Raw genomic sequence first — 106406 nt, 5'->3', positions numbered from 1 at the left:
GATGCTTCATTGTTTGCTGAATTCTATGTTGCAACATCCTCTTCTTATTCGTGTAAATTATTTCTTCTATCTCTGTTACAAACGTGAATTCAAACACGCAAACCATAAGGCACTATATGAATAAAGACGAATACAAGTTGCATGAATTTAATGCTGCATTATGACGCCAGGCGGCAGTGTGCTCGCTACAATTGCTGCTCCCCGAAAAAAAAATCCAACGTTATTAGTTTAATAAAAATGTGGGATGTTTCGCACCATGACATTTCGCTGCAATGTTTATTTGTTCAGATCAAGAAATGGAGGGAAGGTTTATGTACTAAGGGATACTTTATAATTTTGTTTGCCGGGGAGGGGGTGGGGGGTATGTCGAGTTCTATTTTCAGTAGGTTTACTATGTGAATTTAAAAAAGTTTGAATTTTCAAGGATTGTGGGGTGACTGGACCCCCCCCTAAAATAAAATAAAATAAAATTCTAAGTCTGCGCGTCAGTGTTATATATATGAGACGATATAATCTTACAGTTCTCAAAATTAGCGCCGTATCATAATTATCATCATCGCAAGCTTGATATGGAAGTCGGTCGACAGGTAGACATGTATGAGGTTCATGTCTCTAGTTGCATGTATCATAGCTTAAACACCTTCAAATTTAAACATGGACATTCAGTTACATGTACACGATTTATATTAAAATAAACAAACCTACAATAAGCATGGCTGCGAATGATACATACACATTTTTATCACTTCGAAAATTTGTGTAAATAAGAAGCGTACATTATTTAATTATATTTTGTATTTTGGAAGAAAAAAATATTCTATTTAGAACTTTATATAATTTTTTTCTATTAAGATTTGATTTAGATTTTTAACCAAAACGTATAAACAGTCATATCACATACCGTATTTCTAAAATCTCTTTGCCTGGTTTGTTTTCGTTTACTCATTGTGTAATTAAGTAACTGATACTTTAGATTCGTTAATTTTACCGCGTATACATATATTTACTTCTTCGATTCCACCGTTCTGTCCCGAATCGCAAGAATATAAAATCACATGCACCAAACTTTTTTTTTCAAATCACAAGTTCAAAACTTTTAGAAAAATAAGTGAAATTTTAAATCCTGTAGTTTTAAGTTTTTAACCCGGAATTTCACGCGGATATCAATTTATCGCATTTAATCAGGGATACACAGTACTGTAGCCTAACGAGAGATACATAGTGATTCATGCAAGTGATAATTTTCACACGTACTAGAGTACAGGAAAAGCTACTTTTAAGCATTTCGTACCCCAGTCCTTTTATTGTTTTTCAAAAACATCTTTAAATTTGGTTTATTTTATTTCTATTTTATCAACATGTTCCACGGGCACCTCTGGACAGAACCGTGCACCACCCCACCTCATTTTACTTCAAATGAAAATAAAGTCCTGTCAACAAGTACATACAATGTATGACATGTTCCGCTTCTAAAAATTAACCGTTCATGCAAATAACTTGTTACTGCATATATACACGATACATTGCATTGCGGATCTAGAATGAGATCAGATCCACCCCAATGGAAAATTCACACTTATTTGATTAACCAATAAAATAGTTAATACAAAATTATCTCTGAGAACACCCCCCCCCCACCTTATGATTTTTTTAGAACCGCGCGGAGGCATTGTACATGTATACAAACAAAAAAACCCAGTATCTTTTTAAGTCTGTGTATATCATAGCTTGTTAAAAGTTGACTATATTTACATGTATTTCATATTTCTATACTAAGCCCTTAATTTGAGATGTTTTCACGAGTTTATTAAATTTATGCCATTTGTTAGTTTCGTTTTAATAAATCTTTGGGAGCAGCAATTGTAGCGCACACACTGCCGCCTGGCGTTATAATGCAGCATTAAATTCATGCAACTTGTATTCGTCTTTATTCATAGTGCCTTATGGTTTGCGTGTTTGAATTCACGTTTGTAACAGAGATAGAAGAAATAATTTACACGAATAAGAAGAGAATATTGCAACATAGAAATAAGCAAACAATAAAATTAAGAATCAAAGAGAATCAAAGTGAAATTAGATAAGCATGAATATGAAAACAATAAAGTGACATGCAAGTGTAAATGTACTGAAGAATAAAGAAGTAAGCATAATAAGAATAAAAGCAAGATACATAGAATTTTCGCGGTAATTCCCTTCCATAGTTATTTGGTACCTATCCTGTAACAAATGTTATCGTCACATAACATAGCCGATTAAGACTAAAGTTAATGTGTACATATGATCAACGTACATGTAATTCTAATATACAAGAAGGCGGACGTATCAGGCGGGGATCCAGAAAAATAAATTTCAAAAATGATCGGTTGAATTACATTAAATGCTTTGAAAATTGTTTAAAAATATCGCACGGGTCAAAATGCATGATAGAAGCTATGTACAGAGTAATTAAAAACTTTCATTTTATATCAATATGTAGTATTACCTATAATAACGAATGATAGTATAGCACAACTGCCACAAGCAATACATGTCCGTTACCGGCAACACCTCCCTCCCCATAAAAAAATGAAACAACTGTCGTTTTATTTGCTAAAATGTGTGTGGTTTAAGATTTTTCTAAAGGACATACCCGATTAGAATTGAAAAATGAGTCGTTGTTTAAAACTAATTTTGTCAAAATTTTTAGATTCATTTGGTTATATTTTAGTCCATTTGGGTAAATAGATGCACCAGCGCAGCTCTTATTTATATATAATCAGGCCATAAATTCAAAATATTTTCAAAAATAATAGCTTTTAATCCAGTGGATAAAAAAAGGAAAGCAAGTCGAACTCGATGAGTGCTAATACCTGTGTTGAATAAATGGTACAGTAGGATATCGCAAACAAGTCCAGTCTACTCTTTCCTACCCTATATTTATTAAAATTAATGCTTGCTAGTTGGTCTGGCCTACCCTATCTACCTCCTCTCTTTTCTCCTTTTAGAGGCTAAATCATTGTCTATATATATGCTTGTATCAAATCAAATCAATTTCAAATTCTAAATCAAAATTGAAATTGACACTACAAAACTCTGACTCTCTCTCTCTCTCTCTCTCTCTCTCTCTCTCTCTCTCTCACATATATCGACAATGGCATTGCCATACCCTACAATACACTATTCCTATCTGGATCGTTGGTTGTAAATCATTATATCTTCTATGGTTTAAAACTTTATCATAATCTATATTTTGACATGTCGATTATTTCATTGAATTTCGTTTCATAGCTAAAACCACATTCAGTTTCAATTATTTAGATTAACGAGATCTTTCTTAGCGAGCCGATTTTTACATAGTTGGGGCGAATACACTTCGGGTTAAAATTGTTCGGGGGAAAATACATACAGGGCAAACAAAACCTCTTAGATTCGCAAAGCCAACAGTGTTATCACTAATTTAATTGTTTATACTGTGTGGGGTTAATTCATCAATGTCAATTTAACCATTTTATAACCACTATATAAGAGCTATTAAGACATTAATTTGTAGGAAAGGGCATGTACGAATGATCTTTATTTAGAACAGATTGATGTTGCTAGGATACAGGTTTCAGATCCATGATTTGATTGGTTAATTTAGATATTGAATCTCGAATTTCGAATCTTGAATCTCGTATATCGAATCTCGTATTTTGAATCTCGAATCTCGAATGATCCTTCTCGGCTTTCGTATATACCCCATTCTTTCCGGTCCTTTCTGTAATCTGCAGTAAATATTACAATATTGTAAAGGCTATTTAACAAATAATAAAAAAATTATATTAAAAAACATTAATCTATAAGGGGGTCATTATTCTACAGGGGTCACTTTTCTTCATGTAGAGTGTGCTCATTTTTATCAAAATGACACTTATTCGCTATGAGAGAGAGAGAGAGAGAGAGAGAGAGAGAGAGAGAGAGAGAGAGAGATCGATCAGCTTGAAAACCGGTATATCGTACCAATGTAAACTAAAACATGGCATGCGCCTTGTTTACAAGTAAAGAATTGTGAGCTCTGTAATTCGCTTATAACTGTACGACTGACACTCAAATTTTAGTTTATCATAAGCAATCTTTTCTAAAGCATCATTTGTAATCAATATAACATTTTTAAAAAATGTTTAAAGGTGAATGTCAGTAGCCAGTATTTGCATTCTACAATATTTTTAGATAAATGCTTTATGATGACTGTCAACATCCAGTGCTTTCTGGTCGCAATATAATTAAAAATGTATACAAATGAATATCTACTAGGACAAAAATTTAAATTTTTAGATAATTTTTTAGCCATGAATTGACTTTATTGAATGCCAACTGACTTTGTCAGACTAATATAATTTAACCATTTATTACAAAGTAAGTCTGTTGATATAATTTATTTCAAATTAAAGGGCTTGTGGACAATATTTAAATTCTGAACATGACACTCATTTCTACTGTAATTTTGAAAATCAAAGCAAATTTGTTATTCTGTAGCATAGATCGCTATTTCGTAATTTTTTCCAGCATTTTTAGATTAAGAGGTTTAAACCATACATATTGGGTTTAATTATTGTAGACCTGAAGCATGCTAACACTCAACATGGTCAGCACCCATAAAACCAATCCATATGTTCCAACATGCCATATTGAACTCTAAATAATAAAAATAAAACACCAAATCAGATTCACAACAGATTTATTCATTTTCATGTATTGTAATCCACCCCCTTCTGTGGCATTATTTGGTCTTGGCTTCAAGACAATGAGTAAAATTTGTGTAAATAAATTATTTGTAAATTACACCATAATTTTACAATGGAAATGCCATTAGTGCATTGACACCAAATGGGTATGGTCAAAAACACATCATTGTCTAAAAAATTCAACAATTTTCAAACAACCAACTGTGCAAATTTATTCTTTCCGGTTAACGGCAAAGAAAACATTTGCAACATAAAAAATTAGCACATTGCTTAAAAAGAATATTACAACTTCAACAATTGCAATCAATATAAATATAAATATAAATTGGTCAACTCAGATTCCGGTAAATGGCAACCCGATACAAAAATTGTTCAACTTCAAATTGTCATTATCGAATAATTTCAACTGCACATCAATTGTGCACAAGTAGATCGGGAACAACATGCGCTTTCATCCACATGGCGAAAGTGAATGCATGCACTGTATGTATTCAGTGAAGCCACCGCCACCATGTGGGGGAAGCGGGTAGTTCCTTAAGCCTAGACCTTGCCACATCCCACATGAACAATAAACTTGGTTCAAAACTAGTAGAGTTTGGGATAAACAAGTATCCCAGTTTTGCTAAATTGTTCAATAGCTGCACAAATTGTATTTAAAAATATTTCAGTTCCTTTTTCAGACAAATGAACACCATCCCTGCCAAACAACAGCTCATCATTGGGTTTAATATCTGGGTACTTAATGTACACACCCCCATTTCTAACAAGCACAGCTGCAATGGAGCTGTTTAACCTTTTTAAAGACTTGTTCATGGCATTGACATTTTCAGAGTATCTCCATCTTCTAGGTAACAATTGTGACCATATAATTTCTGTATCAGGCAGAAGTAGCTGAATTTTCCCTAAAGTGGTTTTGACATTCTCAGTTAACTCTTTCAACTTTGTTTTGCCCATGTCATTTGCAGCACAATGCATTATCAAATACTCGGGTTTGTCATTAACTTTCAACAAAGTTTTAATTTATTTTATACATGTCTGTCCAGATCATGCCCCCTTTTCCTTGCCACCACATATTTATCCCTAACCTCTGAAGACCCAAGGACACTCAACCTGGCCTATCTCTGGCTGCAACAAATGCTCTTTTCACTATAGAAGAACCCACAAACCAAGCTTCAATTTCTGAAAAAAATATGTTTAGTAAATGTGACTGTAATTAAGACTACTGCATTCTTAAAATCTTATATATGATTTGTAAGAGTTGGATTTCCACCTACCAGCTTTACAGATTTCATCATCTGACAAGCCCAATTTGGCTGCATTGGTAGCCGCACCTATTCGAAAAGAATGGGACTTGTACTTAGTGCCATCAACGCCAATTGTTTTCAATACTTTGCTCAACACCGATGTAAACTGAGAACGAGTAAGCAGCTGACCCCCAAAGTGGCAAAACAAGTTGCCTTGTCTAATGGGTCTAACTTTTAAAAATTCTGCCATAATATAAACTGGCTTTATGCTAGTTAATGATTGAACATTCTGAATAACAACCATTTCCCCCTTTCCCCTTTGATCAGCTTTGGAGTGTTCCAGATATAATTTCATTAAACGATTTATCCGATGACAACTCCAGGTTTTTAAACTGGACTGCATGACCTAGAGCTTGTTTCTTCCCCTCAGTTATCTCACCTACCCTAAAATATCCAAAAAAGCTAAACTATAAGCAGCTGAAAAAAGTTTTGCTTCAAAAATATCATTGCAGACAATTGGCAATGATTTCAATATGCTCTCCAAAATGTTTAATGTCATTGGTAAACTGATATCTTTAGACTTAGCCTTTCTTCTATAACCTTCTAATAATTTTCTGACTATAAAATTTTGAGTCACATCTGTGTAATTATACAACTTGAGATAGTATGAAATTCCAGACAGATAGGTCTTTGCTGTAGATTCTCCCAACCCTCTTGCTGACATGTAACTAACAAATTGTATAATTTGCTCTAAAGGAGGGGGGCAAAGTCTTTCAAGGCTAATAGTATCACGAAATTCCTCAAAACATGTCAACCCTTGTCTGTATGTCTCTTGTGTATTTTGTGCTGTTGCTAGTTGTAATATATTGTTTACTTCATCTCTGACATCATTGCTAGAAATTCGTCTGGAATGGTGTCTGGGTTCAAGTCTGCCCATGGTACTAGTTGACGGAAGTGATGAAACTGTTTACGAGATAACGAATCAGCTACATGTGTATATTATTTGTCTTCCCTAATATGTGTTGTGCTTTAAATATGATGTCATTTCTAAAGAGTAAGAGTACCAATTTCCTTAATAACACCATAACCCTTTTTGATTTTGATGTTTGCCTGTTAACTATGGATACTGAAGCATTGTTGTCAATATACATTATGATTTTTTTGTTTGCAAAATATTTTCCCCCCACAAATACATTGCCAGTAGTATAGGGACTAATTCCAGAAAAGACATTTCCTTGAAGATTGAGCTTTCCCAACCAAGGGGCCATGGCCAGTAAGACCAATGACCCTGACAGTAAGCACCGCCCGCACCCCAATTCTGGATTTCCACTGCTGTCGGTGTACAACTCGATATTGTCATTGCTTAACCACTCACTTTCATGGAGCAATCTTACCCCATTAAAGTCTTGCAAGAACTTTAACCACATCATTATATCTTCCTTGATACCACTACTTAATTTTATATGATAATGAGGTTTGGTTATTCCACAAGTTGCATCATAAAACCGCCTATTAAAAGCCCTTGCATTTGGGACACCTTTGCTAAAAAAAATTTAAACTCCCAACAATACTCTGAATTTCTTGAAGCTGGAGAGATTTTTTGATCAAACTTGATGTTAGAAGTGCAGTTAATTGTTGTATTTTTTCTGGTGGGATTCTTACAACCATGTCTGAGGTGTCTATTTCTAAACCTAGAAAAATTATGTTTGTACAAGGACCCATTGTCTTTTCTTGTGCTAAGGGAATACCGATGAATTCACACAAGTCCTGGAACCCTTGCATCAGCTGAACACACTCATCTGAACCAGAAGCACCCAAAAATAAAAAATCGTTTAAATAATGAAAAATTTTCCCCGTTTCAATTCGTCTTTTCAATTCCCATTGCAAAAATGTTGAAATTTTTTCGAATAGATTACAAGAAATTGCACAGCCCACTGGCAGGCACTTATCAATGTAATAATTTCCCTCAAACTTGAAACCTAGGAGGTCAAAATCTCCTGGGTTTATAATCATTAGTCTAAATGCAGACTTTATATCCATTTTTGCCAAAACAGTGCCTTTACCTAACCGTGCAACTTCCTGTAATACCTGATCTAGAGTTGTGTATGCAACTGAACAGTCCTCTGGGTCTATGAAATGATTAACACTATTCATTGCTGAATAAGAAAGATGTGTTATTAATCTCCAGCTACCTCCGGACTTGGGGACTATACCTATTGGCGAAACTCCTAAGCTGGATATTGGTTTGTTTGAAAAGGGGCCTGCAATTCTGCCTAAAGAAACCTCACTATTTATTTTTTCCCTTGCTGCTTCTGAAAATTGCAAAACAGATTTTAAATTTTTTAATTCACCCCCTAGCCTTGGACCCTTATAGCCAATTCTAAAACCAAACTGAAAAACGTGTAATAATTCAGTTCCTATAGCCTTATTTGAATAATTTTGTAGTAGTGGTTTTAAATTCTGAATTTTGATTGGGGTATATCCCAACTTCCAGACATTGAGCCTAGTAGTGATTGCCCCTACCCCCCCCCCCCCCCCTTAGAATGGAAATCTCCTCTTCTCCCTGTATTTTGATACTGTCCCCTATATCCTCTATTGGAGCCCTGACTACGAAATGGCTGGTCCCCCCTGGATGACTGCATCTGCTCTTTCTTTGGGCAAATTGCTAGTGGATGCTGGGCATTACATTTTATACATTGATGCAAATAACCGCAGGGTGCCTTGAAACAAGACCCCTGAAAATCATATGTATAACACTTCCTATTCTGACTCTGGTTTTGTGTATCAGCAGCCAGAAATGACCTACTTATAGGTGTAATATAAATTAACCACAATTCCGGGTCAACTGTCCCCCATGCTCCCGATGGGTTTTTTGCAAGCTTTAATCGAAATTGCTGGTCATACTCTTTGAATCCTAAACCAGATGACCTAGCTGCTGCTAATCTAACGTCATTCGTGTATTTCAAGAGATCTAAAGCTTTAGTAGGATGACCCTCCAAATAAATGCTTGCAAATATGATAAAAACATTTGTCCATTGTTGAATATTAGTAATATTTTTTGCATTTTTTTCGGTAGCTTGAAGCTCGCCTTTCACCATAACAAGTGAATGTTTTTGAGGCTCATTGGAATTACCAAACATTTTTGCCAAGTCTACGTACTGACCGTTAATTATTTTGTTCTTCAACTCTTGAGAAACATTTAAACTTAAAACGTTGTTATAGCTAACAATCATTTGAGGAATATCATTGTGTTCAGTAAAATTTTGAACTGTACCTGATTCCGGGCAAGGTTTTGTGTTTCCAACCACATGGTCAACCTCCGGGGATTTCTCCACTGTCTCCGAAGTGTCCCTGTTTACAGATTGCCCCCTCTTTTCTTTTGACTGCTGATGATTTTTTGTCGGACCTTCTCTCCGCTCTGCAATCCGTTTGCTCTTCTTTACTTTCGGCATGATGTGCGCAAGCTAACGTCAGGCCAACAGAAATCCACCAACATCGACTTAATCCTTTATTTTTTTCGACTATCGACGTAAATATTGTCAGTGTAAATTGTTAATCGAACCAGTTTCAATAATTTCGCACGATATCTTGTACAAAAGATTCACTAATTTGAAAATATTTTTCTCACAACTTTTTCATGTGCATCCCGGTTGCTGCCTTTTTCAAAAAGGAACTTTGTTAAACGTAAACCAAAACTGTACAAATTTCCGGAATAAAAAATTCCGGAATAATTAAAAAAAACTTAGCTTCACTCTAAAATATATTGATTTATTTTTTAAGTAATAAATCTTAATATATCACTGATGCTATCATTTAACGGGTATATAATAATTACATCTCTTATCATTCTCTTAGGGATAAAAGATGTTACTTTGAAAACCTGGGTGCATTAAATAAAACACTGCTTTAACTTATCTCTACGTAAAGATGTTCTACTATTTAATTATTGTTTTAAGGAATTACTGTGCAAATATTTTTCAATATTAATATTACGATCAGACTAACACCTTTTAATGACATTCATGTATCATTGTAATTGTTTTAAAAGAATGTTATTTCAATATCTTATACTAAAGATTTTAGTTTAATTCAAGGAGGATGCATATACACGTGGATGTAGTCATGTACAGTACCATCATAATGCATTTTTATGAGGTGGGGAGTAGTTCTATTAAATGATAAAAAATGCGATTTTCGTTGAGTTTTATAGGTGTTTATAAGGTTTACTTATATTTTATTATAACCACCATAGACATTAAAGACATTCACAACAAGTCGGACGTCCATTGCAGTTTGTATCATTAAGGGTTGACCATGTAGCTTTTTGCCTGTTTCATTAAGCATTAGGTCTGCTTTGCATTCGCGACGTTTAATGATAAAATTGTATCATTAGGCGGCGATTTATCATTTGTGGTTGATATTGTCAACTGTTAATGCAAGAATTTATAGCATTAGGGGTTGCAATTGCAACACTCAATGATATTTGTATCATTAAGCGGTGTTTTATCATTAGAGGTTGATACATAGCGCTAAAGAGATAATAATTGCTATTTCTTTGTCAAAGGGTTTACAGAAACATAAGCATAAATGGAAACGTAAGATTTTGTATCAAAACAACAAACTAACAACTAACAAAAACATTTTAAAGCTCTTCAGTTATCTTATATTTCAATAACTTATGGTGAGAATAAATCACGAGTATTCATGCGAATGAGAACACGTTACATTTAAACGGATGTTTTACTTCCCAGTTGTCAAAGCATGGAGATGCACGTCAAAGTGACGGTCTATGTCTCTCTATTCGTGGTATGGTCTTTCAATGAATATGCATGCTTCGGTAGGTATTTTATTAATCAAATATTTACATTCACCTATTGATAAATGAAAATATTAATTTCATTTTTTAAAAGGTGTTATGCACTTTCCTCGAATGCTATACATACAAAAACTATTTAGTCTCACGAATATGTTTGTTAACCTCAAAATTTATTTTGCTAAATTAAAATAAGGCATTTTAATGTAAAGAATAATAAAATGTATATGTTAAAATAATAAAGTATTTTTTTTTAATCAGAAAATTTAGCGCTGGGAAAGGTGGCAAACCAATCTTCGTTCTATTCCAATTCGTGGGATGCTGCAAGAGCTGTTGATGGAGACACACGACAGGACTTATTTTCATCGTCCTCATGTGCTAAAACTGGTGTAGGTCAGAAAACTGCTTCATGGTATGTAGATCTCGGAAAGATCATGAGTATACATCATGTGGATATTTACTACAGGAAGGAAAGCGACAGCGCGTATGGTAAGCAATACTAGTATAAGAAAATGTTAAAACAATATTTCAAGCATTACATTAAGAATGACAAAATACGAAATACATTTAATTATATAACTTAAAAGAGGCTGGGTAGTCTACAAATAATCAATGACGTTTGCCTAAAAGAAATGATTCCTGTAGCAATAAACTTTATTTCGCAATTAAGAATAAGAAATCAAAACATTTTTGTAATCAAATTTAAATGTTTACCCTCGCGTTGGGCAATATTCATCCCTCGAGGGCAAATATCATCAATGTTGACATCAACCCTAATCAATATTTGTAAAATATATCTATATCGAACCTTTCTTTCGGAGATAAGCACATTTGACAACTGGCCACTTTAGCCCTCTTAGACTGAGACACGTTCCAAACGAACTTGAGAAACAAATTTTGAATATCGGGGAGGGGGGGGGGGTCTTCCGATAGAGATATGTTTTGTAGATACTTGGTTTTCTTACCATGTATTTTCTGCACTTATACAATTTCATGAAATATCTATGGTCTGTGTGGTTTCGAAGACCATTTAAAAACGGATCTCTCAGTATTTACTACAATATAATCAACGATATAACTACAAGAACTAAAAGAAAATAAAAAATTCAACACATTTGCTTTATCTTTTTTTTGGTTATTTAAAGTGTACCTATTATGTGAATCAGATAATTTATTAAAAAAGGCGACTCAATACTTTTTAAATATGATTTTTCTATAAGATTAGATTACATTTAAACACAAACATATTACCTAATATCTTAATATTCTCCGAAAAAAAATGAATTTAAAACTGTTTGTCAGATTCTATATTCCGTAAGGATTAAGTTTAACATTCTACCAAATCTATTCTTATGGGATATCATTTTAAAAGTTACGAAATAATTAATGAAATACAGAGCTCTTCTTTTCATCCTTTCTAGGCCTTCCCTTTGATGTTTCATAATGTACCAAACGTTGCACAATGTCCAAATTTAGAGATCTTTGATGTTATCTTTTAATTTTGTGGAGATATGACTGAATTAAAACCTTGTATTCTAAGATTATTATTAAATGATAACAGCACACTTTACATACTAATATTACACACATCGTTATATCTCTTTCAGAATCTACGTACAGGAAATTCTTTGCTGGATTTTCGCTATATATTTCTAACAGTACCAACCCAAACAATGAATCTCTTTGCTATCATCGACTTCAGAACGGCACAAACTCTCCTCCCTCAGTCATGTCTATTCAGTGCGAGATGGTAGGAAGATACGTCACCATTTACAACGAACGACTTCCCGAACAAACTTATCCTGAATATTATTCCAGTACTGCAGAATTAGAACTTTGTGAGGTGGAAGTCTATGGTAAATGCCAAATGATAATAAAAAGTAGAAAAAATTATCCTTTTTAATATAAGTTGGTCTTTGGTATTGATGTACACTTTTCTGATTTTTAAAGGATGCCAGGGGATTTCTCAGTATGGAGAATATTGTTTGTCTTGTCCCTCAACATGTCCAGATGCTCGCTGCAACATGTCCACTGGGAGTTGTTTTTACTGCTTAGATGGGTTTACCGGTGAAAACTGCACAGAAAGTATGTCTTATCAATCCCATCATAAAAATTATAAAGTTTGCTAATTGCAAAGATAAATTAATGAAACATTTCAGAATTTGAAACACACTATCAATGTGATTGGGCTGCTCTCGTTCGTTTTCAATTCAAGTTTTTTATGATACAAATCAAAAATATAAAACTAAACTTTTATTAAATTTCTCTCTCCACAAAATGCAAATTAAGTTTTTCGTTTAGAACCTGTCTCTTAACAGAACATCAAATATGGCTGAATTATTTTTTTCTTCAATAAAAAAGGATTTTGGTATTATGAATTAATATTTGTATACCGTTAGATCTAAATGAATGCGTTGCAGGATATTTTACCATAAACCTGATAAAGTATGATATTTGTTTGGCAAGACTCCATGTATCATGTAACAAGGATAACGTGTTATAACCAATCATCATATAAGCATATAAAGCTACGCAGAACTGTCGATTTTTAAAATAGGTTGCTTTTTCAAAAGAAATTTCCTGCCTATGTAAGACTATGTTTACCCACTTCGTAGTAGAGAATGAAAAGTGTATTATCATTTCTACGTTGTTAGTAAAAAAACACAATTTATCGTAACAAAACAATATCATTTAACATTTCCTTGTTCCTTGTATTAAGAGAAGCGGAACAATCTGTCGCTCAGTTTACTATTGAACACCTGATGTAAATGATCAAATTGTGTCCGGTGTCTTTAGTCGGCGTTTGCGATGTTAGCTTTCTTTTTATTCAATCAGGGAATTTTACTACCACACTTTATGCAAAGAAACCTTCAGTAAAGGGCTATCAAGTCTGTCCATATTGATACCTATGCTTATTCTACATGCTCCTTTTGCAAAATTGTTATTAATACCAAAATTTACTCGTTTATGTGTTTTTGCGCAGGAGACAGACATTTTCGTATAGAGAAATAATTTTGAAATTAAGTACATTAAAGTCATTGGATGATATGAACACCTTTTTACTTATATTCATTATCAACAATAAATGGCACTTTACCTTATTTGGTATTTAATTGACTAAATTTAAATAGTTTTCATTTAATTAGAATATTTCCATAGCTTCTGTATACAGTGTTATTTTCGTTTTGTTTAATTTTATCTTTTCTACACTTTATAACAGTTTTTGTCCCGTCTTGATTTCAAGTTGTGTTTAAAGAGAAATATCATGAGGCATCGAATTCATCCAGTCTTAAATTAAAGGGATGTAAAATAAAACGGTGGCGAATATTTCCCTGTGTACAGTAAATGTAATAGAAGTCTTATTAACAACTGACAAATATTCAAAAGCCCTTTAAACCAGAACAATCCCATAGAAAAGAAAAAAAACTTTATAAAACTACTCAAAGAAAATGTCAAGTGCATAGTGTAGTTACTGGTGTATTTTTATGGTGTGTATACTACATGTAGTTTTCGAAAGTTGAAACGAAGGACCAGATCAACAGTATTGATCTTCATGAACATGCCAGAGAAGAAGCCAGTTTTATCATTGAAATGGACACACAATGATATGTTTTCCTAGATTACAGATTGACAGGTTGTGAAGACTTATTGTAAAATCGATAAAGAGGATTGTACATACAGTGTTTATGATTTCAATTATTCAAACCTCTTTTCTTAAAAAAAATATCACGGCTACTTACATAACTTGCACGTTATTGTCTATCCAGGTCATTTACGATGTTTACAGTCTTGAGTTTAAAATGATGTTGAGAAACTATCATAATTGATTTTTATCAATTTTGTATAAAGATTCTCAAACGACACAGCAACCCAAGACATTTTTTAGTTTTACATGTAAAATATAATTTCACTATTATAGGGCTGTTGATATATCTTGTAGAATTGAGTAAGTTAAAAATATTAAAAATTCACATGCTATGTACATGTAAATGTAAAAAAGAAACATATTTCAGGCATACCTTCTACTTCGATGCAAACTAAAACAACAACAACGAAGTCTTCAATATCCGAAATAACAACAACGTCTTCCAATATGACATCAATATCAAGTATGCATTTTTAAGTTTAAAGTACTCAGCAAATTGTTAGTCACGAAGTTTACTATCTTTGCCACGTCAACTGTATGTACATGTGTACAAACACATGTCTCAATGAAAATATTTTCATGCATTCTCATCAGGGTTCCTCATATATGTACAAACAACTTTTAAGAACACTTGAGTCGTCTAGTCGATCTTTAATATGCATATACACATGTACGTACGTTGCGTCCATTGTTAGTCATGCGTCCGTCGTGAAAAATTAAACATGTATGAAAGCTTCACATTATACCTTCTATAACTTTTTAAAAGTCATCTGTTTTAATTATTAAACATCTAGTCGGAAAAATGAAAACGCAAGGCATCATCCTCCATCAATTTAAATTCAGCAAATTCCAGAGCAGAATCAACGATTTGTAAAAAATAATTTCCCTGTTCTTATGGGTTAGGGGCTTCCTATTTATTTTTTAGTTACAATGCATTTATACTTTTAAAAGACTGCGGTTGTTCATGTGAAAATGATTTAAAAATATTTCATAATATATTACTCTTGTTGCTCTGCAAGTAATTGTTATTGTATATTTATTATGGTGTATCCTGAATTATTTGGACAAAGGGCGGTAACGAGTTTGAAGAAGGAGTCTCCGCCCTTCGACCAAATAATTCAGGCTACACCATAATAACAAACATTTTTTCGTCCTCGTCATTCGATAAAATTTTCAAGTCTAAATCTCGTTAATCACTTGTGTTTACTGTTGGAAAGCTGCAACCCGACATCCTTCCCCCTTTAACAGCCGGTCAAAATATGCGTCGTAGAATATACTGGCGGGAAATTTATTGAAGAGAATATGCATGCGGTCATCTGACAAAACCATTTGTTTATTGGAAACACATCAAGCACTGTTAAAAAGACACTATCTATTGGTCTATTCGATAATTAGACACCAAACACGTTTCACAAGACACTGATGTTTTAATTGGGGACGGATACAAGAACGTGGTTGAATATTATTTGGACGAAGGGTGGGGATTCGTGCTTTGCACTCGTCACCACCCTTTGCCAAACTATGCAGAATACACCATAATAGACATATAATAAAATTTATTTAATTTTATGTATTTAATACTACACATACCATACTCACTACTTAGCTACCATACTCCTAAGATCCCCACAATCATTTTGATGTATTTAATACTACACATACCATACTCACTACTTAGCTACCATACTCCTAAGATCCCCACAATCATTTTGATGTAATTTAAATCTAAGAATCAGTGAACTATTAATTTGTTTCATTATTTCCTAATCACCTACCCCCCCCCTTTCCATTCAAAAAGGCACGACCCTTCATTTGATCAAAGTTTTTTAAAAATATGTTTGCTCACATAACTTTTTGGTTTAGTAAAATTCTTGCTTTACAAGTGAGGGAAAAAGAAAACATACTCATCAAATTTATGTATGAAATATATCAACATGTCAAAACATGAAGAATTTTTTTAATAGAAAAAATTAATCACTTTCTAATCTTACTTAGTGATATTTTATAAGGGTTTTGTAAAATAATTTTTTTTTCACTTCAATAAAGTAAATGGGGTTTGCTTAAAAAAATCTTGAAATCATTAATTGACTCACTTTTGTAATATATATATTGTATATTAAATTGAAAGACAGTAAATTAATACACATCATAAAAATAAGGATTTTCAACTGCTATCAAGGCAATCTTCATTTACATATACATGTAAAGATTACTTTACCCTTTATATTCAGATACAAGACTTGTGGGAGGATTGACTGAATACCAAGGTAGATTAGAAGTTTACTACAACGAATCTTGGGGAACAGTCAATAATTTTTATAATCATCAGTATTCAGACGAGTATAAAAACCTGGCTGCAGTTGTGTGTCGATCCTTAGGATTACCTTGGTAAGGGTTATGTATATGAACCAATTTTAGGCATTACTGCGTCATTTATATGATAAATTTAAAAATAATTTTCAAATCATAACTGACCAATTGTTAATTAAAACTTAACTAATAATGACAAGCAAGTATATGTAATTGCTAAGGACTACATCGGAGGGATATTGCTGTTCGCGTTACGGACAAGGCTCTGGTCCAGTCTGGCTTGTAGATGTGCAGTGTTTTGGAAATGAGTCTAACATAGAAGAGTGTAGTCACATGGGCTGGGGTTATGGTTATGACTGGGGGCACTGGTCGGACGTATCTATCGACTGCTTGCCAAATACAAGTAGGAATATTTTGTTTTCTGTTTTATATTGACGGAAAAGACACAATTACTAATAAGGTATAATAGTGTATCTTAGATTTCTTCTTGACATGTTTACATCAAGGGAAACCACCCTTTCAGTATCATAGACTATATTGTGGAAATATTATTCTTGGATCTTTATTTTTTATGTGTTAAGGCATAGTTTAATACTTATACACTCTAATGTAATATTGTATGAGATTTCTTTAAAATATTCCACAGTATGTGCCATATCATTTGTTTAGTTGGTCTCATTAAGCTTATCTACTTGTCTAGGATACTCCGTTCAGTGATGTAGACTAGTTGTAGTTAGCTTTTTATGATGACAGTAGCGACTGACAATAGTTTTTAATGCTAGTTTAGTTTCCTTTAATTTTCTTAAGAAGTAAAACGAACAAGGGCATCACCTCACGGCATGAAAAAATATTATTTAAGCAGTCATGCAATTGAGGGAGACCAAATTCTTTTGTGGAAAATCAGGGCATATTAAATGTATAACTTCAATCATACATACATGTATAACTTTGATTAGAGTAAACTAATAATCTCGCCCAGGTTAATCGAGTTAAATGAAAAGGAATGTTCGGGATATTTTTCTCTTTTTTCGACAACCTATTGTCACTAGACACAATAGTCAACACTTTTCATGGGGGTGACTATTTCTAAAAATATTATTTAAGATAAAAAAAATGCAGCGTGTTTTCATGTTTATTGGTTTTATGACTCCAGATAAACCCTAATTTTCAACACCACCCGTCAGTCTAAAATTTCGCTGTATATATGTGTTTTAAAAATTCTTTTTGTTCATTACACGTGATGGACAGCAAGATCATTTTAGAGCTGGCACACTTCTTTTAAACTGTATAATTTAAATCCGCTCTATATTTTTAATCATATGTGAAATAGAAGGTCAGATCTTGGCGATTATAAAGTTCAAACGTTTTTGGTTTTTAATCCGGATTCCTTGGACTTTTTAAAAAGTTTGGTACAATGTTCATAATACATAAAACGATTGACAGTTCGATTTATCGGTATTAAACAAAGCTGTTGAATCCATTTTAAAGATATAGATATGTCACAAATATATAATTAAAACCCTTTGAATTCATAAGTCTCTTTTTATCCTATTCCATACATTTTGTCATTCTATTTTAATTTCTTTCTTAAGAATGATTGCTTAACATTTTTTATAACATAAGAAATGAATTTTCTAAAGAATAATGCGTAGTATTGAAAAAAATATGAACAACATTTATTAATTCCAATAATTTTCTGTAGAAAAAAAACTAAATACCAAATTTATTAACCATGATTAATATTAAGGTATTTATTATCATAATTAATTTCTCACACCGAATTTTAACTCTACCGTGTCTTACTAACAATGAAATCAAATTTTTAAAAATTTCATTAAAGAGATAATAAACCATTCGTATTCAATTATGAAAGGCAAATATCGTTTTTTAAACAACGAAATCATAATTTAGATGATTCTTTAACAATCCATAAAATAGCATTTTTAGGTCTAGCAAACGCAAATATAAATAGGTGAGCATAGATTGCTAAAATTGTATCATGTTATGTCGAAACTGTTTCGAATATATAACGTGTCACGACACAACAGTGCATCATTGATCGATAAAGAGTTATTTTTGAATTAAAAATATTTAACAAATATTTTAAAAGAAAACATAATTGGCTTTCACTTTTTTTTTGTATAATTTTTTATGGAAACCGGAAACATCGTTTTCGTTGCAAACAGGATATTTTAGAGCTTAAAATTAGGTATCAATTGATACACAATATAATTATCTGAAAATACAGGTCAGAAACAGCCAAATTAAGGGGGAAGAGGACATATATCACGTGTCTGTTATTGCAATGATGCTATGATGTGTTATCTCTATTATGACGTCATATGTGGCGTCGGTAACCGAGTGGTTAAGGTGCAGGACTCATGACCGAAAGGTTGTGGGTTCGAATCCTGGCCGCGGCAAGTCGACGTTGTGTCCTTGGGAAAGACACTTTACATATATTTCCTCACTCCACCCAAGTGTAAAATGGGTACCTGGGTATAGACAGTGAAAGATATTGTCGGAATGTGAGTGTTTGAGCGCCTTAACGGCTGCCGCACTGAGAAGGCTCTGGAATGCTTTAAGGTCTGCTGGGGTAATAATTGTAAAGCGCTTTGAGAAATGTTTCGGCAATTTTAAAAGCGCTATATAAAAACTTGCAATTATTATTATAAATTATTATATTTGATTTGATTGTATATTGCTATGATGTCATGTATACCTTATAGCGTTTCATAGAGGATTTGATAGATCTTTTTCCCGTACTTAACGGCTCTAAAGTAGTCATTGTCAAAACATGAGCTGGTGAAAATTTAACATTTTTAATTTTAAAAAAGGGAAAAAAATCATAATCGGTTAATTTAATCAAATATATATTCTGATAATGATCTACTCAAGTGTACTTGTGTTACATACACTTTACATTTTTTTTTATTTTCAACACTTTAATCCATAAATTTTACTCTTTATTCTGTAAAATTCACCCTTTAAGCGTAAAGTTCACACTTTAATCTGTAAATTTCACACTTTTAATTGAAAATTTCACACTTTAAATTGTAAAATTCATACTTTAATCTGTTAAATTCACACTTGAAATGTGTTAAATTCATATCTTAAAGTGTAAAAGTCACACTTTTATCTATAAAGTTCATACTTTAATCTGTAAAATTCACACTTTAATCTATAAAGTTCATACTTTAATCTGTAAAATTCACACTTTAGAATGTTGAATTCACACTTTAATCTAAATTTTTCACAATTATCTGTAAATTTTAAACTTTTATCTGTACGTTTAATACTTTTAACTGTAAATTTTACACTTTAATCTGTAAAATTCACATATTGATATGTAAAATTTACACTCTAAAATGTAAAAATACCTAAATCTGCAAATTTAACACTTTAATTAGTAATTAAATTCTACACTTTAAACTGTGAAATTACCACTTTAGAGTGTTAATTTCACACTTTTAAGTGTAAATTTTCACACAATTTAAAATGTAAAATTCACACTTTAATCTGTAAAGTTTACACTTATATCTGTAAAATTTTCACTTTAATCTGTAAAATTCACATTATAAAGAATAAAATATACACTTTAATTTGTATAATTTACACTTCAATCTGTGACTTTTATACTTTGATCTGTAAAATTTACACTTTAAAGTTAAAAAAAACTAACACGTAATGTAAATTTTACACATTTATTAGTAAAAAAATCACACAGTAATCTGTAAAATTCTGTGGAAACACTGCATGGCTGTTTTAATTAAACGCCTGGCATTTTTTTTTATCATGCTTGAATAATAAATATTGCAATCGATAAATGAATTCTCATTACTAGTATTTAATTTTGCACGACTCTCGCATTGCACTCGTGCACATAGTCGCAATAAATCTTCTACATTCGTACAACACTCGCTAAAAGATCATAGTACTTACGATGCTACGAATATCCTACGATCTACCTCGAGTATTTTACGAGTTCATGTGACTGTTTCTCGAGTCTTCCCCGACTGTCCTCCGAGTGGATGAGAATGCAGTTCGATTTGATGCGAATACAATACGAAAACAGGCAATTAGGGGTGAGTGCAATACGAGAACCTTGCGAGTGAATTACGAGTTAGTACGAAAATACAAGATTAGTTAGAGTTTCGCAATGAATGGTATTCCTTTTTTTATTACTAAGTACATCGTTTAGTAATTATGTACGTTTATTGCAGAATATTTACATTTGCAAATATGCCTCCTTATCTGAACCTATAGAAAAGCAAAAACGTTCAATTCTGTATGAACGTTTTTGTGACGTCACAATGATCATCGCACACACTTATCGCTTGTTGCTTGGATTATTGTAACCATAAAATCTCGGTAATTTTAACAGTTCTGAACGATTTGTATTTTTCAAACGTAAATATAAGTAATAAACAGCGATGTTAAAAAGTTTACCGGGATATGAAGTTGGTTGGTACGTGATCAAATCTACTGAGAAGCCTTTTTGGGCTTCACAGGATTTGATCACGTGACCAACCAACTTCATAGCCCTGTGAACTTTTTAAATTGCTGTTTATTTCTTAAATCTTTTCTTGCGAACTTTTACATATACTTGTTATTTCTTCATTCTAAAATAATGAATTTTGTTCTCCATATATATAATCTTATTCAGAAAATAAATCATAACTGCTGCAACTTTTATGATTATCTAAACAATTCATGACCTAAAACAATATATTACGATCTTCTTCTGTTTTTATAAATACAGTTATAACGTCCGTCAGCAAATTATGAAAAAAAAATGTTCAATTGCAAACATTGTCACAATATGCATTTTGGTGATAATCATAACTTACAAATTTATATTCTACCTGTACGTGTTTTCATACATCTTTTATAATCTTCATGTATAGACATATTACTCTGAATGCATTATTCATCTTATGTTTGAAATTTAAACATATTAAAGCATAGAAGTATTTTATGCAAAAACGCATTCATTAATTTGTTTAATAATCACTGTATAAATTAATACACCAGATATATAATCGTAAAACTCGTATTTATTCGAGGTAATATCGTGTATCAATCGTACAATTTCGTACTTATTCGTAAGAGTATCGTATATAAATCGTTTTCCATCTTGCCTGCTCTTAGGAAAATTTCAAACCATTCGTTACTAAATCGCCGAAATTCGTACATGAATCGCCACGACTCGTCCTGTTATCGAACAAACATCGTACATTGTCGAGCAGACATCGTAGTCGAGTCGTACTAGATTCGAAAAAATCACCGTCTGTAGAATTATTGCAAGATTGTCCTAGGGAATAATAGCGATTTTTGACTTTTAGTAATTCGTTGGCAATCACAGTATAAATAGTGACAGTGTGAAAGCGGCTTAACAATTTTTGTGTATTTTGACTTTTGGTTCACTTTTATGCATATACACAGTATTCAAGCCTGCTAAATGTATATCAGACGTCAAGTTTTACTAGTTTAAAGCATCAATTTTATTCTTTTATATGCAGTAAAAAAATTTTAATGAGGTTTTTGTAGTACGTACACAACTCAAAGTACTGAAAGAACTTCAACTGAATCGAGGTTTAGACAAAATGACACATGATGTATATTCATTGAATGATCAGTTATTCAACATTTTTTTTTTAAATTTTCAACACGTTTGTTATTTTTAATGGTAAAATCATTTAAAAACATATTGAAATATACCTAGGCACAAAACCACATTTATCCATTTGCAAAACCCACAGTTGTTTTTCTGTTAAGGAGGTCGATTTGGGGATTTTTGTGTGGAAAAACTACAATAACAAAACTCTTTATTTTTTTAACCATATTTGATTTACACTAACTCTCGTTAATTTGCAAAGCTTTAAGAAAATCGACCGTCTGGTTCTTTAAAGGGGTCATCTCATAATACAGGTACATTAAAGGGACATGGTCACGATTTTGGTTAAATTTTTGTTTTTGATTTTAATGTTTATAATGCTTCAGTGAGGAATTTTTAATAGGCAAGTGAAATTTGAGTGTCATTTGATAAGTTATAAGCGAGTTACAGAACTTACAATTCTTCGCTATGTAAACAAAGCGTTTGTTTACATTCTGAATGTTGAAGTGAAAACTCAAGTTTTGGACCTAAAATGAATGTGTTTATCGCTAGGAACTGTTAATTTATGCTTAAAATAAATAATAAGATAGACAAACCAGCTTTAAAAAGATTTTTTACTGGTATATTGAACCTATGTAAACAAAAACAGGGCACGAGCCTTGTTTACATGACGAAGAATTGTAATCCCTGTGTCTTGCGGGAAAGTCAACAACTGTCACCCAAATTTTATTTGATCATTAGAAATGCATTCATAAAGCATTGCAAATAATAAAAAAAATAAAAATAAAATTTGACCAAAATCGTGACCATGCCCCTTTAAATATCATTAATAGTAATGTATAGGAAATTTCATTCTCCGCAATTCGAAGCAGATTATAAAACCTACAAGAGTTTTTTTTCTCAAATTGTAATATGTGATTAGTAACATCATTTTCCACCTTTAATATATAAAATATTAATTTGTACTGTCTGGTTTTTAGTGGGAGGCATCCCAAAATATGAAAACGCAGCATATTTTTCTATTTCATGTATATTTGGAGTATTACTAGTCTAGATTGGTAAAATTAATTCTTTTAAAAACTTAAGAAAAATATCTCCGAGGATAGCATTATTCTGTGTCTAGATTTTTCAATGACGTGTGAATGTTTCTTTTTCTTTGATGTTATTTCTTATAACGCAATCCTACAAAGCTTCATTTTATTATAACGTCATAAAATCACAATTGCAACGCTCACCTACCGTACAGATTAAAGTTTAAAATTTACAGATTAAACTTTGAATTTTACAGATTAATGTGTAAAATTTACATATTTAAGATTAATTTTACACTTTTAAGTGTGAATTTTACAATTAAAAGTATGAAATTAACAATTTCAAATGTAAAATTTAAAGATTAAAGTGTGAATTTACAGATTAAAATGTAGAAAGTAAAAAATGTGAAGTGCACATGTGGCACTAATACGCTTCCGTATCTCATGTTAATTGATATATCTAAATAATTCATTAACTTTTTGATGGTTTAAAACAAAATTTGTCACAAAAGGTCATAATTCCAGAATAAGGGGTAGGAATGATTCCTATTGTAGTAACAACCCCAGATTGTATCTGAAAAATAGTTTTCAAATCATCTTAAAATATTTATCATTTATTTAAAATAAACTGCAGTAATTTTGAAAAATTTCAGTTTGAAAATAATTCTGATCGAGATTAATTCATTTTTAATCAGGATGGTTCGTTAAATGGCAAATTTTCTTGAATTTTGCATTTTTGTTTCAATTTCTCTGTTAAATATCATGTTTAAAAATATGTGGGTTTTTTTTTTTTTTTTACAATTATGTGGTTATTTGTTATTCAATTGATTTTATAAATAAATTAAAAATGATAGAATAATAATTATAATTTTAATTATATTTTTAAACAAAATCTTGACCAGACTATAATTGACATGAATATTTTCATAATTAAATTACATGTTTGTTAAGACTAGATTTTCAGCCTTCAAATACCCTGTGTGCATTGCATAAAAAATATTCCTATTTCAATGAAGAAAATACAAAAAAATCTGCTTAAAAATCATTAAAATCTAATATTGGTCTCTGAAATGTGAAATCATATTTTTAAAAAAAATTCCTTATTGATCCTCTAAATTAAATTTTGGTGTGTCGAGGAACCTTAGAAATTAATTGATAGCTCATTCGAGATAAGAGATTCAATATTGAATATCTGAGCGAGACAACAAACCATGTCGTATTTCGAATTTCATATCAAATCTCGAATGAATCTTCTTGGCTTTCGTAAGTTAAACTTTTGGACTTTACAGTAGCGTTCCAAATGTTTTATTTGTGTAAAAAATAATAATGAGGTCAAACATTACCCTAATCATTTTTTATGTATACGATTAAAGTTTTGACTAAATATACCCTCAGCCAAACGTATATTATGGGCTAAACCTAGTTATGATGCAAAGTTAATAGGGGAGTGACAATGCCATCAAAAAATGATTTTAAAGTACTTTCCGGCTAATTTGTACTTTTTTGGGAAAATATAATATCATGTAATAATTTTCACCCGGTCGTAGTAATTTCTATGGTCAAAATTTAAAACAATTAAAGGTCAAAGATCAATAAATGAATTCTGACCAAAATTTACAAACTGAAAAAATATGTAAAGATTAGCGTATAATATATCAGTTTGAAACATTCTTATAAGATTTGTGTTTTTTAAGTTGTATTTAATGATTTAAAAAAGAAATATTTACCTATAATACTGTTTGTTTGCCTGTACAACGTATATGTATAATTCATAACAATCATACACAAATTAAATTAGAAGTAAATCCAATAAAACTTTTTAAAAAGGTGTTTGGAAATTTAATAATTCACTACTAACAGACAAGGATTATGTTAAACTAATTAAGGACAAGATTTGCGCGGTTAAGCTACATTATGCCCGTTTAGCTATAAAAGATAATTAATTCCAGAGATATACAATGACATAATATCTTTTACAATGAATGACCAAATATTTCTAGACATTTTGTTAATGGAAGTAAGAGGGGAAACAATTTCATACTTTTAAGAAAAAAAATGCAAGTAAGCGAGAATCACAATTAGAACAAGAGGCCCAGCGGCCACATCGCTCACCTGAGCAACAATTGCATTAATTCTGATCAAATTAGCATTACAGTATCAACATATCTTGACAACTTAATACAGTAGATCTTGCTAAAAGAAAATCTGCAAATTTTTATCCACCTCTTTCTTGTTGGTAAATACCAAGCCCCTTTTGTTGTTGCACCTGTAAGAAGATTTTTCTCTCTTCCTATATACCCCCCACCCCATTTCGTGGCCCCACTTTTCTCTAGGGAATCATGGTTTCATCAAACTTAAATCTGCATAACCTGTGCTTTCACATTAAGTACTGAGGTTTGGACCAAAAACTTTCCCAGAGTATTTTTAAAGATTTCGACTTTGATTTTGCAAACTTGAATTTACACTACCCAAGGATGCCTCTACACAAGTTTAAGCTTTTCTGGCCAAATAGTCTTTAAAAAGAAGATTTTTAAAGATTTTCTCTATATATTCCTATGTAAAAATTCATCCCCCATTGTGGCTTCACCCTACCCCTGGACTATTTTTTAAACAAACTTGAATCTATACGATCTGGGGATGCTTCTACTCAAATTTGGACTTCCCTGGCCTAATAGTTTTGAGATGTAGATTTTGAAAGATTTTCTCTCTATATAAAAATTTATCCCCCATTGTGGCCCCGCCCTACCCCCAGGGACCATGATTTGAACAAACTTGAATCTACATTATCTGAGGATGGTTACACGCAAATTTGAGCTTTCTTGGCCAAATAGTTTTTAAAAGAAATTTTTAAAAAGATTTTCTCTATATAGTCATGTATAAAAATTTATCCCCAATTGTTGCCCCACCCTATCCTCGGAGACCATGATTTGAACAAACTTGAATCTACACTATCTGAGGATGCTTCCACTCAAATTTGAGCTTTCCTGGCCTAAACGTTTTTGAGAAGAAGATTTTGAAAGATGTTCTCTATATATTCCTATGTAAAACTTGATTCCCCAATTGTGGCTTCACCCTACCCCTGGACTATTTTTTAAACAAACTTGAATCTATACGATCTGGGGATGCTTCTACTCAAATTTGGACTTCCCTGGCCTAATAGTTTTGAGATGTAGATTTTGAAAGATTTTCTCTCTATATAAAAATTTATCCCCCATTGTGGCCCCGCCCTACCCCCAGGGACCATGATTTGAACAAACTTGAATCTACATTATCTGAGGATGGTTACACGCAAATTTGAGCTTTCTTGGCCAAATAGTTTTTAAAAGAAATTTTTAAAAAGATTTTCTCTATATAGTCATGTATAAAAATTTATCCCCAATTGTTGCCCCACCCTATCCTCGGAGACCATGATTTGAACAAACTTGAATCTACACTATCTGAGGATGCTTCCACTCAAATTTGAGCTTTCCTGGCCTAAACGTTTTTGAGAAGAAGATTTTGAAAGATGTTCTCTATATATTCCTATGTAAAACTTGATTCCCCAATTGTGGCCCCACCCTATCCCCGGGCACCATGATTTAAACAAACTTGAATCTACACTATCTGAGGATGCTTCCACTCAAATTTGAGCTTTCCTGGCCTAAACGTTTTTGAGAAGAAGATTTTGAAAGATTTTCTCTATATATTCCTAGGTAAATCTTTATTCCCTATTGTGGCCCCACCCTACTCACAGGGACCATGATTTAAAGAAACTTGAATCTACACTACCTGAGGATGCTCCCACTTTAATGTGAGCTTTCCTGGCAAACTAGTTTTTGAGAAGAAGATTTTTAAAGATTTTCTCCATATATTCCTATGTAAAAATCCATTCCCGCATTATGGCCCCACCATACCACCAGGGACCATGATTTGAACAAACTTGAATCTACACAACCTGAGGATGCTTCCACTTTAATTTGAGCTTTTCTGGACTAATAGTTTTAGAGAAGAAGATTTTTAAAGTTTTTCTCTATATATTCCTATGTAAAACTTGATCCCCTAATTGTGGCCCCACTCTACCCCAGGGGACCATGATTTGAACAAAATTGAATCTACACTATCCGAGGAGGCTCCCATTTTGATTTGAACTTTTCTGGCCTAATAGTTTTTGAGAAGAAGATTTTTAAAGATTTTCTCTATACATTCCTATCTAAAATTTGATCCCTCTCATGTGCCCCCATACCTACCCCCGGGGACCATGATTTGAACAAAATTGAATCTACTCTACCTGAAGATGCCTCCACACAAGTTTAAGCTTTTCAGGCCGAATAGTTTTTGAGAAGTAGATTTTTGAAAAATACCAACAAATTTTCAGTAATTCTCAATTATCTCCCCTTCCAGGAGGGCGTGGCCCTTCATTTGAACAAACTTGAATCCCCTTCACCTAGTGGTGCTTTGTGCCAAATTTTGTTGAAATCTACCCAGTGGTTCTTGAGAAGAAGAAGAAAATGTGAAAAGTTTACAACAACGACAACAACGACGACGACGACTACGACGACAACGACAGACAACAGACAAATTGTGATCAGAAAAGCTCACTTGAGCCTTTGGCTCAGGTGAGCTATAAACAAATACTAATTCTGGAACAAAACTTAGGAGAACAATCATTGCCTGACAATATCAGTAAACAAAATGAACTTGAGAATATTAGAAAAGAAAGGCTTAAAGGACACTGTTTACGGTCAAGAAGCAAATGGATAGAGGAAGGTGAAAAACCTTCAAAGTACTTTACTTCTTCAGAATCTAAAAACTTAATCAATAAGCGAATACCAAAAACTAGTGCAAGAAGATGAAACAAAAATATATGATCAATATGAAATTTTAAATGAAACAAAAAACTTCTATGAGAAGCTGTACAGTAATAAAACACAGGAAGTTGGAGAAAATTTTGTTAGTGAAAAAATCAATAAGTTTGACTTTCCAAAATTAAGTACTAAGGAATTGGAATACATTGAAAGCCCATTAATCAAAACAGAAGTATTAAACTTTCTTTAAAAAATGAAGAATGATAAAAGTCCTGGACCGGATGGTTTCTCTAGTGAGTTTTATAAAAAAGTTTGGAATGACTTGGGTTCCTTTATAACACGGGCAATAAATAACTCTTATGAATTGTTACAATTTTCAGAAACTAATATATTAGGAATTATTACCTGTATTCTCAAAGAAGGAAAACCTAAGCAATATTTAAAAATTTGGCGCCCAATAAGTCTATTAAATGTTGTCTACAAATTAGCCTCAGGATGTATAGCGGAACGATTAAAAAGAGTCTTAGAAAAACTAATCAGTATTGACCAAACAGGATTTTTAAAAGGGAGATTCATAAGAGAAAATATTAGACTAGTGTATGATTTAATGAACTATACTGAACAAAACCAAATACCAGGATTGGTAATGTTAATAGACTTTGAAAAAGCATTTGATTCCATAACTTTCTATAGTGGAATCAAGTCATGTGTTATTTAAAATGGGATAGCATCAGATTATTTTTACCCTCAAAGGGACTGTAGACCCAATTTCACCATATCTTTTTCTTTTATGTGCAGAAGTTTTAGGGATTCTTATAAGAAACAAAAAAGATATTAATGGACATATCGCATGTTTCTAAGGTATGGGACATTTAACATTTTTTGGTTTCCTTGTGTATCTAATTATAATTACTTCTAACAGTTTGTTAACGGTATAAAAGCGGTAATTAGCCATAATATCAATTTAAATTATAGCCCCGATCGTTAAAAAACTCGTAATTTAGATAGCGTGTCACGTGGAACAGTGACGTCACATGCGACCTTCTTCGAACAGCTGACGGTAAACAAATTGTAGGATTAGCATTATCTTCTTTAAATTTTGACATTTATTCACCATGTACGTTGTTTTTTACATGCTGACTAAATTAAAAAAATCTTTTTATACAGTCGTACATGTTTGAGCCACCAGTACGGATAAAAAACGATGATATTGCCAAAGAAGCGACGATGAAATCGGCAATAACGATCAAATTGATCGACGTGTAAACATTGTAAACACAACTTAGTAAGAATTATAGCTCAAATAAATCGGTAAAAGGTGTTTATTATATTAAAATGTACAACAGTCTTGTTTTTGGGAGTTCATAACGACTCAGAATGTTAATTCATTATTGTAAAACTGTGGTGCACAAGAAGTTTGTTTCTTCGGCCGTAACTGGTCACAACTTTCTAAGATTGTTTACTCCATACTACACTTTTTAAATATATGTTATAAAAACAGGCAAGAACGTTTTCCTTTATTATTTTTTTTCTGTAAGACCCCATCTCCGTATTTTTTTTTATCCATTTACGTAGAAATGTATATCAACAAACTTTGTCTATTTATCGCGTAAACATTCAATATCGACAACTCGATCCTTGACTTCTCCCACAAAAAAATAAAAGAAATCTCACCTACCGTACTTTAAATTATGATATCTGCAGAGGTGAACTATGAATGAAGATATCATTTATACAAAACCGACGCATACATGAACGTATAGTTTAACAATAAAAGTAAGAAAACAGCTAATGAAGCGAGGCGGTATCCAAAATGGCGTCCCCTCTTGTTATTATGAACTTGCGATTTGTGCACAGGCCCCTGTGCATAAACTTCTATTTTTTCTATTTGAAAAATAAATACGATTTATTAATGAAACTATATATAATTACAAAAATATACTAAATAATTAATAATATATGTATTGAATGTTTATTTATAAATCCTCTCGTCGGCTGATAGACCCCTATTTTTGCAAGATTTCCACATACTTTCGTAAGCGAAACGTAAAAAAAACCAAGTCCAAATCCCCGATTTTGGCGGCTAGAACACCCGCAGGAAGCACAAAACGCCATTATGTCCCGTTATCGGCGATTTAATCGGTGATAATTAGTTTAATTGTCGTTTAAATCTAATCCAATTACAAAGATGGCTAAAAGCACCTTCTCGCTCGAGGTTGCATATGACGTCACACGTCATGGCGGGTAGATCGAGAGATAAAATATGCGACATTTGAATTTCATTGCTTTCAAACTCACGAATTAGGCAGATTATTTTATGAAAACGATAATAAACTACATTTTTAATGCTTATAGAAAGATTTTATTTAAAAAATTCCAAAAATTGAAAAACATGCGATATGTCCTTTAAAGGTATGATTATAGAAGGAGAAGAATATAAACTTTCACAGTATGCAGACGATACTACTCTGTTTCAGATGGATCTCCAGAATCATTGGATGGAATTTTAAAAGAACTAGATTATTTTGTCGACTTATCGGGACTAAAATTCAATTTTTCTAAAACAAAACTTGTTTGGATTGGGAGCAACAAATTTTCCAAATAGGTTTTTCATCATACAAGATGGTAGTTAAAATAGGAAAATAACATTTTTGACTTGTTAGGAATTAAATTCTCCATATATCTTACTGAAATGATTGATTTAAATTACGAACTAGTATTTAAAAGAATTCAAAGTACTTTGAACAATGAAAACGCAGAAAACTCACACCTTTTGGACGACTTGTGGTTTTGAAAAATTTAATTATCCCAAAAACTTAACCACCTTATTCTTACCTTACCAAACCCTAACAATGAAATGTTAAAAAAAATAGATAAAGAACTATTTTATTTCCTATGGAGTGGCAAATCCACATAATTAAAAAATTTTGTCATTCAAGATTATAGACTGGGGGGTTTGAAGAAGATTGATTACTCTGATTTTATACATGCTTTAAAATCAAGTTGGATCCGTAGACTCCTCTCATCAAAATCCAAGTAGATTAATTTATTAGAAGTTCAAATAAAAACAAAAATAAATGACTTAGGGATAAAGGGCTCGGAATATGTACTTAAACACAGTAAAAGTATAGGTATCGAATTTTGGTCAGAGGTGCTCCTAAGTTACATAAAAATAAGCGAGATAATCTCCCAAAACACAGATCCACTTTATGAACACATATGGTATAACCCAAGGGTAAAGATAAACAAGGAAAGTATATTTTTGAAAAGTTTTTTTAATGCTGGTATTGTTTGCATCATTGACCTTTTTGATATAGATAGTGACTTTAGACGTTTAGAATCTTTAATTGAACTTATTAAGTTAAGACTAACTTTGTCGAATATAATGGTCTTAAAAAGAATATATTTAAACGAATATGTGAATGCAATATAAAAGATATCAAACCAACAGTTGGACCATATATCCCAAACACACTAGCCATAGAAAATAGAAAAGGATGTAAAGATATGTATAACATTTTGATAAGGGAATAGAGGGCCCAAAATAAAGCAATACTTAAATGGGAAGAGAATGACACAATATTTAATGAAAATGATTGGTATAAAGTATTTGAACTTCCTTTTAAGACAACTAAAGAATCTAAATTCCATTGGTTACAATTCCAAATTTTACACAGGATATTACCTACAAATTACTACTTACATAAGCTTAAACTTATTGAATCCCCTAAATGCTCTTTTTGTAAACAAGATTCTGAAACAATCAGTCATCTTTTTGTAGAATGCCCATTTGTTAAAGAACTATGGAGTGACATTGAAGAGTTATTTTTAAGAAACTAAAGGGTGTCCCTAATGTTCGATAAGCAAAGTATACTTTTTGGTAAATATAAAAACTACAATATGTAAAGAATACAAAACCTGTGAAGTTATATTGTAAAACAGTATATTTTCACTTGTAGACTTAAAATATACTCAACATTAAATGTGTTGGAACTCAAAAGAAAAATTGAATACAGGGTTCTTGTGGAAAAATATTTACTTTTAAGGAACTGTGAATTTGAAAAATTCGAGAGACACTTAGAGAATATTATTGAAAGAATTTAGCAAGTCTTTACTATATCCCCAACTATTTGTTAACAGAATGTATCATGCTTTTTGAAATACTTAAATAAATCTGTTAAAAAAGCAAACCCTGATAAACAGCTATGTTGCAAAGCAACCATTGCCCAATCGGCATTTTTCTCCCCCCCCCCCTTCTTTTTTCTCATAAATAAAAATATGAACATGTGCGTACTAAATATTATGTTCATGCCGTTGTTTGTGTATAATATACGGCGGCGTGGAAGGGCCAGATGAAAAAATAAAAAATTCTTATTTGTTCGGACAAATAAGTTATTTGTTCGGACGAATTACGATTTGTTCGGACGAATAAGTTATTTGTTCGGACGAATTAGGATTTGTTCGGACGAATTAGGATTTGTTCGGACGAATTAGTTATTTGTTCGGACGAATTACATATTTGTTCGGACAAATAAGTTATTTGTTCGGACAAATAAGTTATTTGTTCAAACGAATTACGATTTGTTCGGACGAATTACGATTTGTTCGGACGAATTACGATTTGTTCGGACGAATTACGATTTGTTCGGACGAATAAGTTATTTGTTCGGACGAATTAGGATTTGTTCGGACGAATTACACATTTGTTCGGACAAATAATTTATTTGTTCGGACGAATAAGTTATTTGTTCGGACGAATTAGGATTTGTTCGGACGAATTACGATTTGTTCGGACGAATAAGTTATTTGTTCGGACGCATTACGATTTGTTCGGACGAATTAGATATTTTGTTCGGACAAATAAGTTATTTGTTCGGACGAATTAGGATTTGTTCGGACGAACTACGATTTGTTCGGACGAATAAGTTATTTGTTCGGACGAATTACGATTTGTTCAGACAAATTAGATATTTGTTCGGACGAATTAGGATTAGTTCGGACGAATTAGGATTTGTTCGGACAAATAAGTTATTTGTTCGGACGAATTAGGATTTGTTCGGACGAATTAGGATTTGTTCGGACGAATTAGATATTTGTTCGGACAAATAACTTATTTGTTCGGACAAATATCTTATTTGTTCGGACAAATATCTTATTTGTTCGGACGAACAAGGATTTGTTCAGACGAATAAGTTATTAATAGTGGTACATGTATGAGAGAGAGAGAGAGAGAGAGAGAGAGAGAGAGAGAGAGAGAGAGATATGTCATAATCATGGATACATAAATGTGAAAAGTCTAATCAGTTTACATGATCATGCGCGGATCCAGAAAAATTTATCGGGGTAGTGGTGGTGGTGGTGGTGGGGGGGGGGGGGGGTCTGATAGATAGTTTTGTTTGCGGGGTGGGGGGGGGGCAAGGCCCCCCGACCACCCCGGCTCTAGATCCGCATATAGATGTATGCCAACTCTAGGCAGCGCAGGTTTTTTCTTTGCTAACTATAAGTTTTATTTCGCGCAATGCCAGAAGAAACGATTCCAATAGTCATAATTATATGATTCCGCAGGTGGATTTCGCTTGTCGATGTTTATATTGAAAATGTAGTCATTCTCCTGTTTACTTGGGACACTGGACATACGAAATTATCTTACGTCTTAACTTTATACATATACATGTATACGATCAAAGTTAACTGATATGCTTCGTGGAATTGTAATAATTATAGTTAGTTAAGAAAAAACCTGCGCTGCCTAGAGTTGGCATACATGTACATCTATACGCGGATCTAGAGCCGGGTGGTCGGGGGGCCTTGCACCCCCACCCCGCAAACAAAACTATCGTGCAATAATCTGGGTCAATGAAATCATTTATGTATCCATGATTATGACATCTCTCTCTCTTTCTCTCTTTCTCTCTCATACATGTATACATGTACCACTATTAATAACTTATTCGTCCGAACAAATCCTAATTCGTCCGAACAAATCCTAATTCGTCCGAACAAATCCTAATTCGTCCGAACAAATAAGTTATTTGTCCGAACAAATCGTAATTCGTCCGAACAAATCCTAATTCGTCCGAACAAATAACTTATTTGTCCGAACAAATCATAATTCGTCCGAACAAATCCTAATTCGTCCGAAGAAATATCTTATTCGTCCGAACAAATAACTTATTTGTCCGAACAAATCCTAGTTCTTCCGAACAAATAATTTATTTGTCCGAACAAATAGCTAATTCGTCCGAACAAATCTTAATTCGTCCGAACAAATAATTTATTTGTCCGAACGAATCCTAATTCGTCCGAACAAATCCTAATTCGTCCGAACAAATAACTTATTCGTCCGAACGAATAAGATTAATTTTTTTTCTCATCTGGCCCTTCCACGCCGCCGTAATAATATAATCACACATTGGAAAATCTTTAAATTTAGAGCTGTCAATTTATAAGTTGGTGTGCATGCTATATTTTTTATTTGCTTTTCTTTTTTGTTTGTGTTTATATGCATATTATTTCACTCAATGTGTTCTGTCCTTTCTCACCCCCACTAAAACATAAAAACAAACTTTCACACCATTGTGAATTATCATATACCTATTCTTGCATGTACATGTATATTGTATGTAAAAAAAATGTTGAGATTCCAAAGAATTGTAGTATGTCACAAAGCTGTGAAAGTCATGCATAAAAACATAAATAAAAAAAATCCAATACAACTAAAATTTAAAAAGAAGAAGAATTGAGTTAAATAAATTTACATGAATATAATTATTGTAAGTATAAATTGTCTCTTTTAAAAAATCGAGACTTAAAGTACGTTGTTTACTCAGGGTTTGGGTTCTGAAATTCGGATTTCTACAAATGCGGACTAGAATTTTCAGATTTTGTTTTTCACTGAAATATTTTTGGTAGTACTGTAATATTCAAAGTTATGATTTTATTTGTTAATGAACATAATTTTGCATACTTTCTGTTGGTTTTATCTCACTTTTTCGTTTAGATATTCGAATAGCACACACTACAAAAATATTGAAAAATGCTTAAAAACGATAAAAGACACCAAATCTCAAAATTTTGATCATTGACCTAATATAACTTTTATGCCAGCAGAGTAAGGTCAATATGCCTAGTTTAATGCTATAATTGTTTTAGTATTATCATCATTCAATTTTATGTAAAATTGAATTAAAAAAGGGTAGGAATTTGAAAACTAGTAGAGGAAATTAGGACTTGAATATTCATAAAAATTGTGAATGAAAACTTAATGATTTGTGTTTATTTATTGTCACTGCCATAAATTATCTGTATTTCATTTTTAAAAGAGTTTAACAATTTGTATGATTTTCACAATTAAGAATATTTCAATCAAAGTGTAAAATTTTTAGGGACTTTTCTTAAATTGTCAAAAGATATTCAGTGGCCATTATCTCAAAAAGTAGGTCATTGACCTATTTTTTTTAAAGTGAAATATAGCACTACAGTGATAAGTCTGTAACACACAATAGTTGGTTTTTCATTATCATCAGTGGATTTTTTTTTTCATTCTGAGTAACTTAAAAACGCTCCAGGTGCATTCGAATGATTTATATCAGGTAGAAAAAGTTACTTAAATATGTTTTGTTTTTCTGTTTGTCTGACTTTGCTAGAGGAATATAACTTTAAATGTCAATTAAATATTAAATATTTTCTGTTTTCTTAATGTTTAATGGATTTAACACAGAGCAAAGCTATGAACAAGCTGAATATTTCATGCAATAAAAAGTAATGACTGTATAATTAATAAATTTTAATGCATTATTTAGAGGCCACAATCTATGATTTTGAAATGTGCTAGAAAATTTATAATTTTTGCAACATTAAAATAGAAAAAAAACTATTGATAATGCATTTTTCCATCGTTATCAAATTGAAAACCTTGAAAGACATCTTTTTTTACAGGTAAATCTGTAAAAATTAACAATTATGTAATACATAAATTTAGATTTTTAACTATGAAGAACATGAACGGTTGACAAGAAAGGAGAAAAATCGAAAAATAATAAAATCTTTTTTTTTCCCTATTAAAAAAATATTTGACTTGAAAAAACTCTACGACCGGGCAAAAATGTTTGGATAAGATAGTACCTTTAAGAAAAAAAAACTTTTAGCCGTGAGGTATGCCGGTCCATTAAACTCAAAGGATAAGCGACTTTTTACTTCTTTGTCACTCCATCATAAGCCTTTTTGTGCAACGGACTTAAGTCCCGAAATTTGATTTAATTACAGATTAATGCTGATCGTAGAGTAGCGACAAGCGTGCGCTTTTAATGTGAAGATTACATGTAGTTAGCAGGGAACAGTTTTTAGATACAATTCACTTTAGCCAGGATATTTATATATTCGGAGCTTTGTAACCAGAATTTCTTCTCATTCAGCACAAATACCTTTTATTTGTTTCCATAAAACCTTTACAACTTTTCCTGGGTACTGCAAATTCGTCGCCAGTGTATTAATATTTTAGCCTTTGATCCTGGTCGATTCAGCAGCACTTCCAAGTGTTCTGGTGTTGTTGGACTGAGTGTACTTATAAAATTTGTGAAACTGTTTTTCCATATCCTGATTAATTATTGACCAGGATCATCATTAAATTTCCATGGTCTCTATAAATTTTGCCAAAACAGAGGCCTTACTCTAATTTTGCTTCGGAATGAATAGAACCATACTTCAGTTCAGTTTATCGATCATGTGTTCTGGATTCAGCTTTTTTCTAGCTCACGTTTAATTGTAAACAAGTTCTTTCAGGGCGGATTTCTTCTTGATGACTTAGTCTCTTAAGTAACATAGTTTGCCTTCTCTTTCTTAAAATTTTCAAAATGCTTTATCAAGACAGCGGTGATATGACTTCATCCTGATTTTCCCGATATGCTCGAAAAAAAGAAGCGTCTGCAGACGGCGATTGTTTTATAAAGGCTTCTGTCTTGTCACATTAGATATGCAAAGTAGTCTGTGTGATGACCCCTCATTTGCACTCTGATAAGTTCTGTGGCATCTGAAAGTTTCTTCATATTTGTCACTAACAAGTTCATAAGTTTTAAAACAGGAAAGGGTTTCTGACGATTTAATAACTCTTTCCATAAGGATTTTGATTATGTTTTACAAATAAAAAATATTATTTCATAAACTCAAAATAAATAAAACTCAAAGTAAATAATCCAGGTAACAGGTATTTTCAATCAATGATAGTTTATTTCTTGAAGTACTATTCATGAAAATTAGAAGTTTCACAGTAATGTACTCATAAAAAAATCGAAAGATAGAAAAAAAGAATAAAGATATATTAAAAACAAACTATTTACTGAATGAACTCTATAGGTTAAATCCTCTGTCGGTTTTTGAGAAACTTTAGATGATCTTAACTTATTAGAATTAGAAAAACTTAGAAGACATGAATTAGAAGGGTAATTAATTAGAACACATTGTACATGGATAGAGGAGAACGAGAAACCGACTAGATATTTTTATGGGCTGGTAAAAGACAATATTTTATGAGAACATAACGAAAATTAGCAATACGGATGGAAAATAATTACAAACCAAGAGGACATTCTGGAGGAAGTTAAATCTTATTATATCAATTCTTATAGCATCGTCCATGTTTCTCTCATATGACCTATATTAATTATTTCAACCAGAGTCTACACTGCTTTGCCAATTTGAACGACAATATTAACAGCGTGTTGTATTGAAAAGAGCATTTAATTACAAATGCCAAAGTAAATGTTGCGGTATTTTCCGCTATCAAACTGTATGTTACACCTGTCACAATGAAAAATAAAACAATCAAAAAGTTACAGTATCATGAATATAAAAATTGTACATACACAATAAAAACACATGACTAAGGAATGACAAAAAAGATGGGACTACTATATCTATATTAAAACATGCCACAAACTAGTTGAGAACCAGCAGGTTAGAGACAAGTGGCCCAATTTATATGACAATAAAGATAGTTGCTTGGAAGATGTAGACTTGAAAAAAGTCCTCCGTGGGTATGATATCCCCAAATTAAATTCTGTTATGAAAGAAAAAATTGAGAGTAACATATCAAGGGAAGAAATTTTGACTTCTTTAAAAGGAATAAAAAATAAATCAAAGTACTGAAGTACTGACGGGAGTTGCTTTTATCGATTATACCATCTCCATAATAAATTGTTATTTTTGTTAATTTCCGGATTAGGCATACGTACCGTTTTAGATTCTAATATTACAGACTCAATTATTTTGATCATGGGATCTTTGATTACCACAACTTTAGAAGGGAGAAGTTTTTGACCCTCCTCCTCCCCTTCTTCCACCAATGCTTAATCTGTGTTATATTTAGACAAATAAACTTCAGGAAATGAAGCGAATGATATCTTCATGGTCTAATCATTTCTAAAATAACACACTTATTGATAAGCTTATCCAATCCTCCAAGTAAAACTATACTTGAAATTGAAACAAATTTATTGCAATATATATGGAATTCTCAAACACATAAAGTATTTTAAAACATCAGTCATTACACAGGACTATTCATCAGGAGGGTTGAAAATGGTTGACATTAACAATTATATAATATATCCCAAATGTTCATGGCTTACAAAATCACACAAACCATGGATTGGTTTTTTATGTACCATTTATGGAAAAGGATTTTTACAGAAATTGTTTGATTTTGGTGATAGTTTTGTAATTGAATGTTGTAAACAAGGTAAACAATGATTTTTGGAAAGAAGTGTTAAATTCATGGTTATGTTTTATTATTACTTATATTGATCACCCAAAGGCAAATGATAATCTTTTAAATTGGTACAATGTGTGGTACAATTCAAAAATACTCAAGAAAATAAATATGTTTTCATAAATACCTGGTACAAGAATGGTGTAAAGGTCATACAAGATTTTTATGATGAAAAGTGTAATTTTTCAAGTTATGTAGAATTTAAATGTAAATACAATCTCAAGAATATATGTGTGATGCAATACAACAGTTTTAAATCAGCAATTTTTAAGTTTTTTAAAATGTCTAACATTGACATGACTTCTGTTAAAAGAAATCCTAATCCATGTATACCATTTTTTTCCAAACAATTATACTCCATGAAAAGAGTACAAAAATTATTAATTTTACAGTGTTTTGAATGAAAATAAGGTTGTTCCAATTGCTGTAACCAGATGGAAAACAGACCTAACAGATTATAATGTTGAAGATCTTACTGTATATGACATTTTTAAGATTTGTTTTTAAACTACTAAAGATTTTTCTGTACAATGGCTTCAATTTTGAATTTTTCACAAAATTCTTCTAGTTGGATACTACATTAAAAAATTCAAAATTAAAACTACTGACACATGTGGGTTTTGTAAAAACATATTGACCTTCTGGCAACCCATTCTGGCATTATTGAACCAATATTGCAGCAACATTCTGGCAATACATTGCGGCAATGTTGCTGCTGTAACGTTTTTTTTTGTATGCAAATGAGATTGCGGCAATATTGCCAGAAAGATGTTGCCGCAAAAGTTTTGCTGCAACATATTGTTGCGACAACACCTTTCTGGCAATACTTGAGATTGCAGCAATTATGCCAGAAAAGTGTTACGGCAAAAATTTAGCTGCAACACCTTTCTGGCAATACATTTGCATAAGAAAAATGACATTGCAGAAATATTGGTTCAATGCGCTTTCTGTGCTCTGGCATCAATGGTACAATATATATGCAATATTTATAGATAATAAATGTACCGTATACAGTAATGCAATCATGTATATTATATTAATCTACAACCAAAATGAAAACAAATTCTTTAATTCCCATTACAGTTTTATTTTTTTAACAGATGCAAAAAGGTTACAACAAGACAAACATTTTGCATTAAATTTGGACTTTTCAAAATGAAAAAGACAGTTTGTGATTACACAATATTAAAGAAGATCTGAAACTGGAATTTCAACATGCTTATAAAAGACACCAGTTAAAATTAATAATCTTTAAATTTTACACATTTTATGAATACAATAAACACAAATATGATGAACAATTAAATCATGATGAAACTTGACTAAAAGTACTCAGCCGATCAGTGACGATTTGTTGCTGCAGATAAACATATATAGCAGTTTGATTGACACAACGCGCACAGACGGATATGGACAAAAGTTCACTGTTTACCGTAAGTTAAGCAAAGCTCAAACCATATACCAGTAGTTCACAAGTCCTGCACAACCACTTACTTTATTATGATTACTCGAGGCATTCGTCCAAGGCATTCCAAATGTTCTTTTTTTTGACAGTCTCGTGGGCATTCTGATTTTACACATAAACAATCACAAAAACAGCTATCAGAATATCACAACAATATCCACATTGGAATTCAGCACTGTTGTGTATATGTTCCTCTCCATAATCTTAAACAAATTATGTCATCATTCTTTTTTGGTTGCCAGTTGCATCATTCATTTAATCAGTAAGGTGACAGCTTTTTTATGGTTTTCTTCAGGTCTGTGTAACCCAGGGCAGACCTATAGGGAAGATAAATGGATTTCATATAAGCACATTGGCGATTGTTTTCAAATTTTAAGCAGTTTCTAAAAAAAACAACTTACCATTATTAAAGCTACAATTAAATTGCTCTACTATAACTCAGAGAAGAACATGAATTCTTTTTTTGTTTATGTCATATAAATGTAAATTTTATAAAATGCAATTACCTGTTTGGTTATACATTTTCAAATTAAAATTTTCTAAATTTGAAATTGTTAAAATAAGGCTTTTTAGATTATTTGTTCATACAAGTAAACATTAAAAAAAAATAACGGGTGTTTTGCTCGATCCGATACTCGGTATTGTCTTAAGATTGGTCTCATGCGCGGATCTAAAAGGGGGGGGGGGCAGGATGGTCCAGACCCCCCTGCAAAATTTGGATCCGCGTATGGGTCTAAAACAGTGTTAAACCCATTGGTATAAAGGTAGATCGCAGTTTTCTGTTTATATTCATATAACAAACGTGTTTAAACTGCCATTCAATGAATATATTTTTATTGCTAAACTTACTTTTTCAAAAACGTGCTCATGCAGATGGTGCAGGGGGTGTCGACACTCAATTCATTCACTCAGATTCGTCCTCAGTTCAGCCGTTGGTTTTTTCACAGATAAACACTCTATTGACAGTGTATTTCTAAACCTTGTTTACAGATAATTCCCGTATTTCATTCATTTCACCACCTCCAGTGATGGCGGGAAGCTCGATGGCAGACAACATGGCAGCATCGAATGTGGAAATTGGCGGCTAGCGATTTGATCGACCAATCAGCGCGCGTAACTTAACACTGAAAGTAAAAGTGGAAACTAACAGCATACGAAAATTCTTAATTCAACATGCATCGAGCAGTTTAGATACTCAAATCAAAGTAGACTGATATTTTATCTTCATAAAAGAATATACCTTTACAAAAGAACAGACAGGTCGGTATTCACGTAAAACATGAGTTGGGGGGATTCAAACAGCCTAACGTAACCATGAATAACAGTTATATGCGATTGAAAGGAATATCATTGGAGTTTTTAATTGAGACTTTCTTAGAATAAGACTTGAATCATAAAATATTTATTAGATTTAGTTTTTTCGACTTATTATTATTTTTGGGGGAAAAATATGCAAAAGCAATTAATGCAATTTTAATTGACAGTTTTAGACCTGTGCTGAATGTGTAAAATTTTATAAGTCTAAATTCTGGTAAAGCTTTTGCAAGCTCAGTAAGCATAATCAATTAAAGAACAAAGAAAAGTTTGTGGTAAACTTCTGGCAAATGTTGAGGTGTTTTAATTCAAATCGTATCTAAATAATTGACAATTTGATAACCCCCCTCCACTGCTCGGCTTCTCCTTAAATTAAAATGTTTATTATTGTTAGAAAAAATTAAAATGAAATTTTTATTGTATTACTTATGCATTTATTTTTTTCAATTAAGTACGTTGTTTAATTTAAATGCATGTTTGCATTCTGATCAGAGAAGATTTGACACGAATTATTTCGAGCTGGAATGCAGCTTGCTATAATTAATGCAGAAATCAAATATGATGCCTAGCAGTATTTACAGAATTATATATTATGTATAAATTAATTAGTTCATGATTTTAAATGATCAAATACATGTAGATATTTCTGGCAGTATGATACTGAGTATTGCCAGAATATTACCAGAGGTCGTTGCAGCTAGTGACAATAATCTAGGTGCATGTTTATATAATTTTTCAAAGAAATAACTCTAATAGTATTGCCAGAATGTTGCCAGAAGTTATTGCCGCTAGCGGCAACACTCCAGCAGTATTGCCAAAATGTTACCAGAAGTTGTTGCAGCTAGCGGCAACATTTCACTAGTCTCAAAACATCTGGTTTCTGGTGACAAAAATGTGTTGCTGCAATATTGCCGCAATATTGCCGCATTGTTGCAGCAATAATTTTACTTTGGTAAGGGATGGAAACAATAATACATGTTTTTATTTCCTGTGAGAAAATACATATCCTGTGGAGTGAACTTAGTTTATACATTTATAGAAAGACCTCTGAAAGAATTGGATTTAATGTCTAATATTATACTTGGCCAACTTCAAAACAATATATTTTTTGTTGTTTTATGTCAAATAAGATTCCATGTTTGATTGGTTTCCTTTGTCACTTAAAACTTAAATACAATATTGAAAGATATGCTGCAATACAAACTGGTACATTACAATATTTTGAAAACTGCGTGTCTGTTTCTTTGAAAAAGAAATAAATTATTAAAAAAATAAGTATTAAAAACATTGCATAATTCAAAGTTATGAAAATAGTTGGCTACAAATGTTACGCCTTAACTCTTTTATGCAAAGCCTCAAAACTTGGATTCGAAGATTATTTAACAATTGTTCATGTTCATCAGCATGGAAGACTTTTACAGAGTGCTATTTTCCAAAGATTGTTAATATGGCACTATTTGGCAATATGTATACCAAGAAACTTGCTTGTTTATGTACCAATATTTTTTTGAAAAGATGTACTGTATGCATTTTATAGATTTAGAAAATGTATTGATACTGAAATGTCAATTAAGAATCCACTGTGGTACAATCAACAAGTTAAAATTAATGGTAAATGTACATTCTACAAACACTGGCTCTAAAATGGTATATATAATATGTGACCTCTATCAGCCTAATGGCCAGACATTGAGTCATTAAGAATTTTGAACACAGTATAGTTTTGCTAGTATATCAACTATTAATGATGAACCAGGTATCCCACTGCATGGACCAGGGCTTCCAGATTTTCTACTTGATGATTTTATTATTACAGAATATGAAGTACTGGATAAACTCCAAGTATTGAATGTTTATAAACCTTCAGGCCATGATAGTATGTCTCCCATTGTTCTTAGAAATATTGCTAAATCTATTATAAAACCTCTTACAAAAATTTACAACTTTTCCATTACAATAGGTCAACTTCCAGATATTTGGAAAAACTCCCAAATTACACCTATTTTTAAAAAAAACAGGGAGTGCACATGATATAAATAACTATAGGCCAATATCAATTACTTCTGTTGTATGTAAAGTTTTAGAAAAATTTAAACTGCTGTTTAAATATATGTATAACTACTGTCTTGAAAATAATATCATTAACAAATAGCAATCAGGATATCAACCCGGTGATTCCACAACAAATCAGTTAGTTGAAATATATAATACAAAAATATCTGGTCTTGATAAAGGTAGAGATATCTGATTTGGGTTTTGCGATATCTCTAAAGCTTTTGATAAAATGTGGCACAAAGGCATCCTATGCAAATTAAAATACATGTAATATGGAATCTGTAATAAATTACTATGTTGTTTTCAAAACTACTTGTCTGATATAACTCAGAAAGTAGTCCTTGATGGTTTTTCATCAACACTGGAAAGTACCGACTCTGGTGTCCCACAAGGATCAGTCTTAGGCCCCTTCATTCTTTTTGTACATTAATGACATATCAAGACACTTAAACAATCCAGTTAGATTACTTGCTGATGACACATCTTTTGTATATTATAGTAGATAATGATATTTTGACATCTGCTAATTCAATAACTCGTGATTTGGGTACTGATGAGCCTGCTATTGAAAATGTTGAAACAGATACTCATCTAGGTATAAAATTCCAGCAGGATGGTAGTTTGAGAACACATATTCTTGATATTCATTCTAAAGCCTGCACTCGTTTCAATATCTTAAGAATGTTGAAACACACCCTTTAAAGGCAAGGAATGCTTTGATAAAAAAATTACATTGCCTTCGTCGCCCAGTTCTCGAATATTCTGACATTGAATGGGATAATTTTTCAGATGGAGATTCTAAACTACTTGAATATATTCAAGTTGCAGCAGCTAGAATTTTCTCAGGATTAAGGTCAAATTCTTCAAGATCCTTGCTTTATGATGAACTTGGTTGCGATACACTTGAAATTCGACGGAAAATACACTTGTGTTATTGAAAAAAAAACTTGTGTTATTTTATAAGATAGTTTATGGATTAGAACCTCAGTATTTAGTTGAACTCCTTGGACAATGTTTACTACCTCAAAATTATTATCCCCTAAGAAATCAGGACAACCTTGAACTCCCATATAATATCCGTAGTCTTTCAACACTCTCATCTTTTACACATGCCATAAAAATATGTATTGTTCCAAAGCTAAGAAGTACTTTAACTATGGTGTTCGAAAAGAAAATATAATCCATTATCATCTTCGTAACTCAGCTAGAAATTTAATGCTAATTTATATAATCATTTTCTGAGTGACAACCCAAGTTGTGACATGTGCGGAAACAATATTGAAACATGTTCTCACTTTTTTATTGAATGTCCAAAATACTGTGTTCAAAGACATTTACTAATCCAAAATATAGATTCCTTAAGACTGTCAATACCTTTTTCAGTTCATCTCATTCTTAAGGAAGGAGTCTTCTCGTTATAAAAAATACTTCTTATAATAAGAACTTTATGAAATTTTGACACAGTCAAATGGATCATATTACTATATGATTCTATCAGTTTAATCAAATTTGACCTTTTTGTTTTTGCATAAAGGTCAGATCAAGGTCACTTCCTTTTTCCTCAACTTAAAGGATGATAAAAATAAGTGTAGCTCTTTGTAGTTCTGTAGACATTTGTTTAAGATTTGAAAATTTAATTCTTCAATGAAATGATAGAATATCAGAATGTCTATCAGCTTTTACTACTTAATTGGAATAGATATTTATACTAAAATTGATATTGCTTAGCCCGCATTTCCTCTAATTTTCCTTAATTCTGAAGAAATTTTGATTATTTTTTTATGCTTCCAATAAAAAATATTTCTGATTTTGATGCATAATGAAGACTTTATATATGGATATAAATTGAGAGAAAAGCTAATATATTGACCATTTAATAAGAGAGAAAAACTGATTTTAGTGATTTTTTCACAAAAATCAATGTATAGAATGAGCGCTTTAGAAAGCTTATAAAAAGGTAAATTGATAGGCAAAACATATTTTAAAAACATATTCTGAAACCCTAGTATCATATCATTAGTTCACATTTGTAAAAAAATCCAAAATTAATGTTATTGTTTTCAAAATGCTAAAACAGACTCGTTAATCTGCAGCAATTCTGAATTGCAAAACATGTTGAAATATTATTGCCAAATAATATTTTTTATGTCATCATTGTATCGCTAATTCTATTTTTAAAAATTCTAATTTAAGTTCCGGTTTTTAATGGTTATTTTTAGCTAATTCGTTTATCCTGTACCTATCTATAAATGTCTGTGTTTGTACCTTGTCATTAGCCAATGAAATGAAAGTATTTTGATCACGTGGATATCACTTTTGTTTTTACTCAAGTGTGAGAAGGACGTGTTTTTGTAAACTAAGATATTGATCGCTTTGTAAAGTTAACCCACCACTATCCCCATCTAACCGTCCAAATAATTTTAAACTTTAAAAAAAAAGTCATTATAGTACGGCGGCGTGGAAGGGCCATGAAAAAATAAATAATTCTTATTTGTTCGGACGAATTACGATTTGTTCGGACGAATAAGTTATTTGTTCGGACGAAATATGATTTGTTCAGACAAATAAGTTATTTGTTCGGACGAATGAGGATTTGTTCGGACGAATTACGTATTTGTTTCGACAAATAAGTTATTTGTTCGGACGAATTAGGATTTGTTCGGACAAATTACGTATTTGTTCGGACAAATTACGTATTTGTTCGGACAAATAAGTTATTTGTTCGGACGAATTACAATTTGTTTGGACGAATAAGTTATTTGTTCGGACGAAATACGATTTATTCGGACGAATGAGTTATTTGTTCGGACGAATTAGGATTTGTTCGGACGAATTACGTATTTGTTCGGACAAATAAGTTATTTTTTCGGACGAATTAGGATTTGTTCGGAGGAATTACGTATTTGTTTGGACAAATAAGTTATTTGTTCGGACGAATTACAATTTGTTCGGACGAATTACAATTTGTTCGGACGAATAAGTTATTTGTTTGGACGAATTAGGATTTGTTCGGACGAATTACGTATTTGTTCGGACAAATAAGTTATTTGTTCGGACGAATTAGGATTTGTTCGGACGAATTACATATTTGTTCGGACGAATTATGTATTTGTTTCGACAAATAAGTTATTTGTTCGGACGAATTAGGATTTGTTCGGACAAATTACGTATTTGTTCGGACAAATTACGTATTTGTTCGGACAAATAAGTTGTTTGTTCGGACGAATTACAATTTGTTCGGACGAATAAGTTATTTGTTCGGACGAAATACGATTTATTCGGACGAATGAGTTATTTGTTCGGACGAATTAGGATTTGTTCGGACGAATTACGTATTTGTTCGGACAAATAAGTTATTTTTTCGGACGAATTAGGATTTGTTCGGAGGAATTACGTATTTGTTTGGACAAATAAGTTATTTGTTCGGACGAATTACAATTTGTTCGGACGAATTACAATTTGTTCGGACGAATAAGTTATTTGTTTGGACGAATTAGGATTTGTTCGGACGAATTACGTATTTGTTCGGACAAATAAGTTATTTGTTCGGACGAATTAGGATTTGTTCGGACGAATTACATATTTGTTCGGACGAATTACGTATTTGTTTGGATGAATTAGGATTTGTTCGGACGAATTACGTATTTGTTCTGACGAATAAGTTATTTGTTAAGACGAATTAGGATTTGTTCGGTCGAATAAGTTATTTGTTTGGACGAATTACGATTTGTTCGGATGAATAAGTTATTGGTTCCAACGAATTAGGATTTGTTCGGACGAATAAGTTATTTGTTTGGACGAATTAAGATTTGTTCGGACGAATAAGTTATTTGTCCGGACGAATTAGAATTTGTTCGGAAAAATTAGGATTTGTTCGGACGAATTAGCTATTTGTTCTGACGAATTAGGAGTTATTCGGACGAATTAGCTATTTGTTCAGGCAAATTAGGATTTGTTCGGACGAATAAGTTATTTGTTCGGACGAATTAGGATTTGTTCGGACGAATTAGCTATTTGTTCGAACGAATAAGTTATTAGTTTATATGAGGAGTAATTTAGACTATCTGCTCTGGTAATGATGTAGATGAAAGGGGGGGGGGGTGGGTCAAGCCACCCCTTTCCTTCAAATGATAAATTGCTAATAATATAGACATAGGTGTTATATTATCTGACATGTATGCAAAATCTGACATATTTTTCTGTCAAGCTCAATTTTCAAACTCTATCTATCTAAAGGATTGGAGTTATATTGTCATGGTGCCATGGGTTTCCGATAGTCTAAAACTAATCTTAACCCTAATAGTTGTCTCTTTAGTCAACTTTGAATCTATTTCATTTTTAAAATCAGACATAGCATCAAAAATCGTCGATACAAAATCAAAGTTAGTCGTCATCTATGCAGTTTCTATCTATAAATAATCTGGATGCCGCATTCGACCGATGAAAATAGGCGTCAGATGTTTCCGATAGTATGATTCATAAACAATATTTTTCAATAATAGTTAAGAACTAGACTCTTTTTGCTATAGCAACAAAGAGGTCTTCCGTTCCTCATCATTATTCGGTACAAAAAAATCTATTTCTCTTTTAAAAGAAAATGGATACATGTACAATATATACTGTAAAGGAATTCCCAAGAAACAATTTGTATGTTAAACAAAACAAAAGACTAGGTGTCAATTTTTGAGTACTTTCTGTGACGACCGGAAGTTACGCCAGATTATTCAGATTATTTATAGAAAACATATCTTCATACATTGTTTTGTCTTTCTTCAAAGGTTGAACGTTTAAGTTTCTTATAGTATCTCGTTGAGAAAAGAGTTTTGTCCCGGGACAGGAAACAGACAAACGGAAGTGATTAAGGAAATTAAAAGTAGATATTTTTAGTACATTTACCTACGGTATGTTACCTTTCTTCACATTGAGTAAAATTTTTTAAAAATCTAAAGTAAAAAAAAAAAAGTCTTCTGCTTGAATGTTTCAAGTGAGATCCGGAAGTGACGAAAGACAAAATGAAACCCGTTAAACACATGTACAAACAAATGTCCATCATCCATACAAGTTTGGTGTTTTGATCTTTCACAGTTTCTGAGATCTTGCGAGTGCTTTGGGGTTTTTTTCTATAAAAGAAGGCTACTTGAAATATTTGAGATGTCTCACCGGAAGTTGATTTTTTTACCATGTGTAGATGACCTTCTGTATTTCTATAGCTTAAACGTTACTTCCATGCTAAGTAATTAAACTATTTTAAAAAAAATTAAAATTGGGTGTACTTCCTGTGACAACTGGACGTTACGCCGGATAAAACAAAATAGTGTTAACACGTGTGCATACATAGGTCTATCATTCCACAAAGTTTGATTGTTCAAATCGTTACCGTTTTTGAGATCTGGTCGAAATAAGTTTTTTTTTCTCGGGACAGGAATCGGACAAACGGAAGTGCTCAATGTTAATTGTATTAAATATTTCTTGTATACTTGCCTTTGGTACATTATTTTTCATTAATCTAACTAAAAATATCAAAGGAAAACAGTTAAACTGAAAGACAGCTCAATTTTTTTAACACTTCCGGTGTGGACCGGAAGTGACGAAAGACAAAATGAAACCAGTTAAACACATCTACAATCAAATGTCCATCATCCATGAAAGTTTCGTGTCTTGATCACTTATAGTTTCTGAGATCTCGCGGGTACGAAATGTGTTTTTAAAAGCTACCTGAGATGATTGAGATATCTCAACGAAAGTAGAATTTTTTTGTTGATTTAACATCGCATTGATAACTTATGTATAGATTAATTTATGGTAAATGAATTTAATGAGTAAAACAACTATTTTTAAAGTGCTTCCGGTGACGACCGGAAGTTACGACGAACAAAACAAAATAGTTTAAACACATTTACATACGCAGGTCTATCATCGTACAAAGTTTGGTTGTTTAAGTCTTTACCATTTTTCAGATCTTGAGGTGACAAGCTTTTTCGTCGCAGGACAGGAAACGGACGACCGGAAATGAATTTTAAAACAAATGAAAAACCACTCTAGAAAATATTATTTTCTATCATTCCTGAAAATTTCAAGAAAATATCTTCAGTCATTTCTGAGAAAAATGGGGAAAAAATAAGAATTACTAGATACGATCTCGTTACGAGTAACGAGTAGGTCTTCCGTTCAATTTGTTAAACGATACCATTAAAATATCAATAAAATTTCAGAATTTCCACTCAACCCCTCCCTTTCAGATAATGTATACGATTGTCAATATCCTTTCAAATACTTGGGAAAGAGCTTTGCTTTTTCACATACAGCACATTAAAGATTTAAGATTTTAGTCCCCTAAAATCCTTAATGACGTCATCAGTGGGTGTGGCAATGAGTTTTACAAACTAATATTGTTACGATCAAGAACTTTGCTTCTATAATGCATTACAAAATCTTGATCGTTTTTAAGGTATTTGTAAGAGACTTTGCGAGTCTCATGGCCCCTAATTTAAGGGACCAGCCCCTTTCCCTAGAGTTCATTCAAAAGGTCCCACGAATACTAACATTTTTTGTTATTACAACCACCTAAAATTGTTGTTCATTTTTGAGATACAAATGATTGAATATTTTAGGGGCCAGCCCTCTAGATCCTTAATGGGGACAGACCTTGGTGCTTTGATTAATGGAATCGATTAGAATCATCAATGCAAACATTTTCTCTTCTACAATGTTTAACAAAATATGTCTCCTTTTCTAGATATATTGCGTCCAAGTTTAAGTACTTTGGCCCCTAAAAAACCCTTATTATGCAATAAATGTGCGTGGTATTGATTTTTCTGAGAGATATTGTTACGATCAACAACTTTGCTTCTATAATGCATTATAGAATGTTTATTGTTTTTAAGTAATTTGTAATAGAGTTTACGAGTGTCTTGGCCCCTAATTAAAGGGGCCAGCCCCTTTTTCTTAATTTCTTTGAAAAGGTCTTAAGAATACAAATATTTTTTGTTCTTACACCCATCTACAATTCCTGTTTATTTTTGAGATACAAATGTTTGAATATTTTAGGGGCAAGCCCTGTAGAACCCTAAGGGACAGATATTGGTGTTTTGATTAATGGAATCGATTTAAATCATAAATGCAAACATTTTCTCTTCTATGATGTCTAACAAAATATGTCTACTTCTTTAGATATATTGCGTCCAAGTTTAAGTACTTTGGCCCCTAAAAATCCCTAATTACGTAATAAAGGGGCGTGGTAATGATTTTTTCTAATAGATATTGGTATTATCAACAACTTTGCTTCTATAATGGATAACAATATCTTTATCGTTTTTAAGATATTTGTAATAGAGTTTACGAGTTACTTGGCCCCTAAATAAAGGGGCCAGCCCCCTTTTCTTGATTTCTTTGAAAAAAACTTAAGAATACAAACATTTTTTGTTCTTACACCTATCTTAAATTGTTGCTCATTTTTGAGATACAAATGTTTGAATATTTTAGGGGCTACACTGTAGCCCTATAGATCCTTAATGGGGACAAACATTGGTGTTCTGATAAATGGAATCGATTCAAATCATAAATGCAAACATTTTCTCTTCTATGATGTCTCACAAAATATGTCAACTTCTCTAGATATATTGCGTCAAAGTTTAAATACTTTAGCCCCTAAAAATCCCTTATTACGTAATAAAGGGGCGTGGCAATGATCTTTTCTAATAGATATTGGTATTATCAACAACTTGCTTCTATAATGGATAACAATATCTTTATCGTTTTTAAGTTATTTGTAAAAGAATTTACGAGTCTTCTGGCCACTAAAGAAAGGGGCCAGCCCCTTTTTCTTGATTTCGTTGGAAAGAACTTATGATTATTTACCACTTTTGTTATATATATCTTAACAAAATATCAATTGATAAAAAGATACAGATCAAAACGTATGAAAATTTTGAATAAAAATTCGTACCCAATTTTCGTGCCAAGGCGAGCTCCAAGAAATAGCGCCACTGGCGTAAAACAACACAATAGTGCACAACTTCAAACTATAGACTACCTATCCTGAAAATTTCATAGTCATATCTCGGATAGTTTCTGAGATCAACTCTGCACAAAATAGGTCGTAAAAATGTGCAAAACCGCCGGTAAATCGGTGCCGGAAGTGACGACAGGAAAATATCAAAAACGTATTAAGTTTATCTCAAGTCTCATCTTCTGTGAAAAAATGGTTGAAATCGGTCGAACAGTTTTCGAGAAATCGCGTGCACAAAATTTGTGGAAAAAAATAATAATAACTAAATACGATCTCGTTACGAGTAACTAGTAGGTCTTCCGTTCAATTTTTAAACGATACGATTAAAATATCAATGGAATTTCAGAATTCCCCCCCCCCCCCCGATCCACTCCCTGATAATGTATACGATTGTCAATATCCTTTCAAATGCTTGACAAAGTGTTTTGCTTTTTCACATACAAAACATTGAAGATTTAAGATGTTAGTCCCCAAAAATCCCTAATTATGTCATCAATGGGTGTTGCACTGAGTTTCACAAACTGACATTGTTACGATCAACAACTTTGTTTCTATAATGCATTACAAAATCTTTATCATTTTTAAGAAATATGTAAAAGACTTGTGTCTTGGCCCCTAATGTAAGGTTCCAGCCCCTTTTTCTTGAGTTCATTCAAAGGGTCTCACAAATTCTAACATATTTTGTTCTTACACGTATCAAAATTGTTGTTCATTTTTTAGATACAAATGATTGAATATTTTAGGGGCCAGCCCTCTAAATCCTTAATGGGGACAGACCTTGGTGTTTTGATTGATGGAATCGATTAGAATCATCAAATCAAGCATTTTCTCTCCTACAAAACTTAACAAAATATGTCTCCTTCTCTAGATATATTACGTCAAAGTTTAAGTACTTTGGCCCCTACAAATCCCTAATTACGTAATAAATGGGCGTGGCCATGATTTTTCCTGATAGATATTGTTACGGTCAACAACTTTGCTTCTATAATGGATAACAATATCTTTATCGTTTTTAAGTAATTTGCATTAGAGTTTACAAGTGCCTTGGCCCCTAAATAAAGGAGCCAGCCCCTTTTTCTTGACTTTGTTGGAAAGAACTTTTGATTATCTACCACTTTTGTTCTATATGTCTTAACAAAATTTCAACTGATAAAAAGATACAGATCAAAACGTATGAACATTTTTGATAAGGATCCGTACCCAATTTTCGTGCCTAAGCGAGCTCCAAGAAATGGCGCCACTGGCGTAAAACAAAATAATAGTGCACAACTTCAGACTATAGACTACCTATCCTGAAAATTTCATAGTCATATCTCTGATAGTTTCTGAGATCAGCTCTGAACAAAATAGGTCGTAAAAAAACTATAAAATGGCCGATAAATCGGTACCGGAAGTGACGACAACAAAAATTTCAAAAACATATAAAATTCAGATCATGACTCATCATCTGTGAAAAAATGGCTGAAACGGCCGAATAATTTTCGAGAAATAGCGTGCACAAAATTTGGAAAAAAAACATTAATAACTAGACACGATCTCGTTGCGAGCAACGAGTGGGTCTTCCGCTCGATTTTTGAATAGATTAGATCAAACTTATCAATTCAAAGATAAAATCATAGATCAAAGCGAAAAACAGTATTAACAAATTTGCGGTACTCGAGGCTTGAACCCGGGTCGCCTTGGCCATGTCCACGACTCTTTCGACTGAGCTACAAATGTACTCGGACTCCGCTTCAGAACTTTGACGCTTAATTTCTCCCGAATGTCTTGATCGATTCTAAAACAAATTACATATTCTGGATCAGTAAAAAGGTCACTATAAGGTGTAAAAATTTCAAAAAAAAATATTCAAAAATAAAAAAGTCGAAAAATTCAATTTTTCAAATTTCCTTCCGGTGACGACCGGAAGTGACGGCGGACATTCTCCTGACCGAGGTGTACCAGAAAAACGCTAGATCTATCACCTCTGAACATTTCAGCCTTTTATCTTTACTCGTTTTTGAGAAACCCGAAAGACAAAATTGACTTTTTTAAATCGTAAACGGACGATAACTTCTGACCGGAAGTGTTTTTTTTAAATAAAACAAAATGTATCAGCTTTAGATAAAAACACGTCAATATTGAAAATTTGAGCGAAATCGACCCAGCCATCTCCGAGAAATCGTCTGCACAAAATCGGTAAGAAAAAAAAGAATAATAAGAAAAGTGAAAAAGAAACAATAGAATAATAAAAGGGTCTTCCGCTGAAGACGGAAGACCCTAATAAGAAACAGTACGAAAACTAAAAGGTCTACCGTTGGAAGACCTTAATAATAACTAGACACGATCTCGTTGCGAGCAACGTGGAGGTCTTCCGTCCGATTTTTGGAAGAGGAAATGACCTTGCCTTTTATCTTCATCAACGAAACATATCAGGAAATGCAGATTTGATCTAAAAGAGCGATGGATGAAAGATTATCCACCCTGTAGGATCCTTAAATTTAAGGACCAGTCCCATTTTATTTTATATTAAATAAGAGGTCTTTTGTCTTTATAACAGGTCTAATAACCTGTAATAAAAAGAAACCGAAGAAAAAAAAGAGGGTCTTCCTTATAAACGGAAGACCCTAATAACAATAAGAATAGAAGGGTCTTCCGCTGAAGACGGAAGACCCTAATAATAAAAGACTGTTTTTGTCTACATCTTAATTAAAAAGTGTTTTTCAACTTGTACTACAGTCCAACAACCCTTTTATGTTGATTATTTTAGTTAGAAAATTGAATAAAAAGGAGAGAAAGAAATAGAGAGAAAGAACAAATCTTGGCTCCGGCGAGATTAGAACACACAGCCCTTGCAGGTGTCTCAAAATATGGCTGACGCGAAATAATTCCCGAATTTGTGTTTGAATTTGGGGCGTTTCCGCCCGGGAGAAGAGCTGAGTTTTGTATGAGATGAAAAACAAAGTGTAAGATGTCTGACTATTTAGGTTTGGTAACAGTGTGAGGTAATTGAAATATTGATGCGTATTTGTGTCTGGAGGGGGGTGAAAAGACCCGAGCTTGATTTTCGTCGTAAATAAATCGAAAATAGAATTTTGTGGTGTGGATCTCGGATTCGGTTAACAACAATTTGCGGAAGTCCTAAAACAATGACTGATGCATTTTACCCATGTATTTCAGTGTTTATATTTTTGTTTCGTGTCGTTGACTTTTATGTTTGACTGTTTTAATTTAGCAGGATTAATAAAATCTTTTACATAAAGTTTCATTAGGATTGAGTGAGGGGCTCGGGAGTAAGAATTTTTTTTCTACAGAACATGTCAAGCACGCCAATCGAAACTCAAATGCCCAAAAATTCATAACTCTCTTAAAAATGAACGAATAGGTCTGGTCATTAGTACAGTAATCTAGAATTGAACTAGGTTGAAATTTAAGGTTCAATATGAAAGATCCAGTAAAATCAGGGCATTAAAACTAAATAATTTTATGAATAGGAAGGTGGGGGGGGGGGGGGGGGGGTCGGTGCGTGTACTGTGTAAATTTCATTTCCACGTTTAGGTAATAAGCGCCGTTTAATCTCAGGAATTTCCTCTTAATTGTTCAATCCGCTGCATATTTGACAGACAATAAGAATGGGGTCCGAGGTTCATTTTCACGAATTTTCATTAGGATTGAGTGAAGGGCTTGGGAGTTAAAATATTTTTCACAGTGCATTTTAAACACGACAATGGAAACTCAAATGCCAAAAACTTCTTAACTCTGTTAAATGATAATGCACGAATTGGTCTGGTAATTACATGTAGTACAGTAATCTAAAATGGTACTTAGTTGAAATTAAAGGCCCAAGATCAAAGATCAAGTAAAATCGGGCCAGAAAAACTAAATGATTTTATGAATTGGGGGGGGGGGGGGGGGGTTGGTCGGTGACTTCTATATTAAACGTAGAATATTAAATTCTAAGTATCACATATTACACAATTTCTAAACAAAATACATATGTTAGAACAATGTATAAGCCACTGTACAATTGATTTGAAATTTAAAAATCTCAAAATCTTAATTATGATTTTTTTATTTGATATTTACTTTTATTCTAATATATGCATAGCATTAACATTAGGTACATGGAGATGAATGCAACAGGTCAAAACGTTTGAAATGGGCGGGAACAAATTGACGCGGACGTCTGAGAAAACACTGGATTGAAACTGTTGTTATATGAAGCGTATTTTCAATCCACCTCAGCATTTTTAATTTGCTATATAAGTTAATAGAAAAACATTTTATTTCATCAATAATAGTGATTTTATTTCATCAATAGTAATCGGATCCCCATCCGAGAGAGATTATACGCAGGGCAAAGCATATTGTCCGATGACTCGTAAAAAGTCTGAAACCAAGTGAGGGCGATTTTGAAACGGGGTTTTATCCCAGGGGAGAATAATTAATTCAAATTCCGATTTAATAAATTAATACATATATTATACCCATATAAAAATGTTCGCTAGGCTAATTTATACGGATATGCACATTCATTGTTTATCTAGCTATAATGAGAGAGAGAGAGAGAGAGAGAGAGAGAGAGAGAGAGAGAGATTATTGACCCCGCTGCTTAATCACTAATCCCGCTTTTGGGCGAACATGTACATGTTTATAGACTTTTGTAAATAAATATAAACTTTATAAGACTGATTGTTTGTAAATGATTATAATCCCACCCTTTGTTTCAACAGTGTATTTCAACGATCAGTGTTTACATCTGTTAATACAAAGGCCCAAACACAGATACAAGGGTGGTCAGTTTTCACACCGTATCGCAGTCACCCGGTTGAGAGAGAGAGAGAGAGAGAGAGAGAGAGAGAGAGAGAGAGAGAGAGAGAGAGATTTCATAGTGTTTTATAGTGTTCAGGAAATCAATATATAAGCAACATATGTCAATAAACGCATTTGTTTTCCCTTGGACTGAAATGTCACATTTTATTGGTTTAAACATAGCACGTGATTGCCTCATATATCTCTATATTTGTACTGTGAGAATTAATATTAGGCAATATGGCCGTCATTGGTCAACGCTTCGCTTACTCATTTCGACATTTCATAGTATTTAATACATAAACCGCATGCCGTAAGTTCTTAAAGTATTAGGAGTAGTCGCCCTTTGAAATTCTTTAAAATTAGAGTAGTTGCCCTTAGAATATTGACGTCACATTGTTTTGTCTGAAGCAGAACAAAATGGCAGCGTCGAAATTTGCTCAAATCTCTGCAGAGAAAAGGGAGAAAACATTTAAAATTGAATAGCAACAAATCATTGTAAGTAAACATGGGTGAAGCAAAGATTTTGAAAGAGTATTTGAAAGGTGAGATTGAAAATTTTGAAGAGTTTAAATGAGTTAAATTGGACGAGATGTAAGGCATCTTGTACGTGGCTTTGCGTAGATCATCGCTATTTGCGAATAAATATGTCGCTTGATAGTCCTCGAGAAAACAAAACACTTATTAGGTTAGTTACTGACTCACTACGGAAATATATCGGGTTGATCAATCTCATAGAAGGCTCGGCTTCGCCTCGCCATCTATGAGATTGATCAACCCAATATATTTCCGTAGTGAGTCAGTAACTAACCTAATAAGTAATAGTATACATGCATGCGTGTATCTATATAATTATGTGAATAAATACTAATCAGTCCTCCTTTTAAAGCCATGTAGAATATCGTTGGTGCATTGCTAAATGGTGTGTGCATACTATCATGGAGATTGCGGCATTTCTTTGATGCCGGCAAAGCGACCCAGTGAACTCTAATTCGGTCGTACTGCAGGGGCGCTTCGGCGGCTTGCTTTGATGCCGGTGTAATGAAGAATAATGACCCCCGTAGAATAATTACCGGGGGTCATTTTTCTACGTAGAATAATGACCCCCCTAGCTGAAGAATAATATATTTTCTGTACGAGTACTCTCAGTACTTTGACGATTTTCCTTATTGGCCGTTAACCTCTACTGGCGTAATGGCTGCTGTCAGTGCCTACAAATTTCAGCTTGGTTATAATGCCTAACAGTGGAGTAAACTTTTCAAAATTTTGGTTTCATCATTAATTCTGGGTGATGAACTTGTATACCCAGCAGTTTGTACTGTGGAAATCCTCAATGCAAGTATAATTCATGAACAATATGAAAATATAGAAGATGCGACGACGAAGCGCGAAGATGCGAAGACGAAAGTGCTAAGTTGCGAAGGCGAAGAAGTGATACTACTATTGCTTCTTCGCCTTTGCAACTTCGCACTCTCGCCTTCGAAACTTTGCGCTTTCGCCTTTTTAGCTCACCGAGACGAAGTCAATGGGAGCATATGCTATACCCCCGGCGTCGGCGTCCGGAGCTGGTTAAAGTTTTAGTTGCAGCTCCTGTTTCTAAGCTATTACTTGTCCTTTCTTCACCAAAATTACATGCATGATGCATCTGGACCTACTGAATCTGGTTCCTATAACTTTCAGATGCTGGAGGAGGTTTAGGTTTTGGGAGCAGGTTAAAGTTTTGTTGTTGTATGTGCCCTTTAATAGCAATATCTAAGTTACTGCTGGTCCGTACTTCACCAAACTTGCATGGATGGTGTGTCTTATGATACTGATGCACCTGACAGGCTTGAATGCTGAATCAGAGCCATAGGTTTATGATTCTTGATGAGGTTAATTTTTTGGAACAGGTCACATGTTTTATAGATGATAGCTTGCATAGTTGATTTAACTATATTATAAATGAAACGTAGAGGTTTCTTTAGATGCAGAGCCTGATCTCCGCTAAAAAGGATGCTAGCGAAATCACCTACCTCACTCAAACCTGCTTGATAGATAGATGTGGTTGTTGTTAAATGATGTAACATGATTCCTATGATATAGTATTGTATGATTTGAAACACTTTTGTTTAATAGGATGCAATATTAATACCACATGTTATATTGTAAAACGTTATATGATACGATAAAATATTGTATCAATTTTTTTTTATATTTTATGATATGATATTGTATCGTGATATTGTTATGTATAGTATTAATTTTTATGATACAATATTATAAAATAGCGTATCATACGATATTGTATGATATGATATTGGTTTATATGATATATTATCATATCACACGAAATTGTATTTTATGATATTTTAATATATTTTATTGTATCATATGATACAATGTGTATAATATCATTGCATTATATAATATTTTACTTTATCCCATGATATTGTATCATTTGATATGATACAATGTTCTATCAAATTATATTGTATTATATAATACAATATCATATTATGTATCAAATATGATACAGTATCATACAATACAATATCATACTATAATATTTATATTCACTTTCTTTCCCTCAATTAAATTGCATTGGTTAATTTGAGTGATATTTACGCACAGCACAGAAGACCCAATCACCAAATTTGGTGCGTATGAATACATTTAGTATTCCTTTAGTTTTTCTCGAAGAACAGGAACTGACTCTTCTCGCGACTTCAAACCGGATAAGGACCTTTTATTATACTTACGCTGATAAATATTTCATTGATGTAAATATATGTTGACAGTTAAATGAATTCAATTGATTAATTTCTTAGTTTACCAAGAGCAAATTCATTAAATTACAAAAATAAAATTGTGTTATTAAAATTTTAAAAGCTGTGCACTATTTTTGTCAGCATATTTCGGATGTTCCTGAGGCAATTCCGTTAATTTCGCATAACTCGTTGAATAAGACAGAGCTTTTTAAAAACAAATCATATTTGCGGGAAGGAAATACATGTTTAAAAAACGTAAATATAAGCATTGATTCATTATTTTTTTATAACTGCAACGATGAGTGCTAGCGCGCGTTATACTATTTGTATGCACACACCGTTGCAGTTATGAGACCACATCTTTCAAAAAATAATGATTCAATGCTTAATTATACAATATAATATCATATGTTTCAATGTTATGATGTATTATTGCAATATGATATTGATTCATATAATACTATATTGTATTATGTTTTATGATATTCTATTATTTGATCAAATACAATTATAATGTATAACACAATACAATGTCATATCATACGTTACAATATCATATCTCACAATTTTTTACGGTGTTTTATGGTTTTACATGATATATATTGTAGGTATGATAGGATGCAATTTTAATTTAATTTATATTATTGTATTTATTAACATATGAACTTATGCTTATCATACAATTTTTTAACAAATGATATACGATATTGTGTTAAAACATAATCCATGAATATCCAAGATCATAAAGGATGGTTTTCATACAATATGATAAAGGTGGTCTCATAAAGGTGATGCCTCGTCTCGGTTTTATAATTGCGGAGCTTTCCATCGTTTAAAGGGTCCGAGGCATATTTTGGAATTTTTTTTTTATAAAATTAATAAAATTAAATTATCCAGGGGGATAGAGTCCGGACTCCCTCTCCCGTTTTACTGCGTAAAATGATTAATATTGAATTTTCCGGGGGGCGGACCCCCTCTCCCCCTCTAGATCCATGCATGAGCGAGGAGTGTCGCATAATGAAATTAGAATGTTACTGTGTTTGGTCCACGGTAAACAGACGGCTGGTAAGTGACAGGGGTCTGGAAGTGCATATGTATACATTGTGGCGGACATTTTATGTGGAGTATATAATGATTAGGCATAGCCAGCACTGGTAAACATATATGTTAAATGTTCACATTAAAATATTTATAAACATTCATAGTAAGCGCGATGGCCTAGCGCATGCGTACCAATAATAGCATGAATTAATCGGAAAACCTTGGCGAGTACGGTGCCTATATTAAATTCTATGCAATCGACCGAGACTTGCTGAATGCAATCAAAAAAGGCGAAGGCGAAGATGCGAAGGCCAGAGTGCAAAGTTGGGAAGGAGGGATAGTAGTGTCGAAGTGGCCCTATCGGAACACCATAGATATATGTAAATGTAATTGTTAAGATGATAACCATACCCCGATGCAATACCTCAATATCTTGTTATAACGGAAGGATTGTTATTTTCCAAGATTTACCCTTCTTTCACTTTAAGTTTATTTGAATATGAATTATAATTTTTGTTACTTTCGGTAAACTGCAGCAGTAAAAATTAAAATTGTGTAAAGACTATTTCACAAATAATAAAAAAATATACTGAAAAACTTTAATCTACAAGGGGGTCATTATTCTACAGGGGTCACTTTTCTTCATGTGGAGTGTGCTCATTTTTATGAAAATGACAGTTATTCTTCAGGCAAAGGGGTCATTTTTCTACGTAGAATAATGACCGGGGGGTCATTTTTCTGCGTAGAATAATGACCGGGGGGTCATTATTCTACGTAGAAAAATGACCCCCGGTCATTATTCTACGGGGGTCATTATTCTTCATTACACCGGCGATGCGACGAGCGTCTGAATTAAGCAAACTGCTGACAGAAACGAGAACTATATTTGTACTAAAAAAGCTGTTATTATTTTTATTTATGATAAAAATAAAACGGAAAACAATAAAAACCACCATTTTAAAGATAAAATCGTTAAAGAAAACAAAATTAGGGAAGAAAAAATAATCGGCACTCGGGGACGGAACCCGGGTCGCCTGGGCACAAGTCCAACACTTTACGCAGACTCTCACTTCAGAACTTTTGAGCTCAAAATCTCAGGAATGCTTTGATCGATTTTAAAACGAATTTTATATTCTGAAGTGTTTTAGACGTCTCTATCGAATAAAAACATAAATAAGTTTAAAAAATTGAAAAATTAAGGTTTTTCATTTCCTTCCGGTGACAACTGGAAGTGACGGAGGACGTTCGGATGTGCCAAGGGCACTGCGGCCGTTCACTCTCTACCATCTCTGAAAATTTGAAGGTTCTATCTTAAATACTTTTGAGAAAAGTCGTGAACAAGCAAAAACGTAAAATCTTTAATATCTCGGTACCGGAAGTGACGACCAAAAAAACTCTCGTAATTTTCTTACAAATTTTGTCATGAATAAGATCTGAAAGTTTCATGAAAATCGGCTAAAGCATTTTTGAGAAAATGTGACAGAAAAAAAAACAAAAAAAATAATAGTGAAAAAGAAACAAAGCAATAACAAGAAGGTCTTCCGTTGGAAACGGAAGATCTTAATAATAAGAAATCGTACGAAAACTATAAGGTCTTCCGTTGGAAACGGAAGACCTTAAAAATGAGATACAACCTTTTGAAAATATTGTATAAAATTGTCAATTGTTTTGTAAGCTTTTATTTCACCTTAAATCGTCCAATTATCTTAATTTTCCCCAGAACTTGATTCAATCAGTTATGATCAATTGTATGATGATTGATAACGTTTTTATTTGCGCTCCGAAGATTCCAAACAAAGGAAAACTTTACAAAGCCATATGACAATTTTAACATGTAAATACGTTATCAGAGGTCTATTTGACGGACGATAAGTATTTTTATCATTAAAATTTAATTTTTATTATTTTTTAATATTATAGTTAGGATGTTGGGTTATTTTGCTGACTTTATATTATAAAGTATAAGTAAAAATTAGTTTGTTTTATAAGTCACTTAAGTAATTGTGCGATTATTACAATTCCACGAAGCATATCAGTTAACTTTGATCGTATACATGTACATGTATATGTATAAAGTTAAGACGAAAGATAATTTTGTATGGCCAGTGTCCCAAGTAAACAGGAGAATGACTACATATTCAATATAAACATCGACAATCGAAATCCACCTGCGGAATCATATAATTATGACTATTGGAAACATTTCTTCTGGCATTGCGCGAAAAAAAACTTATAGTTACCAAAGAAAAAACCTACACTGCCTAGAGTTGGCATACATCTATACGCGGATCTAGAGCCAGGGTGGTCGGGGGGCCTTGGACCAACACCCCGCAAACAAAATTATCTCTCAGCCCCCCCCCCCCCACCCCCACCCTGGTAAATTTTCCGAACAAATAACTTATTCGTCCGAACAAATAGCTAATTCGTCCGAACGAATAAGATTAATTTTTTTTTTCACCTGGCCCTTCCACGCCGCCGTATAATAGTCTGTGCCAATATAAAAAATTCATAATAGTCTGTGCCAATATCAGAAATCCATGCTAATGTTTACATTGTGTGCAACAATGCTTTTTTTGCAGAACTTTGGCAGAATTTTGTATATGCCACCTTATTTTTTTACATGTTTATATTAAGGGGGATCACCCTGCCATTGTTGGTTACTATTTTTTGTTTATATTTTACCTGGTGATCTTAATATTTGTTCAGGTGTTTTTTAACTAATAAGGGAGATCCAACAGTACCTGTTACACAAGTCATTTTAATGAATTTAAGTATTGAATTTGTCAGGGATCTCCCTGCTTGTGACGTGGTTTATTTGTACAAGTTTTTGATTCGTCATTAATAAATGACATTATTTCGTCAATGACGATTTAGTTGTTTTTTAAGGTAAAAAAAATAACAAGCAGCAGTTCAGAGAAGGAATGAAAGATTTAAGTCTATTAATGGAATAGGCTTTATTGGATATTGTTAAAATCAATGTATGGGCATCAAATATTTTCCTACGCCAATACTACGCCAAAAATATGGTCCTTGTTAGATTCTAAACATTGATTACCTTTTCTATGCCAAGTTGTATGATAATGAAAAAGAAAGAAAAATATACTATTTAAATTTTCTTTTATCTTGATTTGATGAACAATTAATCAAATTTACGTTTGACATATCGAAAACCAGAAAAGACTCTTTCCTTAATGGTGACACTAGTCTTACTTATTAACAAAATATTGCAATATTTAAATATGTACATGAATTTATTAAATCTACGAAGAGATTTAAATAATCCTTCCAGTCCTTTTTATTGTCCTATACCAAAGAATCTGAACCTGTGCGTAAAATCTTTTGTTTGTATTTTTTCTTTTTTATTTCTATTTATTAATATTACTACGTCCTACAAATTATGATATTATTATAATAAGTATTATTATATCCATTTCATTTTCTGGTCATATATATACCAAATATATATATATATGCATATACTTATCCAAATAATATCTATTATTAAAATTATTGTCAGTATTGTATGGCACTAAATCTTGTACATATGACCTTGACCTTGTATCTCAGAGAGGATTTATATTGGCAATGCCTGCTATCCCATCCGTTTATGTAATGTATTGCATAATAAAATATTGTTTAAATTTAAATTTATTGCAGTACCATTTACTACCTTTTATGGACTATCTAATTGTATACGGAAACTTAATATACCTTTTGATTCTGATGACCTTATGTACGAGTCTCCTTTTTATCCTTATTTTTTAAAATAATGTGCAAGAGCAAAAATATTTCAAAAGATATGTATAATGAATTTATTGTTAAAAAATGGAACAAAATCTAAAATGAAAAAATGGGAATTGATATTTAATCTTCATGCTGATCAAAACTAGTGGAAAAGATGTTATCACCATGTTTTTATTTAACAAAAGACATTCAGTTTACATGGTTCCAGTACCGCATACTTCATCGAGTATTAGCTACAAATTCCCTCCTATTTAAAATGAAAATTATTATACGGAACAATGTTCTTTTTGTAATACTCATGTTGAAACTTTGACACACTAATTCTAGGAATGTATTTATGTTGATTAAAAATGGAATGAACTTGTAGAATGGATAAATAGTTCTTCAAATGTTGATATAGATATTACAGCGACTGATGTTATTATCGGTAGATATCGCATATTTCATAATAACTTTAACCTTGTTCTAATAATTACTAAATGATACATATACAAAAAGAGATGTTGTAATCAAATACCATATTTTAAAGATGCTTAAAATGAAGTCTTGTATTACAAAAAAGTTGAAAAATTTATGTATGACAAGGATGTAATAGCACTAACTTTGCCAAAAGATGGAGGATGTTTGCTCAGCTTGAATAGTCTGTGGCAGTATTTATATTTGCTACCTAAGAGTCACTTTATTGTTAAATTTTTACTTCCATTTTTTTATAACATTTAATTTTGAAGAACAAACAACACATGTATTGTTAGATTGTATTACAGAGTGGGTGTTTATGTGTATACTTGTTTAAAAATGCCTCTTTAATATGTAATACGAAGCCAATTTGTAAAATTAATTAAATTATACCAGGGCTCCCCAACCTTGGCATTAAACTTAGAATGATATTGATGGGGCAATAAATTGCCCTCAAAAAAGTTCATAACTTTCCACGTGTGTGAATACTGTCAGTGATTTGTTGACCCTGTGCTAGGTCTACATGTTTTGACTTGAACATAATACAGTCAATGTTTCTTTAAAGTCTTATAAATAAGATATGATGTTAAAAAACACCTTCCTCATACAGATGAGTTCCTAAGGCAGGCTTTTTTTTTGTCTAATGAAGATTCTCAAGATAGAGAAAATAAGGATTTTTTTGGGGGGTATGTGATATCTATAATTACTTGTACCTTGTAAGAAGGTGGTACATCTAAACTACAGAGTACAATAAAAATAAGAAAATCGAGTACATATTTGTTTGTAGTAGTATAGACGTATATTTTTAAAATTTCATTCCTTTCATTTTAATTTATAGACCCGGTGCGACTAGTAGGAGGTTCGACAGGTTACGAGGGAAGAGTAGAGGTGTATCGTAATGGAGTTTGGGGAACTGTGTGTGACGAATTATGGGACGACCAAAACTCAGCTGTTGTTTGTACATCTATGGGGTTTTCATCGTGAGTGGTTTTTCTCTTGTCATAAGTATGCTTGTTTGAACAGTAGAATTACAACTTTCTAATCATTACGCATTTTCACAAAGCAGCTTTTATCTTTTAAACGACTCTCTTTCAAATAAAAATACAAGATTTAGCATTGACCATTTCGATTACAATTAGTTTTTACGATATGTTTTATAAACGAAGAAAATGAAAGCAACATTATTGATACTAAAACAAAATTCGGTTAAATAAACTTCGTATTGTGTAATAAACTTAAATTTATTCTTCAAAAAACCAAGTACACGATAGAAAGTAATCAACTGTTATTAAGTCTCAGAGAGTAGTTGTATCGCGGTCTAATTTGTATTATGTATGTAATTATAGTGATTTCCTTGAGAGTTGGGAGTTTTGAGAGTTGATTTTAATCAATTCTCCTATGCAGTTACTCTGGCAAACCGAAAGTGAAACAGTGTTTGGACCCTAGCACAAATCATCACCGCTGACAAGATTTAGTTCTTAATTGAAAATAATCGATAAATTCGATGTAATGTATCTTGAAGCATTGGCTTTTAAGAAACTTATTTATAAATACCGTGAAAATAGTCAGATGTTAAATAGTACGAACAATTTAGATATTTTTTGCAGTCGTATGTATTCATACGCCAGAGTTCAATAAAGTCTCGTTTAACCATCGGTTGTCTCCGTTAATCTCCGACAAGCAGAGAGCCATTCTATATTTAGAGGTTGCGTCATCAAGCTATCACGTGACCTGATGTACACATTCTCTTGCTTGTTGGAAATTAACGGAGACAGCCGAGCATCTAGTTGAACGTGACTAGAGTTCATTATTGCTTAGATCCATACAATTTTTTGAATATTTCAATTACTTATACATAGTTTGATGGAATCAATTCTATCTTTAATCATTACAAAACACGATTAATACAGGGTTTTTCTCAAAATTCTTGTCGGAAAAGTCCGAGAATTCATATTATAAAAATGTGCATAATTCAAAGACAGATTATAAACTAATTGCCAAGCAAAGTAACATGTCGTTGATTTTAAAATGAATAATAATCGATAAAACCGTCTCCCGTCAGTACTTTAATACTTTGATTTAGTATTCGGTGCATCATGAATCGTATTAAAAATGAATCTACTTTATTAATGCTAGCGAGGAAGCGAAGACTCTGTATGGTCAACCCTTTGGGCGAGGAACAGGACCAGTACATATGAATGGTGTTGAATGTCAGGGAAATGAAAGTAGTATTTTGCAGTGTAACCACCGCGGATGGGGAAATCACCCTTGTGACCATTCTAGAGATGTATCTGTAAATTGCACATCTTATATAAGTATGTTTTACATTTACGATTTATATTTACAACGTTTACAAGCACGTAGCACAAGCGTGTGTGGGATAGAGGGGGGATCTGTCTTCCACTTTTTCTGGCAACACAGCATTTGTCTCAAATTTACATAAAGAAAATTGAGTATATTAAAAGTTTGCCCTCTCTCCACATAAATACGAACACCAGTATAAGGAAATTTACAAAATCAGCATTAAATTGGAAATATGAGGTATTTCGCTACCCCCCTCCCCATCACCATGGACTAGGATTTTGAAGATTGGCCAGAACATTTTTTTCTCAAGATATTTTGGCTAAGTCTGCCCCTGTAATGAAGAATTTATTCCCGAGTTGAAAATTGACCAGGGGGTCATTTTTCCACGTTGAATATTGGGACCAAATGTGTTGAATAAAGACCCTGATCCGTTGAAAATTGACCCGCATCGTGGAAGTTTGGTCATGAAACCGGTTCAAAATTCAACAGCAAAGAAGCACATATTAACGAATCAATATTTATAACTTGAGTTTATTTGATTAAAAATTATCAGTTTTTACCTTATTTATTCTTTAGATTTACATTTGTCAAGGGGGAAGGGAGGGTGGCAAAAAATTAGACTTAAATAATTATTTTTCAAATTTATACATTATTCCTTTAAATATGTAATAACAGTTTTATTCATAATAAATTTTACGCGTATTATTGCTGTTTTGTGTGATATCTATATTTTAAAAGAGTATGTGTTTAAGAATATTTGTATACATGATTACACGTTAAACTATTCAAATCAGTAAAACACCTTTTTTAAAAATTCGCTGTATAAGTGTACACATATAAATTTTAAAAAATTACAATACGCTTATTGTTTAATTTTGGTTTTACATTCATCCTGTAAATTGAAACTTTGATATTGTTTATTGTAAATTTTCTGGGTGGGTGTTAAAACAAAATCTACAGTATGTCAATATGTGATTTTTGTGTTTGCACCACTCAGTTCACCCCTGCGAATGTGTTCGGAATGTTTTCTTTATCGTTGCTAAGTATTTAATAAATCCAGAGGTGCTCAAATGAAAGTTCACGAGACTTCACCGAGATTAGTTCAGTTCCTGTGAAATTTCGAGCGGAATTATATCTGTTCGGATAATATTCTCAAAATACGTAAGTTCTGGTCGTTTTTCATATCATATCATACTTTGATTTAAATAAAAACATGATAAATCTTTTAAGGTGTATGTTTTTTTCACTATCTAGCGGTTATTCAAATAAAACGATGATATTCAGAACAGAGTTATCGTTCGTGTTCAACCACGTGTAGAGTGGTTGAAAATACAGTGAAGCGCATTGAAGTGGTAACAGTTTTCGTTTGAATGGAATGTCTTAAACTTTGTATCGAACGTCAATTGTTACATAAGACACGCCCATTTCTTCTATAACGAGGACAACCGTATTCGTAACATTGCTTTCGGAACCGCGTATAAAATAAATAAAAAATATTGACGACTTGTTGGATAAAAATATGTCAACCATTGATTCATTTACTATTTTGTCAGGGTAATATTCTGACTTCTTCAAATTAAGCACAGGTACCTGACGTTATATATTTTTGTCTTAACATAAATAAATATAGCCTTTACCTAATATAACACTTTAGAGGTTATAAAGTTTTAATTATTAGAAAAATATACAACGTCAGGTGCCTGTCCAATAAAGCTCTGTTGGATTGCCTGAAAAGTAACGATAATGGTCAGTATTTGTTAGATATATTTATCACTGACAGACAGTTTGACAATTTTAAACCTTAAATTCTGTCACACGAGGGAATGAAAATCAGTTGTAAGTCAAAAATTATTCTAGCCTGACTCGCCTGTTCTATTCTGAAGCAAACGGTCATCTTCTTAGCTTTATTTACATAGTAATGTTATAATAAATGGATATCATATATTCACTCTCAAAATTAAATGATTAATCGGACATATCAACCTAAGATAAATCAGCCACGTCTGCATGTGTATTGGACAGTGTGAAAGTTTTGAAACTGAGACTTACCAGAATGTGTAGATTAATTGTATATCTAAACCGTGTAGAGTAAGTTCCAGTTCAGATCAAAACTCAGAAGTTATCTAGAGTCAGTTCTCAACAGGATCAATTTTTAACGTGTCGAGGTCATCAGAGTTTAGAAACATATTACGTATATACTATACTCTACTCTACTCTACTCTACTATATACTATAACTTTTACGATTTTGGTCTCAATTTTCAACGTTGAAAAATGCCCCCCCCCCCCCCAACGGGTCAACATTTCTCAACATTCAACGTTGGAAAATGACCCCGGGTCAATTTACAACCCAGGTAAATGTTCTTCATTACACCTCCTTTCGCTTTCAAAAACGATGCTACGTGCCTGCCATACGCATAACTAGTATGCATATTTTAATGCCTTCCTGTCAAGTTTGACATTATATGAACACAAATGTAATTAAAACATTTTGTAGACGTAACAACACGGCTAGCGGGAGGTCCAAATCCTTACGAGGGCATAGTAGAGGTTTATAGGAATGGCTCTTGGGGAACAGTCTCCGATTCATATTGGATTTGGAACAACGCATGTACCGCAGTCGTTTGTAGATCTCTTGGGTACCTTTGGTATGTTTTGATTTTTATCAATGTAAAATGTACGGATAATTATATGAATTTCTTTTATTAGGGTTATTACTGTCTATGAATGGTCTTCTGATTTGATTATCAAATATTTATACAATGATGTCACGAAACGAACCTCATTAAAACACGTGCATGTTAGTGAATTACATATGTTGATAAGTCAACGTTTACTTAAAAGTAGCCATTAAAGTTTGTAGTCTACGCGCCCGCAAGCAAGCATGTACCGACGCACACACGAAAACATCAATCATTGGAACGCTAATTTAATGTTTTCCTTTTTACATAAAAATAATACAACAAAATTAATAGGCGATAAATATTTGATCTAGCATTCAACTTTAAATCACGAAGCTCTGTTATCACAATTTTACATTTTCTAAATCCCTAAGAATTTCGTTAATCATGGTTAGCCATTTATGTAATTATTCAATATTAAACCAAAAAATAGACATATTGAAAATAACAGTTTTAAAGAAGTAGTTTTTTTTATACCTGTACTAGACTCTAAGCTTTACAAAAGCTCGCACACCATATTCGTATATGTAACTTTTGAGGAAAATCTTTTTTTATTTGCATATTATAAATAAAACAAAGTCCTGGACATTGCTTTCATTTTATTTTAATAAAAAGACTCGCGTGCCTTGCTTTTACTCTCTAAAAGTCCAACAAAATTTATAATTCAAAATACAAATAATTAGCTTTTTCTTCATAAGCCGAATGGTGAAATTACTGAACGCAACTTTAAAGCCAAAATATTGTCCTACTCAGAAATTACACTTTTATGCGATTATGTACAATTGTTAAAAATGAAAAGAAAATATGATCTAAAGGAATATAAGCATTATGATATAAATATGCATTTAATCGATATTGATGCAAATATAAATCGTTATTTTGATTAGGTTCAACCTCCATCATTATGGACAAATAAAGATTTCATAATTTAATTATTTTTTTTTCTTTGAAATAAATATGCATGTCTGAAACAAATGCGGTTTTTACTTAATTGCGTAATACATTGAATTTTAAAATGCTTTTGATCATTAATTTCAGGGATAATGCTACCTACTTTCGCTTTCAAAATATAGATGGGTCAGGTCCGATTCATATTTGCAACGTACAATGCAATGGTACAGAAACGGATCTTACGGAATGTTGGCAGTTTGAGGATGGATATGAATACTATTACTATTGTGATCATTTTTACGACATATATGTAAAATGTGATAGTGGTAAGGCTACAAATTTAATTTTTATCAGAGTTATCTCATTTAATATATCTAACAAAATATGTTTATGCTTACACAATTATATTTCTGTTAACTAATAAAAGCAATCTGACTTGTATCTTTTATTCGACTTTGCGTGTGATAAATGCATCTTTTCTATAAAAACATAATTATGGTACATGTAAAAATAAATTCTTGTATACAAATTATGTACTTTTACATTTATAATTAACTTTTATTCCTTCTCGCAATTTATTGTGAAGGGTATATAGTATCGTTAATGTGCGCGTGTGTATATTTGGATATGATCGTCATTAATAACTCATGGGCAACATTATAACAAAACTATCAAACGAAGATTTAATTCGTAGCGTACTTTGTATACCTAGCAACAGTTCATGTATAACAGGTGTAGCACTTAAAAGAACCACCCATGCAAATACATACCGATATATGGTGTTGATAAATAAATCTCAAAAAAGTGTCGCAATAAACAATGTTAGGGCATGGAATCGAACTCATTACACTATTATAACCTTTTTTCCACTAAAAAAAAAGGCTCGCTGTAGATTATTTAAACCGATATATTTTTTTCAAATGTTGGATTCATCTTCATATCAAAAAAATAAATAACACTCCATTCATTGGTTTTACAATGGAGGTGCTTAACAAAGTGTTGAGTGTTGCAAACACATTATAACATATGTTAAAAGATGATTAATTTTTATACATGTAACAGTTAAAGAAAACAAATTATTTGTAATTTGAGAGCAACGATATGTTAATAAAGTCGCTAGTTACATTAAGCAAATCGTATGTTTTAACTTTAAAATTATATTATAGAATCGTGTGTAGCTTAAATAGGTTTGACGAGGGATAACATTATGAAAAAGGATTTAACCACCAGTAGTGACCAAATACAACAAAAATTTGAAATGATATTAATTAATAATATTTATCTATCAACAATAAAAGTAAAAATAAAGCAAAAAACAAGAAGATTCCGTAGGTAATGTCAAATACCAAGTTTGTTCTATGCCTGTATATTTTGTGAAAATTGCGTATGCACAGCAACATCTTATTATGCAAATCAACGGAAAAAAATACCAGCAGATGATATTCCCTAACATGAGCAAATAGACGACGTACATGTGCTTTCAGAAAACATTTACTTTATATTTTAAGATTGTTTACACAATCATTTTCAGTTCTCAAATTAATTTGTATTACAAATACAGTTTAAAAGATATCGGAAATAAACATAATTATTCATTCTGTAATCAATCTCGGTATAAACTTTATCATACGACATACTCTTTCTCTTTCACAATAGCATCTTACTTGAAAAAAAAAAACCCTAGGCTAGATATTAATGAGTGCCAACTAGGTTCGTGTTAAAACAATGGAACGTTTAAATCTTTAAGCATGACTGCTAATGTGATTGTGTGATATGATACAATGGAACAAATCGTGAATACATTGTCATGAGCGCACACATGTATTACATGTAAATTCACTCAAAATTTGTTGAAAATATTTTTGTTTCACTTGAGCAGCTAAATGTCTTACTAATTCACCATTTAAGGCATCGATGAGTGTGCTGAACAACCATGCCAGAACAATGGGACTTGTGTAGATCTGATAAACGATTACGAATGTTATTGTATGGACGGGTTTAATGGAACAGACTGTACAAAAAGTAAGTTGAGAATCGGGATACAAAGTCCTTCAAGTATTGAGGATTGGGGATGCTTCAATCAAAGATGTTTGCAATGAAATATAGTTTATTTCTAACCAAAATTAGTAAAAGTTTTGAACAATGATATTGAATCTTTTTTCACAACACAATTTCTCTTATATACAGATATTAACGACTGCCAGCCAGATCCTTGTGAAAACAATGGAACATGCATTGACCTTGTCAATGATTACCGATGTGATTGTGTGGCAGGATTCAATGGAACAATATGTGAAAACAGTAAATACTTTTAATTCATAGTTTCTTTTTACCTCTTTTGTAATTGTGTAAACAATTATTATTGTTTCTCAATTCTGTTTCTGTATTTTTCGTTTGATTTAGTAAATGCAAATAACGATCATTATTTAGATATCGATGAGTGTGAAGCTCAACCATGTCAGAACAACGGAACTTGTGTAGATCTGATTAATGAATATCAGTGTTACTGTATAGATGGATTTAATGACAAAAACTGCACAAATAGTAAGTTGAGATAAGTGTCCTTTTATGGAGCCCAAAATGTCCTATAACCCCTTAAATATGAACCGTAATATCACGTGCAAAAAACCACGTCCCTTGAAAGAAATAAACCTTACCGTCCACAAAGCTAATGTAACAGTACAGAAATTTTACCATTTCATTTACAAGAATGTATCGTTTTGATAGCTTGCAATGAATTTTGCCTAGAGCGAACATTTTTCATAAACTGCTTGACTGATTACTTCCGCTTGATAATAGAGAACGGAGATTATCGTTGAATAGATAAATGTAATACTTTGCTCGAACTTTGTATAATTCTTGCTTAAGGAGGCCGTGTCCAATTTGTTCTACCCTAAATTTTTAAAAAAATTTACATGAATTTCTACTGATATAATAATTATTTTAAGATAAAAAAATAAGACATTTACCACAGCGTTTGTTTAAGGGGTCATCTCAAAGTTTGTTAATTTCTAACATACGACCCTACGGGATTTTGCTTGAAATGTATCAATTTTGCACATTTTTTTAAACTTCTGCCCTATGGATTTCTTTTTCTGTTCTACATTTTAAAGATATTGCTAAAAGGCATCAAATGGTCAAATAAAAAACCCTTTTATCTCCTGGTTTGTTCCAGGGGTGTTATCAAAGTTGCTTTTGTATGCCCAATTTCCCAGATTTGTCAGATAATGGCTATTTTTTTTTTGACATAGGCGGGTATGGTGATCTTTATAGTATTTTTAAATCATTCAGACATATTTAAGTAATAAATAAATATATAACATCACATATTAAGGGTCCTCAATATAAAATACATGGTTACTGCCTTGAAATATATGAATTAAGCTATTTTTAGGCGGGTTAAGAAAACGTGACAGAGGGCTAGGCTTGCTGATTCCTCTTCACGTTTTCGACCCAAGCCCAAATATAGATAATAATTCGAGACATTTATGTTTATTCCACAATATAATATTATTTTTACGCATCAAACGAGCTATTTTCAACAAATTTCATTGAATATCTGCAGTTGAAACAATCACGCCTTGGCGTCAACAAAGCAAAAATATGACGTCACAATACAAATCAAACGCTGCGCAAAAACGTGCGTACTCGATCTGTACTCGGTCTCGGTCTCGTTAAATTATACATACCAGTTCTTCTTTTAGTTATATTGTTTCATAACATTTACGTATATACATGTAGATGTATTAATCGCGGGAATGTTAAGGCTTCCCGATGGATTTTAGAGCGATATGTAGAAAGTCAGTTGCCAGTACTCCATACGATATGACGTCATTATTAACTTTGACGTTGATGTTTAAAGTGAATTATATCAAACCAGTATAATACCGCACATTTCCTTTACATAGATGCTGCTGTTAATGCTAGACGTACAGAATTCATTCATATTAAAAACCCGTATCAAATAGTCGGCAGTTTTAAAGCTTCGTTTTCAGTAAAAGACTATTTATAAACTAGTGGTTTGGAGACTCTCCCTGTTACGTGTAAACAAACGAATGAAAAAATTTTAATGCATGTAAAACAAGCTTGGAGCAGGTGAAAGATCAACACAATTTTAGAATATTTTACGTAAAATTGGTAGAGAATATAAGTACCAATGTGAATCGTGTTTGGGAAACCTACGCATTTACCCCAATTTTTTGTAAATCGCTTTTGATTAGTAAAAATGTGCATTATTTTGATGATTTTGTGGAATGTTTCAATAATATCTTCCATAAACGAAATATCTGTTTCTTTCCCAAGCAAGAACTTCAAAGTATATGACTTAACAAACGATTTTTCCTAAAAATATGTATGATTTAATGTCATTAATCACCTGCGCCGATGCGATTTAAATAGATCATTTGCAATATTAGAATTCGCCCGTCACGTGATTACAAAGTACATATGACATCACAAAAATGCATCGAATATAATGTTTAACATCGGTGTCAATAAATGTAACATAGATTTTAAGAAATACCCCCGGTCAAAGTAGTTTTGCGATGATTCAAATAATATCGTTTTCAGGCCGTATTTTAGCATCGGGGCGCCTTAACATTGCTGCGATGTTTCAAAGGAATTCGAGTTTGGCATATACTGATCTTGAGACCACAGTTATTTATCTTGCGACAGCATCCCAAATAATGTAGACCAAAGACATTTTTTACAAAAATAAAACATGATTTCTAACACTCCGTTGCTTTTTTTTTTAATTCCTCATCGCTACAATATATAGTGTCCAGATCACCATCATGACTGAAATATGATCGATTTGTTATCCAAATAAGTAAAAAACCACCAAAAAGAGCCTCGTCAGTCATATCTTTAACTAAACCGATATTTGGAAAACTTTCCAGATTTAATTTACAATATTGGTTTTGGTCACGATGTGAACCATTTTTGATTTCAACACTATCTCTTTAGTTTCATTTGTTTTATGCATAGGCAAATTGAATCGCAAATTTATTATTTGAGCTGTGCTGCCCTCGTAATCATTAAGACCCAAGGGAATTGCCGGTTTTTAAATTGTATCGATTTGTCCCTTGTTGATTTAATAAAAAAAGGAATGATTTTGGTGACTTGAGGAATAGTATGGTGGTGATTTTGTGTAAATTGAATTCTCTTGGCCTTTATATTTTTTGTCTATGATTTTTTAACGTTTATCTATTGAATCATATGTAGTAGTTTAAAGTAATAATGATTTGGCAATTAAAATAATTTTTTTTTACATTTTTTACATTCAGCAAACGTGATTAAAGTGACCATAGTTACTGTTTGATTTTATCATATTATTAACAATGGTATTGTTCTTGAATATATATGAACAGATATTAATGATTGCCTACAAGATCCTTGTCAACACAACGGTACTTGTACAGACCTTGTCAATGACTACCAATGTGATTGTGTGGAAGGTTTCAACGGGACAAACTGTGAAAACAGTAATCACCATAAATTTTCCAGTTCTAGCTTCCATAAATAAAGAAGACATATATTGCTTTGTCTTTAATACATGTATGTCTTTTTTGCGCCTGAATTGTCAGATACCTTGTACTTTCTCAATTTTTAGATATCAATGACTGTATACCAGAGCCTTGTCAGAATAATGGAACTTGTATAGATCTGATCCATGATTATCAATGTTATTGTACACAGGGGTTTAATGGAACAACCTGTACAAATAGTAAGTCGAGATAAGTCAGACATCAAGTTTGTGGAATAATCGTTAGAAAGGAGACTGGTTTTTTTATAGCTTCGAATGTTTTCTGTTAACCAGGGGTATTCCCATTTGTTAGTGGAGATATCAAAGGTCTTGTAGAAAATTGATTCTTAAAATTCATATTTAAACTATAGTGCTTGCTTGATTGGAAAACTTGAGTACAGGGGATTAATACAATTATTTGGTTTTTTATATACTAGTTTATATGATTTGCTGAGACGTTGTTACTCCTAAAATTTTAATTAGATGCTCCTAAAATTTTAATTAGATGCTCTTTCAAGTTTTACAAAAGCAGTTTATGGTACGGTGAAGGCCCATTATTTTTTGTTGAATATTTTTATACACTTTATACTCAGATTGCTTACAATTCCGAGTTTAGAACTGTTTGTTATCTTAAACACAAATTGATGATATATACACTTTGATTATACCTCTGAATATTTGATGTAAAATTACAATGAATAAACATGCTATTCTATCAAATCGTGAACTAGTTTCCATGCAATCTGCCCATGTTGAATAGTCACCGAAACAATTTACCGGCAGCATTCAATTTTATTCATTTTAAAAACTCGGAAAACCTCGGTGTAATCCATTTCGCTACGTTAAATTGAAAGTCCGATTACTTTTTGACTTGTTTACGATCAAGAAATTTGTGTTTCTTAATTCTGAATTGCCGATAAATTAAGTTTTCTTTGGTATAATAAAATACCTACTTACTGACTTTTCGGACGATAGCGCCTTTATTGTCTCCCTCGACAAAAACTATTTTCCTTGCAATTGGTTTGTCTCGTGAAATAGTTGCAACATCGGGGAACAGTGCACCTTCTATCATCCTCATTGCCAGTAATTTGGTATATGATATTTTGCATTTTGAAATGACTCAAATTGATTATATTTCTTTAAGTGGATATTACATCTAATAGAATCTTGTTTAACTCAAATACATGTATACGTATTTACAATGTAAGCCAATTTTTTCTTCATATTACAGATGGTTTTTTTCGGGTTTCTTGTTGTTGTGTCAATTTGTTTCTTGTTCAGTAAATAGAGAATGATTTTTACGGGGTAATATTGTGGTGGTTTTATGAAATTTAGAATTAAAATTTTCTTATCATTTATTGCATCATACATGTGTGTATTTATTTACATTTATTACATTTTAAGTAATAATGATTTGACAATGCACTTTAAGAATAAATAATTTCACAAACGTGATGTGACCCTATTTCTTTTAATTTAATCACATTTTAACGGTTTTTTGTTTCTTAAAAATACAGATATTGATGACTGCCTGTCCGATCCTTGTCAAAACAACGGAACTTGTACAGACCTAGTCAATGAATACCATTGTGATTGTGTAGTGGGACTCAATGGGACAAATTGTGAAAACAGTTAATACTTTTAATGCATAGTTTCTTTTTACCTCTTTTGTAATTGTGTAAACAATTATTAGTTTCAATGATATCGCATCTTTTTTCACAACAAAATTTCTCTCATATTCAGATATTAACGACTGCCAGCCAGATCCTTGTGAAAACAATGGAACATGCATAGACCTTGTCAATCATTACCGATGTGATTGTGTGGCAGGATTCAATGGAACAATATGTGAAAACAGTAAATCTTTTAATTCATAGTTTCTTTTTACCTCTTTTGTAATTGAGTAAACAATTATTATTATTGTTTCTCAATTTTGTTTCTGTATTTTTTGTTTGATTTAGTAAATGCAAATTACGATCATTTTTTAGATATCGATGAGTGTGAAGCTCAGCCATGTCAGAACAACGGAACTTGTTTAGATCTGATTAATGAATATCAGTGTTACTGTATAGATGGATTTAATGACAAAAACTGCACAAATAGTAAGTTGAGATAAATATCATTTTATAGAGCCCAAAATGTACTATTACCCCATAAATATAAACCGTAATATCACGTGCAAAAAAACCCCGTTCCTTGAAAGAAATAAACCTTACCGTCCACAACGCGAATGTAACAGTACAGAAATTTTACCATTTCATTTACAAGAATGTATCGTTTTGATAGCTTGCAATGAATTTTGCCTAGAGCGAACATTTTTCATAAACTGCTTGACTGATTACTTCCGCTTGATAATAGAGAACGGGGATTATCGTTGAATAGATAAATGTAATACTTTGCTCGAACTTTGTACAATTCTTGCTTAAGGAGGCCGTGTCCAATTTGTTCTACTTTAGATTTTTTAATGAATTTTTACCACACCGTTTGTTTAAGGGGTCATCTCAAAGTTTGTTAATTTTTAACATAGGACCTTATGTGATTTTGCTTGAAATGTATCAATTTTGCACATTTTTTACAATTTTTTAAAACTTCTGCCCTATGGATTTCTTTTTCTGTTCTACATTTTAAAGATATTGCTAAAAGGCATCAAATGGTCAAATAAAAAATAACCTTTTTACCTCCTGGTTTGTTCCAGGGGTCCTTTTAAAGTTGTTTTTCGTATGCCCAATTTCCCAGATTTGTCAGATAATGGCCATTTATTTTTTTTGACATAGGCGGGTATTGTGATCTTTATAGTTTTATTAAAACATTCAGACATATTTAAGTAAAAAATAAATATATAACACCACATATTAAGGGTCATTAATATAAAACACATGGTTACTGTCTTGAAATAAATGAATTAAGCTATATTTAGGCGGGTTAAGAAAACCTGAGAGAGGGATAGGCTTCCTGATTTCTCTTCACGTTTTCGACCCAAGCCCAAATATAGCTTATAATTCGAGACATTTATGTTTATTTCACAATATAATATTAATTTTACGCATCAAACGAGCTATTTTCAACAAATTTCGCTGAATATCTGCAGTTGAAACAATCACGCCGTTGTGTCAACCAAGCAAAAAGATGACGTCACAATACAAATCAAACGCTGCGCAAAAACGTGCGTACTCGATCTGTACTCGGTCTCGTTAAATTATACATACCATAGTTCTTCTTTTAGTTATATTGTTTCATAACATTCACGTATATACATGTAGATGTATTAATGTTTCATAGGAATTTGAGTTTAGCAGATACTGATCTTGAGACCACAGTTATTTATCTCGCGACACCATCCCAAATAATGTAGACCAAATACATTTTTTTTTACAAAAATAAAGCATGATTTCTAACACTCCGTTGCTTTTTATTTTATTTCCTCAATGCTATAATATATAGTGTCCAGATCGCCATCATGACTGAAATATGATCGATTTGTTATCTAAATAAGTAAAAAACCACCAAAAAGAGCCTCGTTAGTCATATCTTTAACTGAACCGATATTTGGAAAACTTTCCAGATTTAATTTACAATATTGGTTTTGGTCACGCTGTGAACCATTTTTGATTTCAACACTATCTCTCTAGTTTCATTTGTTTTGTGCATAGGCAAATTGAATCGGAATGATTTTGGTGGTTTGAGGAATAGTAGGGTGGTGATTTTGTGTAAATTGAATTCTCTGGGCCTTTGTATTTTTTGTCTATGATAGCAAACGTGATTAAAGTGACCATAGTTTCTGTTTGATTCTGATCATATTATTAACAATGGTATTGTTCTTAAAAATATATGAACAGATATTAATGATTGCCTACAAGATCCTTGTCAACATAACGGCACTTGTACAGACCTTGTCAATGACTACCACTGTGATTGTGTGGAAGGTTTTAACGGGACAAAGTGTGAAAACAGTAATCACCATAAATTTATCCAGTTCTAGCTTCCATAAATAAAGAAGACATATATTGCTTTGTCTTTAATACATGTATGTCTTTTTTGCGCCTGAATTGTCAGATACCTTGTACTTTCTCAATTTTTAGATATCAATGACTGTATACCAGAGCCTTGTCAGAATAATGGAACTTGTATAGATCTGATCCATGATTATCAGTGTTATTGTACACCGGGGTTTAATGGAACAACCTGTACAAATAGTAAGTCGAGATAAGTTAGACATCAAGTTCGTGGAATAATCGTTAGAAAGGAGACTGGGTTTTTTATAGCTTCGAATGTTTTCTGTTAACCAGGGGTATTCCCATTTGTTAGTGGAGATATCAAAGATCGTGTAGAAAATTTATTCCTAAAATTCATTTTTAAACTATAGCACTTGCTTGATTTGAAAACTTGAGTACATGGGTTTAATACAATTATTTAGTTTTTTATATTGTTTATACGATTATATAAAATATGCGCATGTGCATTTATATAAAAAATTGATTTAATTTAAAGGCTGCCAAAGTAATAAAGCAGCCATCAAAATGTGTTTTTTTAAGTTTCAGTGTTTATTTTCAAACTTTTTAAGGTGTTTAGTACACTGGAATAATACCGTTTTTTTGCTGAGACATTGTTACTCCTAAAATTTTAATTAGATGCTCTTTCAAGTTTTACAAAAGCAGTTTATGGTACGGTGAAGGCCCATTTTTATTTGTTAAATATTTTTATAAACTTTATACTCAGTTTGTTATTCATTCCGAGTTTAGAACCGTTTGTTATCTTAAACACAAATTGATGATATACACAGTTTGATTATACTTTTGAATATTTTATGTAAAATTATGACGAATAAACATGCTTTTCTATCAAATCGTGAACTAGTTCCATGAAGTCTGTCCATGTTGAAAAGTCATCGAAACTATTTACCGGCAGCATTCAATTTCATTCATTTTAAAAAGGTATTCCATCCATAACTATCATATTTCATTTCTAACAGATTGCAAGTTTGATCACTAAAATCTTAATTTGATTTCAAGGAGTTTATTAAATAATAAAGTTTCCCCTTTGAAATCTTTAAACAAAATTAATTTTGATAAATTTATCATACGTTGAGTTAACATTGAAGTCTATGGGAAAAATGCATTTTTAAATATATTTCTTTAGTACAAGTAATTTTCTCACATTTCTCTTGGTAAAAAGTTGCAAAAGCTTTTTCTGTCTTCGAATATGCTAAAATAATTCATAGTTTACCATGCATATTTTCAGAAAATGATTTTTTTAAATATTTCCTAACGGGCATACAACTCTTAAAAAAGTTTTAAGTGCAAAAAGTTCATTTAATTGACTACATACATACACCCAAGTTTTGTGTATGTCAGCCTCATAATAGCTTTAAGATATATATTTGATGTCGTTTAGATCAATCAAAATTGTTAAATTCACCTTAGTTATGGATGGACTAGCTTAAATAAATCCATAGAGAATGATTTTTACGGGGTAGTATGGTAATGGTTTTATAAAATTTAGAATTGAAATTTTCTTACCATTTATTGAATCATGCATGTATGTATTTATTTACATAGGTCACATTTTAAGTAATAATGATTTGGCAATTCACATTAAGAATGAATAATTTCACAAACGTGATGTGACCATATTTTTTTTTTATTTAATCACTTTTAAACAATCATATTTTTCTTAAAAATACAGATATTGATGACTGTCTGTCCGATCCTTGTCAAAACAACGGAACTTGTACAGACCTAGTCAATCAATACCATTGTGATTGTATGGTGGGATTCAATGGGACAAATTGTGAAAACAGTAAGCACTATAAGTTCATACACTTCTGGTTCAAAGATGTAGAAGACTCATACATGTACATGTATATTGCTTTTGTCTTATATGTATTTTTATTGTTCAGCCGAAATATTCAGAGAAAGTCTTTTTCTCTCAAATTTTAGACATTAATGACTGTGTACCGGAGCCTTGTAAGAATAATGGAACTTGTATAGATCTGATCAATGATTATCAGTGTAATTGTGCACAGGGGTTTAATGGAACAACCTGTACAAATAGTAAGTTGAGATAATTTAGACTTTAAGTTTATGGAATTATCGTTAGAAACGATATTGTTTCTTTTTTATTTTTTCGAATCTTTTCTGTTAAAGAGGATGGTATGCGCATTTATTTGTTAGAGGAGATATCAAACTCTAGAAATAAAGTCATTTGAAACAATAATTTCATAAGATTTATCTTTAAACTGCAATGCCTGATTTAAATTTGGTTTTGTATATATTATGAGTACAGTTGGTTTAACTATTTTTTAATTGTGTTCTGTGGCTGGAAGTGCTGTTTTGATTTGGCTATTGTTTCTTTTGTCTAGCCTTTATAACTTAACATTTACATTCATTAAATTTCTGTCCCAATGGTAGCGAAGAGAGCCAATTAACCTGAAAACGAGTTTTTACAAGTGTAAGTAAAATTTATATATAAAAATATTGTATGTTTAATAATAATATTATACTTAAATTACTTGAATTTACAGACATTGATGACTGCCTACCGGATCCTTGTCTAAACAATGGAACTTGTATAGACCTGGTCAACGACTACCACTGTGATTGTGTGGAAGGTTTTAACGGGACACATTGTGAAAAAAGTAAAAAATATCATTCACTTCAAAGGATATTTGTTTCGATATTGTTTGTCGATTGTAATACTTTAATGGTGAAGAGTTTTGTATGTTCGTCATTACAGATATCGATGAGTGTGAAGTTCAACCATGTCAGAACAATGGAACTTGTGTAGATCTGATAAATAAATACCAATGTTTCTGTACAGATGGATTTAATGGAGCGAATTGTGCAATTGGTAAGTTTGAACGCCTGTATGATTACTTGGTAATTTACATAAAAGGCTGGTATTACTTTTTTTGAAATCTCTGAATGATGTTCCATGTACCTAAAGTTTAAGATTAGGTTATTTGAAAAGGATGATTTCATTGAAAAGCAATATAGATAAAACAATAAAAATGCAATTTGAACAATACAGATAATTGATTTTGATAAACAATGTGGTTTATAGTTGAAAACGTGATAAAAAAACTCGTACTTTTTCTTGCTTTTGATTTTAAATATAAATCTAAATAAAATTTTTATAAAAATTAACTAAATAAAGATAAATTGGGTGAGTGTGAAATATCAAACAAAATTTGATCATGCATTTTTTGTAGTGTGATGCAACATAGAAGGACAAGACTTTTTATTATTTATTTTTATTTGTTACGATAAATAAATGTTTGAACACATTCATTCCTACAGATATTAACGAGTGTGCATCTCAACCTTGTCAGAACAATGGGACTTGTATAGATCTGATCAACGAATATAAATGTCGTTGTACAAACGGGTATAGTGGAAAGAAGTGTACAAATGATACATGTAAGTACTGATATCATACTATACTCAACATTTTCAAATATTTCAAAATGGTGAAAATAAAAATCATTATAAAAGCAACCTTAAATTAAAGGTTTTTTTTAATATGTTGTAATATCGGTGAAAAAAAGACTCGCAGTATGGAAGAGAATTCCGGTAATTTCAATGTTTTCTAAAAATAAATATGTATAATACTATTCCAAAAAATAGACTTGATACCAATCATATGGTTGTAATATGATGCCCTTTTTATCATCTCATATCAGCGCAATTATATAAGAATCAAATCATTTTGATATGAACATTATATGTGGCGAAATCCCCTGTATAGTATGTTGCAGTTTTAGATTAAATTGAACTGGAACAATATGGGCTCCAAATAGACACAATAATTTAGGCAGATATTGTATTGGTCAACAGCTATACAGCTTATACATATATGCAAAACAAATGACAAAAGCATTCTGAAATTTACCTAAATTGCACAATTATTTTATATTTTGTGATGACAATGGTTGGATCTGTTTAAAGACAGGGAGTTTGTTATAGTAAAACTTCATGAGGAAATGTTCTTTTAAATAACAATAAATAGGACATTTCAATCTTAAATGATGATCGTCTTCTATATCTGAAGTACATAAAGGTCGAAGCGTCTTTCAAATGGAAAATTATTGTATCTACTAATTTCGACGGTAAGACAATGAGATGATATTCTTAATTTACATATTTTTTTTATTCACAAGTTTTTTGTAATACGATTCTTATAGACAACTATTTTTTGGGGAACAGCATTTTACTAAAGAAAATATGAATAATAAAAGAATTATTAGTGTTAGAGAAGGGATAACTTTTCTTTTTAAATACTGAAGACTATTTTTATGATGTCTATAATGCCATTCGCATCACATCATAATATTAAACTATTTGCTTTGTATTTTAGATGTACTACACATACTCAGCTTTGAAGGCAGCAACTTAGTACTACATGAAGGAAAATCTACCCGGTTTAAATTACAATTGAAAAGTAAAACGATGAATGAGGTCAAGTGGTTTCACAATGGATACGTGATTAACAACCCACCAAGAAGATACAAAATCACGTCACTTAGAGCAGAAAATAACACATCATTTCATACTTTAGATATCGAAAACGTTTTACAGCGAGATATGGGTAATAAAAAAGGATACTATTAAAATTAGCATTATGTAATTCTTTAGCAAATGTATGAAACATTTATTCATTGTTTAATTCGGTTGTTTTACCAACCACCATCAATGATAAACATAATCTCTCTTTAGGGAAGAGAAATTGTCATTTATTGAAAGATGCAATGAATGACAATGAACAAAAGGCACAATAATAAACATGCAAATGATATTGGTAAAAAAAAGAGTGGATCTACAATTTGTAATTTGTAATTACTTAACAAATTAATGTATATAACTTAAATTCATTTTTGTTTTAATAATTGTAGGAGCATGGAAAATTACAGTGTCTAATCAAGTAACCTATGTATCAAGGGAAATGACACTTAAAGGTTAGAATTGTTAAAAAAAAAACAAGCACTTGCATTCAAGGATAAATTTCATATTTATACAATAAGACAATGTTTTGCAACTATTGTGTCAGACTTTTGCTTTAGAATAGTAGTTACTGTACACTGCTCTTTGTGAACAAAATGACTTTACTACTTTTATGTGTTTTGTAAGATAATTTAGGGATCACGTTTGATATTATAAAAAAGTTTATTATCATTTGTGTTCAGTTATACCTAGATTGGTGCTTCATATGAACCCAACATACGACTTTTCAATACTAAGGGGTGACAAAATAAATCTTCAATGTACAGTCACAAATCCAGAGTCTTTGTTTGATGTCAACAACGGAAGTCTCGTTATCACAAAGGATGGGTCTGTGTTACCAGGTGAAATAAAGTATCACATGTTTTAAGGTGGAATGCTACACCAAAAGTTTATTTTATGGATCGTTAGAGTATCATTTCTGAAGCAAGATTGCGTTGTTCAAAGAAGGATATATGCCCTAAATGTTTTATACTATTTTTTTTTTTTACGAAAAAATAGAAAATGTATTGTGGTTGCAAGTAACGCACTGTAGAGTTTAAAATTTGCTGTGAATAAATGCATAATATGAATATCTAATAAATCATGTCCAGTAATGTCAATAAGACGTTTTATTTTTTTAATTAAAAAATATCTATGAAAATAAAGAACTTCTTTTGATAATATTTTTCAAACCTATGGATAACATTTTCTAAAGAAACGTATTCTATAGAAAGGAAATGTAAGGCAATCATTTTTCAAAAAGAAATTGAATCAAATTTGCGAAATTTTAGAGATATGGCAAATTTTCAAAATTGAATCACACCCGATCAAAATTAAACGGATCCGATTTGAATGAGAGAAATTTAAAATATATAACAATTTCACCCAAAAACTAGGATGTTTGGTTGTAATATGGTTTGCAAATTAGGAGAACAATTAAAAATTCAATTGATTTCTTGTCTGCACATGAGGAAATATTGTTGATTTTGAATTTTTAGCAATTTAAATCGGGATCAGTTTGTTCCTAATCGGGATCGGCCACATTTTGAAAATTAGCAATATGACTAAAATTTTGTCAATTTGATTCAATTTCTTTTTAAAAAGTGATTGCCTTGTATTTCTTCTCCATACGACACTTTCTTTGAAAAATTTTATCCATAGGTTTGAAAAATATGAAACAAAGATTTTTTTTATTTTCATAAATAATCTTATATTAAAAAAATTAAAACATCTTGTTGACATTACTGGTCATGGTTTATTAGAGATCTATATTATGCATTTATTCACATCAAATTTTGAACTCTACAGTACATTACTTGCAACCAAAACAGATTTTCTACCTTTTCGTAAAAAATACAAAAAAAATCGTATAAAAAAATGAAGGGCATATATCCTTCTTTGAACAACACCATCTTGCTTCAGGATAAATACTTTAACGATCCATAAAATTTAATTTTGGTGTAGCATTCCACCTTAAATTTATGAAACATTAAATCAACACCCCGTCTAGTTAAAACGAAATCATTAGTAACCCTTTTTTGTCCATTTGCTATTTGTATTTGTTCGTCTTTGTGTGTTATCTTAATAAGTCATTTTTCAAGCGTAGGCGTCGTACAATTTCCAGTTTACCGCAAACACATTTTAAAAAAAATTACTTAAAGTTATAGTAAAATAAAGTGCTTGAATTATAAGACAATATTTAAATTTATGTTTAATTGCGAATGTTACGCATTTATTCGCGAAAGTTGCGCGTTTATTCGCGAAAATAACGCGTTCTATCGCGAAAGTTTCGCGTTTGTTTGCAAAGGTTTCGCGTTTAATCTATGTAGATGGTTATAAATAACGAGCTGATATACAGCACCGTGACATCTTCGTAAGACGTGTGTGCATGTTAATAATTTTAATGTTGAAAATGGTATTTTAGGATGCTTAATAGAAGCAAGGGCATTCAGCACATGTACTATATTAAGAGCAAATGGATGACGTAGAACAAATTGCGTCATAGTGATTATTCAAATTCAATATATAGCAAATTAGGTTTGTCGTCCTAAACTCACGTACTTGTCTGTATTTGATACATATCCAATTTGCAAAATGTTTAGTTTTCCCTTAATGCTCTACATCATTTTGTAGATGTTAGTAGTTCAACTTTTTCCACAACATGGATCAAGTATTCAGCAATGGAAGCCGATTCTGGTAGATATACATGCACACACTCTGGTTATCATGCTCCCGTGACTGTCTCTGTGTATGTCACTGTCATTCAACCAGGTAAGTAGAGGTTTAAAAAAAACCGCTTAAAACTACTTCATTAAAACCTCACGTCTATACTCAAAGATAATATGGTTGCATTCAGGTTTTCTGTTGAGTAAACTATGATCAATTAAATAGTCTGAAGGAACAAATTGTATATTCTTTTTCATATATTTAAGGACATATCATGTAACATTGAATGCTAATTTTTGTAGAGCAAAAGAGATGTGAGAGTGAATGGTCAGAAGGTGTACTGTGGAATGCTACATTGGCAGGAGCAATTAAACAGGAACCTTGTCCAGCAAAACAGAAAGGTGGCATTGTTGTATATGTCTACATTATTTACAATTTACTAATAAAACACAAATCCAAGTCAATAATAAGAGTGCGAGGAGATAATACATAGTAATAACTTGATCAAGTCAATACGAATCATTCTTTCTTTGATGATGTCAACATATTAAATTTAATAAGTCCGAATTTAGGATTTGCAACAAGATATTGTGAACAACATGGAATATGGGCATCTCCTAGCCTTATCAACTGCACAAGTGAAGCTTTCAAAGACGCATCATCACAAGTAAGTTATATACTGAATGGATAGAAACTATATCAACATGTATTTAAAAAATATATAGTGACTTTAAAGAATAATTTGTTTGTTTGAGTCATTCCTTTGAAATGGATTTTAAAAGTAAGCCAAACACTATATATTTACTATATTATTATTGGATAAAGATATATTAACATATACATTAAAAATAGTAATTTTTAAGCATAAATGTTTGAGTAAGTCATTATCATTAGTTTGAAGCGGATTTTAAATTCACAGTTGGATGGTATAATAGAAGATGGAATACAAAATACGGAGAAAGTTCAAGAGACGGTCAACAACACCTTACAAATGATGAAAAACCTTACATCGTCGACCAATGAACTCAGTGCTGGGGATCTGAGCTCTTCTCTGGACATCTTGGAGAAAATTGTCGATGTCACTAACTTAACAGGGTCGACTATTGAGAAGGAGGTCGTTACTTTTATGTCTATAAAATATTGATATATAATAAATAACTTACTTTTAGTGTTAATGTAATAACAATTTAACATTAAATATACTTTAGGTAATTAGTTTAGAATCGTCATTGCTTTTATTCACGATTTTTTTTTACCCCAGAGAGATATTTTCTCAAGTAAGATCAGTTTGTTTCTTAATTCATTTTGTGTTGTTAATGTCCTGTACAAAGATTCAAAAGAAAACAACATATAGTTTTTGTTAGACTTCTTTACTTTCAATTATTGAATGAAATGTATTTGATAAATTTGGTGCGTTAAAGTCTGCAGTGCAATTGTTTATAGATAATCTTAAAGTTATAAGCAATGCACTTTAATGTATCATGTTAAATGTTTTTAGTTAATTGGTAAAGAGACAAGACTAAAATTTTCCTCATGATTAAGTCATTTACAGTACATGTGTTTAGAAGGACTATAAAACAAATCTGCGCTTAACTAACTGTTACCTTCAACAATTCAGTATACGCGAAAAAAAATCGATTCAGTGTTGTTTTTTGACACTCTTTCGATTTTCGATAGTGTTTTCTTTTTGACCTGAAATTTAAAAACTTTAAATAAACGACAGTTTTCTGAAAAACTGTTTAAAGCACGTTCAGTTTTTGTCACGTAAAAAATCTTATAACCGCTAAACATCCTGTCTGAGTAATATAGTTTTGAATCTCATAACTGTTCATACAATCAACAATCAAAATCTATATGGACTTGACTAATAATTTATTCAAAAACGTGTGTTATCAAACCCCCATAATGTTTTGTTATTGTAGTTTGTTGTGATAGCTTTTTATAAACATTTTGTAAAATCATTGTATTTAATTTCAAAGGTGTTTTATGCTGTTATTGACAACGTTTTATCAACTAATAACTCCAAATCGTGGACAACGGTCAGTGATAAGGTAAATGTAAATACATACTTTACAAATATGATAAAACTTATTAAACATATTAAAGAGGTCTATTAAGACGAATTTCAGGTTGCAGAATGAGCAATTTGAATAATAACACATTTAACACACTTATATGTAACACACAATAAAATTCAAAAATGCAGAAAAAGGTAGGATTTCCAGTTTGAAGTATAAAAAGGTCCTAGCTCTTTATGTTAAGGTCTTAAAGAAGAGAGTGTGATTAATTTTTCTTAACAATACTTTATTCTTTCTAGTAACAATCATTTTGAAAGATGAAATTACCAAAGCCAGTGATGTTAACACCCAGATTTTGTTATTGTTATATATGCGTTCATTAACTTTATTAACAGTTAAACATGATATACTATATTTGTAGTTATTGTATATATTCTCGCTATTGTGACAATAAAATTCCAAGGACTTTCCTACATGTAGTTATTTATCTTAATACTTATATCAAAGTACTTAAGTACTGATTGGAGTTGATTTTATCGATTATCATTTATTTTAAAATCAACTTATCTTGCGTGGCAATTAGTTTCTAGTCTGTATTTAAATTACGTAGTTTTTTATAATATGAATTTTAATTAGACTTTTAAGACAAGAATTTAGTAAGACCCCGAATGAATCATGTTGTGTAATATTTAAAGATAGACTTCAAACTATGTATTAGTAATCGAAACAATTTTAAAAATTGTATGGATCCGAGCACTATTGATATTGAACTCCAGTCTCGTTCAACAATATATATATACGCTCAGCTGTCTCTGTTAGTCTCCGACGAGCAAGAGAGTCTCTCTTTTTGTCAGAGATTTACGGAGACAGTCGAGCTTTTGGTTGAACGATGTTACATTAAACTCTGGCGTAGGAATACATTAGACTACATAAATATCTAAATTGTTAGTATTATATAAAATCATATTATTTTCAAAGTGTTTATAGATAAGTTTCCTTCAAAAACAATGCTTCAGCATACATTACATCGAATTTTTTAGTATATTCAAGAACTAAGACTTGTTAGCGGTGATGATTTGTGCTTTGGTCAAAATACTGTTTCACTTTCGGTCATACAGAGTGACTGCATAAGAGAGTTGATTAAAACCAACTCCCAAAAATCTCTATAAGCATAGTCTTTATTTTTTAACACATAAGCATCTGAAGTCTTCAAATGTAATATTATTTGTTTTTCTTTTTTTAATTTTAGACTGGAAAAGACGCAAGCTCAATCCTAAAGAATATGGAACGGCTAAGCGAGGTTGTAATGCAGAGCAACAATTTATCAACAACACAATTTAGTGGTTCAAATTTTGGTAATTTAGCACGTATTGTTTTGTTTTAAAAGTAATTAATACTTTTTGTAGTGAATTTTCAATACTTAAATATTCATTGTTTTCCCTCTAGAACTGACAATAAACCAAACCAAATTAGATGAAACTGGAATACGTTTCCCAGAAATATCCAACAACAACGTTTCTGAAAATTCCGAACAAATTCCAACATTTCTTGAATTACCAAAACAAGATACGAAATCGGAAAAGGGTATGAATTAAAATTATTACCTAATTACAATTACACTGCGGTAATTTACAATCTGATCAAAATCAGATCCTCAATTCTTTCATTTTTTGATTGTTGCTACACTAGGATCTAAAGAAACCCCACTTGAGGTCACCTTTTGGTGAACTTTGTTTTGACCAATCAAATCATCGGTTCCATTCTATAGTTACGTTATGCAAATACAATCTTTTGATTGCCATAGGGCGTCTATTTTCAACTAATGAACGTCTCTTGATCGCTGACCTTATATTGTTAAACAAATACCATCAGGAAATGATTTCAAGCGGGATTTCTTCAGTGTAGTGAAAAAAGAAGAAACTGATTTTAATCACTTTGCAGTGATTAAATTCTGTTTGTTACAAGGAATATATGATTGACTATAAAAACATGAAACCCAAATCACATGCAGTTTATTCAAAAGACTTGTATAATAACAGTATTTCCTTAAGTTATTTCTTATATATGAAATTCGGGATTTCTAAGCGATTATAGAATGTGCGCATTGTCACTTTAAATATAAGTATTCGTTTCTGACTATATGTTTTCTAAACGAACCTGTCTTTTTGTACAGCAATAAGCTATGTAGCTGTGATATATAAAACGATGTCAGATATTTTCCCATCTAAATCAGTAAGGTAAGTTCAGCTTTCTTAATGATAAATTGTTAAGTGCTTTATACATGTATCCCTTCATTAAATTGCACCTACATAGGAAAATGTGAGGTTACAGATGAATGTTTCGTGCATATAAGAAGTTACAAAGCTATAATTTATATCAATTTGACCAAAATATAACAGGGATCCAATGGAAGGAAAATCAGAACAAATATCGAAGAAAAAAGAATTTGTAAATTCTCCAATACTGTCCCTTACAACACAAAATGATTTAGGAGTATTGATGCCGCCTCTAAATCTAACGTTTGGACACATAAAAAACGTAAGATGTCAAAATTATTACCAATATTGCACCAAATATAAGTATTCATTCATTTTAATACAATCTATAATTTGTTTTCATACTGAATATGTCACCAGTTATGATTGGTTATCTGTTATATATGAACAGAATGAATCTACTGAAATGCATGCATTTTGTGTTTCTTGGGATTTTCCACTAAGGTAAATTTTTTTTTAAAACTTTTGTAATAAAACCTGCATTCTTATCAATATCTAGTTAATTTTATGATCATATTTGTTCAATATTTATTTTGATACATAATGCAACATGTATGTAGCAAATGGACAGAAAGAGGATGTAAAGTGAGCCATAGTGATTCTAGAAGAACAGTTTGTCAGTGCAACCATCTTACAAACTTTGCAATTTTGATGAGACCATATTCTCCTGTAAGATAATGCTTTTTGAATATTTGGATTTTTATAGAATAAAAAGTTTAAGAAGGCGTTGGATTTAAATGTTTAAATGATAAAATATGTAATAAATTGCAATACAAGATTTCTTATGTTTAGGCGACAGAAGACAAACAGTCGTTAAAAACAATGTCCCTGGTTGGAGTGATTCTCTCCATATCATTTACAGCTCTTACTTGTGTTATCTACATCTTGACTTGGAGGTACTTATTTAAAATTTATTTGAATATATGTACCTAAATGTCACGACAAAGAAAAGCCTTAGAACTATAAGAAACAGAAACTATTAGAATTTAGCCAATAACTAAATACTTACAGCCTACATGTATATGTATATTTCAGATATATTAAAAGTGACCAGAATATTATCATGATGAATCTCTGTGGTTCGTTGATTCTGTCCTACGTGATTTTTATATCTGGTGTGGAACAGACAGGAAATGAGGTAAAGTTTAAAGCATCCACAGCCAGTTCAGATATATGAAAATTAGCTCGAGAAAACATTATATTACAACTTACATCCTTACATTATACATAATATAAAACACATATGTCATGTTTCATCCATCTAAAAAATGTATTCAGAAATGTACAAGCGTATAAATGTTGAAAGAAAAAAAAAGTTATTTCAATTTGTTTTTATATTCTAGGGTGCCTGCATCGCAACTACGGTCATTATTCATTATTTTTTCCTGGTCACCTTCTTCAGTATGCTAGGAATGGGAGTCTATTACTTCATGAGTATTACAGTGACGTACTACGCCATGTACGTGGCAAACAACTTCAAGGCTAGGTCCAGAGTCCACTGGTTTCTGTTAGCCATATGGGGTAAGTGATGGAACACGCCTTGTTTTATATGTATCAAAACTCTGCTTATTCGTATAAAACATAATAAAAAGTATTTATCACATGTTTATCTCCATATGCAGTGGATATCAGTCATGGGATAAATTTTTTATATTACAATGTATGTTCTTACGCCACGTGACGTCATAGTTAAACATGACATTACTTTCAGGGATGATTGACGTAGAATGAAAAAGTAACAGCATAGTTTGGTTGAAAAGTGTACACTCACGTTTTTATTTTGATTTATCCAACTCGTAGTGTGTTTTCTATCCCTTCACCAAGGCTGGGGGATAGAAAACAACTCGTTGAATAAAAATCATATATCATCTTAAATCATGAGGGATCCTATATTAATCTCTGATTATTTCTGTAAGGACAAAAAAAAGTCAGACACGTTACAGTTGACTGAGTACACATACTCAACCTTAGTTGTTGAATTACGACGTAGGATACATTTTATAATTTTATTGTGCACGTTGAAATCGCCATAATGGTTTGTTATTTTATTGTGCAATTTCAGATCTCCTAAATGGTTTGTTTTGAGTTTTTTAACAATGTTTGGCGTTTTACAGATTTACTTGTTCATTAAAAATTGGTGATCGCGTTTCAGTTGGTATCTAACTATTGAATTTCTGTTTTGATTTATGATGCATGACATCTCTTTACAAATATGCTATTATTCATAGAATGTTTCATTATAAATACAAAATTGAATTTATCACTAAACCTTGAAATTTGACGTATTTGTGATCATAAAAACTGATCAAATCTTTTGTATATTTAATGTAGAGGAGTACAGTTCGAGCGCAAATGACTTTCAAATTTATATCATTTTATTGTAGTTGTAAATGCGAAAATCTAACTTTCTTTTGTATTGTGTTTAAATACATAACTAACCATCTCCTTGTGTTCATGAGATTAGAAATTGTGATTTTATGACCAAGCTCGAGTAGAATACTAAAATAAGGCATACATCAGGATCGTTTCTCAATATTGTGAACTTTCAGAAAACCTACATAAGGCATGGCACGCTCATTAGATTTTTCGAGACGACAACAAATCTAATGAATTGACAGGTCGCAATAAGAAAAACATACATGTAAGAAGTTTAAACAGTGTTGTTTATTCAACTCAATCTCTATTACCCATTATATAACGTAATTTGACAAATTAAGAGAGACATGACATTGAAAAAAAATCAACCTTGATATTATCCTTGGATAAAACAAGGAGGTCAATTATTTTTAAATTTCATCAACTGGTGTCTATTTTACATACTTTTTATAGATTTGAAATCAAAAGAAATCCCTAGGATAGAGATATGAAACTTTTTTTTATAAGAAATGTGATTATTTGGTCTATATTAACTTTCCAGACGACCACTTGAAAAATCAGAGTGTAAAATAAACTATGTTTTTTGGTAAAAATAATCTGTAATAAAGTTTAACCACATACAACAAATTCTATCAAAATCTACAGGGTTGAAATATTAAGATTCGGTCTCGTTGATGTAATCTAAATCTGAATATACGAAAGCTCAGAGAGTTTCAGACTCAAATATCTAACTTAACTTATTAAATAACGAATATAAAAACAAATGAGCCTTATGCGCTTTTGTTGGCATAGCACTATCAAAATGATATAAATATGAATCAACGTATTTTCGTTCACATGTCTGGTATGTAAATGCTTATTTTGCTGTCCAACTTTTCTTTTCTTTTTAAATAAATATTTTGTTTAAGATTCTTAGTTCCTATTTGAATGTTATTTCCACCTGGTTGTTTTACAACTACAAAAGGCATTTTGACTTAAAAAACATCAATTATTATATTAAAATTTGTAATATAAGTTTAAATTTTTGCTTGATTTTGAACAGCCATCAGTATATATGTGTTCCGTAATTTTAATACTTGAATTAAGTTTGTATCAGCCCTCCTTTACATGTACCAGCAGAGTGATGTAAAATAATGTTAATTTATGTGAAATATTATATGTTCAAGTTCTATCTGCATTTATTCTAGGCATTCCAGCTTTAATTACAACAACAACTCTTGGAGCGTTCTGGGGAAAAGATTATCACCTTAAATATTAGTATGTATTTATATTATGAATTGATGAACCTTTTAAAACGCGTTTTAAAGCGTTGTTAAACCTTTTTTTTAGAAATTGATATACGTCTACTTTTGTTGAATTTATTAGATATTAACTCATTAGCTTAATTGTTTAGTTGTTGGTTGTCCATGGAAAGCGGTTCTCTCTACATGTTTATCATTCCTGTCTGTATAATTAGTGTCGTAAGTAACTTGTATGATAATATTTATTATACCGGAAAAATAAAGTTAAATGATATTTGATAATGTTCTTACTCGTTACAGGTTACTTTAATGCAAATGTTTAACCTAAGTACATACTGAGTTACCTTTATCATTAAAAAAAATTGTAGAAATCAATTACTGTCAAATTAATATGAAACAAAAATCCTCTAACTTATTTTGAAATAATAGAAAAAACATGTACATGTGCTTGAAAAAGAAACAATATCTAAAATTGGCAGTGTGATTAAGAAAAGTCTAAAATATTTTTACAAATGTTAAATATGTATGCAGAATATATTTGTGGTACATTTGTCACGTAAAAATGGCTATTTCATCTTATTTCAGTCAAACGTACTGATAATCATTTCACTGGTAAGGGTATTGTGTGCCTCAAGTGCAATGACGAAATCCTCACTCCAGAAAAAGGCGACGTACGTTATACTAACTTAAGCTTTTGTGTATCTTCACTTACGGTTTAATACCTCTTATCAATTTATTTTTAAATCACCTGCATAACAAACCATTTATTAGGTGTTTTTAGAGAAACATAACCATTTAATCTGAAATTAAAAAAAAATCACTTGAACATAAACAGTTTATGAATTAGATATAAGAAAAACAATCATTATAATGAAAAGTGATTGGTTTGATTTCACAATTTCATCTTAAATAAAAAATATTGTGTCTGCACAAACAGGTCCGGATTACGGTCTCTTGGAACACTTCTACCAGTGTTAGGAGTAACCTGGTTATTCGGAATTCTGGCCGTTAATGAAAAAGCAGATGTGTTTCAATATATTTTTGTTATTGCAAATTCCCTACAGGCAAGATTTTCTTTACAATGTGTTTTTAAGTGCTTTTGAAATTGAATATTTATGGATCTTCATTATTTGAGATATTTTTTCTGATATTTTCTAGGGTTTTTTCATATTTGTTTCTCACGTACTGTTAAACAAAAAGGTGAGAATACGGGAAAGAAAATTTACTACTATGAATTTGATCTTTATTTTCTGAAGAAAACTTCCTTTTGCATCTGTTCGCGTTCAAGACCATCTACAAAAAACTGCAATAGTTTTGCTATAATTGAGCGTTCGTACTTTTGATTAACATCTGATGCAAGAACATTTTGTATTACTTGTCAGGTGATGCAAGGTTTAAAGAACAAATATCCAGCCGTTGGTACTTTCATAAGTATTGCAGAACACAGTAAAAAGGAAACCACTTCTGTATCACGAAGTCAGTCAACATCTAAACCCACTGCTCCGTTGGTGGAAACCAAGGTAACTAAAATAAAAAATCTAAAAAAAATATGGGTTTTTTTTATAAAAAGGCTGAATACATATCAATATTAACAATTCAATTTGCATTTTTTTTTTGTAGAAAAAGGGTTTATTTGAAAAACTTCGTAATAATAAAGTAAAGAAATCCGAGTCATTTATGACAGAAAGAACAGCGTCCACTGATTGCCCTGCAAGTGTTTCTCATGAACAAGTATGTCAATGTCGTAATAATTCTTAATACAAGTCACAGAAAACGAATCTTATTTACTCTTAATCATGAATCGATTTTAATACTAATCAGCCACTTTTTTCAGAGCTTTGTGATGTCAGAAAATAATCCCACAAACAACACAATGGAACCGATATCACAGGAAGGAAACACGGTATTCTTCTTTTAAAACATCATGTAATATAGCAATTTTTTCGGCTGGAACGGATGTAATCTGTACATGTACAAGATCACTCTTCGGTTAATTGTAAATAACCCAAAACAATGTATTGAATTGGTATATAAGACATTGTATAAACTGTATGATAACACAACTCCTTTACAACTTAACGTGTGTGCTCCTCAAGACCTGGATATAAAATCAAATTAATAATAAGACATTTAATCAGGGTCCCTTAAATTGAGATCGTGAATAGATGGGAAATTGATTAGTACATTTTAAGTGTCTGTTCAGCTTTTCTTGGATAAGAAGGAATACAAATTGCTTGCCCTGAAGAAGATGCAGATGGTCAAGAAAATTTCACTGTGTCGTTAAGTGCTTTATATTTTTATCGTTCACTCCAATCAATGTGTTTACATTTTATAAATGCGTTGTTGCTTGTGTTTTCAATACAAAAAGGGCTGAATGTTAACTATCTGTAGTTTCATAGGCTAAATAGTTGCGGTTTTTAATTTGTTTGTGAGCTTCTTTCATTAATTTTTATTATAATTAATTTTTTACCTTTTTTACAATTTGTTCAATGCTATATTATTTTCTTTTACAGATGAGACGATTTCGGTTTTCATTTAATCTTAACCCATGGAAGAAAAAGTACACGGTGACAGAAATGTGAAAATATTGATGATGTACGCACGTAATGACAATTTGCACTTGATATGACTTTAATATTTTTTTATGGTTATGTTGATTGATTCGCTTTTACCATACGTCTATTTAAACTAATTATATCTATTTTGGGGTTAGAGTAGAGTAACTCGAATAATTCTTACACAGACACAGTTACTAGAGATACATGTACATGTATTCCATATGTTTTATTTTTAATTTCCTTTGAAGCAAACTGTTGACACTTTCGATCCATACATTGGTGTTTTACAGAATTAATTTCTGTCATTCAGTCAACTGAAACCTAAGGTAACTCGGAGGTCTAGAAAGGTGACTAAATGACATAGCTATGCAGTTCAGTCCCCTATTACATGTAGTTATATTTTATTTTTCAATCATTTGTCAGTTCACTGAATGACAGAGATCTATCTTGTGTTTGAAACAGGCGTAGTAACGTAGTAAACGAACAAAGCCGATTGTATTATTCTTTATATGTTTCTTTTGTATGAAGACATAGTAATTCTTACTTATTTAGGAGTAAAATGCTGTGAGCGAAGATCACTCTTTTAATGTATTCTTCTGTAGTCAAAGTAATTATTTATAAGCTTATGTAACTGATATATGTAATCAAATACATAAATATTTAACAAAGCGGTTTTATTATTTTTTTTCTTATCATAAATGATTGAGTTTTTATCAAGCGATTCTATTAATAAAATGTGGCCTTTATATGTGTTGAATATAAAAGTATCTTTTGTGTAATTTAAATCAATTTCGTAGGTACATGTTAATCATGTTACCAATAGTTCTTAAATTAATATAATTGTAAAAGCAAGCTACATTTTTACAAATTATGAGTATACTATTTTATTTTTTTAGAAATGATATAACAAGTGAATATAACTTATACTTATTGGTGTCAGTTTAAAAGGACTCACTTACATGGAAGAACATTTATATCTTTGTAAGATTCAACCAAAAAAACCCTAATTTTTAATGAGTAATATCTGTATCCTGGATATTTTAATGTGTATATTCCATTTATATTGCAGGAGGCAATCATAGTATACTGATAAAGAAAGAAGTTGTATATTTTGTTTAAATCAGCAAATGTATCTTTAGCATGGTTTACATTTTAGAGACACTTGAGTCTCAAATCACAGTGGCAATGATTAAATCTATTACAAAAACCTTTTTAAAAAATTAGGCCGTATATACCTTGACAATGGATGTTTGAAAATCTATTTTGCATTTATTGAAACATGTCACTAATAATAAACGATCCTTAAGCATTTAAAATACCTTATAAATATGAATGACAACTATTTATCTTTTACTAATCAAGCGCCCTCTTATTAATAACTCTCCTAATGACATGAAAATTGTTTAAGGTGAACGAAACGATGATGTTTAGAATTATATACAGTTTCTTTCATCAATATTCTTATTGTAATCATGTTCACTTAATTAATATATTATAACAACATTAAACATTTTGTCTTGCCGCAAATGCAATGTAGATATTATACAACATTTTTTTTTCAAGTACACAAATAAATAAAAGTATTCTTTGTGTTTTTGAATACCATTTGTCAATTGACCCACCAATCTCTAATAAAATATTGTATGATATCAAATAGGCCTTATATTTTCTTGTCACATGTAAACATTGTGTATAACAAAGATTTAGGACTCTGACCTCTTTATATTATGACTCATAACATTTTAGTTGTTATGGAAATAAGTTCTATGAAAACTTTATGTAAAACAATTAAACGATTTTGAAGGCAACAAGATAAGAGTTGTTTAAGATAATATTAATTTTAACAATTACCGCTGATCAATGCTGATTCAATTTCTCTTCAATTATTATCCCTAGAAACAACTAATACTGTGGAATCATTTAAATTCATGGGGGCCAATTTTCAAGGATTGTCACTTTTTATATCATTCGTGGGGATTTAATTTCGTGGTTGCGTTGGTTACTGTTTCAGTAACAAAGATAACTTTTTCTAAAATTGTTTTCCTTGAGGATTTAAATTCGTGGGGGAGGGGTACCCACGAATACCACGAAAATTGAGCCACCACGAATTCTAATGATTCCACAGTAACAAAACTAATGTTTCATTTTTTGTGATTAAAGTGGTATAAGACACCTCCATGTAATGAGGTACTTTTTATCGAAATAATAAAATCAAGTGTAATTGTATAAACAGTTTGTTTCCCAACATTGTCACCTAACAGCGTAGCGCAGTGGTTTAGAAGTTTCTCTACGAATCTATAAGTCATGGGTTCGAATCTCGACATGGATTTTAATTTTTTTTTATCTTTTAAAACGTATGTTTAGTTAAATATAGTAAAACTTGAAATAAGACTTGATAAAATCTTAAACTGACGCTTTATAGCAATAGCTTAAAATAATTGCCCAACCTAGGCTACCAGAAGAACACAATTTAAAACTGTGTTCAGAAACCCCCTTTTCGATTAAATATGAGGTCAATCACTAACAAATATAAGGTCGTGAGCCTAAAGAAAGCTATATTTAAAATGCTTACAGTCTCTATAAATCGAAATATATGACCTCTTCTTTGTATTACATTATGTGTTTGGATTGCATTTTACCTAATTGCAATAACTTACAATATTTACACTTGCAAATGTTTTCCCTTATATAACACTGTTTGTGCAATCCACTGTTATTCCTGCATAACATCATTATGGGTCAAGATGTCAAAGCGCATGAATAATGTAGATCAGTAATTTTTCTACGTGTTCAAACTAATAACTAACAGACTTATTCTGAAACACAACGTAATGAAAACATAATTTAGGCATAAATAAAAATTCACGGATCTGTATTATGTTATTTCATTCATTTTCTGAAAAAAGTAACATTTATTGCGGGGAAAAATGATTGACGTAAGATACGCCTGCAAAATGAAAATGTTTATGGATCAACAAAGTAACGAAGTGTTCTCGAAAATTACAATCGCAATTTGTCAAAAAAATTAAAATCAGAGTTTAATTCTGACTTATATACATGTAACAAGCCTCGATTAAAATCGCAAAAATAAATACTGTGTTTAGTCCATTCACGGATCACGGTCAAAATTAACTCCATTTGCTTCTCTGTCCATTTTGTTCCGTAAATAAAGAAGTTAAAATTAAATTGCTTTCCTCTATAATGTTGGAGGAAAATCATCATTGCGAGCGCTCTCAAGCGCTAGCAACTACGTTAGTCTTTTTTCTTGGAATACGCGTGCTCGACTTCAAGGTAGGGCATTCTTGGAATACTACTATAGATATACTGTATCATGTCAATTTCGTTTCATCATCTACTTTTAATCTGAAATGTTATATTTTGTTGTAAATGCCAAAAAGTAACAGTAATTAAGGTCTTATAATGCTAACTAAAGTTATTTTTTAAATGGTAATAAAAGCTAGATTGTCTTAACTGGGTATACCTTTAAGCTATGTTTTCCGAGCTTGCAAGAAAGGCATGAAAAAAAACTATTCTTAAAAAACAATAACAATATTTTTACTTATCTCCTATTTATTTATCTCAAATTTGAAAGTATTTACAGTAAATACAGAATATTTAAATCTCGGTTAATGGGTTTTGCCATTGCCGATGTGAAGCCCACTCTAGATTCACCATTTTGGTAAAATCTTTGGGCTTTATGGAAGATTTGATCACGAACCAATCTGTATTTATATCCCAGTATACATCCAGAGATCATACCTTATTTCTTAATTATTGAAATATTAAGATATTTCTAATTCCTTTCAAGTCGCATGGTATCTGAAAAAGATACATAATCATTTATGACTCGCAAATGGAACAAGCTACAAAATACTACTCTAGAATTATTTACTAGGTTTTGACCATACGCAAATTATAATTTGACGTATCTAAATTAAAATTAGTAATGCTAGCTATGTCACAAAAATGTTAACAGCATGTTATAGATCAACTTAGATCGTATTCGTATGTCACTAAATTAACCTATGTTTGTAAACTTTCTTTAAAACAAATTATGGCAAACAATTTCAATTGAAGTAAGTATGATTCACTAGACTAAGTATTAAGTTGAAACGTTTAATAGTCTAAGTAAATGATCATTTATAGATCTAGTCTTACATTGCCAGTTTTCTTGTAAAAATCAATCTTCAGAAACCAGTTTGTATCTTCAAACTGTACTCTTTAATACAGATTATTACATAAACTATTTTTCTGTACTTTAAAAAGCCATCTTCTAATTTTTTTTAATAAAAATAATTAAGTTTGATTTTTATTATTTGCTTTTATTATTTCGGACATGCAACATTCAACAATCTTAAACTGAAATATCTCTTCAGTTCATAATTACAGTGACTGGCCAGAAGTTATTTTGTAAGCAAGTTTCATTTTTACAATAACTATTCTTTTATCTTTTAAAGATAAGGTGAAATGTATGATATATACACTTTTGTGTATATAGATATGTAGAGATGTGATACTTTTGTTGTAATTTATGTAATATGTATTTCTAATTTATGATTCATGAGACGTTCAATATCATGTACCATGTAGTAATTTAGTAATCACCGTGGTCTGGATTATCAACAATGACAAAACTATTTGGATACAAAAGTGACATAGCCATTTTGATTGTCAGAGTCTTAAAAACTTATTTCACTTAACAATGACGATGTTTAGACTTGATCCTTATTCATTAAATACAGCTTTTTATGAATAAGTTATATTTAATTTGAACTTGAAAATATTGTGTTTAGATTTAAAGTTAAACGAGTCAGTATCATAAACAATTTGTATTTGATAATTGCAATGCTGAATGATGTGCTGTTGAATACCAGAGCTTTTGTTTTCATTACTCATTTGTATTTGAATTCTTTATCTATGGCCAATGGAATTTCCCCACGCCTTGCTGGTGTCAGATGGCAAGTTATGTAATTTCTCCTAACTCTCTGTAGACTATCACGTAATCCTTAAATGTTCCATAAAGGAATCTTTCGCATTAGTATTCTACATGTAGCAGCCAATCAAAAAAGCAGCATTGTTTTAATGCAGTCTGTAACGGACCAGTTGGCGTAGAGTCATTCCCTCTGCACATTGTTATTAAAAGCAGAAAAACTTTGGCACACTGCATTACTTGCATGTACAAATGATTTTGTATGAATGATATTTTGATAAATTAAGTCACCTTTTTGTTTGCAAATAATATCATGTATTTTTATTTGCCAAACGTTTGCTATTATTTGATATATTTTGACAAATATTCTTGATCTGTAAATTTAGGGGATCAACATATGGATAAGACGTTATTGTATTGTAAGGATACCCTTTTGTGTGACCCCTATCACTTAATATATTTATTTTCATGTTTACTAAATGACAAATAAAACCCATAGGTGTTGATCTAGTTTTTACTTAACAAGAAATGAGCACCGGTGAGATTCTGCAGTATAAAAAATGTAAATTTTTCGAAAGTTGCACATGCAATGAAGCAACTGAAAGGCAAACATTTATCAATGTAGAAATTGTGTTTAAAATGAAAGCCTAATAATAGGGAGTCTTCGGGGTAAATGGGAAGAAGTCGGAATGCATTAGCTTTGTCTTTTTTGCTCAGCAAGGCACCACGGCCTAACTTGCTTATCATTGCAGTTGTATCGTCAAATGACGTGTACTGAACCGAGCATTGTTCAGGGTTGATAAAATCATTGACACTTTGGCCCTGTGGTGAGGACAAGTTGCAAATCATTCGCCAACCCACTTGTTTTTTGGTACTACCCCAATTGGACTGCACTAAAGGTTTGAAATCGGAATATTTTTGAAAGGGCCCGCAATACGACCCAACTGATCTTCTTGAAATATATTTTGGTGTAACTGGTCTGCGTGGGAATCTGCAGATAACATGTTTTTTTTTAAATAATTGAGGATCTAATGCCTGTGTAATGAATGCTAAAGCCAAAATTAAATCCCTGAACAAGTTCCCTAGCTATGTTAAGATCAGGATATAGTTTTAACATGTCTTGCAATACATCAGGTTTAACCGGTGTAGGCGCTAGGTTCCACAGGTCTGGGACGAAAATTGTGTTGTGCCCTTTGATGACGAACAGGAGCAAGTAGTGGTTGGGGGTTGGGTCTGGGTTTTTTGTAACGGTAGGGTGAGTTTGATAGATGGAGCGAATATTTTTTTAATTGAACTGGGTGGGGGTTACTGCACTTAATGCAACTGTGCTGGTATGTACAATAGGGTCTTAGGCAAGTTCCCTTGTAATTGTAGTCGAAGCGGTTAGAGACGTCTGAGTGGGATTTGCTTGGGTTTGTGGGGACTAGCCACATACAACAGCTAGAGTTCTGCGTTTACAGTGTCCCAAGGGAGTAACGGGTTGCAGGAGCGCTTGAGCCTAAACTGGATCTCGTAATCCAACCACCTGCTGCTGGAGGACCGAGAAGCTGCAGTACGAACAATGTTTATACATTTAAGGTCTGTTGGGTTTGGTCAGGGAATTTGGCCTGAAAAACACTGGTAAAAATGAGGAATGCATTGGTCCAAGTTTCAACATTGGTGATCTTAGCTTCCTTATGTTTCGGCTTAATAACTATTTCACCATTAACTAACGTCAATTGTTGCTGAGGCTCTTCGCTCGCTTTGGAAGGCAATAGCTTGTGTAGATGAATGAATTCATTGCTATAAATAGCTTGCCTTATATTTACTCGTACGTTAGAGCCTGAGGCGTCAGTGACGCTACACAATGGTGCGGGATTTGTAGGAAATACATCCGTACCTGGGTCAAGAGCAGCTCGGGTGTTGGTGGCTTAGTCCAAGGATGCTATCTGGGGAGGGGTGACAGTAGGTACTTGACCGGTTAGGGGGCATTTCTGGCCCTTGACTTCGCAGCTCTCAACATGATGACCCTTTGGGATTAGAAGTACATTATAGTGGACTTAAAAACATGCCAACATCAGGGTGTTCTATAAATAGACATGTGATTCAATAATGCCAGATAAAATAAAACGAGACAGTTAATACTAGACTGATAATAGTGATAAACTCGTTGATACGGATTATATAATATTATAAAATGATAACGTTAACATGACTTGATTATTTTTATAAAACGATTATAAGTATGATATTAACCATTGCTGCGCCGGTGAGATGCGACTGGCTTCCAATTGGATGCCGTGCATCATGCATATGGCGTCCTTCATGGGCATGTGGAATGTTACAAACATCCAACGCCATCGGATGCTTTGGGGTAAGATTTAGACGCCCAATCCGTCTAAACGAACCACCATAATGCATACTTACGATTTGCATAAATGATACAGACAACACCGAATTATACTATACGGATCCTGTGAAAAATTGTCTCTTGGTGATTGGTACTGCCGTTCCTTTTGTTGTCTTGATGAAAAAGAGGAAGCTGCTATTTTTGACATGCGCAAGTGCGCAAGGATTGGGTGAAGCATAATTATTATAGTTGGGAGAGTTATCTCGCTTGCCACCAGATGTGCATTCTTCTTCGATAAATGGAACTTGCCACACAGTGTAGTAAGTTTACTTATTTGTTCAAAGAAGACAAAGCCCCCGTACATACTTCAAATGAAACAAAACGATGGAAAGAACAAAACAATATCAAATATTTAAAGTGGCCAACCCAATCACTGGATCTTAATATTGTAGAAAACGTATGGCGAACAATTTAAACCAGTCATTAAAAAGAAATAAAGATCAAAAATAGAGGAGATCTCATTGAAAAGGTAAAAGAAATACGGAGTTCACTTCCACGACACTACATTTAAGGATTATATGAATCCATTCCAAAACGTGTACGACAGGTCATTTGGTCAAAAGGTCATGCAACTGAATATTAAATTTGAGGTACATTTAAGTTGCTTTTTTACCTTTTGAAATATTTTACTTAATATATAGAAGTCAGGTAAGCGTGCACCGGTGTCTTATAACGGCGGCCATTTGATGACTCACTTATGGCAATATACTGTACCCGCTATATAAAGGCAAAAGAAATATTCATGTCTCTTGCATTAGGACTTTTTCATCGGTCCGAACACGTAACATATAAAAGACGCATTAAAGAATTGTAGGGAGCTGCCTGGAAAACAATCGTTGCACTATCTTACTATCTTGGATATGCGGGTATACAAAACCTTAACATTTGTTACATATGCTTGTACAACTGTAACTTAATGTGGACGCGGTGCATCCCTTACGTTTTCCTAGTGTCTGCATATTTATTTTGTTTTGCTTGGATTTTCTATATGTTTGTGGTACTTTGATATTCGGATTTTTTTCTGACGCGAAATAAGTACTGAGGTGCGTCCAAGAAGGTGGTGTCTGTATGGCAAGATGTTCCTAACTGTAAAAAATAAATAAGTCATAATATAGCATGGAATAAGAGAAAATTAGCAATCTGGGTTGTGGAATATGGCAGACAATGCTTTCAACCGGTCGTGTTCAGCTTTAAGGTGGATTGCTAAACCAACATCATATTTTATTTACCGTTTAAGTATCATTTCTGAAATCTGATTTCATATGATACTTATGTTTAAGGGATAATCCATAAAATTAAATGTTAGTTTACTATATCACCTTTATACATGTATGACCCTCAATAAGCGACTTCTACTTGTTTTGTAAAACACGGCGTAAAAATGATCCTTAACCATTGATAGGTAGTTCTTTTAACATAATTCGGTATTATAACAGCCACTCACGAATAGTCATTTGTAAAGCTTCCTGCATTTCATTGATTATTTACACAGTATTTGGCTTTTACATATTTGTTATTTACATGATAGTTCTGTTATCTATCCCGGT

General features: G+C 31.8%; 2 protein-coding genes across 2 annotated transcripts; one reads left to right on the top strand and one right to left on the bottom strand.

The window, feature by feature from the left end:
• Positions 1-5472: 5472 nt before the first annotated feature.
• Positions 5473-9483, bottom strand: LOC105326498 (uncharacterized). Its single transcript, XM_034482946.2, has 3 exons — positions 9222-9483; positions 5978-6034; positions 5473-5882 (listed from the first exon to the last, which is right to left on the bottom strand). The coding sequence occupies exons 1-3, from the start codon at positions 9397-9399 to the stop codon at positions 5809-5811; spliced, it is 309 nt and encodes a 102-aa protein (XP_034338837.1). The 5' UTR covers positions 9400-9483; the 3' UTR covers positions 5473-5808.
• A 1220-nt stretch (positions 9484-10703) lies between these two features.
• Positions 10704-98209, top strand: LOC105328909 (uncharacterized). The gene is made up of 52 exons (XM_034458406.2): positions 10704-10784; positions 11022-11249; positions 12368-12616; positions 12711-12845; positions 14774-14869; positions 16638-16794; positions 16938-17119; positions 65370-65511; positions 66668-66846; positions 69332-69482; positions 70554-70732; positions 72315-72428; positions 72594-72707; positions 72837-72950; positions 75776-75889; positions 76018-76131; positions 77448-77561; positions 77674-77787; positions 77919-78032; positions 79767-79880; positions 80010-80123; positions 81613-81726; positions 81867-81980; positions 82451-82564; positions 82663-82776; positions 83226-83345; positions 84283-84513; positions 84818-84880; positions 85109-85267; positions 87039-87176; positions 87374-87472; positions 87644-87738; positions 87991-88185; positions 89051-89122; positions 90339-90444; positions 90536-90673; positions 91263-91326; positions 91489-91627; positions 91757-91809; positions 91926-92034; positions 92158-92261; positions 92401-92503; positions 92709-92886; positions 94929-94998; positions 95135-95201; positions 95568-95653; positions 95920-96046; positions 96141-96182; positions 96365-96502; positions 96603-96713; positions 96817-96885; positions 97496-98209. Exons 1-52 carry the CDS (start codon positions 10709-10711, stop codon positions 97562-97564), a joined length of 6315 nt encoding a protein of 2104 aa, XP_034314297.2. The 5' UTR covers positions 10704-10708; the 3' UTR covers positions 97565-98209.
• The last annotated feature ends 8197 nt before the right edge of the window (positions 98210-106406 follow it).

Source organism: Magallana gigas, chromosome 5, assembly GCF_963853765.1.
Source record: "Magallana gigas chromosome 5, xbMagGiga1.1, whole genome shotgun sequence".
In the NCBI taxonomy this organism is placed as follows: domain Eukaryota; kingdom Metazoa; phylum Mollusca; class Bivalvia; order Ostreida; family Ostreidae; genus Magallana; species Magallana gigas.
This window is presented reverse-complemented; position numbering and strand designations above follow the sequence as displayed.

Bases quoted from the DNA above. Each gene is read 5' to 3' on its own strand.
- LOC105326498 (XM_034482946.2), bottom strand. From the start codon at position 9,399: ATGCCGAAAGTAAAGAAGAGCAAACGGATTGCAGAGCGGAGAGAAGGT. The intron at 6,035-9,221 runs GTACAGTTCAAA...CTTTTCGAATAG, and splicing joins AAAACCTTGCCCGGAATCAG to GTGCGGCTACCAATGCAGCC. The intron at 5,883-5,977 runs GTAGGTGGAAAT...TATTTTTTTCAG, and splicing joins TGATGAAATCTGTAAAGCTG to AAATTGAAGCTTGGTTTGTG.
- LOC105328909 (XM_034458406.2), top strand. From the start codon at position 10,709: ATGGAGATGCACGTCAAAGTGACGGTCTATGTCTCTCTATTCGTGGTA. The intron at 94,999-95,134 runs GTATGTATTTAT...TTAATTGTTTAG, and splicing joins GATTATCACCTTAAATATTA to TTGTTGGTTGTCCATGGAAA. The intron at 96,503-96,602 runs GTAACTAAAATA...TTTTTTTTGTAG, and splicing joins CTCCGTTGGTGGAAACCAAG to AAAAAGGGTTTATTTGAAAA.